The following is a 144,179-nucleotide window of genomic DNA, read 5'->3' as shown; positions in this document are numbered from 1 at the left end:
AATTCCAAGGATACTAGAAATAGAGTTATAACTTTTAACATAGGGAAGGGGAAAAATGGCAAAAGGGAAAAAATTCAATGCCAGAGAAAGTAGGAAAAGGCAGGGAAGGGAAGGCAGAGAAAATGGAGGACAAATAGAAAGCACAAAATTAAATGGTAATATAGGTCCAAACATATTCATAATCACAATGAATATAAATATACTAAATATGCAAGTTTAAAAATAGCAATTGTTCTCTGGATTTTTAAGTTAGTCACAACTTGTGAATAAGAGATGCATCTAAAACATAAAATACTTGGAATTTGGAAATAGAAGGATAGAAAATACGTATGAAGAGAACACTAACAGAAGAAACCTGGAGAAGCTATGTTAATATGAGATAAAATTTAGCTTAAATTTTAAAGAGGCATTGTTAAGGATACAGAGAGTACTTGCATAATGCTAAAGAGCTCCATATATAACAATACTTAACTTCTATGTACCAATAAAATAGCCTCAAAAATATATGATGTAAAAATTAATAGAACTCTAAGGAGAAATTGAGAAACCTACATCATAATGGGAAATTTCAGTACTCTTCTCTCTATTGCTGGGGCAGAAAGCAATATTTAGTAAAGATTTAGATGATTTGACAACATAATTAACAAACTTGATTTAATGGGCATATAAATAACCCTGAAAACAACAATAGGAACGCTTGAAACATTTTAAAACTTTGAATGTGTGCTAGACCACAGTGCAAGAGTAAAATGCACTGTAATATTTCAAGACCAAACTATTTCTGAAGAATTGGATTACACACAGTAGATTCTCTGATCACAACATAATTAAGTTAGAAACCTTAGTTAACGAAGAAGACATAAACTTTATACAGTTGGAAATTTAAAAATATTCTTTCCAGTAACTAATGGATCAAAGATCATAAAGAAAATTAAAATACTTATAATTAAATCTTGTAAAAAATAGGACACATCAAAACTTGTGGGAAATAATTAAGACAAAGTCAACCAAATAAAGTAGAACAATGTAGAATTTAGAGCTGACTCCACTATTGTCGCACACAATTGTGAGAGTTGTGCCCAGTACAAGGCTAACAGGCTGAAGAGGCAAATGGGGGCTGAAATCAAGTCGCATTTTGCTAGCCATGCCTTGTTGTTACTCTTGACTAGAGGTGAGATGTCTTTTATTTTTTGCAAAGTCACCATTTAAGCGTTGATCAATAGTTACCAAATAGCAAGAAAGTGACTAGGATAACCTCTCAGACCAGAACTTAGAAATCAAAAATCAAGGATTAAAAATGTGCAATACACTGAGCTGACTAAGAAAATAGAAGCACATCAATGAGCAAAGACTTTTAAGTTTTCGCCAAATAAATAAATCCTAATTAGAATAAATTGGAACACGTCAATTTATGTACCCGGGATCTAAAGTCTGTGTAAAACTGTACCATTAGTAAAATAACATTTGAAGTCACTTGCTAGATGTTATTTTGAGCTAGTAACTTTAACTTAATCTCAATTTCCTCATCTACGAAAGCAAATGCATATTATGTGATCTTTAAGGACAATTCTAATTCTGTGATTTGCTTGTCTTTTGAAAAGGAGAAATTCTTAAAGGGAAACTTCTGCTTCCAAACTCAAAAAGATTCCTTTTGAGATATTTCAAAAGCCACTTCCAAAGACATCTGAGAAAATGGTTTTCTGTGGCCAAGTAGTATGAAATAGTATGTGTCTTCACCTAGAAGCCCTGATTACTTGCTTTTGCAACTTCAATCACTAATTGATTTTTAGTTAAATAGTTCATAAATAGCAGCAGAAAGCAACACACATTTTGTAAAGGAGATATTACTTTTTTAAACATTTAATGTAGGAAAGTCTAAAATATTTTAAATGCATAATATTGTAGCACAACATTTCCTAACATGGTATGCATACCACAATTGGCATGCCCAATTGTTCCAGGTGAACATTCCTTATTCTATAAATTTTTGCGTATTTAAAAAATTATATGAAGATATGTGTACACGTGTGTAGATAAGGATGTAACACCAGTAATTTCATAGAAATCACTTAGGCCCAAACTCTTAGGGTGATTCTATGTAAAGAAATTGAACCAATTTAAAGTCAATTTAGAGACTTCTTATCCAGACAAGATGGCATAGACTTTTTTCTCCCTTCTACTCCCAACTGAGTCCAACTATAGCTCCTGAAAATAACACAAGAAACAACCAAATAAGGACTCTGAAAGGTGGAAAGAGAAAGATGATTAATTCAGAACTTTAGAACTGGAGGAAAAACATGGCAGAGTGTCTCCTGACTCCCAACCTAGCAACAGAAAGAATTCCTGGTATGCATATTTTTCCCCCACCTCAAATGGGAATTCCATAACTAAGTGGCACCAGTATGGGGAATTGGGAACTCCACTGACAATAAGCAGCCAGAGAAGTGCTCTCCTTCCCTACCCATTCTGAAATTCCTCTTGCCTACCTAGCTAAAAATCAACCATTGTACCAAGAACCATGATAATCACAACTTAAATGACAATCAGCTGATGCCAAAACCAAGAAAAATCAAATGCTGGAATTATCTGACAAAGCAGTTATCATAAAACTGCTTCAACAAGCATTCTCTTGAAACATAAGGAAAAAATAGAAAATCTCAGCAAAGAAATAGAAGCTATAAGAAATAATCAAATGGAAACTATAGAACTAAAAAATATAATAACTAAAGTGAGAAACTCCCTAATGAATTCATTAGTAGAGTGGAGATGACAGAGGATAGGATCTGTGAACTGGAGGAAAGATAAATAGAATTTACTCAATCTGAACAACAGAGAGGAAAATGGATTAAATAAAAAATGAACAGAGCTTCAGGAATCTGTGGCACAGTAAAAAAAATCCAATATTAGTTTCACTGGCGTCCCAAAATGAGAGAAAGGAGAGAGTGGAGCTGAAAGAATATTCAAAGAAATAAAGGCTGAAAAGCTGGCAGTTTCCAGGAGAAAAATTTGTCAGAAGGCATAACCTATAAGTTCAAGGAGCTGAGTGAATCCAAATAGGATAAATCTAAACAAAACTACACTAAGGCACACCATAATTAAACTTATAAAAACTGAAGACAAAGAAAGAATAATGAAAGCAGAGAGACAACTGACACATTACATATAGGGAATGCTAATTTGAATGACAGAAAATTCCTCATCTAAAGGCATGGAAGCAAGAAGGAAGGGTGACACCTTTCTTCAATTGATGAAAGATAAGTATTGGCAACCATTAATTCTATATGCAGTGATACTATCCTTCAGAGAAGAAGGGGAGATAAAGGCATTCTCAGACAAAGGAAAACTAAAAGAATTTTTCACTAGCCAGCATATCTTTAAAGAATGGCTAGAGGAGATTCTTAAAACAGAAAGGAAATGATAAAAGAAGAAACCTGGGAACATCAGGAAGGAAGAAAGAAGAATGGAAAAAGCATAAATAGGAGTATATATAATACACTCTTGAAATGTGTAAGTTGTATTTAGCAATTAAAAAATTATAATACTTCCTAGTACCCAAAACAATAATATTTAAAAGTGACTAAGATAATGGGACAAAAATAGAAGTAAGGTTTTCACACTTCACTCAAAGTTGTAAAACATTGATACCAATAAACTATGATAAATCACATATGCATACTACCCAGAGCAACTACTAAAAAAAACTATACAAAGTGATACAATAAAAACACTATAAATAAGTCACAGTAAAATCCTGAAAAATGTTCAAGTAATCCAAAGGAAGGAAGAACTCCTTTAGCAGCTGAAGGATTTAACAAACTCTAATACGTTCAAACTATGGAACACCACTCAGCAATAAAGAGGAATGAACTATTGATACATGCGTCAGCCTGGATGAATCTCCAGAGGATTAGATTGAGTGAAAATAAAGCCAGTTGCAAAAGGTGACTGGTATATGACTCCATTTATATGTCATTTTTAAAATAAAAACATTACAGAGATGGAGAACGATTATTGCTTGCCTGGGTTTAGAGACAGGATGAACGTAGAGCTGTTTGTGAAAGGGTAACACAAAAGATCCTCTTGGTGATGGAAATGTCCTGTCTCTTGATTGTGGTGGTGGATTTACAGACTTATACGTGTGATTAGATTGCATAGAACTGAATACACATACACACAGACATGAATACAAGTAAGACCAAGGAAATCTGAATACGATTGATGGATTGTATTAGTGTCAATATCCTAGTTGTGATATTGCGCTATAGTTTTGCGATACATTACCATTGGGGGAACTGGGTAAAGGCTACATAAGATCTCTATATTATGTTTTACAAATGAATTTAAAATGATTTCAAAAGAAAAAGTTTAGTTAATGAAATCAAATTAGAGAAAAAAACTAAGTAAATTGCAGAACAGGTAGTAGTTAGCTGGGGGGAGTATCTGAAAGTGGCCTGTGACTAACTAAAATCTGGGGTGGGCAGTGGCCAAAGATGTGAGCTCTGGCATCCTCCAAACATGGAGTCCTCCAAATGTGGTCTTATTTGCCAAGCATCTGTTTTCTAGGCCTTGGCCCATGCTCACCTCTCAAGTGGAAAACGTGGGAATGGGAACCCACCTAAGTAATGTCAGATGAATTGATGTGATATTAACAAAAGAGGAGTTAGTGGTGCTGGGCAGGTGAAATACATCTACACGTAGAAAAGCTTAGAATAGGAAGTCCCCCCCACACAACCCGAAAGGATATTGGGTACCGATCTCTATTTCATTCCAACATTGTATATCAGAGAATGCTCCTACAATGCATAATTGCAGTCTTCGATGATGTTTCTCTGTGGAAAGAAGAAATCTTTGAAAATTGAACACCATCACACTGAGACGGACTCAGACCAAGGTAGGAGTACCCATGTTTTAGCTTAGAGACTGGAAGATAAACCTAAGATTCCTATAACCTTTAGGAATCTGATTTGGTCACTATTAATTTTAGCCATACTAAATGGAAATGTTGATGAAAGGCAGTGTAGTAGTTCCATCTGGGAGGAAACATTAAATCAGGATGCTAACTTTTGCTTTGTGTTCTAATATAGCAGATATGCTTGTAGTTGTGGTTTATGCTTTCTAAAGCTTGACTGTAATTCAGAAATATTTTCAAAAAATTGTCTAAAATAGTTTTTAGTAAGTAAGAACATATGAGAATCAGCCTCATTACATTAAAGTCCACATTGAAAAATCTATTGATTTTCAAAGAGAGTGGTTAGCAAGAAAAAAGCCATGGATAAGCCATAAGATTTTGTTTGGTGAGTAGAAACTATGTATATTACGACTCTTGATGACTGGTACAGATTATCAGGCAATTTAATTGTGTTTAATATGGATCATTTCGATAGATGTCTAATGTTACTTTCTGCTAGGTTTGCAATCAGCTATTTTAACTAATTCAAAAGTATAGACTTCAGTTTATAAGGCAAACCAAGCAGAGCATTTGCTCATTAATGGAAAATTAGCAGCTTGAGAAAAATGTTGGCTGTTAATTATAGAATACTAAATTCATAAAATTACTTACCTCAGTAAAATTACGTAGAAATAATTAAGTGTTTTGAACAGAAGAAGGGGTGATATTTTCACCAGCAAAGGTGAAATCACTTTTCAAAGTTACTCTCTACTTCACCCACTTTTATCTTTCTAAGTGAATAAATGTGACTATTAACTCATTCTGTCAAACAAAAAAATTCTGATTAAGAAAATTTTTTTTTGAGAAAAATTAGCCCTGAGATAACATCTGCTGCCAATCCTCCTCTTTTTGCTAAGCAAGACTGGCCCTGAGCTAACATCCGTGCCCATCTTCCTGTACTTTATATGTGAGACGCTTACCACAGCATGGCTTGCCAAGCAGTATGTAGCTCTGCATCCGGGATCTGAACCAGCAAACCCCCGGCCACCGAAGCAGAACATGTGAAGTGAACTGCTGTGCCACTGGGCGGGCCCCAGAAAATATTTTTTAACAATTTCTTTTTATCTCTTTACGGTTATGAGAGAATTTTCATATTATTTTGAAATTATTCTTTGTGTGACGAAAAAAGGCCCTTGAAAGTACAAAAAGCAAAAGAATTATTTGATACTCATTTAATTAATGCAGTGTAAAAGAGAGTATAAAGAGCATGGGCCAGAGTTAAACAAATCTAGATTAGAAATTTAGCTCTGCTTTTGATTACCTGTGTGACCTTGGGTGATTTACTTCAATTCTCTGGGCCTCATCTTTCTCATCTTTCAAATAGGTGATATATGATCTATACCATAGGATTATTGCACAGACTAAATAATATGTCAGTAAAGCATTTAAAGTGTTTGGCACAGTGTCTAGCTCATTGTGCTAAATAAAATGATGGAAGAAACGGTGGTAGAGATTGGCTGTGGCTACATCCAGAAACTCCAATTGCTTGGATTCACAGCTTCAACTACTAATTGATTTGTAGCTAAATAACCCATAAATAGCAGTCAAAGGCAACACATATTTTAATGAAAATGTTAATCTTTTAAAAGTTTAAAGTATGAAAAAGTTCAAAATATTTTAAATGTATTATGTCGTAACACAATGTTTGCTGAAGGGCAGTATGACATATTCTATGGTTCTATAGGAGAACATTTCTTAGTTTCCAAATTTTATATATCGAACTGTTTCTACTTATGTGTTGTTACATATGGCTTATCACATTAACAAATTTATAGAAATAACTTAGTCCTTAATTCTTAGGATGAGACTATGTAAAGAAATTGAGTCAATTTCAGCTCAAATCAGAGAAAATGTTATCTATCTCAGGCACTTTAATATTCGTCACTTTTTCTCACACAAAATGTAGAGAAATTATGGCACAGTTCGTGGCAGTGTAGTCCTTTACCAGGGAAGCATCCCTTTTGTGAGAAGTGTGAGAAATATGAGTCAAAAGGTTGGAGTCTAGGCTGTAAGGCATTACAGAAGAAAGGAAGGCCCTGCCCTATATCTCTGCTGTGTAAACACAAGAGTGGCTCCTTCTTAGATATATGATGGTCTTCTCTCTAAAACTGTAGTTTAAAGTTGAAGAATTACCATGTGTCAGTAACACAGCATTTTTCAGAGCCAGCCCTAAGCAAACTTGTGAAATAGATCAAGTTATTGTTGCCAGTTTCTCCTCTTTCCTAATAATTCTACTCCCTACCTGAGGCATATTTCTCTCCAGTCCCAGTAAAGCAGGCTCTCTCAACTGTCACTAATTAAGAAAGCAAGATAATACCCCTTAAAACGTCAAGTGTTCAATAGTAACATCTCCCAGGAGTATTATAAAGATTCTTGTTCACCAAAAAAATCAACTCCCAAAGGAAAACATTTCTAGAAGTGCAAGTTAGCATTATCATGAGTGCTTATGTATATATTTTAGGGCAGAGAAACTTTCTTAGTATCACTGAAGTCCTACAATATAGATACTATATATTGATAAAGCCAAGTCTAATACTATAATTTTTGTATGTTTAGCTTGCTTTCTACCCTAAGCAGATAAGACACACACACACATGCATATTTTTCTATGAAAATAGAATAACAGGCCCATGTCTAGAGGAGAGATACCCTCTAAACAAGTTGCCAGTTGCTCTACGAGGCCCAGAGATCTCTCTTTCGTGGGGAGATATAGTGATTGTCCAATTTTGGATATAAAGGCTCTCCACCATCTTCATCTCTAACCTTCACTTAAATTTTCCATCACACTTTCTGCTCTAAGTCTTTTCTCTTTTGCTCACAACACCACATAATCTTATTTATCTTCAGGAGAAAAACAAAAACCTTTTGATTTAGTACCCCTACTGGATTCTTTAGCTAAAACTATTTGCATTCACTGCTATCTTCTTCGGAAGACAGAAGGCGTTCATAGTCATTAGAGCCAATGTGAACTTATCATTCTGAAAACTGTCTTCTAGTACTCTTCTAAGTTTTCAAATTTTTTTTTAATACAAGAGTTTCCTGAGAGGAAAACTATAAAACTTGAACTATCTATACTGTCACCTGAAAGGATGCAGTATAGGAGCAAGGGAAAACTGGACATAGAGCAATCTACACAAAAACAGAAAGCCTAGAATTTAATCATTTCAATCTAGATTGGATTGATGTGATCTACCCTAGCTTTCTACCAGACTTAAAAGAAAATCAATTGTAAGTCATCCAGGGACTCAAATTTTTCACATACAATCACTAGAAATCAATAAAATTTATTAGGAAAATCAAGTTAAGAAAAACAGGGGAAAAAGACTAGACAGAAGAACGTGGACCAAAGTGAAAAATATTTAGAGTCATCAGACACAAAATTTAAAATAAATGTTATTAATATATTCAGGTAACTGGAGGATAAAGTGGAAAGTTTTAACAGAAACCTGGTATCTATAAAGAAGATGCCATAAAATTCTAAGACAAAAAAATACAATAACAGAAAATTAAGGATTCAGTTGATGGGTTTAATAGCTTGTTAGTCATGTAATACTAAATTAGAAAATAGGTCAATAGAAAACATTCAAACTGAAGCATGAAAATGAAACAATGAAAAATAGATAGAAAAGGGCATAAGAGACATACGGGATTTCATGACAATGTCCAAGACACATGCTAATGGATTGTAGGAAGAGAGAGAGAATGGAGCAGATGAATCATTTGAAGAAGTAATGACCTAACATTTTTCAAAATTGACAGTTTTTTTTTAAAGAACCTCTACTTAAAAGAATCAGAGTAGGGGCCAGCCTGGTGGCGCAGTGGTTAAGTGCACACATTCCACTTCGGTGTCCCGGGGTTTGCCGGTTCGGATCCCGGGTGCAGACATGGCACCGCTTGGCACGCCATGCTGTGACAGGCATCCCACATGTAGAGTAGAGGAAGATGGGCATGGATGTTAGCTCAGGGCCAGTCTTCCTCAGAAAAAAGAGGAGGATTGGCAGGAGTTAGCTCAGGGCCAATCTTCCTTAAACAAAAAGAAAAAAATCAGAGTAAAACTGCTTAAAACCAAAGGCAAAAAAATATATATCTTCAAAGTAGCCTGAGAATTATTGAGCATTTTAAGGAGAAATAATAAGAATAGCATTTGCCCTTTCAACAGAAATAATGGGAGCCAGAAAACAATGGAATGATATCTTTAGAATGAGGAGACAAAATAACTACAAATCTAGAATTCTACTAATACACACACTAATAAAATGGAGTGAATTTGGTATCTGATTGAAAGTGGAAGTTGATGAAGAGTTGTGGGCATCGAACAGGTTTCCCACTTCAGTTTTGGAGGGGATGGTGAGAGGATTTCTTGAAGTAGAAAAGGACAAGGAGAGAGGAAAGATGAAGAACGCAATTTTTCTTTTTTTGAGGAAGATTAACCCTGAGCTAACATCTGCCACCAATCCTCCTCTCTTTTTTTTTGCTGAGGAAGACTGGCCCTGAGCTAACATCCATGCCCATCTTCCTCTACTTTACATGTGGGACACCTGCCACAGAATGGCTTGACAAGTGATGCATAGGTCTGAACCCAGGATCCAATCCAGCAAACCCCGGGCCGCCAAAGCAGAGCATGTGAACTTAACCACTATACCACGGGCCGGCCCTGAAGAGCTCAATTTTTGACTCCAAAGCATATGAATAGATATACATGTTTGAGAAAAGAGATCTGAGATGAATCTTACAACTATCTACATGCATGTGGCTATTGAAGCCATGAGACTTGACGGAAAACATATAAGGTCAAAGGATAACCGGGTCTAGAAATATTTAAAGAGTAGGAGAAGTTTAAAATAGTCTGAATGAAGTAGGTGGCCATAGTGGATCAATTTGAGAAGCAAAGTAGAGACTGTATTAGTCAGGCCTCTCCAGAGAAACAAAACCAATAAGATATGTGTTTATTTATATCTACATCCACATCCACATCTATATCTACATCTACAGCTATCTATCTATAGAGACAGAAATTTCAAGGAATTGGATCATACAATTGTGGATGCTAGCAAGCCCGAAACATGCAGGGTGGACTGGCAGGCTGGAGACCCAGGGAAGAATTGCAGTCTGAGTCTGCAGGCAGTCTGCTGGCAGAATTCCCTTTCTTCCCTGGGAGGTCAGTCTTTTTTCCATTATGGTCTTCAGTTAATTGGATGAGATGCACCCACCTTATGGAAAGTAGTCTGCTTTATTCAAAGTCTACTGATTTAACTGTTCGTCTTATCTAAAAAAAAAAAAATACCTTCACAGAAATGTCTAGAATAATGTTTTATCAAATATCTGGGTACTGTGACCTAGCCAAATTGACAAAATTAACTATCACAGGGACCAAAGTCAGAATGCCTTGGTTTGAGGAATATTGGGAAAGTGGACCAGGAGGTTTTAACTATTCTTTCAGAAAGTTTGGCTGTGAAAGGAAGGGAGGAGAGGCAGAAACTAAATGATTATAAGACAATTGTATATAGGAGTGGTGTACTCTTTAGAATAGGAGAGACTTGGCGTGTTTATACTCTGTGGAGAATATTCAGTAAAGAGAAAGATTGATGACGTAAGAGTGAGCGTATGTGTCTTGGGGCCCGATCCCTCGGGCAGGAATGAGACCCTGAGACTGGTATGAAAGTTAGTCCATGTTTTTAACAGAAAATCAGAACACTTTTTCATGGCTCGATATATAGTTTCAACTTTTTAAACATAAACACAATATATTTAAGTAGTGACATGTTGGTTTAGTAATATGTTAATTTTGTTAGCTGTTTAAAAAATTCAATGATGATCTGATACAAAGAATAAGAAAACATAGCACTTTATGATTACTTTGATGCAAGGAGGGAGAGTCTCCTATCAGAATTACATTGGGAAGGTCAGGGGAGGTAGGAAACATTTTAAATTATTCTTAAAAACACACAGAAGTTAGAGGCTGACCCCGTGGCTGAGTAGTTAAGTTCGTGCACTCCGCTGCAGGCGGCCCAGTGTTTCACTGGTTCGAATCCGGAGTGCGGACGTGGCACTGCTCATCAAGCCACGCTGAGGCAGCGTCCCACATGCCACAACTAGAAGGACCCACCACCAAGAATATACAACTATGTACCAGGGGGCTTTGGGAAGAAAAAGGAAAAAATAAAATCTTAAAAAAAAGTACACTGAAGTTATCCCAACAGAGAGAGAGAATGGGAGATATGGGAAAGATGAAACAGATCCAGTTCATCAGGATAATGATAACTTTTGAGTCCAGGATGGAGTTTGCTTAGCTGTGTTAAAAGGAAAACTAGTGCCAAAAAGGTAGTGCAAATTTAAGTTGTTTTCAGAAATAATGACAGCAAGCTCACGTGTTTTGTATCTTTCTTCAAAAGTAAAATTCAAAATTTACTTCAGCATGAATATAAAAATATATTTGTAATATTTAATTATTCTAATAATAAATCTAAAAGCTTTTAGATGGAATTTTGTTCAATAATTACTTAGCTTTTATTATAGATCTAGGAAAGATGGTATTCAAAATATATTTTATATAATGCAAAAAGATCTGACACAGTTGTAGGCTGTAAAGAACTTACAATGCGATTGAAGACATATGTTATATGTGATTATCTTAAGTCCAAATATATATTGGCAACTATTACAAAAGTCATAAAATGAAAAAAGAATCAATCACCTTCCTTAAGCAGAAGAGAAAAGACAAATCTCAGAGTAGAGAAAAGACAAATATACAAACAATTTTGACATCTGGTAGAGGAAAATAGGAGCATGAAGAAGGTACTAATAGAGCTTTATGTATTCAAGGGAAAGACAAATTCTTTCTCAGGGCAGGTAGGGAGGGTTTATAAGAGAGAATGCCACTTAAGATAAAACTCAAGGATTTAATAGAACATTAAAGGGAGAGATGTTGCGGTGAGGGAGGGAGGCATTCCATCATTCTGCCTAGAGAGAACAGGGAAAGTGAAGGCATGGAGTTAAAGAAACATGGTCTTAAAAGCTAACACAGAATTTCTCAGTGGCTGAAATTTAGAATCTGTATGAAGGAATAGTTAAAACTGAAACTGGAAAAATCATTTGAACCCATATTTTCAATAACATCAATATCAAAAAGAGAAAAATTTCCTTAACTTGGCAAACAAGGAGTTCACTTTCATATAATTTTTATAAAGGGTAGGGTGAATTGAGTAAGAAGAAAACGAAGCTTATGTCTGGTCAGGAGGATCTTGTACTAATTTAGACAGGAAAGAATTTGGTCCTGATTTAGAGTGTGGAAAGGGAAATGGGAATGATAAGGACAAAAATAGTCCATACCAGTATCTCCAGAATTAGATTTCATAAGCCTCTCATAATTCTTTTTAAATGGAGGACTAACATAGACTACCAACATTCTATTTGGCTAAAAAAGAACATTTAAAAAGGATGTTCTGATATAACCTCATGACCTGCTCTGCAGATAATATTGTTCATACATGGTACTTAAAAGATCTTTACTGGCTGGTTGGGTCATCAGGTAAGATTAGCCTTGTAGTCCATAAATATGTATTGTGTACCCACTATGCACACTATACTTTTCTAGGCTCTGGAATATTGCAATAAACAAAATAGTCATTTGTCTTTTAGAGTTCATATTTTAACAAAGTGAGACAGAAATAAGAAACAAACATAAAATTGGCTATGAATAAAAGTAAGAGCTTTGGATTTTATTTTGAGGTAGATAAGAAGTCTTTGGAAACCTCTAACTTTGTTTTAAAAGGATCACTATGGCTAATGTGTAGAATTTTCATCTGTACTAGTAGAAAAGAAGAGATGAGCTGAGACAGGAGGTGAGTTATTCTGGGTGAGAGGAGATGGTGGCAGAGACTGTAGAAATAGCACTGGGGCTGAGGAGAAATTCCAGATATATTCTCTAAGCAGAGTTGACAAGGTGTACTGATGAGTGGGATATTAGGATGAGAGGAAGGGAAGAATGAAGGTTGACACTTTGAGCCTGATAACTCTTTATCGTGAGAGACAATCCTGAGCATTGTAGATGCCAATAGCATACATCCTCAAGTTGTTACACCCAAAAATGTCTCCAGACATTGCCAAATGTCCCCTTGGGGACAAAATTATCCCCAATTGAGGACTACTGTTTTAGAACAAAGAAGAAATCATTTTGAATTATCAAGAAATCAAGAATTTAAGATATGCTAATTTGGGATAATTATTGCATATCCTAAAGGAGATATCAAGTTGGAATTTGGAAGTTGGATACATACAAATATATAGTTTAGGAGAGAAGTCAGGGCTGAAGTTATAAATGTGAGCGTTATCAGCATCTCAATGACATTAAGATCCTGAAAATGAAGGAGGGTAAATGCAGTTACAGAAAAGACAATAACCGAGGAGTGAATCTGGAGCATGCCGCGTTTAGCTGTGAAGATGAATCGGATCCAGGTAAAGCAAATGAAAGTAAACAAGAATGATATTCCAGAAGACAAGACAAGACAGTACTTAAAAATAGAGAAAGATTACTTCAAATGTTGCTGAAAAGTCTAGAAAGATGAAGACTGGAATTTGGATTTATTACCATAGAGGTTATTGGTGACCTTGTCAAGAGTAACTTTTGTAGAGAGGTGGAGATAAAAAACCGGAAAGAGTTCAAGAGACAATCAAGGTAAAAAAAACAGATACTTTAAAAGAGAATTATAGAGGTTTGCTATGGAGGAGAGCAAAGAATTGGGAAGTAGCTGGAAGGGAATGTGAGGTCAAGGGAGCTTTTTTGCTTGTTTTCTTTGAAAAATGGGGAAAACTATACCATAACGTTTGCTGATGTGAATGATCCAGTAAAAAGGAAAAGACGATGATGCAAGAAGAAGGGCAAACTGCTGGAGCAAAGTCCTTGAGTAGAACAACGGATGCCAGGATCTACAGCACACATGGAAAAATGCTAAGAGGTGGAAGGTCTGATCTAAAGACACAGGCGAATGAGTAGGTACCAGACTTTCAAGCCACTAAGAGCAGAAGTGAGGGTCAGATAGGCCACTCTACAGAAATAACTTCAGAGACTTACCACCTGAGTTTGAGTCCAAAATAGTGCATAGTTTAAAGCAGTCAAAGATATTTTCTAAGCCCCATTGTGAGTGAAGTAAGGGACACTGTAGATACATCTTCTTGCATTGATTAAAGGGATAAATTTGGACATCTTAGCTGAAGCCAGAATGGATAAGAATGTTCCCTGGGCAATATCATTTGCACTTACTAAAAGTTTAGCTACCACTTATATGCATAAATCATTCCCTACTTGGTTCACATGCATATATAATTTTGAGACATACTCACTATGTAAAATAAGGTCCACCTTTATTGAATGCTGCATCTCTTAATTCCAAATCTGCCCTATTTTATGTCCTGAAAATTCTTCTTTATGGCCTACTTCTAGTGCAGTACTTCCAAGGGGGAAAATTTGAATTGTCACAACCCTGAGGAAAATAAAAGGAAGAAACTTACTTAGTTCCATTTTGTAGCCAGATTTCTTTTGCTTATATCTATACTTAAAATTTCCTTCTTTAAAAATACACCAGATAGCAATGTAACAATGTTAATGACTATCAAGTTAATGTCTTATGAGGTAATTTATAAAATAATTTCACAAGTTTTGTAATAACGCAAATTGGACAACTGTGGAAGTAACTTACTCTTCTAGGTTTTAACTGCTTCTACAGATAGTAGGAGAGATCGGCCTTGGTGATATTAATACAGTTAGAAGGAAGTAGTTTACCAAATGCATATTGTTAATTTTGCTACATGGTTCAGCTTCATTTGCCTGTCTTTCTCTCCTAAGAATAGTTTATGGAAATGATGCCCTACGGCTGTGAACAATTCAGATTATAAAATCCTAAAATGCACTTGCTTGTAATCACAAAGTAAAATTTTCTACACTTTTGACCCTTTAGAATATATGTAATATATAACCTATCTATTTCAACCCTAGTCTTGAATTCATGTGGTGTATTCTTTACTAAAGGTCAGCAATGTAACACTAATTGGGTCAAATCTCCTGAAGCACTTTCTCATCTCCTTCTGATGTATGACAAAATAATATAGCTTTCATTGTGGACACAATAGAAGCTTAAAAATGAAATAAGGACAATAACGCTGGATACTTACAAAATGCTGGAATGATCCTTCTGCAGGGCTGCTTCTTGTGGCTTTCTTTTCTTTGCTAATGTAGGTTTATCTGATCATTTTAACTACAACATTCACAATTTTAAAGGAGGACATAGGTTTTCTATTTTATGATGGATTCTAAGCTATCTATGATTATCTGCTTATAAATAATGCTTATAACTAGGCCTGGAAAAAGCATAATACTAAAATCTAGAATTTAATTTATCCACCACGCACAATAAGAATTTCCCTTCCTGTCAGCATTTGTGTAATAAGGCACTTAGAAACAAATTGGATTTCGTTTCCTTTTAAAATATTTGCTGGTAATAGGGTGTAGCTCCTTTTCCACACTTTTTTGCCTGGGAGGCAGAAAAGGGGCTGCATACAACATCATTCTGCCCTCATCCTACCTGGGGCAAAATACCTTTGACTGATCCCCATTCTTCCTGCCAAAGACCCAAGAAATATACTTTTCCATTCTTCCCCTAACCAAAACACATTCGCCTTTGACATATGAAAATACATATGTGTATATATTTTGGCTATATATATACACATATATATACACATGTACAAATATAAATATACTCACATACATATACACACATACATTATTCACATATACGTCTTCTATGTATGTATACTAAAATACGTAAGCTTTCTATATAACATTTGAATTTGATAGAGTTCATCCACTACTATAAACATAGAAACTATACAAAAGTAGATGGTACTCACATCCATAAGCCATCCTTAAGGAAAAGAAACTGACTTACAAAGAGAAGCCTCTGTGCTAAGCAATTTATACTTGTTATTCCAGTCAGTCCTCACAACTGTAGTACTAGTAACCCCATTTTATAAATGATGACATTAAAGTTCAGAAATGTTAAGCAATTGTCAAAGATCAAGTTGCCCAGTTGGTGAGTCAAAATTCTAATCCAGGTCTACCTTGGTGAGAAAGCTCACAATGTTTCCACTTATTAATCTAGTCAACAAATATGTACTGATTATATATTATGTGTCATGTGCTGTGCTAGGCGGTGAAGTATATAAATGAATGAGACAGACTTGATCCAGTCCTCGGGCACTTATGGTCTAGAGGGGTCAAATGTATTTTTTAAAAAAATAATAGCACAAATAATCACTTAAAGCAAAATTTACAAAGTAATGGCACAAGGACAATTCTACCTGCAAATATATTTATTTGTTCTGCATAGTATTGACCTGCAGAGTGTCTTTATTATTTGAATTAATTAGTAATATATATAAATCAGAAGATTCCATACTCAGACATATACACACACATACACATATACAAATCTGGATTCCTGGCTGATCTGAAAATATCAGATATGATTCATTTGGCCAGAACTCCTACAAGGCAACGATTGGCTAGAGTTGAGGAGAGATGGGTTATTCAGAAGGCTGGAGGCTTTCTAATTTCCCAGGTTCTCTACCCCTCCCTATTCATTTTATTCATTAACAAGCCTACCAGGCGCTGTAGGCATTTGAGCTTACGATTCCTGATTTGTTTACAGTTTGGGTAAGTGTTAGGGTTAGAAAAGATTAGCCCAAATGAAATTACTTATCCAAGTGAGGTAGGCAAAATTCTAAGATGACCTCCAAAGAATTACACCCTTGTAAACTCCCTCTCTTGAGTGGGGGTGGAGCTTGTGAATAGAATAGGATATTACTTCCTTGATTAAGTTAGGCTATATGGAAAAGGTAAAGGGATTTTGCAGATATAATTAAAGTCTCCAATCAATTGACTCTAAATTAATCGAACGGGAGTTTTTCCTGGTGGACCTGTACAAACCTACTCTTTTACCTCAGCCCAAAATAGAAGTATTCTTGCACAATAACTCCTGTCTTCACTGGAGAGAGAGATATGATCCTCTCATCTCCTCTTTTTCATCTACATTCCCTCTCTAGGAGATTTCATCTAAGGTCAATGACTTTAAAAAATGTTCATCTCACCATTTCCAAATTTTTATTTTCATGCCCTGGTTTCTCCCGTGAGCTCACTTCTACCTATCTGCCGATCTCTACTTAGATGTCTAATAGCCATTGTAAACTCAACATGTCAGAAGAGAACTATTGATTTCATATCACTTTCAAAGTGATTTTCTTCCATTCCTTCCCACCTTGATTGATGGCACTACCATCTGCTCGAGTCCCAACCTAGGCCTCATCTATGATGATTTTTACCCCATTCCCAATTGAAAAGTAAGAGTCCTGTTGACTCTACATCCAACATATATCCCAAATCCTACCTACCATTTCTCACCATCTCTGCTGCTACTTTCTAATGCAAGCTATGGTTATCTCTCACCTAACCCTCTTCAGTAGCCTCTAAGATGTCTCTTTAATTCTCTTCTAATGCCTTACAGTCGAATCTCCTTGTATTTTTTAACATAGTCTTAAAACCCCTCAATGGCCTTCAATTGCATCCAGCTGAAATCCAAATTCTGACATTCCCTGATTTTATCATCTGCTGTTCTCCACCTCTCTCACTAGTTGTTATCCAAAAAATTCTGGACTTCTTTCTGATCTCTAAATAGGCCAGAATCTTTCCCTGCAACAAGGCCTTTGCACCTGCTGTTCCATATGCCTGGAAGGCACCAACTCCTTTCTTTTCCCAGATTTTCATGTTTGCCCATTCTGTAATTAGCTCAGTTGTCATCTCTTCAGATAGCCTCTCCCTAACCATCTTAACTGAAGTGGCCCTTTCTTTCCTCAAGTTACTCTCTTTGCCATTGCCTCTCCTGTTTTATTTTCTCCACAGCATTTATCCATCTCTGAAGTTATCCCATTGACTTGTTTACATGACTACAGACAACTTTCTAATGTTAAAAATGTAAGCTTCTTGAGAGCAGAGACTTTGTCTTTACTTCCTGAACCCAGGACACTGCCTATGGCCACATAAATCTTTGTTGAATGGCATAGATAGGGACTGGCCTCAAAATATCATTGATCAAAACTTCAAGTGATTTCACATATATATGCTGAGAAAAACTTTGAGGAACATTGGTGCTTATGGATTATGATGAGATGTTACTTACTCTCCTGGATTATTTAATCAAATAATGACTGCTACCTCAAATTTAATAGACCATGAGAGCAATAGTAAAAGTCAACATGAATTAATAGGGAAAACCAATTCAATGAATAATTTCCTGAATATTATCTCTTCAAGTTTCAGGAAAACAAGATCTTACTATGTTTCAAAAATCACAAAACTTAAAATGAGTATGTTACCTTTACTTATAAATTAGTTGACAATAAGTGAGTTATCATTTTATCCTATAATCTGGGATAAAGAGTAATAAAATTTTTCTTATGAGAACATCTACCAAAGCATAGCAAGTACATATGCAAATGTTTATTTTTTTCTGAAGGGGCATTATTAAATTATACAGTCCCCAAAATGACTAAGCTTATATTTGTTTCATAAAATGTTGCTAATTGCTTTTGAATTGAAATTCAAGTTCCCAATACCTCCAATCTGCTTAACAGAAGAGAAAGAAAATCAGCTTTTTAACACATTATCTAGATAAACTCCAAATAGTATACTAGACAGAAAGATATATATTGATCTGAAGTCTCATAAAGCTGAGAACCAGGAAGCAGTATTTGAACTATCCTTACACTCTCCTTTTCTTTTCCCTTTCCAACCAGTTATTTGGAATATGCGATATCCCAGATATGGTGCTAGGTAATGGGAATAAATAAAGCGTGGTCTCAAGCTTTTAGAAGCTCAAAGTGTGGTGGATTTATGGTCCAAAGGCTCTGGACTCTGATTAGTTTGGTATAGTTGGACTAATATTAGTTGATTCATATAACTCACTATCTCAGGGGAAGCTATCTATCCTTCCTGTTTCCGAATTTGGAGGAGAAAAAATAGATTCTATTCTAAAAGGGATGCATTAATTTTTGAATTGTCGAAATGTATACACCTATACTTGTATTTTATGTATGTGCACTTCAGTATGTTTGAATCTGAAACTGCCTGGGAAACCTGCTTGCTTTACGCTCCACGCATATGTACTGGCTTAGAACCATCCAGGCCTTGGCTATGGAGGAGTCCTTTATCTTACTTTTCTTTGTCTAAGAATCAAGTTCAATTAATCTATTCATTTCTTCCATTCCATCTTGTTTCATTAGGTTGAACAAATGTTAAGAGATCTTCTAAGCATATGACATCAAGAATCTAGAGGTAGGACACAGTGCCTGCCTACCAAAAGCTTGCTGTTTCATGTGGGAAAGTTAGGCAACTGCAATACAATGGAAAAAGTGGAAATATCAAGATATACATGGGATTGCATTGGGAAATGAAAGGGGAGGCCTAACCCAGACTCAAAATATACAGGGAAGGCTTCCTGGAGCAGATTATGTCTGAGCTGATTCTCGAGGAGTAAATATGAATTATCCAGTTAAAAAAAGCATCAGAGGAAAGACTACCTCAAGTAGCAATTGGAATATGAAAGGCATAGAAGGAAGAAAGCCTAGTGAATTCCAGGTTCTGCAATTGATTACGAAGGACTCAAGTGAAAGTTCCATATATGGCGCTGCCAAAGAATGGACTTGTCTGATAAGCAGGACCCAAATTATGAGGAGCATTGTGTGCTGTGAAAGAATCTTGATATTATTATCATTAAGGTTAAAAAAAGTACCAGCTCTGACTCTTTGTGCCTACATTTGTCAGCTCCAAGAGGCAAAAGGCAGAACAATGACCTTTGAATGTTCATTTCAATTCCTGATTATATAAATTACTCTCCTGATTTTCCATTCTCCCATGTTTAGTTTTCTACTTTGACAGTACTGCCAGATAAATGCTATTCTGACTAAAATACAGCCTTATGAAAAGCAGATTTTCTCTAAGAGGAAAAAGCAAAGGGATTTAATGAAAGGAAGAGTAAAGGGATTAAGATGGTTTATCTGCATCTGAACTCAGATCCTATTAGCTTCTGGTTTAAAAGCTTCTGCTTGCTTTCCACCTTCCGTACCATGAAGGGTAACACCACTACTCCCCACCTCCCCACCCCCACCCACTACCAGCTCCACTTACCTGATCACAGTTTGCCTTTCCAGTCTCACCTCCACACCGTCCCTACAAAATCTCACCCTATAGCTGTTCCTGGGGGCTCACTATGGCTAAAATATATCACACACAGGCCCTCTGTTTATGACTTTGACCATGCTTTTCCCTAGGTCTGGAACGTGTTTGTCCACCAGTCTACCTGGAAAATGGTTTTCTCAGGTTTCAAGAACTAGCACAAATAGTACCCCATACCTGCAGCTTTCTGTAATTCTGTTTTTACTTTCAACTCTCTAATCTTATTCAGAAAAAATCCCTTTCTCATCAGTCTTCCCATTTTACTTTATAACTCTACCACTTTTCATGTTGCATGACACTAATTTGTGCTATGTGTCTGTGTCTCTTACTAGATTGTAAGGCCCTCGAGGATTAAAATTGCTTCTTATCCGTATTCCTATCCTAGCAACTAGATGGGGCTCACCGAATATTAGATGCCCAATATGTTCTTGCTGGGTTAAAATGAAATGAAAGCTTGTCACAGAGGAAACAGTGAGTTGGGTTCTGCATGCCCATTGGTTGTATTTATTTAAATAATCTACAGAGCAATCAATCATGCAACAATTTCTAAGAACCATAAAGGAGGTCAAAGGAGTTCAGCCCTACAGTAATCTTGTTATTTTACAGAAGCAAGACCAAGAGTCGACATGCAAGTTATCTAGATTGATTTGGTTGTACATATTTAGTATTGTGATTTCCCCACAATTTTGGATAAAATACATTTTTTAAAATGGTGCTTACAATCAAAGAAAAAAATTAAAAATAATAATGGTCAATTATTACTAAAAACTATTTTTCCATTTATTAAATATTTATTGAGTACAGACTTACAATAGCTGTCACACTGGCTTTGATCCCTTCAATTTCTCTTAGACTAAATCATTTCAATCACAGCAGCAATAAATTATTTTAAGTCACTTGATAGATCCCAGTAAAGAATCAATTTTATTACAGTGCCACATGCAAATTTTTTTTTAATTATGACAAAATAAAAATAGTTTTTGGCCAAAACTTAGAGTGACATCCTAGACTCCAGAAAAAATTAATACTTTCTTAGATTGGAAAGAGGAAACAAAACTTTCCTGTTTCAAGGTCAAGGGTCATGGACCCTAAAGATTCAAATAGAAAAGGATAAATCAACATATCCCTCTATGACATTCCTGACAAATATCTATTTTAACAACATAAATGAAAATTGTGCTGTGATTAAATAATGCTCTGGATAGATCTTAACAAATTTTTATCAAACTCTGGAGAGAAACTCTTTCAAAGCCTTTTACTATCTCTAGGGACGATAAAGATATGTGTTGATTCCATACCTCAAACTGCTATCGAGAAACAATTATTTACCTAAGTCTAAATCTTAACTTTGCATTCAATTTTCTAGGTATTTTTCATTGGATGTGATAGGGTTGGGGGCAGAGAAAAGACCTAGATTTTTTAAAAACTTGTCTAAATTTTTTATTTTAATATAAAACATAAATGCAACATAACAATAAAATTTGAATTTTGCAAATGGACTATCTTGTTACTCTTTTTTTCTAAGTCTAATAACACAGTAGTCTGATAAACCCAATGTTCAAATACTACCTCACTCATCAAAAAAAGTAAGTTGTGATAAATGGAAATAAGCATATTTTTAAGAGAGATCTTAGGAAAGTAAATATCACCACCTCCTCAAAACACTGACCTCTCCAAAGAAGATATCAGGGAGTAATTGCTTTAGCTGTTACTTGTTTTAGGAAATTCTGACTTGTTCGTTATAGTATTTCTTCACTTATGAGGACTAGTTTAGAAATCTTCTTAAATACTACTATGCCATACATTTGAAATAATGACCCTAATTTTCAGTAGAGGAAACCACCTGTTGCATTTTCCGGCATTACTAAGTTAGTGGGTGAAAATAAGAAGCCAGATCATTGTAAGTAAAGTCACAAGACCACGTGGCCATGATAAAATAGAATATTGTCTGCTGCTCTTACTATTTCAATACACTTGCATCAGAACTGATACTCATCATGGTATGCTTTAGTACCACAAACTGGCCAAAATGCATTCTCATTGGTCAGGTGGCCTCTCCCCGTCTGCCTCACTAATTGTTAAATAATTTGCATATCACCTCCAAATAACATCCTATTAAAATAGGACTTATATTTGCGCCATATTCATTAGAAACTATGCAAGGCTATATATGTATGCATGTAGACACACACAGAGATCTATTTATTTCTTAGATGGCCCCTACAGATTAATTTTTTTTCTCATTTTAAGATAGGGAGCCTGAACCTGAAAAAAGATAGCAAACTTTCTCCATGTCATTCTCTAAAGAAGTAAGGCAGCTAGATTTCAAACTCAAATAAAATTTATGCTCTAGGGATTAAACAAAAACATCTCTCCAATTTATATTCAGTATATTTAAAAAATTGTGTTTTGCAATAAATAAAATTAAAGGGATATTTTATCATAGCTAAGCCTGTGTTTGTTGAAGCCTCCCTCACGTGATGCTGGAGATGCCAGGAGACAAGCACCACAGCCAAATGAGGTCAGACCCCTCAGGCTGCCTCAAGATGTATTTGTTCCCAGCCATTTAGAAGCCATGGAGAATTCTGACCAATCCTTGGGGATGTCCACACAACGCAGAAATTTCGCTGAGCCCACTTAGACCTGATGCTAACATAGGATCCCAAGTCTTGCCATAGCGAAGAATCGCTTGACTCCAGCATCATTGACTACTGCTGCAAGCACTGATATCCGCACTGCAGCCGACAACAGCCATACACTAGAACCCTGGTCCTACACAGCAATTGCTAGGCCTGGCTTCCAGACTGCAGCCGATCCCATCAGTTCATAAGATCACCTGCCTCTAGGACAGGCTCAGGACCAAGCATATGTTATATCTCCTCCCTGTTTGTATTAGTCACTGCCCAGAGTCCAAGCCTCTCACATCATTCAATTGTTTCTTCAACTCTTATCCCCACAGTGCTCTAAAGATATTTTCTCCTGACCCAATTTCTCACTCTAACCTCCTCTCTCAAACCTCCCACAGTGGCCACTGATATGCCTCCTAATTACCTGTTATTCAAAAATTACCTTACCTGAAACCTCGATGTTCCCAGTAAACATGATTTCTCCTTTATCCTACTCAGGCAAGGTGCTTTTTTGTTTGTTTTCCCTCTCACGCCTCCAGTACTTAAGCAGTGGGCTAAGAAGTTGGATTAGTATCCTCCTGGTTTCCAACAGCTCCATCCAAATCCTTTTCTGGAACTTTGAGATTCATATCATGCAGCTTCACCACTCTTGCTGCTTCAACCTCCAAGTCCTCCTTGAAGACGTTAGCACCTGTGCACAATCTCCATCCTCACCTTAGCTGCTGTAATCATCCAGCTGAATACAATAGCCCCATGGATTAACCAGCCAACAATCTTGACTCTGCTCACTGAGCTTCCTAGTGATTTCCTCCACTTCACCCTAAGCCACCTGCTCCCTCAGTTACAACTTGAACTCTGTGATCTCAAGAAACTCAGTCACTCCCATAGTACCCATTTCAGATATCCCACTCTGACCGCAATGTCCTATTCTTGCCAAGCACCTCCCTCTACCCCTGCAGCAATTATTCATAGGAATCATCGGGATCACCCATTCACTACCCTACCCTTTTTACTATACCTAACAGCCTTTCTGTCTTAACATCTTTCCCTACACAGCCTCAGTTCCATAAACACTCGTTAGCTTGTTACAGGTGAAACTAATTCCCCTGTCCTGTCCTTTATCGTCACACCCAAATGAGAAAATCACAGTTCTCAATGAATCTAACTATGCAACTTCTCTTAGAAGAGTTTCTACAATATTTTCTTTAGTTCTTCACTTTCATCTCTCTCTTCAATTTACTCCGCTCTTACTTCTGGCCCTACCACTCTAAGAAATTGCTCTTGTCAATGAAACCACTGCCACCCAAATGGCTAAAGCACAGGAAAACTTGTCTGACTTTTCAGGAGATTCAACAACTTACTGTTCTTGGAACATCCCATTTTCTTTTCCTCTTTCTGGGACATTCTCCTATTTTTCCTCTAATTTCTCAGGCAGCCTCTTCTAGTGACACTTGCCAACTCCTTCTCCACTACCTAGATATTTAAACATTGGAATTTTGTAGGACTCAGCTCTAGTCCATCTACACGTTAAAATTTATCCTCATTTCTTCAGTGTTTCTATCTCCTTCTATTCATTTAAATCATGAATATAAGTCAGATTTATATTTCTTTCTCACCCTCTCTTCTAAGCCTTTGACCTATAGCCAAATATCTAAACAATACACCACTTGGCTATTTCACAACTAAATTTTATATTTATTTAATTAACAATGATTCACCTTCAATCTGCCTGACACTGTTGGGTAATGAAAAGGCAATTAGTTCATGCATAATCAATAGAATTTCATGTCACAAATTCTAAAAGTTGAAAACTCCATGAAGAAAAAAGTCTTAATATTTATTTCCCTGAACCCCCACGGGGCCCCTGTAAAGTTCTTCAAGGTGTACTACACTTTCCTCTTCTGAAAATACTCTGCTTTTCGTTATTTCCAGATGTGACTGAACTCCTTTCAAGTGCACATTACCAGTTTTCTCTTTCAAATAGACATTGGAAGTTTGGTTACTTGTGAGCAGGAGGTTCTTTCTCCCCTGCAAATTATACAGGTAATTCTTGAAAGCCGGAGGTGGTAATGATGGTGAACTTGGGTTGTAGCGACATGTAAAAGAGAATCTGTACAGCAAACTGGCTATGTTAATAACTGCAATGTGGTAGCTTCCCTGCATTTACCTGGTGGCTAGGGGCCTAATTTCTTTCTCCACGTAGATCCCGAGTAAACAATGCTAGCTGTATTTTTGAATTCTGAGTCTGGTCCTTTTTTACCCCTGAAGATTGGAAATACATTGGTGACCACATCAATGAGTCAGTGAGCATTTCCTGCATCCCCGTTATCAGTGGGAGCCCTGACTATGACACTGGAGCTTCGTCACTCTACAAAAAGTAAAGCTAAGCATCCACCTCAAACTATTCTGTGATAAACTGCTAGAGTTCCCTCCTGCCCACGTTTCATTGAAAGAAAACCTATGCCTCTAGCACCAATCCATCCCCAGCATTATGGAGGCGTGAGCTGAGCAGCTTCCCTCTATAAACCTTTCAGTAATGAGGCCCATCTAGCTGGGGACTGCATCCTGTCTGCCTTTCACTTTGGAAAACATGTTTATCAACTCAGAGATGAATCATTGCAGCATTTATGCTAAATCGACAATCCAGGGCTACATAGTTATTTTCCACTGCCACAGCAGACTTTCTCTTCTATTTACATCTGAATCTCAGCCCACTCCTGCTGAATAGAAAGCCTGGCCTCCTTCCAACTTCCCAAATCTGATTACGGAGTCCTCCAAGGATAGGCCTGATTGGTGAACGCTACCTTGAGGGCCAACGTGAGCTCTGTGAGAGGCCTGATGCTCTACTCTAATTGCTGTGCTACAGAGATGTCGGCCACTCTGAGTCATCAGCAAACGTGCGTCGGAGTACAAGGTGTCCTGAAATGATGTGGTGGGGGAAGCAGAGTCAGCCTTCAGCTCTATTCTCTTCTGACTGCTGACAATGAGCAAGAGATTTAGAATATAAAGCTTCACGTTGACTTTTATAATTCCTTAAAAGTAACATCTGCCCTTTGGGAAGCGGTATGTTAAAGACCTAGGCTTATGAATCAGAACTGGATTCGGATCCTGACACTTACTAGTTATGTGTCCTTGGGTAGATTAATTGATGTCACTAAATCACAGTTTCCTCATTTGAGAATTTTGGCTAATCTTAGTTCTTACGCTATAGAGTAGTTTTACGGATCAAACGGAATACAGTATACAAAAAGCAGAACATAGAATCAGATGCAGGATAAGGCTCAAAAACTGATAGATCTTATTAAGGGTATTATATTCATTCTCTGTTTCTGTAATAATCCAATGCTCATTTATCTGTCACTACCTTCATTTATTTCTTTTTATTTAGTCATTCCTTTGGCTTAACCCTCCTCAGAAGAGCCTTGATATCATATTTTCCCTTTCAGCTCAAAACATCCGATCATCCAAAGAAATAAAGACAAGAAGTTACTCATGTCTGAAAAAGGCAGCAATGAATAACACTAATATTACTTTAAAAACTCAAACACTGACTTATTTGAAATTAATTGAACCCAAGACCTACCTCAAACCTGGTTGTGGTGTTTGCTTTCATTTGTTTGTGTTTTGCTATTGTTTGTGATTTCTAAAAACATGTATAAACTTAAAATTACATATTTTGGCAGTAAACTATAGAATATGCCAGAATTCATAGGCTATTCTGTTATAAATAAGACAACAATGGAGTAAAACTCAAAGCAAAGAAAGCCCTCATTCATACAATAGCCGAACCAAAATCTATTTCTCCCTGCAGATGAAGTTTCCACTTGGGTTTTCAAACATGTTGGCAATCACCTGATGTTTGAATAAAGCCGTGGGCCACTTTGATGTCTCTGAGCTATCTGTGACTTAACCAAGTGAATACCAACTTTCCTGGAGTGGCCATTTGCTCTTCTTTTGGCCCTATCAGTTTCATAGATAACTTTTCTACTTCTGGTCTTCAATTTATTTCTGGGCTTCCAATCTCATATCTTCCCATGCTGTAAAGCTGTATTAGTTTACTAAGTCTGCTATAACAAAGTACCACAAGCTGGGTGACTTCCACAATGGAAATTTATTTTCTCAGAGTTCTGGAGGCTGGAAATCCCAGATCCAGGTGTTGGCAGGTTTGGTTTCTCCTAAGGCTTCTCTCCTTGGCTTGCAAACAGCCTCCTTCTCAGTGCGTCCACATGGCCTTTTCTCTGGCACCCTTTCCTCTTTTGATAAGAACACTAGTCCTATTGGATCAGGGTCCCATGCTTATGACTTCATTTATTAACCTTAATTACATCTTTAAATGTCCTATCACCAAATACCATTATATTGGAGGTTAGGGTTTCAACATATGAAATTTGAAAGAACACAATTCAGTCCATAACGCAGCTTTGCAGACTAAATATTTGATGAATATTGACCTCCCTGACCCTGTTGAGCGGACAGTAGAATAGCTGTACATTATTCTATAGGCCGCTTCCAAGGAGCACGATGTTTCCCACGGGTGGGGCCTGAGACTAATGTAATCAAATTATACAGGGCCTGGGAAACACAGAAACACGTTGGCCCTTTGTGCTGGTTAACAAAATGGCACTTTTTAACTCAAACTATTTAATCATCAGAGCAATATTTAGTGAGTGAGATGTAAAAAACCTCTTTTTTTTCCTTTTTTTATGGTGAAATATTTCAAACATACAGGAAAATTTAAAGAATAATCAAGTGAATAGTCATGTATTAATCCAACTTAATAAAAACTTAAATTCTTCTAAGAGAATTCTTTTAATATAATATAGTTCTTTTAAAATAAATATAATATTACCAATATATTTGAAGCCCCTGTGAATCCTTGCTTGATGACATTTCCTTCTTTCTTTCCCCATGGATAATCATTATTTTGAATTTGGTGTTTTTCACCCCCAGGTATGATGTTTTTATACTTTTGCTTCATATAAATAGACTACTGTTTTTCTTTTTTTTTTAATTTCACATAAATAGTATCATAATATAGTTATCAATCTCAAATTTTCTTTTATAGATGTAGCTCCAGCTGTTTTATATAACATTCCAGATTAGAACATATCACACTGTAACTATTCATTCTTCTCTTGATGGACATTTAGATTGTTTTCACTTTGTTCGCTGTTACAAACAACATGGAAGGAGGACTTTTGTACCTATCTCCTTGTGTGCACGTTCAGACGTTTCTCTAGAAATTTTGAGGGAGGAAAAGGTTTTCCTTGGCCTTGTCAGGGTCCTTGGCTGGATCTGAAAATTAAACTGACAAAGACAGATTAATAAGAAAGGCACACAGATTTATTTAATATAAGTTTTACATGACACAGGTGTCTTCAAATGAAAAGACCTGAAGAAATGGTTAAACCCAAGTGTTTTTATGCTAAGTTTAATAAAGATGGACACTTGTGGAGAAATATGACAGATTTAAGAGTATGAGGTAACTGTAGTAAACTGGGGAAATTCAGCAAGCCCTGATTGTTAGGGTCCCTCTGTCTTAGAGATAAGGATGCTCCTTTCCTCAGGGTATAGGCAAGGCACCTCTCACAAGAAGGCTATATGACCTGTTTCAGGGAGAAAGGCGAGGGTCAGAGTGACCTTTCTTCTGCTACTGCTTTCTCAAACTCCTTCAGTTTAAAATAAATGTTAAAATAAATACACCAAGGTGCCATATTTTGAATGAGCATGTCCTGAACCCCGTCAAGAATACACCCCGAAAAGTGAAAAGGTTTCATATCTCCAACTTTATAAGGTATTGCTGAATTACCCTCCAAAATGGTGGCACTTATTATACTCTCCTCAACAACCTCACCAGGACTTGGTATTATAAAATATTTGCAGTTTTGTCAATCTTTGGGTGTGTGATCTTATTAGCATCATGTTACTTTAATTTCTTTCTTTATTTATTTTGGTGAGAAAGATTGTCCCTGAGCTAACATCTGTTGCCAATCTTCCTCTTTTTGCTTGAGAAAGATTGTCCCTGAGCTAACATCTGTGCCAGTCTGCCTCTATTTTGTATGTGGGACGCCACCACAGCATGGCTTGATGAATGTTATGTAGGTCTGCACCTGGGATCCAAACCCTTGGACACTGAGCTGCCAAAGCAGAGCACTCGAACTTAACCACTATGCCACTGGGCTAGCCCTGCATCATGTTATTTTAACTCAAATTTCCTGTTCTCTACATTTTCTTCCAAAATTTTAAAGTTTTATTTTCGCATTCAAATTCTTAACCCTTTGAATGCAAAAAAAAAAAAAAAAATAGATGTGTGCATCTTCTAAGAACACTGAATAAACAAATTGGTAGGCATGCTCACTAATTAGAAGCCTTATCTGATAGTTCTAATATCTGAAATTTTAAGGGAATTGGTACCCTTTCTACTGTTTATCTGATGATTCTTGCTCATGGAAAATTTATTCCTCATGGATGTTAAATTTTTCATCATGAACTTACCTTCAAGATTTCTTTGTATGTGGAAACCCTGGGAAACGTGGATCTGGTATGTTCCTCCAGAATGGTTGTGCTTCTGCTTCTGCCAGGCACACCACGGGCACAGCTATCTAAGACTACATTTTTTTTTATTGAGTTCATAATAGCTTACATCAATGTAAGATTTCAGTTGTACATTATTTCTTGACTGTCACCACATAAGTGCTCGCCTTCACCCCCTGGGCCCCTCCCACCCCCCTTCCCCTGGTAAACACGGAATTGTTTTCTTTGTCCCAGTACTTGTTTATATTCCACACATGAGTGAAATCGTCTGGTGTTTGTCTCTCTCAGACAGGCTTATTTCACATAGCATAATTCCCTCTAGGTCCTTCCACGTTATTACAAATGGGATGAATTTGTCTTTCCTTCTGGCTGAGTAGTATTCCATTGTATATATACATCACATCTTCTTTATCCAGTCATTGGTCAGTGGGCACTTAGGTTGCTTCCATGTCTTGGCTATTGTGAATAGTGCTGCAATGAATATAGGGGTACATATGTTACTTTGGATTGTTGATTTCAAGTTCTTTGGGTAGATACCCAGTAGTGGGATGGCTAGGTCATATGGTAGTTCTATTTTTAGTGTTTTGAGGAATCTCCATACTATTTTCCATAGTGGTTGCACCCGTTTGCATTCCCACCAGAAGTGTATGAGGGTTCCCTTCTCTCCACACCCTCTCCAACAATTGTTATTTTTAGTCTTAGTTATTATAGCCATTTTAACAGGTGTAAGGTGGTATCTTAGTGTAGTTTTGATTTGCATTTCCCTGATGACTAGTGATGTTGAACATCTTTTCATGTGTTTATTGGCCATCTGTATATCTTCTTTGGATAAATGTCTGTTCATCTCTTCTGCCCACTTTTTGATCAGGTTGTTTGTTTTCTTATTGTTCAGCTGTGTGAGATTAACCCTTTGTCAGATATATAATTTGCAGATATTTTCTCCCAGTTGGTATGTTGTCTCTTCGTTTTGATTCTAGTTACTTTTGCATTTCAGAAGCTCTTTAGTCTGATGAGTTCCCACTTGTTTATTTTTTGTTTTCGTTTCCCTTGTCTGAGAAGATATGGTATTTGAAAAGATCCTTTTTAGTTCGATTAAGACTACATTTCTTTCTTTCTTTCTTTCTTTCTTTTTAAGGAAGATTAGCCCTGAGCTAACATCCACTGTCAATCCTCCTGTTTTTGCTGAGGAAGACTGGCCCTGAGCTAACATCCATGCCCATCTTCCTCTACTTTATATGTGGGACACCTGCCACAGCATGGCTTGATAAGCAGTGCACAGGTCCACACCCAGATCCAAACTGGTGAACCCCGGGCCACTAAAGTGGAGTGTGTAAACTTAACCACTATGTCACCAGCCAACCTCCTCTAAGATTACATTTCAAATGTTATTTTTGATGAAGGTTTTCTGAATCACTCATGTAGTGTAAATTGGAACTTGAGATCCACATGGTAATGAATTCTCAGGGGAGACACAATTTTTTCCACCAGGGTCCAGACTAATACCTCTAAGGAACCTTCTGAGGGTGGGGTTCCCTGATGGAGTGGCTACACTACTCTTTTAATGAGAATATACGCCTTGGGGGGGCCTAGCTTACTGCAGGATCTTATTTCCAATTCACCACCTCTTTCCTGGAACCAAATCCTCATCAAACTTTTAAAACCCAAGCAAAGTAGAACAGCAACCTCCTCCACACTTCCCACTCCTCCCATTCCACAAACCCACCACCCAGTATAACTCAAGTGCTTCAATACTTTTACTTTCTTGAGTATTTCCTTTATTTTTTTCTTGCTTGCTCAGCTATGCATTTGAAAGGATTAAAAAATATTGTGATCATTCCAGTTATCTTCTTGCTTATAGGTGTTGCTATAAGCGGATGACCTGCTTTTCTATTTATAAATATTACATATCAAATAGATTTGCTCACTGATTCACTTTAATTGGGAAAGCAAGATTTATATTCTAAAAAAAATTATAATAACTCTCGTTCTATAGTTTTGATTTTATTTTCAGCATTTTTATGCACTTATTTTTCTATTCAGAAATAACTTGGGAGGTATAGCAAAGGGTTTAAAATTCATATTAATTTCCCATAAACAGCACTGCATCATGAATTATTTATTTTCAGAATTTCAACTAACTGCGACTGGCTGCCAAATTTCTGCTGTTGTGTGAATCGCAGAAAAAAAAAATTCAGCTGAGATATTGTGCTAACAAGAAATTTTCTCCATCTCCATCACTTGGGAATGAGAGCAGGGACAATTTAACTTTTTCCAATTTACATCAATAATATGTTGGTGTCCCATACAGAAGCTCTCTCTAGGCAGTTTTGCAGCTGATCTATTAATATCACTTATCTGGCTATAGACAGAATCAAATGATTCAGTGTATGTAATTTCTCACTTCTCATTCCAGAGAAACTATCCAGGAAAAATTAAAAATCAACCAAAATTTATTTTACATATCTCATCTCTCTGTTTTTCCTTCTTTTTCTTTTCAAAATCCCTGTTCCCATTTGCTCTTGAGAAACCAGTAGATGCCATATGGTTAATATAATCAACTAAGTAAAAGTCTGCTTCAATTATTAGTGTCCCCCCAAATCTGTTCAATATCTTTTTCTTTACCATGTCATCTCAGGGAATGAGTAATGTTGGATCAGAAAAATTGAGCCAACGTGAGATTTTCTAAAATTAAAGGATATAAAGACAAGAGTAAGCATTTGAGTGTTTCTCATGTTATGCCTTTCTTTGCACTCAACAAACCTGTCCTGTGAAAGAAGAGAGCAAGAGATCCTCCCAGTGTCCCCGTTCTTCATCCAATGGAGATCATATGTAGCTTAAGCAAGCTCACTTGTTTGTGAATAGTAAGTCAGTAGAAATAGGTTTCTCACATTTTTATTCTTTTATAAAATGGTTTGCTTAATAATAAATCTTTAGAAAGCTCTAATACATGTAATACATGCTACATTTTTCTCAGTTATCAGAACATTAGATGCCATTTCTTGATGATCATTTCCAAGTAGCTTGAGATAATACACATCCTTCCAATATGAACCTCCTTTTAGAGACTGTCCATCCTTATTTTTAACTCATATTTTTCACTTACCTTTGTCTTTGACATAGAAATAGTGACATTTTCCCACCAGAACTGTCACATCATCAGTCACTACATTGCACTAAAAGTATGTCAACATACGCAGACACCACTGTTTTATGAGCTCTTCTGTGTCTTAGATCTTCCTTTTATTGACACATTTTGCAAATGTCAATGGTGAAAACCACATTACACTAAATAAACAAAACAGAGAGCAATGTTTTTACGGCTGTAAAATCACAAAATCAATTTCAATAGCAGATAAAAAATGAATCTGTTTGGAGTACACAATACATGTTATATATGACATGCCTGATATGCTGCACATGATAATACATGTTATGTTACAAAATTTCTATGAATCAGAACTCTTTAAAAAGCAGAATGTCCCGATTAAATTAATTTCTGGCAATGTCAAGATATCTTTAGTTAGCAGAAAGTTGTAGTAGAAATAACTCGAGCATTAGATAACCATGTTTTAAAATCCTGCTTCTTCCACTATATTACTCTGAACTCATCCTCACAAAATCTCTACTTTTGTCACAGTGAAGTGTGAATAAAAATACCTTCTTTTCCTTAAAAAATTACTTGGCACATAATATGTTCTCTTCTTCCATATTTATTATGAACATTTAAAAAGTAGAATAAGTTACGTATTAAACAATAAGTTAAGTAATATAATTCAGTGTCTTAGTGACTTTAGTAATGGGTCTATCATTTCATTGTCTGTATAGCTGACAATATTGACCGTGAACATAATGACCAATATTATTTCAGCATTCATCAGTATTTTTAGAATTTTCTTTGTCATAATTTTCAAACTAGAAAGCCTTGATCTCCTCTGGCTTCTAGTCAGTTTTATGATACTGTTGCTGTTTTCCAACTCCCCATTTGCCCTTGGTAAGCTGCATTCTCCATTGACGGCGCATGAATTAGTGGTAAGAGCACATAAAGATGGATGGTCTATAAGGAAGGAGACCTCGGTCAAAAGCACCGTAGCAGTTTCTCCTCTCTTCAAATGGGGTTACAAGGCCTGGGAAAGAACTACTACCCATATAAATATAAAAGATGAAGAAATTTGGAGCAAAAGAGGAACCAAGCTTATGACTTCCTGTTATAGCTGTTCTCCTCTACACTAAGGTCAGTTTATAATATAAAAGTGTCAATCCATCAAGAAGACGTACCAGTTATAAACCTTTATGCACATAATAATAGAACCCCAAAATGCATGAAGTAAAAACTGGCAGAATTGAAGGAGGAAGTAAACAATTCAACAATAATAGAGTCTTCACATTCCATTTTCAGTAATGGATAGAATAACTAGACAGAAGATGAACAAGGAAGTAGAATATGTGAACATTATAAACCCACTATACTTACTCGATATCTTCAGAATGCTTCATATTTTATAATTTTTCACCTAAATGTAAAAATGCAAAGTTTCCATTCTATAATAATTAACACTGATAGCTAACATTCGCTATTTACCAAGCATTATCCTAAGTGCTTTGCATGTTTCTTATCCTTTCATAATCACAACAATCTTAATAAGTACAAGGAAAATTTTTTTAAAAACCGACCTGATGACTCATGGCTAGTGAATGACAAGCAAGGACCTTGTGGTCTGAATTGTGTCCTCCCCAAAGTTCATATATTGTAACCTTAATCCTCAGTACATAAGAATGTGACTATATTTGGAAATAGGGTCTTTAAAGAAGTAATTAATTTAAAATGAGGCTGTTAGGGTGGATTCAAGTCCAGTCTGACTGGTACCCTTATAAGAAAGGGAAATTTGGACATGGAGAAACACCAGGGGTGTGGGTGCACAGAGGAGAGACTGAGGACACAGTGAGAAGTCAGCTGTCTGCAAGTCAAGGAGAGATACCTCAGAAGGAACCAAACATGCAGACACCTTGATCTGGGACTTGTAGCCTCCAGAATGGTGAGAAAATAAATTTCTCTTGTTTAAGCCATCCAGTCTGTGGCATTTTGGTAAGGCAGCTTTAGCAAACTTACATAAAGGACAAACACAAGAGTCTGACCAGAGAGGCCACAATGCTAACCACTATCCTAGGGTTTCATGGCTTACATGTTTATTTTCCTTTGTCCCTGATTTTTTAATATATACCAGTTGTTCTAATCCATATTATTAATACCCACCTTGAACCTTTTTGTCCAGGCAATTGCAGAGAGCTATGCAGGAATCTAAAAGTCACTTTAGGTTCTGAGTAACTTGTGGTAGGTTTTACATTGGTCCATAAATGATGATCTCATGAGAGATCACATCAGATTCTAGATCACCCATTCTAAAAGGCGTAAAATAATTTTGCTAAGAAACTATATTAGAGACAACCTGAAGGTTCTAAACCCTAGAAAAATTAGAAACAGAAAGAATCCCACATTACTGTTTTGATTCCCGTAACATTGCCTCCATAATCCCGAAAGGATTTCATCTTTGCTAGGTGGTTATTTAAAGAGAAACATTCATGGGAAATGACAGACTCCTTTTCAACACTTTCCATGTCCCCATGACCTCAGAAAATCCTGTCTAGCGTTATAGAAGAGTGCATAGGCAGCAAATGACGTCAGAAAGCTTTTTGCCTAGACCAATATGTAAATTATTTGCAAGAGAAAAATAAATGACTAAGCAATTGTGATTCCAAGAAAACTTACTGCCAATTCCAACCAATATGAAATAACTTGATTATTGCACATCTACAATATCCAGAACATTTATTCTCAAATCAGTATTTAGCTTCCTACACCCGTAATATTTTCTTTTCTTTCTTTCAATGTACAATATTGGAACAAATTGCACTGAGGCACATGTCAAAAGTGTTGGTAATAAAAAACACATTACAAAGAGTAGCAAAGTTCCTAGAATATACATTTCTTAAAAACTAAATTAGGCTTATTATTCAAATGCTTTTATTCTGTTGGAGTTCAAAGTTCTTATAGTGACAATCAATATGAAAGACTTCTTGTACTATTGATACGTGACAATTCCTCCCTCTACAAAACAAATAGAAATGCTATATTTAAAAAAAAAAAAACTATATAGGGGCCGCCAGGTGGCACAGTGGTTAAGTTCACACGTTCCACTTCAGAGGCCCGGTGTTCACTGTGCTTCAGACCCCGGCTGCAGACCTACCCACCACTTGTCAAGCCATGCTGTGGCAGGCGTCCCACATATAAAGTAGAGGAAGATGGGCACAGATGTTAGCTCAGGGCCAACCTTCCTCAAAAGAAAAAATTAAATAATGCTAAACTGGCAAGAAAATAAGGGAAATCCTCAGAAGATAAATACAAGACAGGCGTGAGAATCCAAGGAAGGATATCAAAGATTGATGACAGCCACTGACTTGATCTTTTGCTGATCCTGTTTCATCTAAAGTTTTGGTTTGATAGTTACTGAAGGTACAGGAAATAAAGCAGGGGCCCTGTACAAGACTGGGGCATTTGAAACACAGAACAGTAAATGAAGTCAGGACTACCTAAGACTAATATTAGATACCTGGTGATGGGAGGGAAATTTTTGATCTCTACCATTCACTACATACAAACATCAATTCCACAGAGGCCAAGGATTAAATGTGAGAGGTAAAAATGTAAAATATTTTGGAAACAAAAAGAGGAAAAAAATCATTTCCTAAAGGAAAAATCCATAGCTTTTAAAAATTTTAATATTAGAGAATAGGAAAGAATTAAAATCAGTAGTTCAGAACCCAAATTAGGAATTCATATTAAAGAAAAGAAGATCCACAAAATTTAACACAAAGAAAGATGTAAATAAAAAAGAAGATAGTAAAATTAGTGAAATAAGAAGCAAAGGTACAATAGAGTTTCAATGAAGCTATCTAAAGAAGGCCTACGGCAATACTGATAAAAAAAGATATATAAATAATATGAGGATTAGAAAGAGAGATGAATACAGATGCAGCAGATGTATTTTTAAAAATAGAGATTATTACAAAATTTACACAAGTTCATTGAAAATGGTCAAGTTCCTGGAAAAAGAAATACAATAATTAAAACTGACTCAGCTAGAAACTGAAAATTACAATAGTCCTAAAATCATTGAGGATATGGGATTAAGAGTATAAATATTTATATAAGGAAGATACCAGTCTCAGATAATTTTAACTGAGTTCTGCCAAACATTCAAAGAAGAAATAATCTAATCTTACATGAACTCTTTGCAAAGCTATATATTTTTAGAGATATACACATAAGTGGTAAAACTATAGAGAAAATAAAATTAATAGTCAACATAATTTGGAATACTTACCTTTAAGCAGTAATTGAGGGCACCGTGTAGAGATATGAAGGAGGATTTAAAACTATTAGTAATGTTCTATAAGTTAGGCTGAGTGGTGGGCACATGGGTACTCCTTCTGCTCTTCTATTTTTTACAACAAACTTTTTAACTATTAGCAATGTCAAAATGGCTTCAGACGATAAAAAAAAATCTTAAACATTTTTATTTGATTTTTCAGTAAATAATGCATTCCAAAATTTCAACAATAAAAAAATGTAGAAAGGTGAAAATTTTCTTTCCACCCTTGTCTCAACTATTTCCAGCTCCCCCAACAACCAATGTTATTAATCCCTTTATATTTTTCTGCATTTCCTTAATATACAAGCAGATATCAATATTTAGTTTTATTCCCCTCCCCACTTTTTTACATTAAAAGTAACATATTCCCTACAATATTCGGTACCTTTTTTTTCCCAAACAATATACCTTAAAGATATTTATATTTCAGCACATAAAGTGTTTCCTCATTTTTTTGGATTTGTATAGTATTCTGGTTTATTTCAGCAGACTGTATCAGATCTGTATAGCCACCCTTCCATGAATAAATCATATATTTTTAAAATTTTTTTCTTCTAACTTTTTGTTCTTGCAAGCAATTATCCTATGAATATGCTTGGAAATATATTTGAATATTTCCTATGAAATTCTTCTCATGTGTGCAAGTCTGTTTGAATGATAAATTCCCAAAAGAGGAGTGGCTGGGTCAAAGTACACTTCCTTTGGTAGTTTTGATAAATATTGCCACATTATCCTCCATCCTTAAAGCAACGTAAGGGAGAACTTATTTCCCCTTAGCCTTCTCAAGAAGGAGTGTGTTATCAAACTACTCCACAGTTTGAATTTCTATTTTTCTCATTTTAAGTATGGTATAGTATCTTTTCATATTTTTAGAGACACTATATTTTCTTTTCTGTGAACCATATGTTCATACCAGCTGCCCATCTTTCTACTGGATTTTTCCTTTTCTTATCAATTTCTAGAAATCTTTTAATACAGTAGAGAACTTGACTCTATGTCTATGATATGAGCTGAAAAATTTTCTGTTTGTCATTTGTTTTTTGACTTGGTTTATGGGTTCTCCTATACAGAAATTTTTGAATTTTATCTAGTCAAGTGTATCTTTTTTTTGCTTTTTTTTTTTACTTTTTGGAATTTGAATCATGGGTATAAAGGCCTTTACTCCAAGATTATAAAGGCATTCTTTCATGCTTTCTACTGAGACTTCACAGTTTTCTTGTTTTTATTTGAAATTTACCATAATATGTGGTATGACGTACGGAGCTATGCTGTTTTTAATAATAATTTCTTTCTCCAAAGAGAAATCATATTTAAAGTAGATCACTCTCAACTTAGAATACAATAGTATCATAAATACCACGATTTTTTTAAATGCATTATTTTAAGAGAATATGATTCTTGTAACATTTATATTCTCAGTATAGGTCTAAAACAGTATTTTCACACCTTATTTTAAAAGCCATAAAATGGCAGTTAAAAAGTCAGGTAAAAGGATAGTGGCCAAGTAACTCCAAAACCACCCTTTTCCAAACACAACAACAGCAATGCTGAGATAATCTCAGGTAAACTCTGATGCACAGCCTTTTTACTCCCTTTTAGTGAATTGAATTAAATATTTTTGTAAGCTTAGATTAACCAATTGATTAAGATCCACACTTCTCTCCAATTTCTTTTTAAGATTTGGGAAAATCCAGTCTGTTAAAGATTCCAGTCCATATAATTCCTTTGGTAACTCCTATGAGAAAAACAGTTTGTAAGTTAATACAAAAGAGGAAATGTCTGAATCAACCTGTGGGAAGCTCTCCCCCAAAGAGTACCACAGCTCTCCCATAGACAACAGAGTTGCTTGGCAGCCATCATGATAGCAAAGTCTCCAACATCCTGGCCTTCTGCTCACCTTAAATCATTGACAAATGCAAAGAAGATAATCAAGAGCTAAGATTAGTAGGTGTTTTGAGCTGCTCCTCATCCCAGTTTCTTCTTGAAGTCAAGGAACATGTGCTTCTAAACACAGATGGTTGGCTTCATTGAATGACTATTGTTTTATGTAGACATAGGCCTGATAAAGTTTCATCTTCCCCCAGGACTGGGCTCACCCGACATGTATTGATTGCTAAGATCCTGAAAGGCTGGAAATAGTGGATATGTGCAATCTGTTTCTAATTTGAATATCCCTGAGTATTGCCCTCTTTGCGTTATCAGATGTTTACCTAATGTAATACCAGTGGAGAATTCCAAGCACAGTAAATGGTATGGAGAAATGAAATGGAGTCATATGCAGGCAGAACAGAGTTTAATAGAAAAAGGGTTAGGAGAGCAAAGGAGAAGTTATTAAAAACAACAACAATATCACTGTGATGGTTGAGCCTTGATTCCAGTAATAATTACCTGTGTGACTTCTAGCAAGACAGATCTTATAGGTATCCATTTATATACTAATAAAATGAGCAATTTGGATTTTTTGGTTGGAGTGAGAGGGCCATGCTTGAGGGATAATCAGAAAATTTCTTTTGCTTTTTCATTTAGTTAATAATTATCTGCTGGTCACTCTCCATTAATCAAATATATTGAGTAATTGCCAAATATCCTTGTAAGTATTCAAAGTTAATAATATGTACACTTACATATTTCTAGTTTTTTCCAATCTTGAATTATTTGTATAGTTTGTTTTATTATTCTTGAGAAAATTTTGTAAAAATATGTTTATAATGTGCATTAAATGACAAAAGAACTGTGGCAAAATAAGATTTAAAATTCTTTGCACTAGAAAAATGCTTTCAAATATCTTTTAGTAAATAAGCTATGTAAAAATCACTGGTCTTTTTTCTAGAGACTGGCTAAAATCTTCAGTATATAATCAATGAGGGAGATAAATTTATAAAGGTTTCATAAACAAGTCAATTCACAAAAATCGGCAATCCGACAGGTGTCTATACTTTCCTGCTTCCAAAAAGAGAATGCTTTATTGTGACCCTAATAGATTATCTGTTTTTTCCTTCATAAAACTAATGAATCAATTGTTGATGGTCTGAAATATTCCTTAATGAAAGTCAATATGTGAACATAGACTCAATTTTTCTGTTCATTAATTAACATGGAATCCAGCTGACCCTAACAGAGACACTCTCCTTTACTGATTTTCTATATGAATAGAATAGGGAACCTCCACATTTCCTTAAGATGGAAGTCATTTGCTGCTTTTTTCTTTATTTCATAAGAGAAACTTAAAAAAAAATTTTTTTTTTTTTTGAGGAAGATTAGCCCTGACCCATCTGCTGCCAATCCTCCTCTTTTTGCTGAGGAAGACTGGCCCTGAGCTAACATCTGTGCTCATCTTCCTCCACTTCATATGTGGGACACCGACCACAGCATAGCTTGACAAGTGGTGCCATGTGCGCACCCTGGATCTGAACCCGCGAACCCCAAGCCACCAAAGCAGAACGTGCGAACTTAACTGCTGCGCCACTGGGCTGGCCCCCATAAGAGAAACTTTTATTTACTCATGGTTCCTCCTAGATGAGTTATAATCAATATTCATGGTGCTCTCTACTCTGCCCATACTTTGAGACTTTCCTAAGATGAGTTTCTCAAGGTGTTTTATAATATGAACACCCTATAAGAAGAAAAATTCTCATTACGTTTCACAAACCAGCAGGAAATAATCCTTTTAATACCACCTAAAGGAGCACTTCTGGAACCGCCATGATGAGAGCTCCCTTTAATTATGGTACTTTGGTACTTTGGGTATAGAATATACCCAAACCTACCCAGGAAAACCATGGGTTTGAGGTTCTGCTTGTGGATAAGGGAAAATAGATTAAATGGGAAGATTAAGTTGTTCAATGAGAATTTTTTATCTTTGGTTCTTTGTTTTCTGACAAAGATCAATGTTTATTGTTCAGTATAATTAATTAAAGCAGTAAGGAATTTACCTTAAAAGGGACAAAATTCAGCAGAACCTGCCACCTCTGGAAGACCCCAAAAGGCAGATTGTGAGAGGCCTTTCCCCTGAGCATCTGCAGCCCTGGCAGGTACTGCCAGCACTGAGCAGAAAGGAAGGAACCAAAGAAACTTAACAACTATCCCCAAAACAGCATGGAAATGTGGAGATAATATTGCATTTTCCATGAAAAGGAAGGGACTAGATTATCAAAATCTAGCTCATATTGTTGACACAATTATTGTCCCATTTCACAGAGGAGAAAACTGTGTGCCACAGGTCACACAAATTAAACTAGTAAGTCTTATCACACTTAAAGCACCACCAGACAGTACACAACTTTGCTTATCTGCTTTGTGTGTGTCCTCGCCACTAGGATGTGACTTTCAGAAGGGCAAGGGCTTTATTTTGTTTACTGCTATATCCCCGGAACCTAGAACAGTGCCTGGGGCAGCATAAGGGCTCAATAAATATTTGTTCATGTTGAAAATGAAATAAACTGAAATCATCATCCAATTCACTCTACTACTTCAAGGGGAAGACTTTATAACTGACGCTGGCTTGTATCTTCATTCCATCATTCTAGAAGTCAAGTGACATTCTAGTGATTTGGAAAATATACTAAGTATATTTGATTAAATCAACAATAAATTCAAGACAATAGTATAATATGCCCGCACATGTTTAAAGTCCATTTAAAAGCATTTTGTACTTCCAAATACTAACACCAATTTCTTATGTCTCCATATTTTAATGACAAATTTATTGATAGCTATTTGATATGATGTGTTTTCTAAATTTACAGGAATTTAGCTAAAAAGATTGAAAGGGCATATGTGCACATCCATTTCTGAATCATAAGTTTCACTTAGTGACATTTCATTTAACAGAACTCCATTCATCCTCAGAAATCAACAAAGACATGAGATAATATAGACATTAAATAAAAAGTTAATATTATGGTTTTAAGAATATAATAAAGAATGACCCGTAAAATTTCTAAATCCATTAAAAAGAGGATAGAATTAATAAAATTTACTAAGGAACATATTCCTAGGATTCATTCATAAAAAGAAACAAAATTCAATAGAAGGGCTGAATTACAGTATCTTCCATGTATGTATATACTTGAGCTTGAACCCTTTATTTTGGAAGTTTTGCTAAACACATTCATGAAGACTGGCAAAAAAGGATGTCACAGAGGCAAATAGCTTCTACTGCACAGACTGTCAAGGATCAAATAGTAAGAAACACAAGAAAATTCTGCCTTTAAGAACAATTTAGTCTCTTCTCCATAGAAGAAGGGTTTTCCAAATTATCCGTTAACCCTGATTGCCATATATTTATGTACTTGACAGCAAACGTGATTTATATTGATTCCCAATATGCTACATAGTATGCATCACAAAGCCACTAAAAGACTGGTTGTCTTTGAAAACATTTTCAAACATCTATCCTTATTCTTCAGGTTATTTTTCCCTCTTCAATACCACCAGCCAATTCTTTATTTTCAGTGTCTTCATAGTAGCAGGTCTGGTAGGAAATTATAAAACTGGGGGCTTGAACCATTACAATGTAGACAAAGGCACGACAGTGCAGTAGAGGAAAGGGAATAACCCAAGTTTGGTAAAAATGCAAATACAAACTTTAAGGATAAAAGTCAGAAACCCGTCACACCAAGAACCAATATCTAAGCTATCTGGTTATTAAAATTACGGAGAAGTCAGTCCAAATCGTAGGAAATAAAAGTATAGGGATAAAGACAATGAATGTGATTGTAAGGTTCAGAAAATGATAGCTGCAAATCAAATGCAGAGAAGAGGGAAAAAGTTGGAAAGCCAGTTAGAATGTATGAGCGTGAGTAATTCATGTCATGTCAGAACTGTAAATTTTCAAAGTAAAAGATATGTAAAGATATCAAATATAAAACTCGATTGATATAAGACTTCTGTTAAGAGGGTTCATAGACTAAATGGTTGTATTCTATAGGTTTGTAGATCGTGGGAAGATCTTAAAACTACCAAAAAGTCCCTCATCATCTTATAACTGTTTCAGAGAGAGTGATCATAATTTCTTTCCCTTCTCTTCTTCTTTTCCTTCTCCTTTCCAGTAAAAGTAACTCTAGTGACATTTCCTCTTAATCTGGCTTCAAATATTGGAGGAATAATGGTCTTTTAAATTCCCTTAATTTTTAAAAATTGGAATGAACTAGGAAAACAATGAAGAACAATTAACTATAGTTTTGAGCTCAAAATGACTTTTCATCTGAAGGATCTTGCGGTTTCTCCAAGAGTAAGTGTAAGTCATGCATATGATATAGGGTCCAATGATCTTAGAGAAACTCCCAAAGATAAAGCTCAAACACTAATGTCAAACTTAGACCCTGGGGTAGAGACTAGATATGGGGGAAAGAGGGATATAGTTCTTGTTTCATGATTTCATCATCATCAGAGATGGGAAAAATCCCCCTTCAAAGATAAATAACAAAAAGATGTTTCTCATTAGGAAAAAAACCTCTCCTTAAATGCATATTCCTGTCTATTATATAATTTGCTGAAAAAAATTAAGATCTTCATGCAATCCTTTTGGATTTGCTACTCAACTCCAGGCACTACTCAAGGCACTGATAATGCAATAGGAAACAAGACAGACAAAAATCCCTGCCTGTGTGGAATTCATGTTCTATTAGGGGAAAACATAAAATAAAATAAATAAGCTATACGGTGTATTAAAAGGTGGTAAAAGCTATGGAGAAGAAATAAAGCAGGAAAGGAAAATATGAAAAACCAAAGGGCCACGTAATTTTAAATAGGTAAGTCTAGAGAGTTCCCTCTAAGAAGGTGACATTTGAGCAAAGATCTGAAGGAGGTGAGGAAATAAACCAAGTGGATATCAGGGAAGGAGGCAGAAGGAGCAAAAGGGCAAAACTTCTGAGGTGGAGGCATGCTCGGCAAGCTCCTGGGACAGCAAGGATGACAGTTTGACAAGAGAACAAAGAGAAGAGGAAACATTCTTAAGAGATGATCTAAGATCTAAGAAAAGTCAAGGTCACAGATCAGGGGTGAGAGGGTATCTTGTGTAGGACTTCAGAAGCAAGAAATTAAAGTATTTAACAATTACTTTTGCATCGTACAGGCAAAAATGCCAACCCAATCAGAAAATACACTATTCTGCCATACTGGTGTTTACTTAACTTCATACCAATTCTCCTCATGCTCCATTTTAAGGACTTTGGTTTCTACTCTTGCAGAGAGTTTTGAAGAGAGTGAAATAATCCGTTCTTACTCTTGCTAATGTGTTGTAAATTGATTCTAGGGGCCAAGGGCAGAAGAAAGGAGACTAGTTTTCAGATTATTAAAATATTCCAGGAGGAAAATGTTGAAGTCTTTGACCAAGGTAGTGATGGTTTGAGGAGTGATGAGAGTGTAGATACATATATTTTGAAGGAGAGCCAACAGTATGAGCTAGATGATTGGATGTGGTTGTGAGAGAAATATTGGAGAGAAAGAGAAGTTGGCTCCAAAGTTTTAAGCCTTAGGAACTGGAAGGTTACGGCATGGGATTGCTAGAGGGGAAGGAGGTTCAGGGTGAAGGAAGAGAAGTTTGGTTTTGTAAATGTTAAATGGAAGATGTCTATTAGACATCCAAGTAAAAATGCTTAGATATATGTATTCAAAGGAAAGGATGTTACTAGTCTTCTCCATGAATCCCAGATACAAAGAACACAATAACTTTCTAGCACTAAAATCTTATCATGATATATTTTTAAACACTTGGGTAAGAATTTACAAATCAGCATGTAAATATTTTAATACTATGCAACTCACTGAATTGTGTATATATGTATATACTATAGCATGTTTTTCTTAGAAGGCAACAAAGTGTTTATGGTGTCTGATATTTTTACGATTCTAGTCAGAAAAAAGGGAAGAAGAGAGCATATTTATTTTTATTTTTGGAGAGAAGTGATACTCAGAGATAAGGACTTTTGGAGATGTTGTTGTTGCTGTGTGAAGATAGATCATACATCAGAGCCGTGACCATCACATCCCATGGCCTCTTTTCATTGGCGAAGTATTTAATTCTTGACATCATAAACCTTTGGCATTTTGAAATAGTTTTCTGTATTTACAATACACTTTAATGCACTTTTTAGCGACAAGAAGCAGAGACCATATCTCTGTTTTTTCATGCATTCTCTGGTTTCCCTGGAGTTATTTCCACTCAGGATGCTTCTGCAGTCGCTACTAGAAATTTGGGCTCTTTCTGACATGACTTTAGGAAGAGGTGTGAATAACAATTCTTGATAACCTCACAAGCTGTGTAGGAGAAAATCATCTGCATTTAAGCCAACGAAAGTCATAAAGTCTATTGTAGAAGGTTCTAATGTCTCTTTTCCCCTCATTAGGTGATTTTTCATTCACAGGTAGGATAATTAATAGAAACAAGCAGAAGATACAAAGATGTATTTATTGAATAAGCATTTTTTTCAAGTCAGGCTGAATGTTTTTATTTTACTTACTATTTTCAACTGGGATTATTTTTAATAAGATGTATTTAAATGAATGATTTTTTGTAATTCATATTTCTGAATTTGGTCTCTGATGTCTAATCAAATAACTTTACATAAAAATGTGAAAATGTTAGCTATTTTATTCACCGATCATTCCCATTGCTATATGTAACTTAAAAGTTAATTGACTTTTTCATTCAAACTATCCTTTGAAAGCTTGTCTAAAAGTTTAGGACACTGAAAATGTCATTTTGATGAAGTGTTATGTGTTTTCCCCTTTAAGCTCCAAACAATCAAATATCAGAAAATTTCAGATGTCCTAACTTACATAGCTCACTAAAATTTCTCTCAAAATAAAATTATTATTGTCCATTTTTAGAGGATGTTTTAGAAATCTCCATTGTACAGATGCCACAGATACAATATTACCAAATTCAACATTTACTGTATGCAAAGTAAATGCTTTTTTAAAGCAGAACTGTATATTTATTCAAAAATTATACCATTTATGGTATTATATTGGGATAAACAACTCCCTCAAAAGGTCAAAGATATTTGAGCCAAACAGTAGTGTACTTAGTATTCTTATCCAGGACTTGCATAATTACATCTCCGATATCTTGCTTTTTCTGGACAGTTTTGAAAACAAAAACTACTTGGTTTCCAAAGTTTTATTTATCTTTCAAACAAACATGTAAACTGAAAAACTGGATTAGAAACAAGACAATGCTTTGAACCTCTGTTAAATATAAACCAATTATAGCCCATTGCGATTTTTCAAAATAGTTGAGGATTGGTTCACTCTTAAAAGTTTTGTTAAAATTTATTTTGAGTTTTGTTTAGGCCCCCCTCATTCACCACGAAAAATAATTTTGACAGAATAAAGGCATTGATATCATTAAGGACAAAAATATTTGCATTGAAACTTAAAACTAAATCAGCTACTGATCAGATGCGCTCTAAATTGTAACAATGTCCACTCTTTACTATAAAAGTGCATTTATTGTACTTAAGTCCTATACCTATTTGGTTTTTAAATAACTTTTTTTATTTCAACAGTATCGTTTGCACTCCTCTTGCTTTAGAAAATAGTACAACTTGGGTGTTTCAATCTACAGAATTGCTATTTTATATTTTTTCTTACAGTCCAGGGGAATAAATTTCCATACTCAGCACAGAACAGAGTTCATAATATTATCTTCACATGTGGGATTAACATATGGATGTTTACAAAATAATGACCTGAATTCATGAAAAAAAATTGTATTCTCTAAGCCATTAAGATCATGACATAATAATGTTTCAAAGCCAAGCCACCTTTTGTATTTTTACTTATCTGCCCCCTTTCAAATAGTAAGTAGTGCTAAATAGTTCCAATAGCATATTGGAAAGCAGTTTTTTCAACTAAAACAAAACCAAAAAACAAATCCTTTTCACTACTGAAGAGAATTACACACCCTGGATATTTAGCCAATCTTCTACTTTTGTTCCATTATATTTTATATAACCTGCTGATACTTACATGATCTAATGCCCTGATACATTTAAAATGTACCCACTGTTTTTAGGCTATATATCTATATCGCACATATAAAACAGAATATATGTCTATCAGCTTATTGATGTAAAAAATGTAAAAACCATATCTGAAAGTTCAAATACTGTGCCAGAGCTCTGCTCATTTTATTTTGTGTGTTGAAAATCATCCTGAAATGCCCTCACGGCTGATGGCAACTTTTCAAGTCATCATTAATAAATACACACAAAATAAGATGCAAAGGAGATATTATTAACTAACCAGACCAGTTACACGTTTAGATAAAACAAGAGAGGAGTGCACAGACTTCCAGCAGGTTTTCTTGCTAGAACTTCTCTAAAGGACCATAAATATGTCCGTAAACCTTTAGGTGGTTTGTGGGAGGAAAGGAAGTCTGTTCCTGCAGACACACTGCCATGGCTCCAAGAGTTCTTTTTGTGAAGAGTGATAAATGTGTTCCCCGATGTCTAAACAACTCTCTATTTTCTTGATGCATTGGAGGGACCTCTGTTCCCTCAGGAATATTACAGAAAATTCTAATGTCTAATTTAACAATGTGACCTAATTAACAATATTAAAGAGAACCTAACTGTTTGGCTTTCCTGCTTATGAATGTCTGAATTACCAGTACTGTAAAGTAAGCAAGCATTTTACATGAAAAGACTTAAGGATGTCTCTGCCTACACTTATGCAAACTAATATTGAAATAAAATAAAACATGCATGCCCACTTCAAAAACTTGCTTGCAAAACTCTATTTAATACTTGTATATTGTTTTAGCATAGCTCCAGAATTATCAATAACACGTGTTCAAGTTACTGCATTGAACTTACACAATAAAGACAATACTGTATGAGAATGCTCAAAGCAAGGCCTCAGATATCCTTCTTCAAATATCTATATTTTACCCTTATAACAAAGATGCATGTATTTACTTTTTGGAAGAGAGTACAAGTAGAATCCACTGTCTAGTATCACTGATACTCCATTTTTAAAGAGGCACTTTTTCATATTTCTTAGAGTATATTTTCATGATAATCTCTTCCTTTTTAAATATCACACAACAATGTGTGCAAATATCACTGACAACATAGGAGAAGTTATTTATTTTTAAACCAGCTTTGGAAGCAGCTGCCCCTGAAACAATGGAGGAACGAAAAGAAAGAAGAAATAGAAGGTAGCGCAGGTAAGGGGAAAGAAGACAGTGGACTACTGGCCTATTCCAAGTCAAATATGACAATTCTTTGATGTCTACATATTTTCAGTAAGAAGCCAAAGGAAAAACCAAAGCATAGCTCTCAAAACAGGCAGGCAAATTCATTAGGACAAACGTCTAGTGTTTGGGTGGGAGCGGGAATGTGCTATTGCAACTAAATTGAAAAAATATATGGGTGCTTATTTGCTAAGTTATGTAACAACAGACATAGCTACATGACACAGAAAATCACATGAGAGAAAAAACTCCCAGTTAGTTAGTTAGTTAGTTAATTAGTTAGCTGGTGCTGAGGGGAAAATTCATAAAGTTGACCAAATATCCCTTGACTAAGCAGCTTCAAAAACATTACTGGAAAGTTAGTTTACTCACAGACTGAACTAGACATATCGATTTCAAAAAGCATCATTGTTGTAATCTGTTAATTCATTTAAAAATATTTTACACAATCCAGCCAAGTCTCAATTGCTCATTCGAAGAAGAGCAGACGAGCAGCAATGCCAACACAAAGTTCCCAAATGTTGGGTAGGGAGATAGTGTGAATGATACTTATAATTAGATAGGTATACACATAAAAAATGCCTTCCCAGTTATTTTTATATATGACACAAGACTTATGATAGAGGAAAGAAGCTGGCTATGCCAGTTGACATCTCAAGCTGGTAGAATTCCGAAAATTGGCAATAAGTGGTGCATATCAAGAGAAACTTACAAGAATGAAAAGTTGATTGGCCTTCTGTACTTTGTTTCTATTTTATTCCAATGCATCATATTGCCTAACACTTGCTTGTATAGTATATAAAGCCCAAGGCTATAAAATGTAGGTCAGGTAGGCAAAAATGTAAGAACACCAATGGTTAGGGTTCTTACACGCTTAAGAGTTGCTGTGGCTTTCTATCCGTAATTCATTCCAATATCTATCATCTGTATGGGGGGAGCAGAGTACCTGACAGTCATTACTATTCTGCACTTGATTAGAGGTTGGTATTTTTAAGATGTCTTTCATTCATGTTATTTATGTATACTTATGTATTTTTACAAATACTAGACAGTTCATTGGTGATACTGCAGATTGAAGTACTCATCTTGATTTTAAGATTTTTGGCTGTAGAATTATAACTGGAATTTTTTTAGCTTTTGGCTAAAACGTATACAAAGGCTGCTACAAGCCTTTATTTCTGTTGCTTTCCAAGAATTCCTTGAGATATTTTTCTTTCAAAAGAATATTCTAATGGTAAATTCTCAACCTCAAAAGTTACCATTCTGAAAAGGTAGTAAAAATCTCGTTTTTTCACACTGGAATTTGATGTAAGATTTTTTAAGTGTGCTATAATTGCAGAATTTTTATGAAATAAAAACTTTAAATAACATAAGCATTCCAAATCTAGATTTAAACTATAATACGCTATCTCAGATGTCCTCAGATGCTTTCTTTATATCTTCTGGATGCAAAATGTTCTTTCAATCTTTGCTGAAAAGAAAATGTGTATTTATAGGATCATTAGGATAATTAACTTGAATTTGAGAAAAATTATATTACTCTTAGTCACCTGATACTGCCTATGCTATAAGACCTGTTGTTGTTTTGAAAGAAAACTATATTTCACTAAAATGGCACAGATTGAAGATTGCACTACAAATTAAATTGAAATTCCCTTAAATAGGTTCACTGCAAGTCTGTTTCACTATACCTCATTTTCATCAACTTAAGTGGAAGTGGTTTTCCAGAGTTAGCATCTCATATAATAATCTATAATATCCCTAAGATCACTGAATATGTATGATTTATTTTTTAAGCCTGTTACATCAAGGATTTATTAGAGCTCAGTAAAAATATATATGTGTATGTGAATATATATGTTTTTCAACCAGTGCACAAGAATTAGAAATTAGCCCGTTATCCATACGTGGCAACTTGAATGTTCAAAATTAGCTGTCAAAATACTATTCAAGTACGAGTTCTCTTTCTGTTGGTCAAAGAGTTTTGGGGGGAAATGTCCTTGAAGTACATCAGACAGGGGTATAATAGGGTCTTCAATAAAGGACACATTGTGAAGACAGTAGTTTAAAAAGAATCCACTCTCTTTCAGAATTCCACATCTTAATTTAGGGAACATATCTTCTCACAAGACTCCAGGAATTAAATAACAGAGAAGAATTCAAGTGTTCAGTTTACCAGCTTATCTGCCATTTCTCATCTCCAAAATGCAAGGCCAGTGATAGTCACTAGGACACATTTTTCTGTGAAATGAAAACCACTAGACAGGAAATACATTTATCATAATAATTTCCTAGAATCATCTAGTTCCCTGTGTCTATTAAAAGTACATTTGAATATGACAGAGTTTCAAAGAAAAACAGTGAAACAATCACTATGATAGCTGAAATATGGCTTCATAGGAAACAGGGCTACATTTAATTAGTTTTGATTGTTTATGTGTCTTTTCTGTTTTTCGTTATAGTTCATATCACTGGCAAAGACTCATGAGCCAATCTTTTCCAATTTAAGTTACTACCAAAATTTACAAACTTAACATGAACATTACATTGTATTTACAAAGAACTTGGCACTTACAGAATAAATTATTGACTTTTTTTAATCCAGACCAGGGCACCCGAGGTTCAGGCAAATGGGAAAGCCTGATGCCTTCTTATATATTATGCTACGTTAATATGAATAAATAAGTTTCCAGCTGGTAATTCCTCCACAGTGCTGTCCCTGTTGCTGAAAACAAGTACCTTCCATTTCTAATCCCTGGGGAGTGTAGAGAAGTTATCAGTCCAGAGAGAGCAAAGGTTGCATGTTTTCTTCCTCATTTTTGTCCATGCGTTTTAGTACTGTAGGATCCACTACTGATTGGGATCTGGAAATGACAAAGCCAATGTCAGTGAGTTATTACCAAATAATCATGTTCTCTTCTCTCTTTTCTCTATTATTACTTCTCTCATGAATGCGGATTATCGTCCCCTACATCAAGAAATTTATGAACTGAGAAGACTGCACATTTAGAGAGAGACACACTTATGGTGGTGTTTTGCATCAGAGTGAGGAAACAATCCCCTCTGGCCTCTAAAGAGAATAATGAGCAGCAAAGGATTCTAAATATGCAAAAATAGGCTTAAGTCCTCAGCTTCACAATCGAGTCTTTACTGTGAGAGTGAGAATTTCTACTATAGGACAGAAGTATTCCAATAGAACATCTCCAAAGGGGAAATTATGACAGCGAAATTACTGTTATGAGAAATGAAATGGAAATGATAGAAGCCTCGGTTCCTGTCTGAAAGGGCTCCATGAAACAAATTCAACATGAATGTGCATTTTTTGACCATTTTTTATTTTTAATGATCACATTAGGAAAAAAATCAAAATTTGAATGTGAGTTTTGTTAAATTTCCCACTAGAACATCTGAATAAAATCAATCTTACTCCTGAAAATTTTGTGAAATATTTTAAGCCTTTAAAAAAGTAAAAACTCCTCTTGTTTAGGCAGCAGCAATTTATGATTAGGAAAGCAAATAATTTGAAAACCCCTTCGACACGCCTTCAATACCAGGTGGGACTTCTATCTCAACTGATCATTAGGAAACAAGGTTTAGCTGGGAAGGAGGAAAGTCAATGAAACATGCGACTGTTGTGGCAGGAAGCTGCCATCTTAATAGCTATGGCATTAAGGAAACAGCTGCCCTTTTAAAATTCTCTTCCGTAATGAATTTTCCCCTGCTGCTGCATTCCAGCCAATTGGCTATTGCTGTGGCAATATGCCCCTTAGCAGACTTCATTAACTTTCGAAAAGAAAGACTATAAGCTAAAATACAACTGCACCAGCTAATGAAAAAGAGCAGTGATGGAATGAATTATCAAAACAAAAATAATTACAGGACTAAGTGATAAACCGACTCCATTTAAATAAACTTAAATTTCTTTCTAAAGAGGGAATGAAAAGGAAGGTGAGAACACTAACACAGGGAGGTCTTATTTCCTAAGTCATTTTCACTATTTTATCTCAATAATAGGTATTAGATGCCTATATCAGAAAGGAGACAGTAAAGTTGAATGCGTGTGCGTGTGTGTGTGTATGTGCCAGAGAGAGAGAGAAAAAGAGAAAGAGAAGGAGCAATGATAATTTATCTTACAAAAAAGTACACGAATAATATACATTTTAATACAGTAGACAATTTTACAAAACACTTAGCGATTAGATTTTTACCACTGTTTTTTCTTAGACTCAACTAAAAAAGTTGGTTTCCCAAGATGAATCCATGCTAAAACATACAGAGGCTCATTTAATGTCCTGCACTAAGGCATTAACTTGACAGCTGGTACCCACTAGACTATAAGTTCCATGGGCAGGGACTTTATCAGTTTCTCTCCTTATTGCAAACACATGTGTCACAGAGTCTGTTACAGAGAAGGATCTCGATATCTTAATTTGTATCCAATAAATAGTTTCCATACTGAAAGAAGTTCAGTATTAAGCATTCAAAATGAAGAGTAATAAAGATAAAGCAATTTATCCTGTGGAGAAAGAAATTCTTAACAGAAAATGTATTTTAAAATTCTCATAAAGATAAATCTATTATATAAATGTTGAGCTATAGCCTAATAATACTCAATAAGGACACAGCATAGCTCTTCAGACAGCACAAAGTACACAACGTAAGCATTCGCCATCATGTTCTATTAAAACACGCAGCATAAATACACATGTGCAATCGTTTAAATCCTTATGTTCCTTGATTTAAAAAAATTATTAGAGGATATGATGATTTTAATGAAATAGTTTAAGTAACAGTGCACTATTCAACCTGGTTTTAAGTTCCTAGTTTGCTTTGGTCATGCACTAGAGAGATCAGAATTGTTGGATGATGAATGCTGGCTCCATATGGAGAACAATTCCTCAATAAAATAAGCCAGGCAGAAATAATTTCTGATGAAGAATTTTGGGGGGGGGGTATTTAATTGCCCCAAGTGTACTGTTATTTTAGTCCAGATTTTTTCTCTTTCTCTTACATAAAGCAGGGTTATTTGTGCAGGATCATAACTGTTAATGAATTGGTCTGTTTCAACTGCAATACAGAGGTGTCTGTCATTAACCCACAGGACATCTCAGCCGTCTCCACACAGCCTCTGCTGTCTTTGCAATAAATAACTTTTATTTTTTTCATAAAAACCAGTAAGTTAAATTTAATTATCTAGGTATCACTTTTTCACTTATTTTGCATCTACAATGTTGTGCTATACCTTAGTGTTTAAGAGGCTAGATTTTGAACTTAAGTGGATTCCAATTCCAATTCTGCTATTTACCAGCTCTGTGACCACGGGGAGGCTATTTAAACTTTCCAAGATTTTGTTCCCTTATCTGTAAAATGAGGGAAATAACATCTACATCATACAGATGTATTGAGGATCAAATTCAATACTACATGCACAAACTCCAGCACAAATTCTGGCAGATAGCAAATGGTAACGGTTAAGGAAATGACTTATGGAATACCGTTGCCTGTGTTCCAATATTAGCATTGATACTTGTAGCTATGCGGCATGTGGAAGTTACTTATCTCCTCTGTATCTGGGTCTCCTCATCAATAGGATGGGGATGGTACTACCTTATTAGTTGTTTAGAGAGGCAAAGGAGTCAATATTTACAAAGGATTAGATAGGATCTGGCATGTAGTAACAATAGATGTCGAATATTATTCCATAAAATTGAAGCTCATATTACCATAACGATATTAGTATTGTTGTTCATACAACTGTCATATGCCAGGCGCTATCCTAGGTACTGGAGATATAAGGTAAAAGATACTCCCCCAGTTTAAGGCACCCTCAGTCTAGCGACTTTGTGTCTTTTCACATGACTATGCTATCCCTCCACAAATTTATACGGGGGACAAAGTCTTCTTCCTATACATCTAGCTAAATTCACTAAAGGAAGAATTATCTACAACTCTTTGGAGGAGGAATGATTTTTTTCCCCTCTCAATCTAAGGATAATATAAAACTATAGAAGGACACAGAAGAGAGGAGAGCAAGGTGGATCCCAGGAACAATTTCCTCCCATCCTTTATGAGGAATTACTATTCCCTGACATAGAGAAGATGAAAATCAAGTGAAACAACTTTCTTGATCTCATTCTTTGAAAGTTTTCAAATAGAACCATAAAAGCTTCAGATGATACAAAACCTACACCAAACAAAGGACGTCTGAAATCCTAATCAGCCCACGGCAGCAACAAGAAACTCAGGGCTGGGGAGGTCGATGTGCTGTGAGCCAAGTCTGCAGGGGACAAAATGGCCTAATTAATTGGAGAAGAAAATCAGCGTCCAAAAAGACTTCAAAAGGTGAACAGACTGAGCCAAATCTAACAAGATGGTTTAATCAATTGAAATAATGTGATTGGAGGAAAAAGCTAAACACAGAAATAGAGAATTATGAGGATATGGATCTATAATTAAAGAGACACTAGTTTTAGGGAGCTCAATATGAGTCAGCAATGTGCTTTGGCTGCTGGAGTGGCAGTGACAGTGACAACAACAGCAATCAAAGGAATCCAATGAGGTCTACACTGCAAAGCCACAATTCTAAAACCTAAATGCAAGTAGTGATAGCGTCAGATATCACCTATTCAACTCTGAACACTGCATTTAAAAGGGGCCACTGACAGAGAGCAGATCACTGTTTCATTCATTTAACTGGTACCGAGTGAGCACCCCCTGGGCGCCAGGCCCTCCTCCAGACACTGGGGATTCAGAGGATCAGAGGAGAACAGGATAGATAAAGCCACTAAAGTCTCCACGAAGCTTACATTTGGGGGTGGGGAGGCTATAAAATTAGGTAAAATCAGTCATTTGACAGTCTGATAAGTGCTACGAAAAAAATAAAGGATGGTTGATAGACAGTGGTTGATAGAGAGTGACCGGAATTAAGAGGAAGTAGGGCTAATTAAGACCTGGTGATTGACAAAGACCAAAAGACCCTTTTGAGGGGGTGACCTTTTCCACTGGAAGATGGAGGAGAGTATTTCAGGCAGAGGGGCAACAAATGTAAAGATCCTTAGATAGGAACAAGCTGAAGAGGCTGAAGGAGAATAAAGAAGGACGCTGTGCCTGAAAAGCAGGGGAGGAAAGAGAAGGTAAATAAACTCAGGAGAGAGGTAGGCAGGATCAGATCATGTAGCACGTTGTAAGCCACGATACGGAATTGATTGTATTCATTGTATAATCAGCAGTCATTAAAAAATTTAAAGCAGATAAGTCAAGTGATCTGATTTACATTTTAGAATGATCTTTTGGATTCCCATGTGGAGCAGGGTGAAGGATGGAGGCAGAGACAGCAGGGAGGAAATTTGGGGGGGAGTGCAGGCAAGCAGAGTACAGGTGATGTGGGTACAGCTAAGGTTGGAGAGGACATGGAGAGAAATGTGCTCATAGGAGGGGACCACATTAGTGAACATGTCACAGAAGGAGTGGCCAAAGGAAATGTGCATTGTTAACTGAGAAAGGAAAAGACTAGGGAACACCTGTGACAGGTGTCTCCAAAGACTTATATTGCTCACTTCCAGAGTGAGGGCGCTCTATGTCATTGTGTCGAGGAACGGTAGACAAGGTTTATGTCAACAACATGAAAGACTCTACACCTCATCGACTGGAAAACTCTTCCACCACATAAAGACTATGTGACTTTAGGGACACAATATGTTTTAAACAGGGCTTCCTTGAGGATTAAATTAATTAATGTCACCAAAAAAGTTACCTAGAAGGGCCTAATCATAATAAGTACATGGTAAATGATAGATTGTAACAACTATTATTATTAGGATTATTATTTTTATTAGAAGAAAGTTATTCTTAGGCAGTTGGCTTTTAATTGTCTTTTTTTAGAAAACATTTTTGGAAATTTGATGAAATATATGCCTTCTCTCCAGAAAAAACACACAAAATACATATATTCATTCACACACATACACATATCATTTTGAATACGACTCTTAGCACTTAACAAATCCCTTTGAGATCCCATACATGAAACACTTTGGTTAGGAGAGCACAGAATTCTAATCAAGAAGCCCTGTTTCAAAAGAAGGGAGTTGAGAAGAGCAAACTTGGTTTAAACATAAGCTTGTTGATTAGGGGAGAAATTAAAGCTGGGGATATCTCTGGCCTTTCAATTCTCTCCAAGGAGTTGTGGAGCAGCCTAAGGTGGGAAAGACATTATACACACCAATAACAGAAACAGCAACAGCAACAGTAACAAAAAAAGAGCACAGCCTCAAAGAACAGGGGTGCCACTGCATGAGTCAGAGCTATGACCAAAAGACCATAAGGCTATCATCGGAGAAGGATGCATGACAGTGTTTGAGATGACATGGGAGATGCCCTTGGCACCTCCCTGAGTTAGGTAGGGAGAGACTTGCAGGGGCTGTGGTTCCTATATTTCTGTGATGGAAAATGAACCAAGAAATAATATTTGTTACGTTAGCCAAATGAATCCTGGGCTGGTGTGGCCTGGGGAAGCCTGAATTAGACATCTTCTGGTTCGTTACACAATGCAAATTCAGAGGCAGTCATGCATCTGTGCATGTCTGGCAACTCCCCACCTCCACCACCACCTGACTAGGGCTGGACATACATTTCATTTAGATTGGATCCAAAACACCTAGGAAAGTACCTATTACAGAACATATGTTCAATAAATATTGAAAGATTGATTAAAATTGATTGAAAGAAAACAGGCATAAAAATATCATGAGAGTCAAAGTAGGGAGTCACACTCTGACTCAACAATGTACTTTATAAAGATTAAAGCTGTGGGGAAATAGAATGTCTTGCCCCAGGAATGGCTAGACCCTTAAACAGAAACTTGGCAGAGACATCGAAAGGAGAAAATAAGCTTTAAATGTAGTTTTTGAAGTGTGTGTATGTGTGTGTGTGTGTGAGTGCTTGCTACGGATCCCTGTCTTCAAATGAAATCTTACATATAAGTCTAATACATTTCTTAGACAGAAGGAGAGTCATTCTCATTGCAGTGGAGATGATTAGTGTCACCAGCCCACCTGCTTGGCCTGAGGCACTCTACCAGAACCCCTAAGGTATAGTTTGAAAAAGTCACTAGATTTGGTGACTTCTAAGGACCCTGCTAGGCTGTGAATTTGGAACAACACTGAGTTGGGGTTACCTCAAATGACTTTATCTTTGACTCAGAATTCCTAGAGATCTAATCGTGGTGGCATGAAAGGTTTTAAAATCTCACCAAATATCTACTTCTGAAACACATAAAACCTAGAGTTATATTAGGGGTGAAATATAACTGGCTCCAGCCCACTACCCAGCTACGTCCAGCATACCTCTTCATGGACTTGGGGGAGAGCTCCTTTTCCACTTCCTTCACAGGCATGCTGTAGGAGTCCACGTTGTATTCACTGTCATCATCATACTCATGGTCCAGCAGTGTTCTTGCCCATGTTCCCATGTCATAAGGGGGCAGCATTCCTCCAAACTCAGAGGGCAGGATCTCAGGATGAATTAGTTGGTGTAGACTGTTCAGGTTGTTGCCATGCAAAAATATCTATAAATGCAAGAAGAGGGGTCAGGGGGGAACACACAGAAGACAATAAATACCATCCAAGTGCCGAGGGGAAGGAGTAAGGATAGGAAGACCAAAAACAAGAGTTTTCTGTCTGTTAAAATATTTAAGCCCCTCACTTGCTCTGTGAAACAGGCAAAGCTGTACTGTTATCCTAATATTTCACATAAAAATCCTGAGGCTCAGAGATTCTAAGTAGTTTCTAGAAGGTCAGATAGTTATCGGGTTAAAGAGCTGGAACCAGAAATTTGGTTTCCTGCTTCATAGTCAGAGACATGAGCAGAATCCAATGGCATGTTGATCCTGGTATTAGTTGTGCAAAGCTGATGATGTGCATAATGAATGCTGTTAAAGCAGCCCTTTCTCATAAGGGACTCATCAGCTCCAGCTCCTCAAGTAATCCAAGTTATTAAGCCCAAAATCGGTCACCAGTATGGTTTTCTCTTCATCATCAATAAAACTAAGAATACTGTAACCACTAAATTACTGCTTCATAATGTGAAGTGTGTGATGTAAATAAAAGTAGATTAGCATCATTATAACAACAGGTTGAGTGAAGGTTCATGTCCCAAAGGACTTATGCTCTGTAATGTCGCCAGCCTTTTCTCTACCAGAGAATTCCATGCTTATTGTTCAAATAAAAAATAGAATAATGGACTGAAAATGTAAAACTGTATGTATGTATTAATTATTGGTATTGTTATCTACATAGGGCTTTTTAAACAAAAACTGGAGTGGGGGACATCTGGTGGCATCGTGGTTAGCATCAGGCACTTTGCTTCAGCAGCCTGGGGTTTGCGGGCTCAAATCCTGGGTGCAGACCTGCACATCGCTCATCAGGCCATGCTGTGGCATCATCCCACGTGCAAAAGAGGAAGATTGGCATAGATGTTGGCTCAGCAGCAACCTTCCTCAGGCAAAAAAGAGAGGAAGATTGCCAACGGATGTTAGCTCAGGACAAATCTTCCTCACCACACACACAAAAAAAAATTGGAGACTTATTCAAGCTACATACTCAGGATTTGTTTCTCCATATATTGCTATCTCCTCTTCTTCTTTCATTTCAATCTCAAAACTGCAGAGCAGTCTTCTCTGAAATAGCATTGTTGTCATCTCATGTAAACTTATGTATTATTTATTTAAGGATTATAGTTTCTAAGTGACTTAAAATAATTTCACACTTCAGGTTCAAGACAAACAGGCTAACACGCTCATCTCTTCTTTCTGTACTTTTAGAATCCACGGAAGTAAACATACAGGAAAACAAGGAAAGAGAAGTCTGCAACATCAAATAAAATGAGAGGGATGGCAGTCACTAATCAACAAGTAATTTCAACAACTTATGGAGGAGTAAAAGCGGATGAGAACATGTCACTGGCCCAAATTGGCAGAGCAAATATCATGCCTGAAATACATCATGTGGGGCCTACAGAGGTGGAAGACGCCATCTGCCCCAAAGTAGATCAAGTTAATTGCAAACTTTACACCTTCCCACTCCTATTTGCAGAGCACAACAGCCCAGGAAAACACACACACACACATGCACATTCCTAGGTTCTTCTTGTAAAAAACGAATTTTCCTGGAAAAGTTAAGTTCCAGCATCTGAAACCCTTATTTTATTAGGTATATAACCTTTATTTTATTAGATTTTACTTCATGTAGGAAACCTTCTCTTTCAAGTCATGCAAGAGTTATGGTAACAAATCCTTAAAGAAGTAAATGTAATCCTAGCACGCTACTTCCTTTCTCTTGGCTAATGCTCTGTTTCCTCCTCCCTCAACATCACTTTCAGCTTTTGCCTTGCTTTTTTTCACTGAAAAACTAGGGCAACCAGATGAGACCCACCCACCTGCATCTGTGTCCATATGCTTTGCCTTCGTTCCTAGTACAATGGAAGGATAAACTCTCCAAAGGCCAGCCCCTCCACCTGTGCACTAGAATGCATGTTCTCCTCTACTCAATTATATTTCCCAGCAATTCTCTCTTATCTCTCTTGCATCACCAAATTTCCTCTCTCTGCTGGATCTTTCCCACCAGAGAACAACCATGCCAACTCTACTCTTCCCCTCCCCCCAATACAGATATAGAAAACCTCTCTCAGCCTTCCTGCCACATCCAGTCATTATCCCATTTCTCTCCTTCCCTTTACTGCAAAACTCATCAAAAGAGTTGTCTATAGTCATTGTCCAAATACTCTTGCCCAATTTTTCCCAAATTCAACCCAAATAGGCTCTGCCTCCCACCATAGCGTTAAAAAAATAGCTTTTGTCAATATCCTTCTCATTGCTAAATTCAGTGCCCAATTCTCAGTGCTTATTTTTCTTGAACTCTCAGCAGCGCTGGATAGAGTAGATGATTCTTCTTATTGAAACATTTTCTCCCAGGACCTGTCAGTTTTCTCCTACCTTGACAAATGCTTTTTGTAGTCTCCTATGTTGACTGTTCCTCATTACCTCAATATCTTAACATTGGAGAGCTCTAGGCTTTAGTTCTTGGGTTTATTCTCTTTTCTAACTATACTCACCTTTTGGTAATCTCATTGACTGAAGGAGACTTAGTGGCTTTAAATATTGTCCATACACTGAAAATTTAGACCCTGAATCCAGGCCTTTCCTTTGAACTCCATATTGGCTTTTCCACTCTCTATGTCACATCACTTAAATGGTCAATGGGCACCTTGAACTTAACATGCACAAAAGTGAAATCACAATTTTCTCCCCCAAATCAGCTCCTCCTTATTTTCAACATCAGTTGATGGTGTGACTATGCTTCTAGTTTCTCAGGCCAAAACCTTTGACTCATCCTTAATTCCTCACATCATCTAAATTATCAGTAAATCATTTTGGTGCCACCTTCAAAATGTATCCTGAATCCAAATATCTGAGCAGCTCCACCGCTACAACCCTAACTCAGGCTACTCTCACCCTTTAAATTGTATGACTGTGTTAGCATTTTAACTGCTCTCCCTACTTCCGTTCCTGCCACTTACACTCTATTCTCAACACAGCAGCCAGAATGACTATGTCAACACATCAGTCAGATTGTATTCCTCTGCTCACAGCTCCCATTGGCTTCTCCTTTCTCCTAGAGGAGATCCTATAAGGCCCTCCATGAACTCCTTCTTGGAACACATCTCCTACTATTCATTCCCCTGCTGAAACACGCTGTTCACACATTTGTCTCAGGATGCTTACAATGGAGGTATCTTCTGCCTCCAAATGTACTCATGGTTTGTTCGCCCACATCCCTCAAGTCTTTGCTTGAAAATTCCCTTTCATGAAGGCCTTCCCTGGTGAGCCTTTGTAACATTGCAACCCTGCCCCACATGGAAAGCCCCGTCTGCTTTCCTACATCATGTTTCTTTATAGCCCCTCTCACCTTCTAACATATTACATAATTTATTAGTTACATTATGCACATACTGCTTTGATGATTCATAAAATATAATACCATCATTTCTCTTAATCCAAGATTTGTTGAAAAATATATATTGTATGAAGATTCTTTTCTAGAACTGTTAAATGTGATTGTACATTTGCACTGGGCAATAACGATGCATTGTAATTGCCCAACTATTAAATTTTTGCTGTTTGATTTTCCTTTATTTTAGCTAGTTCTGTGTAGTAATATTATTTACTGAAGTTTTACTATATTCTTCTCCACATGAATTTTTTTTCTTCCTCCATTTCATGCAAGAAATCTTGTCTTTGTGAGCTCCTTTGCCTCAGGGTACCTTACAATTCTAAAAATTAGCCTGAATAATACTTCAGTTTTTATTTATTTTCTGAAATATTAAAGAGATTATAGTAGGAGACCTGAGTGGAAAGGAGGAGGGTGGAGTGTTTTTGAGAATTAGCAAGGAGTAGGAGTAGAAGTGAGAGTCCACCATATTGAGAAAGAAGTAGAAATTTGTCCCAACTAGCAGGGAAGCTTATTTCCTGTCAGCTCTTGGGGAGTGTAAGACCACATCCACAGGCCAGCTGAAGAGTGCCCTGGGGTAGTGGGTTGAAGCCTAGCCATTGGGTTCTAGCTTCAGCAAAGATGTTTTTTCACAGACAACTTGGGAGCAGAACGAGACCTTAATTAAGGAACTAATACTAGCTTGAACAATGAGGATATCAGAAGTAGCCATGATAGATGGGAAGTTCAACTCTACATGAACGATTCCAGACACCAATGAGATTTTGAGATGAAGGGACCTATATACCACCTAAGGATGATATTCCCATCAGCCCAGCATGTAGGAGACTCAAAGTCAGATTTAATTTAAGAAAATGAAGAACTAAGTATTTCTTGCTTGGGAAAGAAGATTCACAACTACTTCTTAGGTTTTCTTCTACCCAGTTTTCAGAACACAGATTTGTAGCATCTGTAGTATAAGGTGTTTGAGTAATTGTGATGCTGAATCACTTGGAATACCAGTGAGGGAATGTAATAGTTTTTCATTGTGCATTGATTATATAAGTAGAAATTAAAGATATTTTAGCCTATGATTATTTTCTCATGTGAAAATTTCCAAGCCTACAGTTTCAATTAAAATGACAAAGTTCAGATACCTCACTTCCTATGGAAAAATGCTGGCTGTGCATTCTTCCAGGCATTGTCAAAATTGTCAAATTCAATCAAACAACCCCAAATCTGAAGCTTTCCTTGTTTCCTAGACTTGACTCTCTTCAGCCTTTTCCAACAGAGCAGCAGCATCTTAAAATCATGTCAGAACAAGTCGCTCCTGAACTCAGTCTTTCAAGTGCTTCTCATTTCATTCTGACTGAAACTCCAGATCCTCGCAATGGTGTACCAGCCCTGTGTGATCCGGCCCGCGCTCCCTCCTATCCAGTCCCCTACTGTCCTCCCCAACAGCCCATTCTGCTCCAGCTTTTCTAGCTTCCCTACTGTTTGTCAAATGCACCAGGCATGTTTCTACCTCAGGACCTTTGCCATCGCTATTTCCTCTGCCTGGAACAGTCTTCCCAGTAAACCCACATATTCACTCTACTACCTCCTAGCTGTGATTTAGAGGAAACTGCTTAACCTTCTGTGCCTTATTTTCCCTTCTAAAAAGGATAAAAATAACAATGCTTACCTTAAAGCCTTGTTGTAAGGATTAAATGAGTTAACATATGCATAGTACTTAGAACAGCATGTGGCAGAGAGTGCATGCGACAGAAGCATTCACTACATAATTTGCACTAAAAGCCCCAGCAGGTGTTTTGGGTCACCTGATCATCCCTTCATAAAACAAGGTTTGAGGGTGCTATTTGCAAGGCACGTCAATACATTTTTCTGAATTTTAAAATGTAAGTTAATTTAATTCTCGGTGGTCGAAACAATTCCTAATATAAATTAGACATTTAAGGAATTTTTTCCTCTTAAACAACTGGAACATTTTCAAAAATTCGTAAACAGAAAACTCTCCATTCATTAACGTTTGATGCAAACACGTAACAATTATTTTCACTTCACACTCACAGTGGGGCTCCTACGGCACTGAAACACCTAAGGTACCTTCTCCCTCCTTGAGAAACATGGAAAATTATCTTCCTGACAGATTTAGAAGTAAGTATATTTTACTGTGGAACTAATCATTTGAAAATTGGTCACAGCACAGTGATAAAAATAGCTCTAAATGTGGAGCCATTTGGATGCAAATATTAGCTTTACAACTTTACAGCTGAGTCGATGAGAAACAAGTTACTAATCCAGCCTGAGACGCTCCTCAGCTCTGACACAGGAGACCATGCTTGCCTTTTCTACTAAGCTTACTTTTCAGAGCTGTTTGCAGGAAAACATGAAATAATATGTATTTAAATGCATTTTTAAACCTATATTATTAATAATGATAAATGTATTCAGCATTTACCATGTGCCATGCACTGCGCTAAATAAATTGCTTTACATAAATTATCTTATTCTCAGGGGCTGGCCCCGTGGCCGAGTGGTTAAGTTCGCGCGCTCCGCTGCAGGTGGCCCAGTGTTTCATTGGTTCGAATCCTGGGCGCGGACATGACACTGCTCATCAAACCACGCTGAGGCAGCGTCCCACATACCACAACTAGAAGGACCCACAACGAAGAATATACAACTATGTACCGGGGGGGCTTTGGGGAGAAAAAGGAAAAAATAAAGAAAATCTTTAAAAAAAAATATCTTATTCTCAGAAAAAAATGACTATTTTATTGTATGTACTTTGAGTATCCTCATTGTTAGATAAAACTGAATCTTAGAATTCAAGTAACTTGTCATTTGAAGACATATTAAAGTTTCTACACATTAGCATTCTTTTTGAAATGTGTGATCGATCATGACAACCACTGCAAAATTATACTCAATAGCACAAAATTCACTATAATCAATGTAAAAGATATTGTGATATAATAACATCCATTTATCAACTTACAAAACTATAACTTTTGTCTAGCCCTTACTTGAAATTAAGTGTACCTATAACAACATAGTAACATGGCATAATTTTTTTTTTACTTTTAACCTGATGCTTTAACATGTAATGAATGAGCCAAAATCTTCTCCCCATTTGTGGGAAACCAGGAGAGCTAGCTTTTAAATACGTCTTTTACAGATACGCTGTTCAGAATTAATCACAAAGTCTCTAAGAATTTTAAAATGTCTTGTATGTTGAATATTTAAATGCAATATAGAAGTGCATTTTACCATGGCTGATATTATATGCACAGTATGCATCATAATTCATTGAATGGGGGAGGAGAAAGGATAAAAAACAAAGAAATAAACAGATACCCTTTTCCGAGTCTTCTCCTTCAGGAAAGGCCGGATCACGGTGTAGAGGGCATGGATGTACCACGGTTGATTGACAAAATGAATTCCTCCGAACCGCGCTGGGAAACTATCCTAGAGAAACATGGAAGGAAAAAAGAAATCGAAACAAGCTTTAATACATTGAGAAGGTCCAAGGAAGGTCATATGGCATTTACAAATTTGTTATTCCACCCACTTAAATGAGATTATCTATATAGTTAAGGAGAAGAAAGGAGGAAGAATCTTACAACATTAAAGATTGTACCTTTCATACAGAAACTGAAGCAATATGTAATAAAGCAAATCCTTCTCAAGAATAGGTTGTTGATAAGAATTTCAGCTTTTTTTGGGAGTGCCATATTTTAAGACTGTAAACGGCTAACAGTCATTGTAGGCCAAGAAACAGAAATAAAAGACATTAGAGTCTTGGCAAATAATGAATCTATGTTAGATAAGTGTTTTATTTACATTATTTATATTTATATTTATATTAAAGCATATTTAAATTAAAATATTTTACTAAATTTCACTGTAGTCATCTACAACGTGAGCACTGTCAGATATCAAAACTCACTTTGTTCTCTTTATCTCATTATTTTATCAACTTTATTATAAACATTCTCCTGTCCTTATTTCAACCATAAAAAAAGGAAATGTGCTTACGCATAATAAAAAGCTAAAGTTGTCGCATAAGAAATTTGAAGACGCGTTTTCCTAGGTTAAATGAAAATCAAAACCCTCTGAGCTTGCCCCACAGGAAGAAAAAGGTGCTACCATAAAGCCAGCATCCTCTTTAAGAAGAACTCATCTGTGTAAGGTGTGACTCTGGAATGTTATAGAGAGCTGTTTTCTTCCTACCCATGACTAGGAGCATCCCAATTCCACTCCATAATACAAAGAGAATCCTTAAGCCAAATGAACTGCAACATTTGACAGTACAATTGAGTAGGCTATGGAGTCCACGTGAACAGATCTGATTATTGCTACTAGTTCCAAGTTCCACACTGAGCTGACTACAATAGATTTCTTTTGAAAAACTGTACCGCTGGAGTGTTTCTCAAGTGGCAACATAATAATTGACATTCTTCTGAATTCTACTTAGAGTATGAACAGGAACAAAAGAAAAGTAAAGGAACAGAAATAATTGCAAATATTTTTTTTTAATTTAAATTTTCTCTTGAACAAGATTCTCTGTTCAAAAACATACATGGCACAACCCCATTAAAATATTTTGGCTTTTTGGGGGACATTTAAGAGCATTAGTAATTAATTAGTGGTTTTGTATATTGATTTTCAGAGCTGATGGGCATTTTTTACAAAGTAATTTCTATCTCTGAGAATAATACACTATGAAAAAGCAACAATACTTAAAAAATAAATTAGACCAGCTAAAGGTAAAAATGTCTTTTATAACAGTCTTACTTCTTTTATAAACATGTAGTTTTTATTCACCAAGAGGTTATTACAACAGAAAAGAATCAGAAATGCAAAATAGCCTTTTTAAGTTATGACATTTTTATACATAAAAGGAAGATACATAATGTATATACGATAAAAAGAGAGCTAAGACAAACACCCATGTGCCCTTCACTCAGCTTAAGAAATGCAACATGCTCGGTAACCTTCAAGTTCACTGTATTTATACTTTCACCATCTCCCACATTTTTAAATTTAATTTTATAATTCCCTTGCTTATATTTTATGTTTTATTTGATAAATATCATAAATATTATACTCTATTCTTATATTTAATTTATTTTTATATTTTACATTTTTGCTATGTAACCCTAAAATACACTGTTTTTTAAGTACTTAACCTTTACAAAAATGTCATTGTAGTGAATGTATTCTTCTGTTGTTCCATAACATTGTTTTGGAGGCTCGCTGTATTTGAGGTTTATCCTTGCGTGTGGCTATAGTTCATTGTCACTGCTGTATGGTATACCATTGTATGGTACACCACAATTAATTTATTTTTTCCTGTCCATGCACGTTGTTTTCTAGGTTTTTTTGTTTGTTTAGCCATTACCAGCATTGCTGCTCTGCAGACCTCATTCTTAGACGTGTCTCTTGTGCATGTTCGAGAGTATATGGATGCAGGGTAGGTATCCAAAAGCGTTAACACTGAGTCATAGAGCGTATATACTTCAACTTCACAAAACTGGTGACAGCAATTGTCCCAATTTGTACCGCTCCTTTCTCTAGTAATGCAGGAAAGTTCCAGCTGTTCCACATATCACATTTTTATTTGTCAATCTTTCTAATTTTTGCCAATCTAGTGGGGGTAAAATAGCTTTTCATGTGATTTTACTTGACTAATTCCTCGGGCTTTGCTCATTTTGTTTAATTCCATCATTAATAACATGTTTAACAACATAACCATTTTATACATGGGTATTTTGTTTCTGAGTCCTTGAGGGCCTGAATTTGTTTGCTGTCTCTGCTGATCTCGTTCACGGTATCTTGTTTACGGTGAGCTTATATTTGGCTAATGTTAGTCATTGGGGCTCCCAAAGGAGCTGGCTTGAGGATGCCTTTCTCCAGACAAGATTCATATCAGCTCCCACGAGGTGCTTTCAACCTGGTTTGGCTTTAATTTAATTTCCCATCTTGAATTTTCTCTGACTGTGCAATGTATATTCAAATCTAAGATCTATATGAGACAATTATGGCCTCAGATTATCAAGGAAAACTATTATCATCATCATCAATACCAATATTATTATTACCATTATTATTTTTCCACCTGGATATGGGAGAGGCAGAGAAGTTTCCTTAAAGGTTTCCTGGCCAGCAGGGATTTTCCTAGCACAAGCTTTCCCCAAGGCTGTAGCATCTAGAGGAACAGTCTCACATCCAGCTCCCCATTGCCCTGAACGTGTGTCAGCCTGCTCTGCTCCTGCCCCAGGCGATCATTACTCTCTAAAGCTCTAGGTTCCTGCCGTCACCGCATGCCTCCAGAAGCACCCAGGCTTCACTTATTCTCCTGCTTTCTTTCCAGTAGATTTTGTGTGCTTGGCTCTGGGGGAACTTGTCTCATATTCCCCAGAGTTCAGTAAATCATCTGGAAATACTTTTGTTGTGATATATCCAACACCTTGATGTTTCACGGCAGGAAGTTTTTAAAGAATTTTTAACCTGCTGCACGACCTGAAGCAGAAATACTTAGTATGCCTTCAAAATATACTCCTGAGTGAGCATTTGATCTCTAGAACAAAACTCAATGAACACCAGCTATCAAGTTATTAAGCCAAACGTCCCAGCTCAGTGATTTTTAAACATTGAGAATCATATGCAAACCATGCTTCTTCTATCCTGAAAAAAGAATATGCACAGACATATGCTTAACTTACACATGATGGCAGGAGAGTTCTTGAGCACGTCTTTATTTATAGAATGACGTGATCAGTATCAAATCACAGTTGAGACAGGGTGAAAGAGAAGGGAAAGCACTGACTTTGCAATCCAGCAGATTTAGTTTAAAATTCTGACTTCATGCCACCTCTGTCCTCTCAGGCATCAAAGTCCACAGCAAGGACATAATGCTTGTCCCTTCCTTTGCTCACTGTGATACCCCTCATTTCCTTTCTCTCTTCTCCTTGTGGTATCACTGTTATGCGCATGTTACACTTTTTGTAGTTGTCCCACAGTCCTTGGACACTCTGTTCTGTTTTGGGTTTTTTTTTCAGTCTTTGTTGTTCTCTCTGCCTTTCAGTTTGGGAGGTTTCTATTGATACATGCTGAAGCTCAGATTCTTTCCTCAGTCATATCCAGTCTACTAAGAAGCCCATCAAAGGCATTCTTCATTTCTGTTACAGTGTTTTTGATCTCTAACATTTCTTTTTGGTCCTTTCTTAGGACTTCCATCTCTGCTTACATTGCCCATGTGTTCTTGCATGCTGTCTACTTTATCCATTACAGCCCTTAACATATTAATCATAGTTGTTTAAAATTCCTGATCTGATAATTCCAACCTCCATACCATGTCTAGTTCTGATGCTCACTCTGTCTTTTCAAATTGTGTGGGTTTTTGCCTTTTTTTTAGTATGTCAACAATTTTTTCTTAATATCCGGACATAATGTACTGTTGTAAATAGACATTTAGTGATGTAGGGGTAAGGTGTGGGGGAAGAGAAAGCATTTTGTAGTCTTATGATTTGGTCTCAGTCTTAAGTGAGCCTGTGCCTGTGGACGGTGAACTCACAAGTGTTTCTCAGGTATTTTCTCTCCCCTTAGGTGGGACAGGTAGCCTGGAATTGGATGTTTCCTTCTCCCATGTGGAAGGCTAGAGTTGGGTATTTCCCTACCTCCTGATCAGTTAGGGTCTAACAATTCCCCAGCAGGTCAGGCTCTGGTTAACTAGTTTCTCCTGAGAGCAGGCCTCGTTAAGAACAGAGTGCTCTGGCATATTTCAAAATGGTTCCTTTTCCCTTCCCCCTGACAGAAACACAAGTGTGTTTTTCTCCAATTATTTACTGTAAGAACCCAGTTGAGCTCATGGAGGTCAATCGCACAAAAGTGTGGAAGGCCCCCTTATGACTCGCGCCTCCTGGCACCTTTCACTCTCAGCACTGTTTGTGCGCAACGAGCCTCCAGCAATTCATCAACTGCAGTTCAGGTTGTTCTACCCCGCAGTGGCTCCCGGGGTGGTGTCCCCTCAGAAGTCTCTGTTCCAATAAGCTGAGACTCTCTGTATTCATCTCTCTCTCCAATCTTGGTGACAGTGGTTTGCCCTGCATCTTCACCTCTCTGATGATCTGGGTTGATTTTTCAGTCTGTTCAGTTTTTTACTTGTTAGAAAAGAGGGGCAAATTCCAAGCTTCTTAGATGTGGAACTGGAAACTGGAGCTCCCCTCATTTCTGATCACGTCCCAAGTCCTTCAATATTTACGCCCCCACCTCTGTGTAGCTTCGCACTTTCATATTCACCCTCCACATGAGGCGAATGTGATCACAGTAAAATCCAAAGCCCATTCCCTCCACATCCCTGCTTAGCACCATGTCACTTCCCAGCACCCACTTCACGTCTGTTCATGTTCAGATGCTGTTTTATAGCTTGCTGACTTTGTTCTCTCCCAGCTGGCATAGTTCTCTCTCCCTTTTTTGTATGACCTGCTCTTACTAATCGCTTAAGACCTACCTCAGGCAACATCAACTCCAGGAAGGTCTTTTTGATCCCTTCTCTCACTTCTTACCCCACTGGTCTCTCATAAAAGCCTATTCTCTCTGCTGTCACCAGCACATTGCCTAAGTCCATCACTGCACTTGCCACATGACCCCAAAATTGTCTCTTTGTCCACCTTCCCTACTAAACTGTGAGCTCTTTGAGCACAGAAATTGTGTGTTCTGTATGGTCCGTTGGTGCTGAGTCTGGCATCCATTTCCACTCACTTCACGCCTCACCCAACAGGGCAGGAAGACGAGAACATATGAATCTTACAGCTGGGATTCTGAATAGGAGAGTTCTGTCAATGTGATGCACTTGAGCAAGATTTAAAGGACTAAAGGGAAGCAGCAGTCACCTTCCTGCTTCAGTGACAGCTGCTAAGCAAGCTCTAGAGGGGCGATTGTTTGCATCAGCGTCTGTACCCCACCTTCCACTTTCTAGGTGCCAGTTTGAAGGATGAGAGGCTTCTGGGACAGCAGCAGTGAGAGGGTGGAGGCAGCGGTTTCCTGACCTCTGTATCACATCTGCATGGTTGCGACCTCAAAACCAAGAGAGCAGTTGCAGTCCTCCCCGAACATTCATTCCTCCTGCTCTTCCAGTGGGATTTTAAGCACTAACTCCCAGTCTTAAATCCATTTTTCCTTAAACTATCCAGAGGGATTTCTGTTTTGTGCACTGAACTCTGATCCAGACCATGCCTGATTCATCTTTATATTCCCAGCATTTCTAAAACAAGTGTGTGTGTGTGTGTGTGTGTGTGTATGCCCCAGAGCAGAACTAGAGAAATGAATGGAATAGATTCTAATATTTATGCTTTAAGTAAACTATTTATCTTCTCTGAGCCACAATTTCCTTATCTGCAAAATGAGAACCACATTTAATAGGACAGCTAATGGCTAACCATAGCTGTTACTCATTGAGCACACCTCCTAGGTACTGGGCTACTACATTAACTATCAACCCCCATTTTACAGACATAGAAATGACCATGGGGGTAATTTTATAATGTGGTTTAATGGATAGTAGTTTGGCCCTAAATATAAATATAAATATATAGTGCAAAATAGTAATCAACAACATACACTATGCTGATCATTGACTCTGCTGTTCACACTGCTCTTTCCTGTGGACAATGAAATAAGTGCCTTGCAATTAGTGAGAGTGCAGCCAAGATGGGTTGAAGAAAGTTTATAGAATTTCTGCCTTCTAAAAGCTTTTGCCAATTCACCTTCTTCCATTCATTTTTCCTTGAGTGGAATACTTCGTGCTTGATTCACAGATTGTCTTGCCTGAATGCTTCAGTTAATGGAATCTTAGCCCACCAAGGCTCTAGTGGAGTTCAGCATCTCTCCAAGCCTCTGTTGACCATATATTCAAATAAATATCATTCTTTGGGAGAAATGGATTTGGAAGTACCTCCAGAATGCAATATGTGAGTTTCCTCAGCGATGACTGTGTGGGGGATCAGAAGTGGCCACCTCAAAATGTGTCTGTTTGGCTTGATTATTTTTAAGAACAAAAGACTCTAAGAGAAACTTTGACTTTCCCCCTGACTGCCTAAAGGAATTTAAGATAAAAGGCCTGTCACCAAGATAGGCCATCACCATAATAGCTCTGGGTATTGGTAGACTTTGAAGGTCCTTGCTAAGCCCATTCTTATCTACCAAACTTTTACTTTTCCATCTCCATGTGAACTGCCTCCCTCCCCTTTGAAGCCTCAAACCACTACCTGCAACATCCTGCTTTTTCCTTAGCTGAAGATGATATTTAAGCTAGCAGCCTTGGCCATTTTGGCGAGTTACTCGACTTTCCTGGGTTTCTCCCAAGTATACATGTTATAAAACTTTGTTTGATTTTCTCCTGTTATTCTGTCTTGTGCCAATTTAATTCGTAGCCCAGCCAGAATGAGCTAGAGTGGGTAGAGGAAATATTTTTCCTCCCCTACTGCTATTGCAAACAATTGCAAAATGAAGTCAACCAAAGTGAAGCCTTGACCTTCTCCTCATCGGCATGTGAACACTATAGGCATGGGTACTATAAGCACTATATAGAGGGGTAAAAATATTTATATTATCTTATATACATAACTGAATTATTCATATATATGTAGCACAAATATGTTTGCCTCAAATGCCTAGCTATTCAAGAAGAAAAACCAGAGAATCTGAACTATTAACATATTGTTCAAATTCTTTGATTTTGATGAAACATAAAAATTGTGTGTTAATATTACTACAAGTAAATTGTCAAATTTGAGAATAATAAATATTAATGTAATTTCTGGTGCAATCAGGGTACAGTTTGCAGTCATAAATGTGAGCAAAATAAACTTTTCTATGAGAGTTAAATCCACAACTTTAGTCTTTTTTCACAAGAACTGTCTAGGGTTCCTAAACCTATCAACTGTGTTAAGAAATGTTCTCAATGTGAACATAAGCAGAAATTGTATGTGCAACTCACCCATTCAGAATTAAATCTATTAGGCTTTTTAAAGTGTTCTTCTTTTCTCCCTTCCTTGCACTTTTTTGAAGCACCTAGTTTCAACTGCTATATACACCATGGCAAAGTGCATATAGTAATAAATTGCAGCACCTAGTACCTGGAAATTACACCTTTAATTCAGTAACTCAATCTCTAAAGTCATACTAGCATCAAAAATATTGTGCTATTCTTTTATGATGCTTTTAGTATAAATATAAAACATGCTTATTGTAGAAATTTTGAACCAAAATAAAGTATAATAAAAAAAGTCACTCGTAAACTTACCAACCAGAGACAAAAGCAATACTCTAAGCATCCTGGGGTATCTTTCGAGTTTTTTTCATGTAAGTTTTATATAGATGACATGAAACTCTACCTAACAGCCTGGAATTATGATAATAGGTTTTGATAATGGCTTATAGGAGTATAACATATATAATATCACCCTCTCTGAGAGTGTGCCTAGGTATAGAAAGTAGAGGTGATTATTATAGCAGTTGGTAGTACTGGTTCCTTAAGTAGCATCAACATTAAATTCCTTCAAATATGTTTAAACTTATTAAGATTGTTCTGCTTTGATATGCTAATCACACTATGTTTTCCTAAATATGTCTTTTGGGGCTATCCTTTCTACATGGTATAATAGTATCTGTATACCTTATATCCATCGTTTAGAATGTTGTTTTAGCTACTTGTATAGCTAAAATATCCTACATTGTACATCCTACCCATCTTCTAGAAGGTTAAGATTCCTGAAGACAGTCATGTTTATCTTAGCTCCAAAGCCCTGCTCCCATTCCCTACCCCTAGCATCCTGTGCAGTGTTTGCAACTGAAAAGAACGGAACTGTAGTTGTCATCCCATATATTTAGTTTCATCAATAGTGGACAGACAGATTCAGCCAAGTCATTCAGTAGCCTTCAGAAGGGAAACAAAGATTTTTACCAAACCATTCTAACTAGTGTCTTCTGCCAAATTGAGAGGAGACAGCCAGGAAACTATTTAATTACCAGCTAATTGGAATGTCTTTTTCTGTGCCTGTCTCATAACTGGTAATGAGCCATACGTAAATGAATGCAAATGGATTGAAAACAAAGGATCTTGACCCTGGTACAGAGAGAAGAGTTTAAATGGGGCTTGTACACGCAGGAGGACATTTCACTCCCATCCTCTTCACTTCTAACTGCCCATAAAACCTCATGCTATCCAGGGACGCCTACAATAAGGAACTTGGTTAGATGCAAAGAATTGACTAGAAACAAAATTTCACCAAAATAAGCAACTGCTCTGATAAGCAGGGGAACAATAATGATTAACATTTTCTATAACCAGTTTATTTGAAACTTAGGAGTTTGTCATCATAGAAAAAAGTAATTGAATGGTTAAAAAAATAGTCAATTCCTGTTACAGGAAGCAAGTTAGCCTTCAAAGATACATCACATTGTATTTCAAAATAAGCACTTAGCAAATGTTTCTATTTGATGAGCAATCTCTGGAACAAAATATGCATAGATAAGATTTAAATTTTCATGATTCTTCAGAAAACAGTGCCTTAATTTTAATAAGTGTTTTAAGAAACAGATTAACCATGATGGATCATTTAAAAGAGTGATTAATAAAGTATATTAATTTCCTATTATTATGTGGCATTATAGATAAAATTCTTTTTAGATTTAAAATTTTTGAGATATGAATTATTTTGAAATGATTTTGCCCTCCCAAATGTTAAAATCTTAAACCTAAAAATGCACTAAAATATAAGTGACTTTTTGAATTTGAAAATTGATGTTCTTAGATTTGCATTTGCGTACTTTACAGTATCTGTTTGTTTTAAGACCTTTGGCAAAATGTCAGCTATCATTTAAATTGTCTGTCATGAATATAAGTGTGTCAACATGAATCTCTCTTAAGGGTGGTCAACAGAATATGCTCTACCCAAAGGCGAATACACATCACTTCTGACATTTCTATTAAAAAAAAATACATCAATATTCAGCTAAAGAAGATTTCATGACACTATGTCTCCTAATGAATCTCTCTTTGCCTTGTCACTCTCCTTTTATGAAATTCAGTTCCCATTATAGTGATGTGCTAACTTTGCTCTTTTTTGGTTTTTCCTCTGAGGGTGTCCTCTGGTTTTATTTTTTAGGTTAATTAAATGATGCCCAAGTGCAATGATGTTGCCTGATATTCTTTCTCTCTTATAGGGTACATAAAAGAAAGCTTAGAGGGACTCACTGGAGGATTCTACCTTCTCAATGCAAATTACTGGGAGACTTGCCATAGGATTGTAGGGTGTTGAATAATCACGTCCTTTAAATTGTGAGTGGACATGTGGTGTGGGGAAAGCAAGTCTCACACTAACATTTTGAAGGCAGAGGGATTTGACTCCATTGTTTTGGTGATTCAACAGTCAGCATTTATTGTTTGGACAGAGACAGTCTTTCAAGTTCCACTCAAGAGGGCTAGGAGGAATCTTCGTGGGCCACTCAGAACACAGTGGTGGTCAGGGCTACTCCAGTTTATGAAGCTACAGGCCCAGAGAAAGGCAAGGAGTTATCCCTTCCTCATCTAACACAGCACATGATTATCATCTGTGCACTTGAAAGTGAGTTTTGTGATGCTCTTACACTGTTGTAATCTTTATGAAGACCACCATTTCCAAATTTTTAATTTTGTTTTAAAAATCTTAAATAACAGTATAGTTGGCTTATTTAAATCTACAAACAATAACCTCATTCCCTCTTTCACCAGTAGATTATCACTTGTAAATAACTGTTATATGCAGACTCCACAGAGAAAGCACAATATTATTCCTTTTTTTTCTTTTCCTGCTATGTTTTGAGCACATGTATTGAAGTAATTCATAACTCTTTTCTTCTAGGTTCCAGTGATAAATCCACTCACCCATTAGAGGAATGTGTCTCTGTCAGCAAATGTATCTTTGTCCCTCCCTCCCAGCCACACACACGTAATTACTAAATGGACCAAAGGGATTATTATAGAGAGAAAGCCTTTTGGAGTACGTTATGACCTTATGATGAGGGCCTCTGAAGTTTGTGGGTGAGAAATGGCTAATCTATTTCAAAATCTCAGGTATATTCCACTTCCAGACAAATTATTATTTTGTTGTTGTTTTCCTCTGTCCACAGTTGATCACATGGTGCTGGCTAACTATGCTTCAAGAACAACCCTTCTCACCCTGCAAGGGACCCTGGAACACAAGGTTAGTGTCATAGGATGGATAAATTCCTATACCTGGATAAAACTCTCAAATTACATTGGTGTCTCGGTGGCATCAACTTGGCATATGGAGGAGAATGTCTGAGTCTTGAGTGCAGTAAAACAGAGACAACTTAAACTGGGATATTATATAAAATACTCCTCTTTGAAAGAGTTCTACCTAGCTAAAAATATTTCTTGAAGTAAAACCAACACTGGAAACTAATTTGTAACATGCTTTAGTTATCACATGACTGAATGGGCAAGAAAATTTCTTTTTCGTGAGCAAAGTAAGTATGGTGGTCTCCCCAGCTACTTTTTCTGTCAGAGAAGGTTGACAACAGATTGAGGCAAATCACAGCCACAGAGCCTTAACTTGAAGACACGAGGCTTAAGTTAGTCATGGCTGGCGTGTGCCTGGTACACACAGGGGGCGAGACAGCCTGGGGAACACAACACAAAGCCATTTTCACAGCTCTTCTCAATCCATGAAGTACCAATTTCAATCAAGTATAGCAGCAGAAGAGATCACAAAGTAAAAACTACTACTTTACTAAAATTTTGCATCATCATGTTCCTAAGTCAGGCCCTTTTATTAAAACTGAATGCATAGCAAGGGTAACAAATAATTGTGCCATTTCTAATCAAAACAGAATATGTAGTAATTTTCTATGACCTGTATCTTGTAACTCCAATCTATATGTCAGCTGCAGCAGGAAGACCTTACTATTACCCTGCCAGTATATCAATGATGGATTAGGTCTCCCACTTGACTTTTAAACTACTTTAGTAACACACATTCAGAAGCGCTGATGTTCTCATATTCAAGATTGCCAAAGGGGCGTTAAGCAGCAGAACTTCAGCTAGAGGAACTGAGAAAAGCACATTATAAAAAGAATTAGGCTGAAGTCCTTAAGTGGATATTTCAGGACACTGTCTACATCCGGTGTGTGAAACTAGTCAAGGTTATTCTTAATGATGCAACTCAAGGCAGCAAGAATTTGGTAAGACAGGACCCGTCATATTCTGTTGAGAGAATATAAATTGGTTCAAACATTCCTGAAAGAAACCTAAAAACATGCTCCTATGTCCCCTAATACTTGTTCTAGAAATCAGTGATGAGGAAATTATTATTAATTGGGGCAAAATTTTATGTACAAGAATGTTTTGCAAATATTTTGCATAAGGAAAACATTGGAATCAATTTAAATTTACTTCAACAAAAGAGTGAATAAATGAATATTGTATTGGTAAAATATAATACTAAAGAACCATTAAAATGGCATTTTCAAAGAATTCTTAATGGCAGAAAACAAGAAAAATATAACAGGTTAATAAATCAGGAAAAACTTTTAATTTGTTTTAAAAATGAATATAAAAAAGACTTGAAAAAATACGTGAAAATATTAGCCTGGTTAACTCTGTGTAATAGAATAATAGATGACTTTTATTTTATTCTTTATATATTTTATATTTTTTAAATATTCTGAAATGACCATGTCCCATACACACACACACACTTACAGCTATTCTTTAAAAAAATAAATACAAAGACAACAATATGGCACCGTCAGCATCAATTAAATTGAACATGTATTTACTGAAAACTCCTCAAGCCTAGGAAATTAGGAGGAATATGAACGAAGCACAGTCCTTATCCTGAAGGAATTTATATTCTGGTAAAGAGAATAAGTAACATAAAACAAGGAAAGATAATTTCCACATGGTATTATGAGGTTTAAAGGAGAGAAAGAATGACAGAAGGAGGAGAAAAGTTGGAATGATGAGGAAAGAATTTGGAGTAAAGCTTGGGGTGTTGATGTGAATCTCATTGTTGTGGATGAGGCAATTGAACGAATAGAAGACGGTGTCCCAGTGAGAAGGAGCAGTAGGATCTGAGATGAGTAGGACTGGGCCACCTTTAAGACATAGTTACCAGGGCTGTTTGTCTGGATTTGAAGGTAAGTGCAAGGAAGTGTTGGCAGTGAGGCTGAGAAGATGGTTTTGGAGTCTGCCTGGACCATCCAAGCTGTCTCAGAGAAGAGTCTGTATGTATCTTAGCACTGGGCATTCTTGAGAAGAGAGTGGCATATTGAAGTGTGCTGTAGGAATATTAGCAGGGGTACGCAGTCTGTTATGAAATTTGACCTTTTAATATTTATGTTTTCGTTCAACCACTTTAATATGGAGACATCCTATTTCAGGTTAAAAATTCTAAAAACATTAGAGTTTTTTTTTCCTTAAGTGACCGAGTAACGTGTGACACAGATATCCATCCACCAGGTCCTCCCATCAGGGCAACTCACCACTGGGCAGCAGGGATGAGGCAGTGAGGGTTAGGGATGGGAAAAGGCTGGAATAAGACTTGGGGACTGATGAAGACAGGAGTGGAATAAGGGTCATGCATGTCTCTAATGCACATTTCTTGGAATAAAAAGCAGTGACTTTATGTTTTGACCTGCCCAGCTCATTTGATGAAGGCTTTCAAAATGTCCTATTTTAGTTGATTTCAAGTAGGGGGAAATCGAAGGTGGAGCTATGAGGTCAAAGCTATTAGCATTCTGCAGGTAACTAGAGCTTGAATTTAAGTCAAATCAAAGTGTTAACCATACAAGGAAAACAGGATACACATGCTAGTAATATGTGGAAGATAGAGGCTATATAACTTGACAAATGCTGTGAATGACTGGATGCAGATGGGGCATAAGGGAGAATGGCTGAAAGCAGTTTGTAATCTTGGTTAGTTGAGAGCCCACGGATAGTACTAGAAACTGAAATAGGAAAAAGTTCCTATTTGAGGGAGGTGTGATATGCTGAACTTCAAGTGTCAGTAGTCCATGTGGAGATGTCTCCAAGTTTGGAGAGCTCAGACTGGAGTAGACATATAGAAAAACAGAAACACAGTAAAAAATTGAGATTCATGAATGTGTTAAAAGGCATTTAAAAATGTTACAGCAATCTGTATATTTTAAAGCAATATTAATATATATTTTTTCCCTGATTTAAGTTCTAGATCAATATCATGAGCTGGCTTGAGTAAGAAGTTGGAGAGAAGGGGTCACTGAAACAAGAGTGTCGTTTTCCAATCATTTGCCAGAACACTTTTAGCTCTACTAACTCCGTCCAAGACTGTGCGCTGTCCATCTGGATTGTGAGGCAGTGGATTATAAAGATAGCTGGAGAGGGTCTAAAGATGTTCATGCACGTGTCCTCCACGGAAGCACACATGAACAACAGCACGAGTGAGGCTCAGCGTGGAGGCAGCCCCCTCCACCTGACTGGCTGATGGGGAACTCCTATTTAGCCTCTGGACGTCTCCTGCAAGGCCGGGGGTAAGGAAGATGATGCTTCGGTTTAGCTTATCTGGACTTACTTTCTCTTATCTGTCAGTTTTACAACAGGAAGAAAGCAAAGATTCAGTTTGGGATTATCATCCCCTTTCCAAAAATCCAAAAACACTTAACGAACATACTTCTAACTACAAAAACAAACTTCTAATTCAACGCCTCAAAGATTTTACTGTGCTTTTCTGGTGCTTATTACAAAATCTTATAGATACTTATCGATTTTGGTTAATTTGAGAAGATTCTAATTAAACCATCAGGAAATTTGTGTGGCCTGAGTAGGATTTTTCTTCCTTTTACTTTACCCCCTGTGACTTTATTGGCAAGTAATAATCATCCAAAGCTCTTCCCTAGAAGTTTCCCTTCACACTGCTGCAAAGTCTTGCTACAAATAAAGCTTCTTAGGAAGGAATATTCAACAAATTGTCGAACCATGGTGCACTTCACTGGAGTGGAGATGTCAATGACAGTACTTACTCCCTCCCCATAGCGTTACCTTTCACTCAAGGTCTCCATTCACTCTTGAATCTTGCAATGATACTGAAGAGTTTATATTAGTTTTCCATCTGCCAATTTGCCTGAATGAGATATGCAAGCATCTCTATTTGTCCAACCATTCACATCAGGGCAACCACACATATCTGCAGTCTTTCTTTCCATAATCTCAGTCATGGCATATATAATAGTAAAACAATTCCAGCCCAGCCACGTAAAATTGCATAAGATCCTCAAGAAAGCACAGATTTTCTAAATAAAGAAATATTTCCAACAAATGCTTTGTTATGTGTTTCCGTGGTTGAGATCTCCCGAGCTTCAACCTCTTCCTTGCAATTCTTGAGTGGAAGTGAGAGGAGACTACATTCCTCGCCCCTCACTCACCCTTGAAACCTAAGTGAACACAACAATTTTGAACTAGTGACAAAGCTGGTACATATCTGTTTTACATAACATGTGAATCTGACCAGGGTAATGCATGTCATTTTAAACAATGAAGTATATGACATATTTAGGCTGTTATTTTGATCCGTAAAATTTTTTAAAACTCACTCTCGGGCCAGCCCAGTGGCTGAGTGGTTAAGTTCGTGCGGCGGCCCAGGGTTTCGCTGGTTTGGATCCGGGGCACGGACATGGCACTGCTCATCAGGCCACACTGAGGTGGCATCCCACGTGCCACAACTAGAGGGACCCACAACTAAAATACACAACTACGTATTGGGGGAATTTGGGGAGAAAAAGCAGAAAGAAAAAAAGAAGAAGATTGGCAACAGTTGTTAGCTCAGGTGCCAATCTTTAAAAAACAAAGCAACTCACTCTCTACTCTTTAGAACAGACTGTGGCTCAGCTGTGAATTACAATTTAGGTGGATTCTAGAGATTTGGGAAACAAAAACATAGAGAGCTACCCCTTTTCGCCAACAGCTGTATCTTCAACACTCTCCCCAACGCATCCATGTAATTTGTCATTGGATCAGCTCTTGACGATATTCCTTTTTTCAACCATCCTCTGCCTATTCATTCAACATGGGTCTTATCTGTGTTCACATTCATGTATGTATACATGTGTGTTTCCAGTGGAAAGTTCCATTTGAAGGTTTTTATATTAACTGAAAAAATAATCCTCCCGTTTAGGTAAAATCATGAAAAAATTCCTTTACATGTAAATATTAACAAAGAGGTGGATTTTACTTTGAAGAGTTTTGCTTTTATCTCTCTAATATTCTCTCATGTAAATATGATCAAAACCAAAACAAAGCAGCAAAAAAATCCTTTCTTTTAATGATGCAAAAGAAATAATAAAAGTGTTTTTTCTCATTCAAAAATATTTATTGTCACCCTGATCCCCAAACCTGACAAGGACAACACAAAGAAGGAAAACTACAGGCCAATATCACTGATGAACATAGATGCAAAAATCCTCAACAAAATTTTGGCAAACTGAATACAGCAATAAATCAAAAAGATTATACACCACGATCAAGTGGGATTTATACCAGGGACACAAGGATGGTTCAACATCCGCAAGTCAATCAACGTGATTCACTACATTAACAAAACGAGAAACAAAAACCACATGATCATCTCAATAGATGCAGAGAAAGCATTCGACAAGATCCAACATCCATTTATGATAAAAACCCTCAATAAAATAGGTATAGAAGGAAAGTACCTCAACATAATATAGGCCATATATGACAAACCCACAGCCAACATCATACTCAACGGACAAAAACTGAAACCCATCCCTCTCAGAATAGGAACAAGACAAGGGTGTCCACTTTCACCACTCTTATTCAACATAGTACTGGAGGTTTTGGCCAGAGCAATTTGGCAGGAAAAAGAAATAAAAGGAATCCAAATAGGCAACGAAGAAGTAAAACTCTCGCTGTTTGCAGACGACATGATCTTATATATAGAAAACCCCAAAGAATCCACAGTAAAACTGTTAGAAACAATCAACAACTACAGCAAAGTTGCAGGGTATAAAATCAACATACATAAATCAGTAGCATTTCTATATGCTAACAATGAACTAACAGAAAAAGATCTCAAGAACTCAATCCCATTCACGATCGCAACAAAAAGAATAAAATACCTTGGGATAAATTTAACCAAGGAAGTGAAAGATCTATACAACGAAAACTACAAGACCTTCTTGAAAGAAATCGACGACGACATAAAGAGATGGAAAGACATTCCATGAACATGGATTGGAAGAATAAACATAGTTAAAATGTCCATACAAGCAATCTACAGATTCAACACTATCCCAATCAGAATTCCAATGTCATTTTTTACAGAAATTGAACAAAGAATCCTAAAATTCATATGGGGCAAGAAAAGATCCCGAATTGCTAAAGCAATCCTGAGAAAGAAGAACAAAGCTGGAGGCATCACCATCCCTGACTTCAAAACATACTACAAAGCTACAGTAATCAAAACAGCATGGTACTGGTACAAAAACAGATGCACAGATCAATGGAACAGAATTAAAAGCCCAGAAATAAAACCACACATCTATGGACAGCTTATCTTTGACAAAGGAGCTGAGGGCCTACAATGGAGGAAAGAAAGTCTCTTCAACAAATGGTGCTGGGAAAACTGGACAGCCACATGTAAAAGAATGCAAATTGACCATTCTTTTTCACCATTCACTAAAATAAACTCAAAATGGATCAAAGACCTAAAGATTAGGCCTGAAACAATAAGTCTTCTAGAAGAGAATATCGGCAGTACACTCTTTGACATCAGTTTCAAAAGAATCTTTTCGGACACCATAACCCCTCACATGAGGGAAACAATAGAAAGAATAAACAAATGGGACTTCATCAGACTAAAGAGCTTCTTCAAGGCAAGGGAAAACAGGATTGAAACAAAAAAACAGCCCACTAATTGGGAAAAAATATTCACAAGTTATTTATCCAACAAAGGGTTAATCTCCATAATATACAAAGAACTCACACAATTCAACAATAAAAAATCAAACAACCCAATTACAAAATGGGCAGGGGACATGAACAGACATTTCTCCAAAGAAGATATACGGATGGCCAATAGGCACATGAAAAGATGCTCATCATCACTGATCATCAGGGAAATGCAAATCAAAACTACACTAAGATACCACCTTACACCTGTTAGAATGGCAAAAATATCCAAAACCAAGAGTGACAAATGTTGGAGAGGCTGTGATGAAAAGGGAACCCTCATACACTGTTGGTGGGAATGCACACTGGTGCAGCCACTATGGAAAACAATATGGAGATTCCTCAAAAAGTTAAGAATAGAAATACCTTATGACCCAGCCATCCCACGACTGGGTATCTATCCTAAGAATCTGAAATCAGCAATTCCAAAAGTTCCATGCAACCCTACGTTCATCGCAGCATTATTCACAATAGCCAAGTCATGGAAACAACCTAAGTGCCCAGCAACTGAGGATTGGATAAAGAAGATGTGGTATATATATATACAATGGAATACTACTCAGCCATAAAAAAGGACAAAGTCGTCCCATTCACAACAACGTGGATAGACCTTGAGGGTATTATGTTGAGTGAAATAAGCCAGACAGAGAAAGACGAACTCTGTATGACTCCACTCATAGGTGGTAGTTAACATACGGACAAAGAGAACTGATGGGTGGTTGCCAGGGGAAATGGGGGTGGGGGGAGGGCACTAGGGGTGAAGTGGTGTACCTACAACAAGACTAATAATGATGTACAACTGTAATTTCACAAGGATGTTAACTTTTATAACCTTAATAAAAAAATTAATTCAAATAAATCACACAAAAAATATTTATTGTTTTTACTATATATTGGCATGATGCTGGCGGTGGGATTCAGACTCTGATATTTTCACTTTTTTCACCATTCAGAATGTACCTATATCCATCTATTGACTCACTGAGTTTTAAATTTTGAAATAATTGTAGACTCACAAGAAGCTGCAAAGCTGAACATGGAGATCAGCACACACCCCTCCCCCAGCCGCCTCCAACAGGCTACTTTACTAGCATAAGTCATCAAAACCAGGAAACTGATATTACTACAATCCACAGAGCCTATTCAGATGACACCAGTTTTACAAGTACTCATTTGCGAGTGTGTATGTATGTACATAGTGTCTATGCAATTTTATCATCTGTGTAGCTTTGTTGAACTATCCCCACATTCAAGATGCAGAAATGTTCTATTACCACAGGGCTCCCTCACACTACCCCTTCAGAGTCACACCCAACCCATCTGACCCCAATCCCTAACCTCAGGTAACCCTTAACCTGGCTTAGGATGATGGATAAAATTATTTAAAAGTAGATGACTATTTTCTGATTTAAAATGACAGACTGAGCACATCTCTATAATTTTGTTATCTTGAGAATTTTATATGAGTAGAATGATATAGTATACAACCTTTTGAGACTGTCTTTTCTCATTTAGCATAATGTTCTTGATATACATCAAAAATGTTGAATCAACAGTTCCCCTACCCCTTTTTATTGCTAGGTAGTATGCCATGGTATGAGTGCACCACAGTTTTAACCATTCACTCATTTTAGGACATTTGGGTTGTTCCCAGTTTTTGGCTATTATGCTAAGAATACTTGTGTATAGGTTTTTGTGTGAACATAGGTTTTTCTTTCTCTGTGATAAATGCTCTAGAGGGCAATTGCTGGATCATATGGTCGTATGTTTAGTTTTATTAAAAACTGCCAACTGTTTTCCAGAGTGGCTGTACCATTTTACATTCCCATCAACAATGTATGAGACATCCAGTTTCTCTGCTTCTTTGCCATCATTTAGTATTTTCACTTTTTTAAATTTTAGCCATTCTGATAGGTTTGTAATGATATCTCATTGTAGTTTTAATTGCAATTCCCCAATGGCAAAGATGTGGAATATCTTTTAATGTGCTTATTTGTGTATTTTGCTCATTTTATTATTGGATAATTTTTTATACTGTTGAGTTTTTAAGAGTTTTTATATATCTTAGATAAAAGTTATTTCTCAAATACATGGTTTGCAAATATTTTCTCCCAGTTTGTAGCTAATTTTTTTCATCCTGTAAACAAAGTGTTTCACAGAGAAAAAGTTTTTTAATTTTTATGAGGTTCAACTTATTTATTCATTTTTTTCTTTTATAGATTGTACTTTTGGCATCAAGCCTAAGAAATCTCTGCCTAGCCCTAGATCCTAAAGATTTTCTTCTATTTTTTCTAAAAGTTTCATAGCTTTGTGTTTTAAATTTATTTTTATAATACATTTTGAGTTAACTTTGGGGTAAGGTTTGAGGTTTAAGTCGGGGTTCATTTCTTTGCCTATGCATGTCCAATAACTTCCAGCACCATTTTGTCAAGAATTGGTTGGGGGGCCGGCCCCGTGGCTGAGTAGTTGAGTTCGCGCTCCACTGCAGGCAGCCCAGTGTTTCGTCGGTTCGAATCCTGGGCGCGAACATGGAGCCACGCTGAAGTGGCGTCCTGCGTGCCACAACTAGAAGGACCCACAACGAAGAATATACAACTATGTACCGGGGGGTTTTGGGGGGAAAAAATAAAATCTTAAAAAAAAAAAGAATTGGTTGGGCATATTTGTGTAAGTCTATTTCTGGGTTCTCGGTTCTATTCCATTGATCCGTCTATCTCTCTATCAGTACAACACTCCAATATTTATCTCTCTTTAATATTGCTGCTATATAGATTTGACACAAAAAAGAACAAAGTCTGCTTCTTTTAAGGATGTAAACTAAAAATATTTTCCAAATATAACCTTATGTGATTCTCTGAAAGGTAAATAAAAGTTGATTTTTAAGGAAACAATTCCTTCCCCAAAAAAGCTGAAAAATTAGCTTGTCATTTTAAATCTTTCAATTTCATGAACCAAATAATATTAGTTTGAAATATTTCCTTTAAAACAGAAAAAGATTAATATGTCAACATGAAACAGATAAACCACAATCCTGAGTGAAAAATATATATCTAAAAATCAAGAAAACTAGCAGGAAAAAATACAAGAAATAATTTTTTAAAACTCTGACACAGATAAAGAAACAACAGACAACAAATAAACCCTGGTGTTGATGATTTACATAATGCCCATCACCTTGTGGACAAGCCTGTCATTGCATGATCTTAATTTTATAATGGAGAAAATGGAGGCGTAGAAAGTTTAAAGATAAAGCATGGACTCTACCATAGTTTCAAATCTACTTCTTAGTCCATTCATTTTATTCATTAGTGAGAAATAGATCAAAATGTGAATGTTAAACTAGAGCTAAATATCATACTAAGAAAATACTGCACACACTCCTACAGCAGTGGCACTGCTTCACCCACTCTTCCACCAACATCCGCCTTTATCATTTTCTTAGTTTAGCAAATAAGAAAATCACATGTTATTGATGATATATTAATTTACAAGACATTTATTAAGCCCCATTTTTTGCCATTCCCTTAGTGATGGTGAGTAAGACGCCATCCCTGCCACCCATGGATTTTGCCTTTTAGTTGAAATACAAATTTTATACTCTACGTTTTACCAGTGAGCATTTTGGTGGCTTACCGTGATACATAAAATTATTTAAAAGTAGGTGAATATTTTCTGATTTAAAATGACAGACTGAGCACATGTATTTGTCTCCCTTACTCCTGAGACTTCATTAAAAATGATGGGAAAGGAACATTTTCTTAAAATGAAACCATAAATACTGAGGGAACTGGAGAAAAAAACCATCATCACATAAATTATTTCAAAGCACTTTTAGAAAAGGAAAGGAGATAAAAGTCTAGTGGGTAAAACAGAGGCAATATAGATATGAAAACCAGGGGGAAAATGTAGGGATGTTAAACGAGAAATGGTAGATTTAAACCAGGAGTTTAGTGGAAAACAATCCAGGATGATAGCCACACAGCACAACTAGAAAGCAATTAGACTAATTAGAAGAGAAAGTGACTGGGCTAAAAGAAGAATGATTTTTAAATGAATAGAGGAATTTCATGAGTAAATACTATGACAAGACAACTGTAAGATATTGACAGTAAATAGTGGGAAAAAGTCTTTCACTTTTAATTATAAGCTCTCTTATTTTTTATGATGAGGTAAATATCTTACTTGATATGATATTTTTAAATGGAGTTAAGCATAAAAGAAGGAAAAATAAGACTAAGAGGCTCAATAATGAGACTAATGCAATAAAAAATGTACAACTAGTGGACTGCAAATATATCCCTGGGTGTTTTAGCAGCAGAATTTGGAGTGATATTCCCTGACAATCTTCTGGAAATAGTCACTGAAAAGTTCATCAGATTCCTTAGCAGGGGTGTGAGCTGGAGTTAGAACTGGTATTTGCTTGTGAAAACAGAAGTGGCCAAATAAAGACACCTAACCCCAGAAATTCATCCTTCCCCTGCTCTGTGATGAACTAAATGATAACCTTTCAGGCAGGATTAAGATTGTCCTTACGAAATTATTTCAACCCTGTCCTAATGCATAGCAAATAAAGTAACATTTAAAGCCCTAGGATTTACTTCACGTAGTTTGGCAGAGCAAGTTTAGTCTCAAATATTAATGTGAATAAAAAAGTATGTGCTGTCACTTGAATCTGCACAGCTTGGTTACACTCCAATATTCCCTGGACAGCAAAGTCCAGTTTGGAGCTATGGAAAGAGATAAAGGGAAGCAGATCTGGAGAAAACGTTACTGAAGATAGGGCTGACCTTTCTGCTTAGCCAGCAGGGAGTGACCAGTTTTCCAAGCATTCATATATGAGTCTGAAAACATGTAGTTTTACATGGCATAAGCTTGACTTCAAAATGACTCATGCCTGCTTCTCACTGCTACAGCAATGAGAAATTAAAACAGAGTACGAGATCAGGTTCTTGGATAACTGGGACTCTACTAAAGATTAAACATGACAAAATGAATTCAAGAATCCAGTCTCTTATCTGTCTCTTGTAATAGCTCCATAGGACCAGAGATGAGATCAAAGATCAGGCACAGATAGAATTGAACAAGAAAAGAACTAAATTTACACACTTTTATTAACAGCCTATTTAAAAGCTTATTTCAAAGAACTAAGAAAAAAAACGACATAAAAGGAGACATGAGCTATTAAAAGACAACATTGTGATGGTGATAAACCGTTAACTTCCTGCCTTTTTTGACAGCTGGCATTTGTAGGGCTGTGACGGAGCTCTGACTCTGCTCTGTCCATATGGCTCGCTAAATGCCCAGTGTGCAGAGAGTATGAGCATTCACTAAGTGAGGGTTATGCATCTTCATGTCTAACAGCATTCTCCATGTAAGATGATCCATGAGAACTATTCTCACAGTGCTTTTCACAAAAACTGCCTCATCAATCTGTGTTTTAATACACAGGTTCCTTGCTACCTATGAATTCCGTCATAATGCAGTATTTGTTAGACATACAGTTGATGACATGCTTAAGGTTAACTGACAGCATGTTGCAACTGTTACAATGTTTCCCTCTGTTAAATCCATTCTTTATCACAGGACCACTAGATTCATCCATTAAAATACACTTACCCTCTCAAGTCACAAACTTGACTGATCACCTTCAGAAAACATTCAAACTTTAGAGTGGAATTCATGCCCTTCTATTATTACTTTTGCAAACTTATTTCCTTCTTTGCTTCTGCATGAATGCCAAGACACAACTCAATCAACCTACCTGCTAACACTCAAATGCATTATTTACATATTCATCTCTGTTTTTTCCCCCAACTGTTTCTCAGCCTAGAAAGCTTTCAGCGATGCATTTTCTTCTTTCAAAATCCTTCTAGGGTCTTCTATGAATATCTCTTTTCTTAATCCTTTCCCAAAGTAAAATATAATTGCCCTTTCCTTTCTTTCCTTTTGGTATATTATTTTCACTTTCTCAGAGCATTTGAAAATTTAAGTTATAATCACCTTTGGCTATTTAATAGTATATTTTTCTAACAGTGGGAAATATTTGCCACACAGATCAAAACACAAGGGGAGTAATTATTTTTCTACTTGGAGATAAACTAACAAAACGTTGTGAATTTAGAAGGAAGCAATCAGAAGGATACACTATTTAGAAACTATGTCATGAGAGAAAGGGATGGAGGAACAGGCCATATGTATTTGGAGAATAAAATTATAAAATGAAAAAAGATCAGATAGCTTCAAATGTTCAAAGGAACAGCCATTCCATGTTTTTGAAATATTGTTATGTAGAAACAGTATATTAGGTGGAGTGGCATTAATCCTGTGTTCAAGAGTTGGTATAAGGACAACTGGGTTCAACATTCAGAGACAGATTTTAGCTGAACTGAAGAAAAATCTTTGTTGCCAAACTCTTAAAGATGAAAAGGGTTGCCTTGTGAAATGGTGCACTAGCAGGCTCTGCATGTGTAGAAACAAAAGCTGCATAATCATCTCAAGACTACCATAGAAGTAATTCTTACATAAGATGGCCCATGTGACTTGTAAGTTTGCTTCAGATTCTAAGATTCTCAGATTCTAGACATGTTTATACTAAGCTTTTTATTACAGCATCTGACATAGCATGTGTTCCTATGTTGTGCACCTGCTAAAAATGGTTTCGATCTGTATGGCATGGCCAACAGCCCAATACAGAATCACATAAAATGCCAAGAAACAGCATCCCTGTTAGATGAGGAAGATCACATTCAGATGCTCTCTGATACTTTAATACTCAATTTTCCATTCACTGGCACTTAGTTTTTAGTTTAGAAAGTCTACAAGAAAAAGAAATATCTCACGGCAAATCTATAACCCCTAAAAATTTCAAGTATACCAACAGTTGTTTATAATTTACCAACATATGATCAGATTTTAGAATAAAATTAATTTTATTAAAAAGTCATATAAAACAATGTACTTCTCTGCAAAGGCACAGGACATTAATGTAAGAAATACATTTTATCATTAGATCTGGAACAAATGCAAATATAAACCTTTTCAAGAAAATTTTTTCCACAAGAGATTTTACCATGCATGACACCTTATTTAACTTTTTCAAAAATCTCTTTAAATGGCATTCTAATTTAGGTCCCAAACTGTTACCTTACCACAACCTCTAGTTTGTTTCATTTAAGGTAATCCTGATGAGCTCGGGGCTCCACAGCATGACAGGGCCCTTCCTTCTTGTCTATGCAAAGAGAAGAATGTGAGCAAAGAGGTGAGGTGGGGGAGAGTGTCTGGTGATAAGATCATGTTTTAGAAAGAGAGCTGTAATCACCACATCAAGGAGAGACTGGACAGGCCCAGGTTGGAGGTAGGGCCACTGATTTGTCTTTTGAGACAACCAAGGGGAGAGGTAACAAGGATTTAAATGGGGACAGAAAAAAATGTGGACAGGAAAGGACATAGACACAGGTCCCCTCCTCTTCTTTTCATTATCACTTGGCCTGCATTGATCTGGACTGCCATCATCTCTGGGCTATAAAAGTCTCCTAACTTCCCACTTTTCCAATTTCTTTCTTTAATATGATCCCACTCAACACATTTGTAGCATGAAATCATGAACAAACGAATGATGTCACATTAACCTTTCTATTGGCTATTTTTCATGATTTGTTCTCCCACTCAAAATAGTCACTGATTCTCCATTCTTCATGAAATATAACTTAAATTCAAAGTCCATCCCATTTTGACTTCAAATATCAGATTTTTGCAGTTTATTTTTCTTGCCTACCTGTTACCAACCCTTCATATCAGACTGCCTAGACTCCTTACATATCCAAAATGCAGCATACGAATTTTCACCTTCATATCTTAGCTTTGCTGTTTCCCTCCCTATATCTCTCTGCGTACCCAAAGATTGTCATTCTTGAAGATCTAGCTCAATTTTCAACTCTTTTATAAAACTTTTCTAGCATTTTAGTCCATACACCATAACCCCCTCCTCTGAACTATTAAACACTTTCTGTCTGTAAAATTTATTTTGCCATTTATCAAATTGATTTTAATAACATAAGATATAACTGAGAGGCAGAAATAAGATGTATTGTCTAAAAGCATGGTTGTCTTTATAAGGTGTAAATTATGTCCACCTTTTTGTCTCTTACCTAATTTATCCACGCCTGTCTTATTCGGATTTATATAAAAATATTTTTAAATAGGGCTTATTGATGGTTATTTGACTGAATTCAACTTCCTTCCTCCTACCAAAAACTGGTTAGTACAAGCGAGGTATATCAACATAATATTTTGGATTATACATCAGCCTAGTGGCTTCATAAAACATGCTTTTTTAAGCATGTCTGATGTCTTACTCCAAAACATATTTACATTTCCACTGACCCTGCTTCCCTGAGTCTCGCTGTAAATTTCCTTTGTGGTACCCAAATGTGACCAATCACAGCTATATGTGTTAGCACTGCATAATTTTCTTAAGCTGAGCAGCTGCAGCTGCCTGATCCTATTGATTTACTCATCGAATTATGTTAATATTATTTTAAAATAGAAGCTAACCTTTTTAACATGGTGCATTGTATATTTATTTGTTAAATAATTTGCTCTATTTTTCAGTGTATGTCATGACTGTTTGAAATAAAGTTTTTATGATATAAAATACTATGTTCCCAATGGTAAAATGTGTAAAATGCAAAACATAGCAAAAAGAGAATTTCACCATAGCCCTACTGCTCCCACATAATCATTGCTTACATTCCAATGCATTTTCTTCTCCTCTTTTTTCTAACATATTATTAACATAAATGTGATCTTATTTTGCATTTATTTATATCACACATATTTTACTTAACATCATACAAAACTATTGACTATACTATTACAAAGTCTTTGCAAACATTACTCCTAACAGTTGAAAGATCATCCATCACAGAAACAATTTGGGATGCAGGATCCTTTTTCATGGAGAACTATATTTTCCTTCAGGTCATAGATTCTGAGTCTGAGAACTGACTCAGATGAAGAAACTAGGCATGATATTCTAACTTTTATTGGAATAGTTGCCTTCATTCCTTTTCATTTCTTTCAGTTGAATAAGCAAAACCTATTGTCTTCTCAACTATATTTCTCATAGGAGCACACTGTTTAGTAACCATATCCATAGCTTCCTGAGGGCCAGGCCCTTATGGCTGCCACTCCAACCTTACCACTCATGATAATAATTGCACCCAACATACTTCTGATGTTTAAATGCCACTACTTTGCTAGTATTATTTCTCAATCCTATCATCCCCTTTGCTCTGGAAGTTCTTTCACTGACTTTCTCTAATATATCAGCTCTCTTTCCCATAGTCCTTTTGATTACTATTTCCCATGAGTCTCTCAAATTCCTGAGATATTACACCCTTCAGTGTTTGCTCTCCCAAGAGTATCCCATCCTACTTCACCACAGGGGAATGTTTTAAGAATTGCAGTTCAGGGGTTGGCCTGGTACCATAGTGGTTAATTTGGCATGCTCTGCTTCACTGGCCCGAGGTTCACCAGTTCGGATCCTGGGCACGGACCTACATACCACTCATCAAGCGATGCTGCGACAGAATCCCACATAGAAGAACTAGAAGGACTTATGGACTTACAAATAGGATACACAACTATGTACTGGGGCTTTGGGGATGAAAAAAAGGGAGAGTATTGGCAACAGATGTTAGCTCAGGCCCAATCTTCCTCACCAAAAAAGTATACCTTAAAAAAAAAAAGAACATGCAGCTATATTTTAAGTTTAAAAAAGAGAAAAGAAGTGCAGTGCTACAATATGACTTTAGTCTACCCCAAACAGTGACATGATCCACCTTGCCAGGCAGCTGTTAAGTTGTTTAGCCAAACTGAATGTTGTTCTTGCCATTGAGAAGCTTGTCATCTAGTTGAGAACAGTGAAGAAAGATATGCATTCTAATCATGTCAGTACAAGTGTCTTCATGTGGTTTCAACAGAAAATATTTATGATATTCCCAAGAGTGTTACATCCTAGGAATAAACTAATGAGTTCTATGTGTTATAAAGCACCAATACTTGTTATAATCATATTTGACTATTATCTTACAATCGGGAAGAACAAAGGCAGGGACTATAAACTTCTAAGAGAAAATTCCCAACAGTTTTTAAAAAGGTGCGCCATTTTCAGAAAAAGAGGAGGACAATTTCTTCCTATAAAACTTCAGTTGGTGAGTTTTGTACTACCTGTCAAGTTATACTGATTAATTACATTATATAACAGTCAAATTTCAGTCTAAAGGAGTAATCAATCTTTGTGTTACATAAGTTTGCTTAGATTCATTTCTTGATTACTGGGCATGGAAGAAGTGTATGGGTAAGATTAACTTTAACCAGGAGGAAGCTTCCAAGATGGCGCCGTGAGTAGTCCTCTTTGTCTCTCGCCCTTCGAGTCTACAATTATTTGGACACTTATCGCTTGACAAAGGATATCCAGACAGCATCTCAGGACGTCTGAGACACCCACGCGACTATACATCGGAAGGCGGACGGACTTTCCTCCGGGAGGATGTGGAAATAGGTGAAAACTCTCCGACCCCGACGGGCAGCCTAGTACCCGCAAGCGGCTTTCTTCCAACGGACGCCCCCAGAGGATCCACACACATCTAGGGCAGGAGCGAGAACACAACAGAGGAGCGACGGTGGAAACAGGTGACCAGAACCCTACTTAAACCCCCCGCAATTACTCCTAAACGCAGAGGGAAACTTTGGAGTTGCACACCTGAGCCCGCGGGGAGAGTCTCTCCCCGCCATTGGCGGGGAGACCCGGCCTGGTGCTCGGGGCGCCCGGAGGGTCCCAGAGAGAGACACGGTGGGCACGGAGGTCTCCCAGCTGCCGTTGCCCGCCCCGTGGGACTAGGGATTGCCGGAGATCTCGGAGAGGACCGGGGCGGGGGATCTTTCAAAGGCGGGTCCGGCGACCCGGTGGGGAAGCGCCGGAGCTCCGCCAGGCAGCAGACAAAACTCTCTGTCTGTCGGTAGCAGAGGGGCCACGCTGAGCATTCAGAGCTCCCGGCAGAGGCCCGGACAGAAGCCCAGAGGGCGGGGCGACCCCCAGCTGCCGTTGCCCGCCCCGTGGGACTAGGGATTGCCGGAGATCTCGGAGAGGACCGGGGCGGGGGAACTTTCAAAGGCGGGTCCGACGATCCGGTGGAGAAGCGCCGGAGCTCCGCCCGGGCAGCAGACAAAACTCTCTGTCTGCCGGTAGCAGAGGGGCCACGCTGAACATTCAGAGCTCCCGGCAGAGGCCCGGAGAGAAGCCCAGAGGGCGGGGCGACCCCCAGCTGCCGTTGCCCACCAGGTGAGGCTAGGGATTGCCGGAGATCTCGGAGAGGACTGGGGCTGGAGAGAGTTCCAGAGACCCAGCTTAGTAGCCTAGGGGGAAACCCTACAGGCTCACAGAAGCCTTAGGGAAAGCCTCTGCACAGCACCAGTAGAAGGCACCCAGCCGCCAGCCACAAGGCTGGAAGACCCCAGGGCAAAAGCAGCATAGCTAGGTGTACTAACCACAGACTGTAGAAGATGCCAATAGCTCTCCTGCGACCCATAGAGGACAAGTGAGATTTGGTGGGTGCCGACAGCAACCGAGCGACAAATAAAAGTGATCCCACCCCTGGCCGCTGGAAAAGCCCATAACACCGTTGCAGACCCCAAGGAGAGAGCGCATCTAGGTGGGCAACAACAGTAGGCACCTGCAGTCTGAAGCCCCCCGTGACGGCCCCCACGGCAGAGGAGGGAATCCAAAGGGCCACTGTGGCTACGAAGAGGGGCCCAGGCCCAGTTAGCAACTACGGACAGGGTTCCTGGTTGGTGAAGTATAAACAGCTGCTCCCCCCACCGCAGCAGCTGAAACAAGTGAAAGGAGCAACTAAACTCTATCTCCATGCGGAGGCACAAATCAACATCATCAAGCAATATGAAAAAATACATCAAATCTCCAGAACAGAAAGAAAGTAACAAATACACAGAAAACAATCCCAAAGAAAATGAGATATATAACCTAAATGATGATGACTTCAAAACAGCCATCATTAAAATACTCACTGAGTTAAGAGAGAATTCTGACCGACAACTCAACGAGTTCAGGAGCTATGTCACAAAAGAGTTTGATACGATAAAGAAGAACCAAACAGAAATACTGGAAATGAAGAACACAATAGAGGAGATTAAGAAAAATCTAGATGCTCTGAACAGTAGGGCCGATAATATGGAGGAAAGAATTAGCAATTTGGAAGATGGCAATATAGAATTGTTGCAGGCAGAGGAGGAGAGAGAAGCAAGACTTAAAAGAAATGAAGAAACTCTCCGAGAATTATCAGACACAATTAGGAGATGCAACGTAAGGATTATAGGTATACCAGAGGGAGAAGAGAAGGAGAAAGGGGCAGAAAACCTATTCAAAGAAATAATGGCTGAGAACTTCCCAAATCTGGTGAGGGAGATGGATCTTCAGGTGACAGAAGCCAATAGATCTCCAAACTTTATCAATGCAAGAAGACCAACTCCACGGCATATAGTAGTGAAGCTAGCAAAAGTCAACGACAAGGAGAAAATATTAAGGACAGCCAGGCAAAAGAAACTAACCTACAAAGGAACCCCCATCAGGCTATCAGCAGATTTCTCAGCAGAAACTTTACAGGCTAGAAGAGAGTGGAATGATATATTCAATAATCTGAAGGACAAAAACCTACAGCCGAGAATTCTCTACCCAGCGAAAATATCCTTCAAATACGATGGAGAAATAAAAACTTTCCCAGATAAACAAAAATTAAGGGAGTTCATTGCCACAAAACCTCCTCTTCAGGAAATCCTCAGGAAAACCCTCATTCCTGAAAAGTCCAAAAAAGGAAAGGGACTACAAAACCAAGAGCAGAGGAGATAAGTAGAAGGACAACAACAGAGAGTAGCAGCTCTACATCAGAACAGATTAAACCATGGGACGAGAAACAAAGGAAACTGAAGAAAACCGGAAAACAAGACACAAAATGGTAGTGGTAGGCCACCACATCTCAATAATCACTCTAAATGTAAACGGATTGAACTCCCCAATCAAAAGACACAGAGTGGCAGGATGGATCAAAGAACAAGATCCAACAATATGCTGCCTCCAGGAAACACACCTCAGCCCCAAAGACAAACACAGACTCAGAGTGAAGGGATGGAGAACAATACTCCAAGCTAATAATGAACAAAAGAAAGCAGGTGTCGCTATACTAATATCAGACAAGGTAGATTTCAAAGCAAAACAGATAAAGAAAGACAAAGAGGGACAGTATATAATGATAAAAGGGACTCTCCACCAAGAAGACATAACACTTATAAATATATACGCACCCAACACAGGAGCACCAAAATTTGTAAAGCAACTCTTAATAGAACTAAAAGAAGACATCAACAACAATACAATAATAGTAGGGGACCTCAACACACCATTAACACCAATGGACAGAACATCCAGACAGAAAATCAACAAGGAAATAATAGAATTAAATGAAAAATTAGACCAGATGGACCTAATAGATATATATAGAACACTTCATCCAAAAACAGCAGGTTACACATTCTTCTCAAGTGCACATGGAACATTCTCAAGGATTGACCATATTTTGGGAACCAAAGCAAACATCAATAAATACAAGAGAGTTGAAATAATATCAAGCATCTTTTCTGATCATAACGCTATTAAATTAGAAATCAACTACAAGAAAAAAGCAGAGAAAGGTGCAAAAATGTGGAGACTAAACAACACGCTTCTCAACAAACAATGGATCATTGAAGAAATTAAAGAAGAAATCAAATATTATCTGGAGACAAATGAAAATGAGAACACGACATACCAAATCATTTGGGATGCAGCAAAAGCAGTCCTAAGAGGGAAATTCATCGCAATACAGGCTCACCTCACTAAACAAGAAAAAGCTCACGTAAGCAACCTCAAACGACACCTAACAGAACTAGAAAAAGAAGAACAAACAAGGCCCAGAGTCAGTAGAAGGAGGGAAATAATAAAAATAAGAGCAGAAATAAACGATATTGAAACAAAAAAGACAATAGAAAGGATCAATGAAACAAAGAGTTGGTTCTTCGAAAGAATTAACAAAATTGACAAACCCCTAGCCAGACTCACCAAGAAAAGAAGAGAGAAATCGCAAATTAATAAAATCAGGAATGACAGAGGAGAAATCACAACAGATACCAATGAAATACAAGAGATCATAAGAGAATACTATGAAAAACTATATGCCAACAAATTGAACAACCTGGAAGAAATGGACAAATTCCTAGACTCCTACAATCTCCCCAAACTGAATCAGGAAGAAATGGAGAATCTGAATAGACCAATCACAAGTAAGGAAATAGAAACGGTAATCAAAAACCTCCCCAAAAACAAGAGTCCAGGACCAGACGGCTTCTCTGGAGAATTCTACCAAACATTCAAAGAAGACTTAATACCTATTCTCCTCAAACTGTTCCAGAAAATTGAGAAAGATGGAGAACTCCCTAACACATTCTATGAAGCCAACATCACTCTGATCCCCAAACCTGACAAGGACAACACAAAGAAGGAGAACTACAGGCCGATATCACTGATGAACATAGATGCAAAAATCCTCAACAAAATTTTGGCAAACCGATTACAGCAATACATCAAAAAGATTATACACCATGATCAAGTGGGATTTATACCAGGGACACAGGGATGGTTCAACATCCGCAAGTCAATCAACGTGATACACTACATTAACAAAATGAAAACCAAAAACCACATGATCATCTCAATAGATGCAGAGAAAGCATTCGACAAGATCCAACACCCATTTATGATAAAAACCCTCAGTAAAATGGGTATAGAAGGAAAGTACCTTAACATAATAAAGGCCATATATGATAGACCCACAGCCAACATCATACTCAATGGACAAAAGCTGAAAGCCATCCCTCTGAGGACAGGAACAAGACAAGGGTGCCCACTTTCACCACTCCTATTCAACATAGTTCTGGAGGTGCTGGCCAGAGCAATTCGGCAGGAAAAAGAAATAAAAGGAATCCAAATAGGTAACGAAGAAGTAAAACTCTCGTTGTTTGCAGACGACATGATCTTATACATAGAAAACCCCAAAGAATCCACAGAAAAACTATTAGAAATAATCAACAACTACAGCAAAGTAGCAGGGTATAAAATTAACGTGCATAAATCAGTAGCATTTCTATACACTAACAATAAACTAACAGAAAAAGAACTCAAGAACTCCATCCCATTCACAATAGCAACGAAAAGAATAAAATACCTTGGGATAAACTTAACCAAGGAAGTGAAGGATCTATACAATGAAAACTACAAGACTCTCTTGAAAGAAATAGGCGATGACATAAAGAGATGGAAAGACATCCCTTGCACATGGATCGGAAGAATAAACATAGTTAAAATGTCCATACTACCTAAAGCAATATACAGATTCAATGCTATCCCAATCAGAATCCCAAGAACATTCTTCACAGAAATTGAACAAACAATCCTAAAATTCATATGGGGCAACAAAAGACCGCGAATTGCTAAAGCAATCCTGAGCAAGAAAAACAAAGCCGGCGGAATCACAATCCCCGATTTCAAAACATACTACAAAGCTACAGTGATCAAAACAGCATGGTACTGGTACAAAAACAGGTCCACAGATCAATGGAACAGAATTGAAAGCCCAGAGATAAAACCACACATCTATGGACAGCTAATCTTCGACAAAGGAGCAGAGGGCCTACAATGGAGAAAAGAAAGTCTCTTCAACAAATGGTGCTGGGAAAACTGGACAGCCACATGCAAAAGATTGAAAATTGACCATTCTTTTTCTCCACACACCAAAATAAACTCAAAATGGATCAAAGACCTAAAGATTAGGCCTGAGACAATAAGTCTTTTGGAAGAGAATATAGGCAGTACACTCTTTGACATCAGTTTCAAAAGAATCTTTTCGGACACTGTAACTCCTCAGTTGAGGGAAACAATAGAAAGAATAAACAAATGGGACTTCATCAGACTAAAGAGCTTCTTCAAGGCAAGGGAAAACAGGATTGAAACAAAAAAACAGCTCACTAATTGGGAAAAAATATTTACAAGCCACTTATCCGACAAAGGGTTAATCTCCATAATATACAAAGAACTCACACTGCTTAACAACAAAAAAACAAACAACCCGATCAAAAAATGGGCAGAGGACATGAACAGACATTTCTCAAAAGAAGATATGAATATGGCCAATAGACACATGAAAAGATGTTCATCATCGCTAATCATCAGGGAAATGCAAATCAAAACTACACTAAGATATCACCTTACCCCCGTTAGATTGGCAAAAACATCCAAAACCAAGAACGACAAATGTTGGAGGGGTTGTGGAGAAAGAGGAACCCTCATACACTGTTGGTGGGAATGCAAACTGGTACAGCCACTATGGAAAACAGTATGGAGATTTCTCAAAAAGTTAAAAATAGAAATACCCTATGACCCAGCCATCCCATTACTGGGTATCTATCCTAAGAACTTGATATCAGATATCTCAAGAGTCCGTTGCACCCCTATGTTCATTGCAGCATTATTTACAATAGCCAAGACGTGGAACCAGCCTACATGCCCAGAAACTGATGATTGGATAAAGAAGATGTGGTATATATACACAATGGAATACTACTCAGCCATAAAAAAAGACGAAATTGGCCCATTCACAACAATGTGGATGGACCTCGAGGGTATTATGTTAAGCGAAATAAGTCAGTCAGAGAAAGACGAACTCTATATGACTCCACTCATAGGTGGAAATTAGTATATTGAGAAGGAGATCTGATTGGTGGTTACCAGGGAAAAGGGGGGGTGGGGGGAGGGTACGGAAGGGGAAGTGGTGTACCCACAACATGACTAACAAAAATGTACAACTGAAATCTCACAAGGTTGTAATCTATCATAACATTAATAAAAAAATAAAAAAATAAAAAAATAAAAAAAAAAAAAAAAGAAAAAAAAAAAGAAAAAAAAAAAAAGATTAACTTTAACCAAATGTCTTCTCTGACAAGGTATCACGTCAATCTCTTTTATATATATTATCTTGTTTATTCCTCATAATAATACCAGGTGGAAAGTATTAATCCCACTTTTTTATATGTGATAACAGAGACCAGGATCAGTTAAGTAGCCTATCTAAAATTGAAATCTGGATGTGGCAGAGACAAGATTTAAGCCTAGGAATGCTCGATTCTAAAGTCTGACCTATTCTAGCAGTTGTTAAGAGGAGAGACAATTTTGCTTTCAACTATATCCTATACAATCGTTCTCCAAACAACTGTTTATGAAGAAAGCAGAGTCAAAACATGATTTCCCACAAGTTTTCTGGGATGAAGTAAATAGTGCCTTTCTTCCTTACATGGTCTCATGATTAAACACAAATCAGTGTTGCTTCTCTCACCCTATATCCAACTTAAGAATGTTCTGAGTTTGTAAAATTACGTTATAAATAACATTATAGGAAGCCTCCAAGATGAAAGGAAAGAGAGGGCATAATTCTAATTTCAATGCCAGTACATGAGCTTCCAGTAAACAATTCCAAAACCAGAAGCTAAATAATGAAGGGAAAGAAATCTTAAAAGGAGCACCTTAGGCCACATGGAAAATTGGCTCAATTGACTCAAACACATGAACTATGAGACTCAGGGGTAACGGAGGAAACTTCTACTTCTGCAGGGATTGTAACCTATTCTGAGAGGTACAGGGGGGATTCCTGTAGAGGCCAGGATGACTAGGGAAAACCAGAACTGCAAAGCAGAAAAAAACCACAGCAATTGACTTTCTGGGAGCTCTCCATGGTGCTGCTCAATTCAGCCTAAACTTCCTTTGATAGTTTCTATGCAGCACTAAAGCCATTGTAGCTCTTGTTTGAGTTAAGGCTTTCCAAAGATTTAAATATTTATGAAACTAGAAAACAGCCTCTTACGCTTTACAGCAGAGTGCCTTGACTCTCCTTTCACTGACTGAATTACTTCTCTAAGTTTAGCATATGCAGTAACCCACTATGAGGCTGATCATCTACCCCATGTTGGATCAGCAGGCCTCAGTTACATTAAGTGTAGTTTACTTGCTAGCTCTGTAGCAACTCATCATTGTCCTATGTCAGGCAGAATGTGCTTTCCTTAGCCATCTTAGGAGAGATAATGGGCTGACCAGGGGCATCCCTCCAAGGTCTTTTTTTGAAATCAGGTTATTAAGTTGCCTATCTGCCTGAATCACTACCCAGTTGCAAATAAAGCTGGCTTAATAAGCTTTAGAGTCTTAGCTCAGGTCTGTCTATATGATGCGCCAAGAATTATTAATCTAGTCCTTGGAATTTTGATTTTCTGAAAATAAATGTATTCCATATTTCACTCCAGGAAAAAAAAATCTCTGGGGATTTAGGTTAAAGAACATAATAGTAACAAAAAAATATTACCACATGGGAGAATAATAACTTCTCTCCTAAGTCCTTATGTAAAGGTAAAAATTATGGCTCATGACCTTCATTTCTATCATCCTGTGACCATAAACTAGACAATAATTGGCTTTAAGTTGTTAAAGAGATTCCAAGTAAACAAGGCAGCCAGAATAAGCACAATTTGCCCACTTCCCTCCACAAATTTAATGACAGTAAACAGTACAAATTATAATAAATGTACAACAGAACTGAAAACTAAATGAGGTAAACATTATTAAATAATAATTATTATTTGATAAAACTTTGGAGGACAAAAAATATACGTGGTCCTGACTTCCACTTCCAGGAGATGGAATAGTCATACTTTTCCTTATTCTTCCCATTAAGAATAACTCAAAAACCTGGGCATGATATATAAAACAAACATAAGACTCTGAAAGGTGAAGAGAAGGCAGACCAGCTAGGGACCTTGTGACCCAAGGAATGATATGGTGGAGAGTTCCTTTTTGCCTCCTATATCCCAGATTTAGAGCTCAAGAAACTGGAAACTGGGAACTACAATGGGCACAGACAAAAACAGCCATAACAAAAGCTTGCTCTCACTCTCACTAGACAAGGAACAAGGAAAGGTGCATACTAGTGACATACAAAACTTTTAGACAATAATTACTCTACTATAACCAAAAACCACAGAAACAAACAAACAAACAAAAACATGTGACCTCATTTCCACCCACACCAACAGAGGGTGAGAGGGGAGCCTAGAGCTGTACCTTCTCCGGGCTGTAATGAGCCACTCCATCCCCCACCAGTGTGATGTCAGAGAAGGCTGAGTGGCCAGCCAGGACTATCATCCCTGTTATATCAATGTTAATATCCTGGTTGTGAGATTGTACAATAGTTTGCAAGACACTACCATTGAGGGAAACATATGTGAGATCTCTCTGTTCTATTTCTTACAACTGCACAAGAATCTACAATGATCTCAAAATAAAAATGAAAAGTAAGCGGATCTGTTCCCAGATGCATGCTTGTAAATGCCAAAGATGAAGAAAGATCCTAAAATCTTTTACAGAGAATGTCCAGGTACCTACAAAATAAAAGAATTTTTCTGAAGCCAGGCTTCTCATCATAAATAATAGATGCCTAACAACTGTTAAGTAATGATGTCAAAGTACTAAGAGGAAATTACTTTGAACTAATATATCTACATCTAGCAAGACTATCAACCAAAAGTGAAAACAGAATAAACTCATTTTAGAGAATGCAAATGCTCAGCAATTTTACCACCCCTGTACTCTTTCAGGTGAAAAATAAATTAAGATGGAATCTATCAAAACAAAGAAAAGAAAGAAAAGAGAAAGAATTCAGACTTGAGAAAATGAAATCCAATAAACAGCTCATATAACACAAGAGTAAAATTTTTAAATTTCTAGGATAACAGTGTTAATACAGACCTAATAAACAAGAGGTAAAAATGATAACATGAAGTAAAGCGTTCCTAGAATATCTTCAAGAGGAAAGTGAATTCCTTATAGTCCACAATATGACTGAAAAGCAGGTACTGACGATATAACTTTTACTTTTATTTATTAATTTCTGTACTGACTAAAATTATATTGACTTTTGCATGTTTTCAACTTATGACTAAACAGTAAGTAAAACTCCAACTGATTTTAAGCACTTGATAAATATTAACAATATGGTGATACTTGTAGACTCTACTTTTTAACGCTTGGGTGATTCTATTCTCTAAGTCCACGCAGCCAGACTTTATAGTGAAGTCTTTTCGGTATTTTAGCAGCTAATATTCTTTTCTTGGAGTTTCTCATGTTAGGCTATCTCATACAAAAATTGTCTTATTCTCATTTTATGAAAATTAAATCCCAAATTCAGAGGATTTCTAACTTCAAGGCAAAGCAACTACAACATCACTATAGCTGTCCTGGGCACAGTCTTAAGACTACGGAAAAATGACTTATCTTTTCTCCTTTTAAATTCAGCAGGTTTGGAAATGCTCATCTTAGGAGAGTCACAATAATTTGTGGGAGTTGAAGTGACTGAATCACAGCTGTGTTACCTTTCTTCCAGGGATGGAGCTATAGTGACCCAGGTACATAGAAATTGCCAGTCCCCTTACCTATGCAAAACCAGTCAGGTACAGAGATTGCAGTCAGTATATAAAGTGAATTGTAGGAAATATGTATTTATTCCTTTGTGCCTGACTGTATGAATTAAACTTCCTTGAAACACTAATTATCACCTTTTACTTTCAGAAAACATCAACGAAACATTCCATAAAGAGCTGATTGAAGAGTAATCAAAGTTATTTTAGGGGATAAGTTTTGTAAAAGAGAGTATGAGATGTCCACCATTCCTCTTCTTCCCAGGTTCACAATTAGACTACATTTCTTTGCCTTCTTTGTCGTTATGAGTGTCCACTGAACTGAGTTCTGGACAATAGAATGCAAAAGGAAGCACCGTGCACTGCTATCAGGTCCGACCCAAAGCAACATAGCACATGTGATCCTCCATGCTTTTTTGCTTTACAGAGAAATGGAAAGGAATTGAGCAAAGTAACCTTGGAAACCACAAGGAGAAAATGGCAGGGCAAGAAGGTGGAAGGAACGTGGGTCACTGACTTACTAGGAGAAGCACCATCTGCTGATCAAAAACATCCTATTTGATTTCATGGTGAGATGGTTGAGCCAATGCACACATTTTGGATTTTTTTTAAAGCAGTTATCATTATCTTATGTAACTACCTCACACTCACCCACATCTTAAAATTCCGAGTGACTGGAGCCTTTCAAAATACAGTTGACTTTAAGCCATAGAAATACACTGTTATTAGTTGTGCATCAAAGAATACCCCAGGATAAATCCAAGGAGGCATTCCTTTTATGAGTTTATTGTGACTTCCCTAACTGTTTATGTGAAGAAAACTAAGCCCACTAAAACAGATCCTCAAAATAGTTACAATGAAAGATAAAAAGCATTTTAATACCCAGATCAATTTTAAGAGACTATAACAAGAATGCTATCCATAGATGAGACAGAAGAATCACTCACTTCCAAGATTCTGGCAATATGGTACCAGAATTTTAAATTTTAAGAACAATAAATGCCACTTTAATTTGAGATTTCAAAAGATTTGGATTTAGATGTCCTTGAGGTTACATTTATGAAGGCAAAATGATTAGACATTGGAAAGGTAAGGATGCCAATTTTATCGACATCTATAGGAAAACCTGATGGCACCAGGATTCTAAACTAACTTTTTTCCCAGCTTTATTGATATGTGGTGGACAGATAAAAATTTTATATATTTAAGGTGCACAGTATAAAGTTTTGGTATACATGTACATTGTAAAATGACTACAACAATCAAGCTTATTAACATGTGTATCACCTCACATAGCTACCTGTGTGTGTGAGAGAGAGAGAGTGTGTGTGCATGACAAGATCTACTCTCTTAGCAAATTTCATGTATACAATACATTAGCTATAGTCACACGCCATATATTAGGTCTCTAGAACTTCTTCACCTTACAACTGAAAGTTTGTGTCCTTTGACAGCATCTTCCCATCTGCCTCACCTCCCAGCCTGTGGTAAGCACCATTTTACTCCCTGTCACCATGAGTTCAACTTTTTTAGGTTCCACATATAAGTAAGATCATGCAGTATTTGTCTTTTTGTGCCTGGCTTACTTCCTTCAGCCTAATGTCTTCCAGGTTTCACCCATATTGAAGTAACTGGCAGAATTTCCTTCTTTTTTAAGGTTGAACAGTATTCCATTGTATCAAAACTAATTTTTAAAAAGATAAATGGATGTCCACATTTTGTAGTTTTGATTTGACAAGAGCGAAAAAGTGAAGTTCCGCTGGGAGAGAAGGATATATCAAGATGCATTTACATTGCAACTAAAAAGAATAGAGAGAACTTGCACTTGCTCATCTTTTTTGTTCTCTAGTCAAGGACACGTCTAAACATAGCCAATAAAGTGAAATGCGGAATAGCTCATGTGGTTCATTCAGTTCTTCATTATGGATAATTACTTCCTATTCATTTATCATTATCTCAATGACTCAGACCAAAAGATTGTTATTTTCTTCTTCCCCTTTCGTTGCTTCAATTATTTGGCTATTTGAAGCAAAATGATAACCAGTGTCTTTGTTAGTGGTTGAAATCTAGCGGTATTAAATTTTATTGGTAATTACTGATATTCTTTAATTCAGTAAGTACATGTAAAGTAACATTAGAGCACTCATCTCTTCATTTTTGTCAAGGTTGACACCTGCTTCCTAGAACTAGACTTTTTAAACAGATTTAGCTGCTAATCAAAGGAAATACAAAGCAATTTTAATGTGGGAAAAAATAATGATATATATGTACATATATGTGCCGTGCATGTGTGTATGTGAGTGTATATATGTAATCACACAGAATTAACCAAGCCCACTATCAAAGGTTATATAATCCTTAGCTTGCTAAACTGATATTACATATAGCTTTTACATGCCTACTGTCAGCATTTAAAAGACTTCCAATGTCCTACTTCAGGAGGATAAACCTCTCAGCAAAACCACCTCATTCTCACACCATGAAATAAAGCAACTTTAGAATTTTCACTCATTTTGTTTTAGGTTAAGTAACAACTAAAAGGAAGCACGCTTAGCTCCAACAGCTATGCATGTGATGAACAAAATGTCACTTTTTTTACATACTGCCCTTGTCACTGTTTCTCAGTATGGTTTCTGCCTGTGCATACAAAATGTGGAAATAAGCACTCCCACCTCCAGGCTGTCTGAATGAATACAGCTCATGAGCCTGTTCATTTTCAAAAACACAGGCATTGTTTCAGCCCCCTCCCATCAATGTACCATAACGCTGCCTTAAGTTTACAAGGTAGCTTGGATGAGAGCGGTTTCTGCTATTGTCTGAAGTGTTATAAGCCTGAAAACTATTGGTAGGTTAACAACCATTGCAAAGAACACTGTTGCAAAGCAGAGTCCTTTTGTTTTATTACGAAGCCCTAATTTACTCAATACCTCGCTGAGTTCCTTTTTAATATTCTCCTTTAACCATCCTATACACACACACACACACACTCATGTGCAAGTTCAAAGCCGCCAGAAATTGGTAGGATTTGGAGGACTGAGTAAACTAATGCTAAACTAAAACTAATGGAGCTCCTCACCCACCAGCCTTGGACTGTGATGTTCCAAGTCATTAGCATGACCTCTGTTTTTGGCAAGATTCCCTATGTAGGACTGGGCTTCCAAACAGTCAGAGCCAGCGTTTGTAGTGGCAGCACTTTCTGCCTTCCACATGAATGACCAGAGCCCTCACAGCAAGCAGATCGCTGGCTGCTTGTAACACTGGACCCTTGAGTCAAAAGAAAGGGCCAGCATTAAGTACTGTGAATTGATTACATATTCTTTCACAAGTCCCATTTACTAAGGGCTCTTACAATATCTGGCACTGATTTAGGCACTTTGTGATGGCCCTATATCTGAGTCTTAATGTAGCAATTCAGAGCTATTCAGTTCCTTGTTACAGCCAAACCCCTTGCCAGCAAGCCACATCTTGACTACATTATGTACTTTTCAGCAGATGGAGTTTGGGGATTCCTGTGAAATTGTGAAAGCAAAAGCACAGAGGCACGGCAGGACAGAGCTAAGAGGGAATAGCAGATAAATACATCCAAAGGACAATGAAAAAACAGGTAGGGTTAGGGTGAGTTTAAAAAAAAATTCGCAAATAAGAGATTCTGGATTCATAAGAGAGTTTGAGTTTTTCATTACTAAAGAGTTTTAAGAATGGCAATATTTTACGAGGAAGAAATAAAAATAGAGCAACAGTGACCAAAAATATGTTAAAAGCACATCACTTCGCTGTAAATTCAGACGGTCTAAGCTGGTCCAGGTATTTCCAAACATTTCATGTTTTAATTGGCTTCCTAGACAGCTATCTTAGAGTCTACAAGTCACATCCACTTAATCTTGTATTGATTTTCTAAGATGTTTCCTGTTACCATGACTACCCTAATCAATTAACTTCCTGTAAGCAGCAAGACAATTTTCTCTTTCTCTTTTCTTTCCAATGAAGTCTGAGTACTTTATTTGCACAAAAATATCTGATGTTGCCTATTATCTATCAAGGAACTACACTGTGTTGGTAAAAATATTTGATGCTTTTCATTTAAAAAAAAATCTGGATGATGAACATGATGTAGTCTACACTGAAATAAAAATATAATGATGTACACCTTAAATTTATATAATGTTATAAACCAGTGTTACCTAGAAAATAAAGAAAAAAAATGTTTGAAGGTTCTACAAAGTATATAGAATTGTCTTGGACTGATAGCATGAGTGGCTTACCAATTTGTGGTTGCGCTGATAAAAGTTATCCTTGGCTATCATAAAGGTGCCTTTCTCCTGGCCTCCAACACAGGGAACTAGGAGGCTGGCAATCATTCAAGGAGGCCACTCACTGGGAAGAAGAAAATGGTTCTGCCATACAGTGTCAAAAAAAGTGCAAAGCCACAGGCTAGCCATTTGTGACTTCTTTAGTTAGCATTGTACTGTCTATTCCAATAAACACATTTCACCTGCATTAAAATGTGAGGATTTTGGTGTGGGAGAGCAAGTTACTCTAACTTGAGTCTACCTGCTTTTTCTTAGTCACAGCCTGGAGACAATAGAAACAAGATGCAGGAAAGACATTGGTCTTTGGAGTCAGACAACCTAGACTCAAGCCTTGATGTCAGTTGAGAAAATCTGAGTAAGTGTCTTAAGCTCCCTGAAGTTTCATTTCCTGTCTTACAAAATGAGATCAACAGAATTACCTCTGGGGTAGTGTGGAGGTTCTCTAGATCGAACCACACCTTTCTTTGATCCTAGACCATTCTTCTACCCTAGCGATAGTTTCAAGGCAGAGGGGAGACCAGGTCACCTTCCTCTCCCAAACTTATCCATGTCTGCAAAAAACAGGCCAAACCACATAGCATGCCATCCTCCATCTCATAGACCCAGGTCTCAGCCTGCCTTTCCTGGCTCATCTCTGGTCATTCACCTCACTTCATTTCTCACTGTAGCCATATCAAAGCAGATTTATCACTTACTTTCAACACCTTATAGCCGTATGTTTATTCAAAGCACCTCCCCAAAGCTTCTCTGTCCAAAATGCTCTTCCTGTCCTTGTCATTTAGCAACCTCCTGCTCATCTCTCAAGGTCAAAAATATCTTCACAATTACCACCTTTCCGATTGTGCCTGGACCTTCTCCCAAAAGAAACAAGGAGTAATTTTCCCCAGGTGAAACAATCTCATTTTCTGTTTGGCTTCCAATATGAAAAAATATTTTATTTGGCATCTAACATGAATATATTTAGATGCTATTTAACTACTCAGTGAAGTGATTTTAAAAAAATGCAACCTGTGTATCTACAATCTGAGCACTAAAAACAAAATATAATATTATTCAGCTCCCCAAAGTCAATCAGCTTTAAATCTCCGTAGTCTAGGTAGTCACTGAATTGTAAGAAAACCAGCACATGTGCAAAAAAAATGGCACCTGAATAATGAGCTTATTCATATCAATTACTTTGATCATTAATATCATCTGCTAGGTGCAAGATGTATCATTTCTAACATAATCCTTTAAAATTAGTATAAATGAATAGACTGAGATTCAAACAAGTTAAATAATTTGCCCAAGTATTTGATGTGTAGCAGGGTTGTCATCCAAACCCAGGTCTGTCTGCTGCTAAAGCCCATTCTATTTCCACTCTTGCGGCATTGTCTCTCTCTTGAACTTGTACTGTGATCATGGGTGCATCTGATAGCAATGATCTATGTGTCTTTATCCAAGGTGTCAGGTGCTATTTCTAGCCAGGTCACTCAAAATACACTTTTGTTTGAAGAAAAAGGGGTTTGGTATGTACAGAGAGACAGGTTATACAGTCACCTCAAGAGGAAGAGAGATGGGGCCTCTTCAAAACACATATGCATCCCACTAACAATACACATCATTAAAGTAAATTTCCTCTCTGGGACTAGACCCATTGGTAGCCTTTCTTATTTTTGGTTCAACTACCTAGAAAATTTTTTATGATGCCTAAATAAAAGTAGCATATTATAGTATAATTATGGCATGATATAAATTATCACTGAGTTATTAAAAATATTCTCACCTCTTAATTTCCTTGACTGGGTTAATTGGAGCAGGTTTATTATTTCAGTGGTGTTGGTGGTCTTGGTGATGGTGGAAGTTGTGCTTAGTGACCTAAAATTGTGTATATACCTTTACTTCAAACATTTTATGGTCTTATGTTAACCTCAAAAAACGTTTATTCATGCTCTGCATGAAACAGAAGTCAATGTACAATAATATTTCTCAAATGGTAAGTGCAAAGTAAAAGAGAGACTTGATTAGAAAAGTCAGAAAATGTTACTTCAATATAAGACCAAATATGAAATCATGCATTTCACGGTGGAGCATTTTCAGTATACCTTATATTCCTACTCAGAATTACCATTGTTTTTAGATGTAGATATAGACATGGACACAGACATAGATATGCTAGATAAAGAACATTTAAAAAATAAATTTGAAGTGGAGAAAAACATTGAGTTTAAAGCTTAGGAACATGTCAATTTATTCTCAGGAAGAGGTCACCTTCTTTTAAGTAGCTTCCCAACTGGCACGAGAAGGAATTAACACTACTTACTCAGTCTGGATCCCAGGAGAAAGGAAAGGGGACTGATGCATTTATGGGAACTACAGATAAGACAGTCCCCCACATGTAGTCAGCACAGGACCCTGCAGGGCGGGGATCACTTCCCTCTCTAACAGGAGCGCAGAGGTTTAATCTGACTGTAGCTCCTGTTGTGCTGACACTTAGCACTTAAAGACGTTCTGAGACTGGCCATGGCTAATGGAAAAGCTCTCAGATATATCCAAGTTGTCTTTTTTTCCTGCAATGACTTATCACATTACTACTCGAAGTCTCCATAAAATTTGTAAGTTGGCAAATATCAAGGTACTGAGTCTATTGCTGAGGTGGGTTTTTAAGTTTCTTAGGAATAATATGAGTTCTTCAGGCCTTCGTGCAACTAAAGTCCTAGCCTACCCCTACTGCAAAGAGAAAAGGCAGTTAAATAGGGATCCCACATGAAAGAGGCTAGGTTGCCTTTCTGTGTTAAGTAACATTGTTGGTGGTAACACATTTTCTTTACAAAGCGAAGAACACTTTATACACTGCTGGCAATAGGGCAGAATTAGGACCAATTCTCCATGATATACATATTTCCAAATATGTGTTATCTTGTGCACTCTCCCAAACCTTATTAACCGTCTCTATGGAGTTAAAAAAAAGGTGTTGTTCAAGATAAAACAGGAGCAAGGCTGACTCACCAAGAGCAAGTCAGGAAGGCTGCATGAGGAAAAACCTGTGCAGAGAAAAAGGATCAGTGTGTCTTATTCACTCCAGAGGCAAAATCCAAACTGTGAGTTCAATTTGGCTAAGCTGTCCTGCTGCCTGGAGAAGTGGCCCATTTTTAGGGGGTCATCATCCATCAATTTAGATGCCGCTAGACACCGTCAAAAATTACCATGGAGCAGAGATCCGACTAATGTGGCTATTCAACTTTTTTTAAAAAAGTCTAACATCCTGGCCTAATGAATGACATAGATAGAATTCATTATTTTTTTTTAAAGTGATATTTTCAGTGGTAAAAATTATAGAAATTAACCACTGACTTGCAAAGTTCTAAAATGCATGTTGAACATACAGAGAATAAGCACTGAATAACATCATTCCAGTGTTAATTTGTAAACCTTTTTAAAAAGGTTAAATTTATTACATAAATACTGTATACAAAGTAGTATGAAGCAAAGTAGAGAGAGAGCAGAAGAAGGACATCCTAAAAGTTAAAAAAAAATCGTCATTGGTAGGTTTATGACATGCCCCTAAATAGCAGGTTTTCCCAACCAGTTAAATGTCATTCACAGGAAGATACACCATTCCTATACAGATTCCATGTGACAGCCCTTCCACCACAAAACAAAAAAAAGAAAGAAAAAGAACACCAAAAACCCCAATTAAGTCTAGAGAAGTAATTCAAAACAGTCATTCTGTACCTTAGAGATGGAAAAAAATATTGATTGACTTTCCAATAGTTTTTTAGGCAACATAAGAGTTTTGTTGCCCATCATATCCCAAATTCACCAAGTTAAATGGAATAATGAAGCAAATATTTAATTAATTAATATCCACAGGAAAGGAAAGAGAAACAAAAGCTAGACTAAATAGCTAGTAAGCAAAATCCAAAAGGTGTTGCTTGTTCTGATTATCAAGATAAAAATCTCAGGTCGTAACCCATATTTATCTTTAGACATAGTGAGGGCTTGTGTCAAGGATCACAAACTCCCGACTATTAAAAGGCCGACATCCTCAGTTTTTCTTCTATAATCTTTGTTCATTTAGTGTTTTAGTGGATGTGCTTGAAAATTGTTAAAAACTTTTGTTTTTATCATCCTTTAAGCAGATATTTGCTTTTCTAACACATTAGATAAGAGAAGTCAAACATGGGAGACCAAGAAACTGGGTAATTTGTAAACCTTTACCTGGAGGCCTTCAATAGCCAATCGTAGCATGCTTGGGGTAAGTTTAGAAGCTTGCTTGAAGGTGAAGTTACTCCAGTCTATGATCAAAACAAATCCATTCACTTGAAGCTCGGGATCTTCAATCATGGCTTCTAAAGAAAGTAAGATGGCACGCAAAATATCCACCAGTGTGTACCTACCAGCAACAGAAAAGTACTGCATTAAATCTGACAACCACTTTTGTAGAAACTATAGATAGTTTTCAGCACTAAAATTCCCTTTACAAAACCTCAGGAGTCTTAAGGAGATGATTTTGTTTAAAAATTTTTTTAAAAAAGAGGTTTACTTTATATGTACTCAGAAGACATATTAGAATTTAACATGCGTGTACTTTACCAAAACGAACTACAGAGTACACAGTTTGTTTCATATTTTACAACCATTTCCTTTACCTCTAGGTCTTCCTATGATTTTTCTCAAGCCTCACATCAATTACCCTAAAAACTAGGCGTGGTAGTTTTAAATACCTCAAGAATGCTTTCAGTAATGCTGACATTTCATATCTTCATATTTGAGAACGAGTTTTGAAGGAGTGAATTCGATAAACAAAAACACTATATGTGAACAGCTCTGGTTAGGAATGTCAACAGACTTTAAATACTTATATTGGGTTTGTATCATAAAAATAAAAGAAAGAAGAAAATGTGAGACATACAGAAAGAAAGGGAGACGAATGAAAACAAAAGGGAAAATTTACCTATTACAACGCAGGCCATCCAAATTTAGGGGTTGAGACTTCATCTTTTTCTACTTGTTCCTTAGCACAGTGCCTGGCATGTTGTAGAAACCCAATAAATGCTCCTTACATTCCTGTAAAATGGACTAGACTAGAGTGCAAAGACACTAACTGTAGGTTAAAACACTGCCCAAGCGAAAGCAGTGGAAGTAAGAATGAAGATGAGAAGACAAATTTGTGAAGGATTTCAGAGCTAAACTTGTTAAAATTTGATATTTATCTAGATGTTGGGACTAAGATTGAAGAAAGAGTAAAGAACGACACACAGATTCTAGCTTCAGAGCCTGAGTAAATGGTAAAATCTTTAATCAAAATCAGTAATGCAAAAGGAGGATACAGTTGGGGACGGCTGGAAATGTAGAGTTTGTAGTACACCCAGAAAGAGATACAAAGTAAACATTTGAAAAAGTCGATCCTAAATTCAGACAGAGGTCAAGCTCAAAAATGCCGAAATCAAAAGCATACAGATCCTATGTTCAAAGAAGTGAAGGAAATAACGCAGTCAGAACTGAAGGAAAATGAGATAATTATTCTAAGAAGGGAATGCCAGCATTCTAAGAAGACTCGGCAAATTTATGGAAGATGTTAACAATTTCAATTTTGGGGCAGCCTGCATTTCAAGTTTTTTTCTCCTCAGATATTCAGGTGGAGAGGTCCAGAAAAAGCTAGACAAAAAATTCCTGACCTCAGGGAAGAGGTGGGATGGGGAGGGTGGTGGATAAAGAGTAGAAAGCACTGGCATTGAGAGGAAGTGACGGGCTCACCAGGAAGACAGTAGGAGACAGTGAGTACATATGAGGGAGTAGTTCTATTTTTAATTTTAAAAACATTTGGAGGCGAATAGAGAAAACATAGTAGTTCAGAAAGGAAGGAATAATTAACAGCGAAACTTAAGCCAATTTCTCACTTTCTCTGGGCCCCATTTTCTCATCTGCAAGATCAGTAGTTTGAAGAGAATCTCTTTAGGATCCCAGCATTAATCAAGCCTGGGGCATGGTGTCAGAAGACTCCATGATGGAATCTCTGCCCTCCCTCATTAGCTGTGCAACTGTGGACATGTCGTTGATTTATAATTCCAAGGATCAGCTCTCTTGTATGAAAAAATAGAAATACCTATGATTATCTCACTGGCAGTGGTGGAGGTTGGGGCAGGGGTCGGGGGCAGGAAGAGAATTCAATTCAAAGACAGTATCTAAGTGAAAATATTTGAATAATGCCAGGTATACAGCAGGTGTTCAGTAAATGGTGGTTAGAATACACACATAGCATATGTTTTGTTGTAATGGTAACCATAGACATAATGTACTAGGTAAGGTATAATCAGAACTGAAGAATATTGTTTGTACGTTTTACTTAAAAGGTTAATGATAGGCATTAGATAGTTCATTACTAGTGGAAAAGGCAAGGGTCAAGAGATTATTTTTTAAATTTCTGGAAGGTTTACAGGCTATTTATAGACCTAAGAATGTGGCATCCCAAAATACTTCCTGAATACATAATAAGATCTTTTAAGAAGATAACAAAACTTTTTGTAGAGCTCTATTTCTTATTTGTCTTTAGATCTGTGATACGTGTATGACTGAATACCTTTATCTGTCACTTCGGCGTTGGCCTACCTTCTTTTTAAACATAATGCGCTAATACAGTGTTATGACCAAAAGCCTATAAACCTACAAAGACTGGAAAGTTGGAGCAGCAAGGCTGTATCTCTGGTTAAAATTTAGACTCCCCCTCAAAAAATATTCATTTTAATTTCTGAAATTCATAATAATATCATGGGAAAGAAAATTAAAAATTAGAAAAGGCCAACTTAGAACATTCCTCTCATTATACTCATTCTTGTGGTACCTTTAAGAATACCAAATAGCATTAATACTAAAATAGCATTAAGTAAAACTTGAATCTGAAATCGGCTTTGGAAGGATGATGTATTGTACACAGTAAGAATAAACCATGGCACCAGTAAAAGCTGAAAATAAGAGGCAATTTGTTTTAATTAACACACTTTAAGTATGGTTTTCAAAAACTGTGTCCAAATCAAGAGAAAAATTTATATATATATATATATTTTTTTCCAAGAATAAAATAAGAATAAAAGAATAAAATAAGGCCAATCCCAGGATCATCAATGAACAAAAAAAGGTTTGCAAAGTTTTCAAGAGTAAATCTAACCAAGTTTTTTATTTAATATCTTGTTCTAAGAAGAGAACTAAATGATCTTTATATAAATCACATTAATGTATAAGTTTAAGAAAAGAAACATAAAAACATCCTAGCTAACCACATTCAAAGGGCAGGTCAAAACCATTCTCAACACTCAAGTCCTCTGTTGTCAAACATGTCACATTACCACCATTAGCAGCTCAGCGGGCTATTCCTAAGCCGAACACTATTACGTGAGACTTTGCCAAAGTCTGTAAAATATCTTTCAAAGAAAAGGAACTTTTCATGAACTTTATATCTTAAGGAATCCTACCTTCACTCCTCTTTGAAATTATTTCTAACTGTTATAATCTACAAATTAGAGTTCACTACAATAAGTATTACACAAATCCGTGTTTGGGGTTTACACCGCAATTGTAGGAGCTCCACCATTGCTATTCTTCCCTTGTATGTTGGAAGAAAGCCATAAATAACAAACTAGCACATTAATGCAGCTCTTGACTCCAGCTCGTGCTTCCCAAAATAGCATCAAGTAAAGCCCGAATCTGTAATCAGCTCGGAGAAGATGATGCATAGCATGGAGTAAGAAGGAACAATAACACTAGTGAGGAATTTCACAAGTGGGACACCAGGTTACGTAGACCATTGCTCTTGAAAGAAATCAGAGCTGCCATAACTTGTAAAAACCACATGGAGAAGACTTTGATACCCATATGTCCTATTTACTACCCGTGCAATCAAGAGCAGGGAAGCTTCTTCTGGCTAGGTAAGGATTTTCGGGGTTACCCGGCCTGTGCTTCTCTCCTGGGGTTCACAGCATCTCATCCTCTACCACAATTTACAATCAGTGCAGAGGAACTGAAATCACAAACAGATCATTTTCTTCCTACCTTCTAACCCTTTCTTTCAGCCTGACAGGGAAGAACTGGCATCTTGGCATCACATTGAGCAGCACAACAGCAGGAAATCTCCCTTTGTCACTAAATCAATCAGCCATTATTAAATTCTTCATTAAGGCTGTCCCCGCCCCTCAGTTTTCATTGTCAAGTTTTCTAACGTCTGAAGCACTTCCTGTCAGAAAGGTGCTAGGGGGAGTGATGAAGGAAAAGAATTACCTTTACTAAAGCTTCAGGGTATCGTTAACGATAAAGCTGATGAGCACATCTAGGTGTTTTATATTACTGAGTGGTCCTAATAATAAAACCTCTATCTATGTAATCAGTTAAGATCTCCAAAGCAATTTCAAATGCATTATCTTAATCCCAAAACAAGCCCATAGTCTCTGTGCTGACTTTGTTCCTATTACTTTGGAGATGAGGACAAAGATGAGGTCTGAGAATTTTAGAGATGAAGACTCAGGGTCTCAGAGAATTTAAACAGTTTGCCCAGAATCACCAGTGGAGTAAAGCAGGGAGCCTAGATGAGAAGTCGAGTCTTTCTCTCCATTCCCTATGGTGCCTTATACTTAGAACAGAGTTTGATGAATAGCTGTTCTGTTTTTTCATGTCTCAGTGGCATAACGTGTGTCACAAGATAGATCAGGAAATCAATACCAACATGGCGCCACGCCAGGTACCAGGGCACAGTCCAGCCTGGCCCCAGCAGGGGCTTTAGTGAAGGAAAAGCAACAAGACATTCATAAGAGTCAAGACGGGAAGAGGTAAAGTCTACAAATCCTAGAGAAAATATGAACTCCGGAACATCCATCTGTCTGGCTTGTATCCCTGAGCAAAGAAGATGAGCTGTCTGAGCGAGGCTGTGGGAATGTAGGTGAGTGAAGACAAGAGAATCATCAGAAATGAAACACCTAGAGGAAAAATGTCTTTCTTTGAAAAAAGAAAAAAGTGCACCTACTACCACCAAAATAAAATAAAACAAAACAGAACTGTGCTAGAAAAATATAAATGTATCAGAAAGGCAACTCTTCTTTTCAGGGCAGAATACTCAAAGCCAAGTGTTGGCCTACTACAGTCTTTGCCTTCAGAAGATTTATTCTAGCAACTTAACTTTCCGTTTTTAACTGTCTGTACTCTGATGTTTAATCAAGATTTTCTAAACTATAGATGGAATTCTTTTCATTATCAGAGCTTGATTTTTCAATAGAATTGTATTTAATTGTTTTTCCCTAGACTTATGTTGGTAACTGTCTATACACACAAAAAAAGTTTGACCAACTCACTTACTAGTTGTATGGTCATTGGTGAAATACTTAACCGCACTGTGCTTCCATTTCATCATCAGAAAAATGTGGATATTAACAGGACCTGCCCTGTATCATCACGATAAAGATTTAATAAGTCAATGTTTGTGAAGTTCTTAAGAGTGCCTGGCACATAACACATGCTATCAAAGTGTTCTGAATGAACGAGGTAATTAATTAATTATTTAAAATGGAACAATAAAAGGTTGAATTCCATTAATGAAGTAGGGATGCTCTCTCTGTACAGCACGGGATAGCCAGCAGCTGCACTTCTGCCTTGAACTTCCAGCACTGGCAAACAGTACCGTCATTCAGAACTTACAACGTCCCTGGTAGTTATTTAAAAGCTTTTCATGTTTTTGCTTCCCAGAGAGGTTGTACGTCCCTTGATGGTATAAAGAATGTATTATGTGTCTTTATTTGCCCTAGCATCTACTAAATTTCTATTTACATAGCCAATACTCAACTAAAGTGTACTTTAAAAAAAGTGATTTGAATCAAGTACCATTTGCTCAGTTTGTTACTTGATGTTATAAAGACCCAACATACAGGGACATCCTCTCCCTCATGTCAATAGTGCCGCTTATTATGTTAATGAAATATATGTACCTGCCCTCAGTGATGCAAAAGAGCTCAATCTTTTGCCAGGATGGAGGAAACGTACTAATTTACTAAGGATAATTTATTAACTTGCTAACTGTTGGGTCATGTTTTAAAATGTCTTTTAACACTACTTTCGAGGCATCCTTTCGGTGCCCTGTAGTGACCTCAAATCCTTTGCTTCTCTTCAACTTTGTTTAAAGTTGCGTATTTGAAATGTGAACATAGCCTGGTTCAGGCCAGCCTCAATCAACATCCTCCTGAAGGCTGGCACTCTTGGTCTTTGCTATTATTTCAGGATTATGTCACTAATTACTGCATAATTGCCCCAATTTTTAGGGACTGTCCTACTTTTTCAGAGATTTGTCCCAATATGCCACTAAGATTTCTCAGGAAAGTTTTTCTATCCCCCATTTTCCATGGTATGAACCAAGGGCATAGTTTGGAATAAGCTGCAGTTTCCAGAATATTTGTTAAGGGTCTCCCTATGAGGAGGCGACACTGAAGCCCTGCTGGGACAGAAACCCCATGGAATCCACGCCTGCCTTTGCTAGTTTTGACTTCATCTCAAGATCCACCCATAGCACAGCACAAGAACACCTCCAGGATTTTGCAGGTAAGGATTCCTGACCCTGCCCAGATATCTAACACTGTGAAGCAAAAAGCTGAGGAAGATTTTATTACCTTAATAAACTGAGACAAGAAGCCTTGAAAAATCAGGCCAAAAATATTAAGCCAACTTTTTTTTCAAGATTACTGAGTATGAGTTTTTCTCCCTAATTATCTAGTTAATTGTCCTTGACTGTATTAATCTGTTCCTAGTCATTTTTACTTTGTTTTGTCTTACCTTATTTTAGTTTACTTCTAGAGAAGAGTAAAGCATTGTGCCTCGGATTAAAGCAAACCTGTATAGTCTATGGCTATTTTTAAAATTTTAATCTATAATCATCATAACCTTATTTTAATCTGGAGAATGCCCACATTATTTTAATAAATGGGAGCATAATCATAATTCAATCTGAAGCTGCAAATAGGTGATCATTTCTTTAATATTTTATTTTTTAATGAAAAATCCACGTAATAGGAACAAACTGAAAACAATGTCTTTTAGGCAAATTCCAGGATAAGTTAGAGGACCATAGCAATGTCTGACCAGTCAGTCTTCTACAGAACCCTTCTAGAGCTTCAGTACTGTAAGTGATAATCAATGTCCATTAGGACAAGCCAAACATAGTGCAAGATGGTCTGTACTTTCTGAATTGCCACTATATCAAGAATCATTTCAGTTCAGCTGTATTTAACTGTTTTATAATGGCTATTACTCAGATTCCAGAGAAATGGTTGCTTCCTGTACTAAAGTATGGAGAACTCCTTTATAAGTTTAATAAGGTAAAATTTGCAGGCTGACTGACAAATTACAGGCCAGCTATCAGACTACATGTCATTATTCTGTTTCAGGTGACACAAATTTAACTCATGAATACTCCCAATGATAAGGTGCCAGTGGATTTCAACTTCTCAGATATCTGCTCTCATGCCCTAGGGTCTAGACCATATCTACTTTCATTCCAAACTTCCTTTTCTTAAGGTAATGTTATTTCTTCTAGCTTCATGGTGCGTTATCCTCACACTCTGGTGCTGAAATCAGGTGGACAATTTGGAGGTACCTGCCAAGTCCTAAGCAGGACACTGTCACTCAAGAAAGAAACACTGCATGCAATGCACAGAAGGCTACCGCATCCCATGGATGTAGCACAGCAATCCACTCGTTTCTAATTTTGTGGAATTTACTTTTATTTTCACAAATTATGCTAGACAAGGAGATAGAATTGTTTGAAGCTTTTCCAAGGTACAGCCTGTTCAACAAATGTAATAAATCATCTGAGCCTGTTCTATTCTTTTTTTAAAAAACCGCAGACCACACTGAGAGTCACTTTAACATTTCAGTATTTCGATTGTTGGTTTTTAGATTTATTAGAAGGTGAGTACACTGTAAATATTATTATTTGAGCTTTATCTTCTTGAAGATTCCACGTCTTTTGTAAAGGCTTTGGAAATGGTCCATTTCTTTGCAATAACCTGAAACTGACCTGCACTACTCTGCAGTAGAAAGAGACGCTATTTTATTTATAGTCACCATCTCACACACATTTACTGTTTCCAGTCTCCTGAGGAGCACAGAAACTGTCCTACAAATTTAATATAGGAGAAAGTATCAGATAACTTCCTAATTAGAATTCATTTCTTTAAAAAAAATGCATAGCTCAATTAAACTCAAATATTTATTGAGGATTAACTCAAGCTCAGGTGCTATTATAAATATAATGTAAGGCTTGGTCTTATTTTGTTATACAGATCAATTATTTCAGAGGTTTTTGCAAAAGTTTTTAAAATTCACTAAAAAAATCTTGCTTTTCCCTTTGGGAAGTTGGAAACAACTTGTTTTCTTCGACCACATTTCTGGAATTTCCCTGAGTAATCCTGGACATTCCCACCTATTGTTTCTCTAAAACAATGTTATTTTATTTCTTTGAAACAATGCTACTTTTTGAAAAGTTGTTGAAAACCAGGTAATTCACTGACCAACTCAAGGAAAGTGGTCAGAATTCTGTTCAGATGTGCGGTCTTCTCCAGAGACCCAGGTTGTTTATACTGGACGATCAGCGCAGGAAGGGGAGACATCTGATTCACAAAACAGAGGAGGGATGAGGAGCAAGAGAATTTGGCAAGTGTCATATCCACCTAACAGAGCAATGGCAAGTTTAACACCTAGGGAAGATAGCTGAGACTTTTGTAGTAGTCAGGTCAGATAAGACTTGATTCTGGAGAGTGGAGGAAGAAAGGGGATTCAGGCCAAAGGTAGGAGAAGGGCTGGTGACACCCTGGTGCTGTGAGAAAGGCAGCTGACTTGCAGGTTTCGGGGCAGTTCTTAGGCCCGTATCCCAAAGATTAAGATTTACAGAGGATGCCAAGAGGATAGACCTGTTTATCCACTAGTCCTTGTTATTGGGTCTATGTAGATCTGGGATGGGGGGAAAGTAGGGAGGAGGAAAGAATGACATTTTTTTTTAAAGAATAGAGGAGGAGGAAACTTAACTGAATTTTAAACAAGCTCTAAATAACTGCACACCTTTTGACCTTGATACACTCTAACTTCTTGATTATACCTGTTCATTTCCAACCATAGAAATAAAATTCACAATTGTTAGTCTATAGGTCCTGATAGGGTATTTTTACAGGACATAGCTTCTCATTTTTAATTTCATACACACAAAATTTTAATATTTAAGATTTTGTGTAGATTTAATAAAAATTTATGTATAGCAATTAATAAATCTCCTCCCATTGTAGATTTCCAGGGGGATAGACTTTGATTACTAGTAAGTTATCCTTTATACAAAAGCATGAGATAGGCAACTAAAACATAGTTTCCTTAGTAAATCTGAAATAATCAACTTCCCATATACATGAGAACTATAAGTGACTTTCATCTTAATTAAGTTTATGAATCAGTGTGAATATTAGTTCACTTACCGAAATAAACGAAAATAGGTCTGACATTTATGCATGTCTCTCTGAATGCAATCCGTCCCCCTAGTCATGTCTTTAACAGACTTCGAGACACGTTTAAATATAAAATTTCCACAGCTCCCATTTCACTGTAGCTCAATAAAGTTCCAATCTAACTGACATATGGAATATTAGGTTCTTTCATGAATAAATTTTTGAATTTTGTTACATACAACAATTGGTTTGCATGACCTTACAATGTACATGTGGCAGATAAAAAAATAAAAACTTTTTAAAGAGAAACTGTGGTCAAATGATGGCATTTCATGGTCCTTTAAACTTTGATACCAGATAAAAAGTGGAGTAAGATTTCTGTAACTAACCTAGGTAAGTAACAGAACTCCATCCCCTCAATGGCTGCCTCTCTCTATGAGTTTCTTAGCTTTATGATTCTTCAGGTAGTAGTTTGTCTTTATATTTGCCTAAAAATTAATCAGAGTAGTTCTCAACCTAGAATTACAGAGAAAATGTGACCAATGAAAGAGTAAAAACCTGGTGAAAACATTAATTTACATCCTAAGATCCTAAGACTCTGAGAAGCCTATCTAGAGAGCTATAAGACCTATAAGATTTCTCGCTGTAAGAAAGTAAAAGTCTGTTACAATTGCTCCAGAGCTGCTTTAAACTAACCAGATGCATCCAAAGTCACCATTCACAGAACTAAAAATACACCAATATTTTAACAACCAGCTTCTTATGATTCAGAGTTCTGGTAACATTTTTAAGCTCCATGAAATATATTTAACGTTGAACTTAATTGAAACTACCCTACACAAAAGCCTTTTATGATTTCTTATTTCTTTCAGCCTGAGAAAATAACTCTGATTGAAGCAGCAGAAGGGTCACTCTCTGCCTTCTTCCATTATAACGTAGGTGAAATAAGGATATTATTTCTCTCCCATTAAAAAGCAAGAGACCTCATAAAGCCTACCAACTCGCATATCTGAGCATTTTCCACTTCCTTCCAAAAGATGAAAAATCACATCAGACAGGAAACATATTCTTTAGATCAGTGACAGGTGTAGAGCAAGCACACCAGTCAGCCTTTATTTTCAGTGTCAGTAGGCATGCTCAGTGACAGAGGCTACAACTCTTCCTTTTCGTTGAAGTGACACTCATGATATTATTCCTTCGTCTACACATCACTAAGCAGAAAAGTTCCCAAGCTATAAAACTATTTGATCTTGGTTGAATGCCAGGCATTCTTAAAAATAAAACCTCAGTACTAAGGAGAGAGATGATGATGATGGTGGTGGAGGTGATGATGATGTTGATGATGATGATGATGATGATGATGAATCTAGTTTAAGAATTTCTTAAGGAGGAAGGAGGAGACGTTGTCTCCATTCTTATACTCATTTCTCAACAGAACAGTAGACTTATTCAAAAGGTAAAAAATTTAGCAGCTTTATTTAGAATTTGAATGATTGCAGCACAAGAATATGGTTCAGGAAGCACTTACAGCTGCAGTAGAAACTGGGTACTAGTGAAGAAAGAGTGTGAAAGATAAAAATAAAAGCCCTCCTCCCACTCCCAGGGGCACCCACCAAAAGCTCATTTTTTAGTTCCAATTTCTCTTTTTTCCCAGCCAAATGAAAAACATCAAAGCTGTAAAACTATGAGACTATTCAGGGTAAATTTTGGAAAATGGGAGAGTAAAAATATCCCTTGTGCAAGTTTGGATTGAGGATTTACCTGCTCTGATCCCAGTTGGCAGCGAAGAGGACTAGAATCTTCCTGCCATAGTGGTCCAGGTTGGCCAGGCCCCCTGGGAAGCCATCCTTCAGTGCCTGCTTGATGCCAGGGTCAGTGGCCTTGAAGCTTTTGAACATATCCAGGTTCTGCTGCCGGTACTCAAAGTATTGGGCCAGAAGGCGGAAGGCCTCAAAGTGATGAAACTTCCTGGCCCGCAAGAAGCGTAAGATGAAGGCATCATCCGTGCGCAGAAATCCAATGTCCGGCCTGGTGATGACCATATCCCTCACTTCCTGGATGTCCTGGTGCAGTGTGTCCGGGTTCTCGTTGAGCTCCAGGCGAGCTTTCTCCAGAGTCTCAGGAGAGAGACCAGCTTGTAAATGAGTCATTGTTCTGCTTGTTCCTGAGCCTTCCCTTCCTTTTGCTGACCGTCCCACAGCAAACCTGGCACTTGCCACCACCACACTCTGGCCTCCAGATCTCGCAGCTGCCTGCTTCGTCTTCTTTACAGGAAATTATTTGTCTTGGTGTCCAATCAAAAACCCTGTTGCTCCTGCTTTCCCACAGCTTTTCTGTGGGCTATATAAACTTCTTTCTCCACTCGCTAAAAACAATGCCCCACTTCGGGTCCCTCTTCTCTTTTCTTTAAAGAGATGTGGACCTTTGGCGGACCCAGCACTCCTCTTCTTGTCCTTTCTCTCCCCTAACAAAACACCCCTAATCGCACCCAGCACAGTTGGCGCTGATCTTGGTACTGTACTCTTCTCTTCCAAGATGTAACACAAACAACCCCCACGCACATCTCAGCCCCAGCTCTGTGATGCTTCTGCGGAACCCACTGAAGGATGCGCCTGCCAGGATAACGATGGGAATTCTGATTAATAATAAGGTGGCTCTTCAGCGCTGAGCTCCAGGGCGGGGAGAGGGCGTCTTCGCCAGAGAAAAAAAAGAGAGAGAAAAAAAAGAAGAGGGGAAAGGAGCTTATTTCTCCTTCTGCTTATTCAAATATGCTATTTTTAAGACATTTGTGGGATTTTATTTAAAATGATTATGATCCAATTAGGTGGAGATGCTGCAGAGAGCGCACCTTCCGCCTCCCCTCCTGGATACACCGTGATCTCATAAGGCACCAGAACGGTTTTTGGTGGCTTTGGCACCAGCGTGGGCTCCCCCCACCCCCACCCCCAACTTCTGCCTCCCTCTAGCCGTTTATCTCATGGGACTTGCCGCTGGGGCTGGGGGGTTGGGGAGAAGAGGTGGGAACGTACGTTTCAAAGCGGGGGGGGGGGGGGGGGGGGTCGGTGAGAAGAGGAGTGGAGAATAAAATTTAAATGTCTCTACCTTTTCTATATAACCCCAAAGCAAGAGAGAAGAAAGAGCAGCCGGCTCCTACCAGCACACCCGGAGGCGGGGACGCTAAGCAATGCGGCACTCCCTGGCATCCATCAGCCGCGGCTTCAGCGGCGTCGGCGGCAGCAGCATCAACTCCTCTCGGTGGGATGGAGCAAGCAGAGAAGAGAGGCAGTAGCGGGGACCCGGGCCGAAGACGCACTGGGGAGCAGCCGTGGCCACATCGTCCGCAAGCAGCCCGCTGCCTCTCCCAGTAGAAGGGGTGGGGGTGCACGGCTAGGGCCACCGCTGTCCCAGGTCCTCACCCGGCCCTGCCATCCTCGCCTTCGGGAGAGGAGAATGGAGGGAGCGGGATTCGAACGCCGGGATGGAGAAGGCCACGCGGGCGGCCGCCGCCTTTGTGCGCCCGGAGCCGCCGGGGCCGGGGTCCTGCGGGGCGGCTGCAACTGGGCGCGGGCCTCTCCCGAGCGCGCCCGGGTGGCGGGACTCAGGCGCGCCCCTCCGGGCTACTGCTGCTGCTGCTGCTGCTGCTGCGGCTCCGGCTGCCGCTGCTAAAAGAGGACTCGGCACAGCCCAACTCCTCTCTAATTATCCCAGCACAGATCTCGCTGCGACGTAAGCACTCACTCAGCTCGCGCACGCACTCCGCTCTCCGCTCCCTCACCCGTCGGGGTAGAACGACAATTTCCGCGGCATTCAAATATCCCGAGCCCCAAGTTAAGCCTGCTCCTTGTCCCCACTCCCCGGCAGGCTAGTCGGACGAGCATCGCCTGGCCAGGCGGGGCAGCGACGTCTTGTAGCCTCCCCACGCCCCTCGCTCACCCTTTGTGTACAAGACCCCTGAGCGGCCAGGCGAGTAGCTGTTGTAGATGGTAATTCACATTGACACACATTTTCTAGTTCCCGTAGGAGGTAATTTTGATGTGGAAGGAGTACAGAAACATTTTGTACTTTCTGTGTTTGTTGTTGACACAAATGTTTAATTTAGAAAAGAAGACTAGAGTGGTTCCAAGGCATTGTGTTGATGATTAAGCCTCCAGAGGAACTTATATGAATAGTATTTCATCCATAAACTCTGGCTGCTAAATTCCTTTTGAAGAGGATGAAAATGAGCACCGGAAAAATAAAATAAAATAAACGGTGCTCACAGGAAGGAAAAATAGGTCCTCCTTGACTCTCTTCTCATCTCACAATAAAGCAAATATTTGTGGAGACATATATGATCCTTCCCTCAGTTTTTTTCATCGGTATTCTAGAATCATCATAAATGAACAGGAGTCTTTGAGCTTAAGATGACTGTCTATGGATTTGAGGAAAAGGAATGTTTTCTATTCTCAAAGCACAACATGTATTACTGAGCACGTCACTAGGGCAACTTTCGGCTTACAGACTGTAGAACCGGGTCCTGAGTTCAAGTCAACTCAATGCAAGAAATCTTTACTGAGACCCGCTAGGCGGGGCATTATCCTCGATTCTATGGGTAGATGATCTTGAAGATAAGAAAACATTGTCACCTTTGAGGACTAATAGAACCCTCAGGTTACAGGCGCACACGTTGTTTTTGTTCTCATGTTGATAGTGTTGACAGAAAGAGACAAAGAAAGAGAGGGGTGGCAGACCTGTACTGTTTTGTTAAATTAATGCAAAGTAATGTAGGAACCAGAATAAGAAAATGAATTATGCGCACATACGCACACACAAACACACACGTATCCACACACATATAGTCATTATTCTCAAGGAATTTACATTTTAAGTGGGAGAGGCAGAAAATAAACTCTGTAAATGTGTGCATATCGCATATACACACTCTATATATTGAAGACCCTTCTAGGACTTTATGTAATTATGACTCTCAAAAGCATTCTGAATCTAATATTAACCGTTAAATAATTTGGTTTCCATTTCAGAAAATTTTGAAAAATTCCGTTTTGGCCACTGTTCTAGAAATTGAAGAAAATGTGTCTTATCTCAACAGTATAAAGAGGTTTTATCCATTAGCAATATGGAGAGAGAGTTCCCCATGGATCTCTCGTGTTCATGCATGTCTTTTGAGCAAGGCACTAACTGCTGTCTTTTCCAGACTATCTTTTCAAGGCCGTGTGTATAGTGAACAACCGTGGAAGAGCCTTGCAAGCTAGAGATAGTACCTCCATCTGAACGAGGGGTAGGTTTGCTTAGAGCTTTGCAAGATAGAGATAGTGTCTCTCTCCTGAGCAAAGAGCAGTCAGGCTTATTTGGGTTTAGGTTCCCTCAACTCAGAGCTACTCCTGTAACACCACCCACTGTGTGTGCAAATACTACCCAACCCTCTTCTCTTAGGCTTGTGGGAACTGGGCCTCAGGAAACCAGCACAAAATATGCTGATACTCAGACCACCTGCTGCGGCTGAGTCTTTCTTCTCTAACTCTGGAGTTTTGCATCTGCTACCTGCATTCATGAAACTGTGGCCAGCTAACTTGTTAACTTAAAAGTAGGATTAAACCTGGGCTGGCCCCGTGGCCGAGTGGTTAAGTGTGCGCGCTCCGCTACAGGCAGCCCAGTGTTTCATTGGTTCGATTCTTGGGAGCCAACATGGCACTGCTCATCAAACCACGCTGAGGCAGCGTCCCACATGCCACAACTAGAAGGACCCACAACCAAGAATATACAACTATGTACTGGGGGGCTTTGAAGAGAAAAAGACAAAAAATAAAATCTTTAAAAAAGAAAAAAAAGTAGGGTTAAATCTTAGATCCTTCAAGGTGCTTACAAGCCAATTGTTTAATTTTGTTCTCTGAGATGAAAATATTAGACCACATTTTTAGAAAGAAATGTATAAAGTAAAATAAAATTAGTTGGTCTGTTATATGGTGTGACCTATATTTAATGATATTTTTATAATTTATCAATAATAGAATTGCCTCAAATAAGGTTCATTTTAATATATCAATATATGATATAAATAGCTTCTATCATGCAGTGGGGTTTTGGGAATAGGTCAATAGGTAGACATAAAAATATTTTTCATTATATTTACAGACTATTGAGTCTTTCTTCCAGTGATTGTACTGTTAGTCTCTCTTTACTTGTACATTTGAAGTCAGTTCTAAAACCAACATAAATATACAAAGCCATCTAAGAATTCAACATGGTGTTTATCCAAATGACTTCAGAACATTTGATTCTCATTCAATATTAATTTACTTTGCCAAATTAATGCAAAGTTCTGTAGGAACTAGAATATGAGAATAAATTAACAAAAGAAGAGGATTAATTACGGCATTATTGGAAAAATAATTGAGTGAAAGACTTCAGGTATTTTCAAGCAACCTGAAAGGACAGATTAGTTTACTGCTGTATTTCAAATGGGTAGAATAAGTAATTTATGTTTTAAAACATTTCATCTCATTTATTGTTAAATAAAATATACATAAAGAGACCTGAAACAAGATGTACAGCTCAATGACACATTACAAAGCCAACACCTGTATAAGTAACCACCCAGGCTAAGGAAGAGAACATTGCCAGTGCCCAGAAAGCCCGCCTCTCCCTCCTAACTCCTGGCCTCTCCTTCCCAACAAAGGAAGCCATCAATCTTCATTTTAAATGTAATCACTTCCTTAAATGTAATCCGACAGACTAAGTAATTATAGACTGCAACTTAGTTTTTCCTGTTGTTTTTTTTTTTTTTAACTTAAATGAATGTCATCATTCTGATGTAATTTCGTGATTGGCTGCTTTCATTCAATGTCATGTTTGTGGTACTCACCTATGTTGTTGCATGTAGTTAGTTCATCCATATTCAGTGATGATGCGTGGAATCCCATTTTATAAGCAATATGCTTCTCCATTGTACTGCTGATGGAAATTTGAGTTGTCTTCCATTTGGAGCTATTATGAAATCATGATGTATAAACATTCTGGTACACATCTCTCAGTGCCCGTGGACATACCTGGAAATGAAATTACCAGGTCATACGGGATATACATCTTCAAATTCAGTAAATAATGCTAAACTATTTTCCAAATGGTTGCGTTCACCCTCCCCTTAGTAGTATATGAGATTTCTCACTGTGTCCCATTCTCATAAGTTCTTAGTATTGCCATCATTTTAGAGTTGTCCATTCCGATTTTGAACAGGGGTATCAAGTGGTGGCTTTGATATGCATTTCCATGGTTACTAGTGAGGTTAAGCAAGTTTTCATATTTTTTTGCCAATTTTTGGCCATAGTCTTTTGTGTGAAGTGTCATTTCAAGAATTTTGCCCATTTTTATAGTGAGTTTCTTATTATTGACTTGCAGAAGTTCCTTATAGATTCTGAATATGAACCCCTTGTCAGTTACATGTGTTGCAAATATCTTCTTCCAGTCTGTGGCTTATCTTTTCACTGTCTTAATAGTGTCTTTTGATTAACATAAATTAAAATTTTCATGTAGTTCAATTTTTCCCCTATAAACAGTGCTTTTTGGGTTCTATTCAGGAATATCTTAAACAAGTCACTCGGATATTCTCTGACGTTAACTTCTAGAAGTTTTATTTTTGCCTTTCACATTTAAACCTGCAATCCACCTGAGACTGAATTTAGCGCATGGTGTGAGGAAGGGATCAAGTAATTGTTTTCTCACATATGAGTATCCAGTTGGCTCAGCAACATTTATTGAAAAGACTATCTTTTTCTCCTACTGAACAGAAGGGCTGTCATTGTCACGAAATACTTGTCCATATATGCATGGATTTTAATACAATGTAAATTTTAAACCCTACAAGACATCACTGTTTTATATAACCAGTATTCCTCAGTGGTTCTTAAAGTGTAGGCCCCAGATCAACAGCATTTGCATCACTTGGGAACTTGTTAGAAATGTAAATTCCCATCCCTGACATACTGCAATAGAAATCCTGATGTGGGATCTCACAATGTTTTCCCGCCAGACTTTCAGGTGATTGTAATGTAATTTACATTAAAGTTTGAGAATCTTTGCTTTTGATTTATGTCCATATTTATCCTTTTTGTTGTTCTTTATTCTTTCTTGTATCTCTGAGTTTCCGTAAAGAATTGTTTTTCTTTTACCTGAAGAAAACCCTTTAACAAGTCCTTTAATACAAATCTGAGGGGTATAAATTACTTGTTTTGCTTACCTGAAAGTCACTTTATCTTACTTTCACTCCTAAAGAATAATTTTGCCAAGTATAAGATTATAGATTAGCACCTATTTTCTTTCAGCCCATTGAATATTTTAATCCATTTTTTTCTGGTTTGTATTATTTCTATTGTACAGTTAAGTATCAATCTTTTCATTATTCCTTTGAAAGCAGTCTCTATTTTTCCCTGGCAGATTGTATTTTTCCTTCCTGTCCTTCATTTTCAGCAATTTTACTCTATTCTTTTTTTTTTGAGGAAAATTAGCCCTGAGCTAACTACTGCCAATCCTCCTCTTTTTGTTGAGGAAGACTGGCCCTGAGCTAACGTCCATGCCCATCTTCCTCTACTTTATATGTGGGACACCTACCGCAGCATGGCTTTTGCCAAACGGTGCCATGGCCGCACCTGGGATCCAAACTGGCGAATCCTGGGCTGCCGAGAAGTGGAACATGCAAACTTAACCGCTGCGCCACCAGGCCAGCCCCTACTCTATTCTTTTTATCACTTTGCTCTTTTACCACTCTTTTATTCTTGTGTTACTTGATATGTTTTTTAAAGTCCTAGTTGACATTTGTAGGGCTTCTTGACCCTCTCTTGATGGAGCTCATCTATTTTGGAATGATCGAAGTCATAGTAGCTTCAAATATTGCCTCTGCTCCATTTTCCTTCTCCCTGCTTTTGGAATTCCAATTACACGGATGTCATATATCCTCACTGTTTCCTCTCTATCTCTTAACATATCTTCTGCGCTTTTCATCAATTTTCTCTTTGTCTTTCCTTTTGGATATTTTATGTGTAATCTACTTTCAATTCATTAAATCACTCTTCAACTCTTGTTAATCTACTGTTCTGTCTCTTGACTGTCTCTTCATTGAATTCTTAATTTTATATTTTCTAGTACTAGGAGTTCTATTTAATACACACAGACACATATATACCATATGTCAATTATATTGTAATTATCAATCTCAGTTTTTATCTCCTTGAACATAATAAACGGTGATTTTTAAAGTCTTTGATATCTCCAATATCTGGGTTCCCAGGGATCTGCTCTGTCATCTATTATAGTATCTATTGTTTCTGCTGGTTTTCATTTATATTGTTTTATCTCCTTCAGTTTCTGCCTATTTTTCTAAATTATATCATGGTCATTGAACTTACAAAATTATTTATAGGAATAAATTAAGGTCTAGGATAATATTTTCTTACCCCAAAGAGTTGTTACCATGCTTTCTATCAGGCACCTGGGAATGTTTATGAACAATAGGGCACTAGAACCATAGATTAACTTAATCCTATTTCAGGAAATGAAATTACTGCAAGTAGGCTGCAGTCTCTATGAGAGCAAGTATATTTCTACTATACTTCCCTTCAGTGGGCCTGGGACTCTGATACTTATCTCCTCGACGTTCAAAGCAGTCCGAGTGTTGGTCAGCCTCTCAAACGCTAAGCTCCTCTCTCTTCAACCATAAAATGCCTCTAAGGAAAAAGTAGCCCAAACTGCTGGACTTACCCCCTCTTACTTCCCTCTGATTCTTGTGTTATTGGCTCTCTGATATCTGTAGACAGGGTTTACTTTTGCTGATTGTCACTTCTAGACACCCCCAGCAGGAGTATTGATCTCCAAAATATCCAAACTGAGTCTTTTTTCTTAAGAGCCTGAAGAATAGTTTAAACCAGTTTCCAAATTTTCTTACTACTGATAAACAATTTTTTTTAGTATTGGAGATCATAATTTTACATCTATATCTGAATGTATAATTAAGAGATACATGAAATTATTTTACCAGCAGGAACTCTGTCTGGTAAACATAACTATTTTTTACTTTAACTATTATTAAACCACTACTAGGATCTCACATGCTCATGAAAAAAACAAAAATTTACTTAAACCTTAGGACACATTTCTAAATTTTCCCTTCAGTATTTATTTCTCAAGTGCTTATTTATTTCATCATCTGCAAGTTTCACTCACAGACAAGTGACAGCTGGTCCCCAAAATACAGGAAAATGTTTATAGATTTACTTTTAATTAAATTAAAATTTAAAATTGGAAATTCTTTGAGATGATTTTAGATTAATATACAGTTTTATGAAAGAATATAGAGAGATCTCATGCACCTTTAGCCCAGTTTCTCCTAACAATAAGGATATTGACATTGATATAGTCAAGACACAGAACCTTTTCAATCCGACAAGGATCCCTCATGTTTGCTTTTTTATCGCTACACCTGCTTCTAGAAGTTCCACTTAACCCTCAGAGCCCAAAGACCAGTGCCCCTAATATATCTAAATGCACCAAGACATTAGAATTTTCTTCCTTCCACAATTAGCGGATTTATAATCCTCTTATTATGAATTATGGGGAGATCAGTAGTCTCCCCAACACAAGGGACCATTAAGAGAACATTGAAATAATGTCTTGACAATCTCCATTGTCACAATAATAGTTCACAATCCCCATTGTGGTAGTTATTAGGCAACGTTCTTTCCTCCAGAGGTTTATTTCATTTTTTTCTCTTTTTCTTCGTATCTCAGTAGTACTACAGATAAGTTCAAAATTAAAACGAAGGTATTGCCTTTAAAAGCATTGTATAGAATAGGTGTTGTAGAAGTAGTTGACAAATTCTCCTTTCATCTTAGCATTGTGTTACCAATGATTTCACACCTTCACAGAAATAAGTAAGAGGAAATTGATCCAGCTATTCCCCTGATGATACAAGTGCTTCCCAGGGACCCTATTAGATGCAGTGGAGGTAACTGTATTTCTCCTCTTTCTTTCGGAAAAGTAAATGTAATCAAGAAGGAGATTTTATTAGTCTGACAAGTTTTATTTAAATTTATAACGCATATATACCTATTGCAATATTATTTCATATCACAGATTTTTATTAAATTAATTTTTAGTTATATTTTATTTTGCAAATTTGCTCTCTACCTTTAATAAAAGCTTTCCTAAAGGATATAATTTGCATAGGTCACTTAATTCCATGTGTCAATACTTCCAATATAGTTGTACTGGTGAAATTAGATTAAAATAACCATTAAGGGCCACTTCATGAAAAAACACCCCATAAAAGGTTTGAGGTGGGTGTGGGTGGGTGTGTGTAAGTAAAAAGAATGACGAAGGTCCAGATAGATGGAGATGAGCCTCAGCTATTTTTAACACAATCAGCAGCCGTGTGCTCATTCCCAGGGCAGCATTTTGGCATAAGCAACATTAACTCCTCTAAAATGAGTCCCCTGATTTACGATACTAAAGAGTCTGTCAGGGTGAAGATACTTCAATAGATAAACATGTGGAAAACTACCATTTTGCTGAATTTCCCAGAGTTGTCATTTCTTAAATGAATGCAGTTTTATCCAGCCTCGTTGATGAAGTGAACAAGGCTGTGACTAGACATCACCCTGTTGGTGATGTTTCATCAGTAGATAGGAACAAATTCAATTCTGCCTCATTGCTCTTGTTTTGAGGCATATAATTTCAGTTGTAACATGTTTTCATACCAACTACCAAAACTTGAATTTCTCTCCTTTGCTCATGAGCGATTTTGTTCTCAAATATATTGACAATCCTGTATTGCATCATATCTGTTAATAATCATCTAATACTGGGTTTGTTTTGGTTTTTTTTATGATGAAGATTGGCCTTGAGCTAACATACACTGCCAATGCTCCTCTTTTTGCTGGAAGAAGATTGTTGCTGAGCTAACATCTGTGGCAATCGTTCTCTATTTTGTATGTGGGACGCTGCCACAGCATGGCTTGATGAGCAGCGTGTAGGTCCACACCTGGGTTCTAAACCCGAAAACCCCAGGGGGCCAAAGTGGAGTGCGTAAACTTAACCACTACATCACCAGGCCAGCCCCAGGACCTGGGTTAGTTTTAATGGAACATAACTAACTAAAATTCCCAAGAATTAGAAGCAAATTTTCTACAATAAGTACATGGAAACCCAATGTATGTTTGTCCTGCCTTATAGCCCCAATGCTCAGCACATGTTAAGCTCAGAAAGTCCACCTGTGAAAACAAGGGGAAGAAAAGTAAAGCTTGTGAAGTTAAAAAAAAAATCCCAATGTGTTCCATCTATAGGCCAATTTTTTTTTATTTTATTTTTTTTCCTTTTTCTCCCCAAAGCCCCCCAGTACATAATTGTGTATATTCTTCGTTGTGGGTCCTTCTAGCTGTGGCACGTGGGATGCTGCCTCAGAGTGGCCTGATGAGCAGTGCCATGTCCGCGCCCAGGACTTGAACCAACGAAACACTGGGCCGCCTGCAGCGGAGTGCGCGAACTCAACTGCTCAGCCACGGGACCAGCCCCTATAGGCCAATTTTTGTAAGTGGGAATAGTCCACATAATATACAAGTAAGGTGTTTTAGATTCTTGAGAGTGGTTATCTTTGATATTTGACTCAATGTGTTATAAATTGGTTTTCTATAATTTCTTTTGCAGTGCAGATAAATCATCCTTTGAAAGTGTTTCCCTTGGACTTCCACTTCCTCTCAGGTTACAATTATAGACATTCTTCTTCTTTTCCCAAACTGTTTACCTTCTGACTTGCTAAGGAGGATTATATAGTAGAAGAAAGCCTTGAAACAGTCCAGCTGGGTATGTGTTGATGGATTATTAAGATGACATTCTTAGTGACACAAAGAGTGCTTTAAAAAGTCATTCTAGTAAGTCACAGACTTATCCTCATGTGAAATTTGAGGAAAAGGTTGTTTACAGATGCAGATGGAGTTTCGGTCCTTTACTCTCTGCTTCATTTTCAGCTCACCACTTTACAATATTGGAGATAAATTGTCTGAACTATTAGAGGCTTATTTTGCAAAAGCCTTATTTTCAGGGTTATATTGCCAAGGTCATGTTTTCTAGTTTAAGATGGACACAGATCTATAAATTCAAACAGAATCCTTCAGGATAATGACAACTACTAGTGATACTGTGGCTTTTCAAAATGATGCTGTAACCAAAAGGTATCTTTTCAGCATCCCTTTAGGTGGAGCTCAGTTTTTCTCAACAACTCAAAACAGGTTATCTTAACCTCTTTTAGAGATCACCCCATAAACTCATAGATGAGATAGGCCTTTGGATTTTATGCAATCCCTGAAAAGCTTGCTTATGCAGTATTCTTCCACTCAGAAAAGCGTATCAGAAAGGAAGAGTGAGTTATGAGTACAATCTGGAATCCTACTCTCAGTTATATGGGTGAGGGTAAATAATTTCCAAACATCGGAACTTTTAAGTCTTCATGGTAACAATGCGACATGATACACCTCACACCTGATCATTACAAAGTGTGTCTATCGGCTCCCTGTAATTAGGAGCTCCCGGCGTTGGCTTCGTCAAGTGAAGTGAAGCTTAGTTAGTTTCTGCATCTGCAGAATTAGACACCATTGATAACTGTAATTCTGAAGACAGCTTTCTCTTTAGCAATATTAGCAGCTTACTTTCTCTGCCTCTTATTGACCTGGTGCCTCAGAGCTGAATTCAGTGTTGGCTGCTTCTGAAGATTCTGGTCCTTCCCAGCTTCCTGGATCCATCAAAACAAAAGTAAGGTGTCAACCACAGGTTCCAAGTTCAAATGTCATTAGGGACCCAGCAGCAGGATATCTTAAAATGTAAGCAGCCTGTGTAAGGCCACAGGGAGCATTATGACTGTGGCAAACTCGAGAGCGTACTCAGCTTCCAGACATTCTGATCCTTTTCCCACTGTGCAGGGCTGGGCTGCCAGCATGCAGCCCTTGACATTAACTAATATTTTCTGTCTACACTATTCCACGATTATGCTCCAAACCTGAGATTCTGTGGACCACTAAAACTTCCAGATGCTCAAGTTGTGCTGCCTCACTGACCTTCCCCCAACCTCGGTCACTTCAGCTGCCAAACTCCCTGGGACATAGTGTGCCAGAAGCTGGCCTTAGCCAGCAACTGTACCCTTTGAAAGGAACAGCGCCTCAGAACTCCCTTATATCTGACCCACAGGTGGACCCAGTCTGCAGCATTGAGCTATGAAGCATGTCCCAGACCCTTACATACTGACTAGCACCTGCTGTTCTGCTTTCCTAGTTCTGGTTGCTCTCCTTATGGCTAGAACATTGCCTTGTATCTGAAACCAGGCACCAGTCCTCAATAGACAATCTTTCCAGAAGTTAACCATGAGTGTTAACCTGAACATTCTTTCACTAGTCTAAGGACTGGAGGCTGCACCTTCACTGCTTAACATGCAGCCAGGTTCCACAACCTACTGCTTCCAGAATCGCGGCAAGAGCATATCTCTCTTTGACACTGTGTAGGGAAGACATCGTGGGGCCAGCCCAGTGGCGCAGCGGTTAAGTGCACACGTTCTGCTTCAGCGGCCTGGGGTTCGCAGGTTCAGATCCCGGGTGTGGACATGGCACCACTTGGGAAGCCATGCTGTGGTAGGTGTCCCACATACAAAGTAGAGGAAGATAGGCATAGACGTTAGCTCAGGGCCAGTCTTCCTCAGCAAAAAGAGGAAGATTGGCAGCAGTTAGCTCAGGGCTAATCTTCCTCAAAAAAAAAAAAAATTGGTTCCTCCACAAAAGCATCTCAGAGAATAGATTTTCTGACTCTATCTTTCTTCCATTATCCAACCAACGTTGATCTTGAGTCTACCAAAGTTATTTTTCAAGGGAGAATATATTTTGAATAGGCCAGAATAGGCCTTCAGTTTTCCATTCACTGGATTATGCAAATTTCTCCCCACATTTCAAGAAACTGATGGAGGGCTTGCTGTTGGCTTCCAGATGGAAAGTCATCCAAATACACAGGCCAGGATGCTCTGCCCTGAAAAAGTGGCAGTGGGCTCAAACTGTTAGCTGTCCATTTTCGCACTACTTGGTTGCAAAGGTTAAGAGATGTGTTTACTATACATACTTACCTACCCCTCAACAACTTTGAGGCATATGCCTGTCAACTTACTATGCAAAAAGGTTTGAAGAACTCTCACAATAAGGCAAAGCATAATAAGAACAAAACATCATAATAAGAAAACACTATTAGTAACTATTTTCTCCAATCATAGTTTTCCAACTGTCTATTGCTAGAACACTAATCTTGAAAATAATATCCTCCTCCTATCTTCTGATCCTGTTATCCTCTAGAAGCCGAAAAACAGGACTCTAAAGATAGTTTCAAGTGTTCTGGAATCCAAGTTACAAGACAATAGCAAAAGAGTTTGCTGTATATTCAGTGTGGAACAGAAGAAATAAAATACTGGTGTCATGATTTCAAAATTAATCAAAGAGTAAGTGACTTCATAAGGCTTTGATAATTCGTAAAATAGGAAACAATTGAGGAAAAAGATGATTTATAGCCCAAATTTTCAAATACCTCCTGCTTCATGCAAATGGATTTACTCACTATCCCATTTAAATATGATATCCTTTCTTCTAGGGCCACCCTTTACTCGCTGCTCACAGCCTGAGTGAAACTCAAGTCAAAGATGTGGGCTGGCTTTCCGGAGGGAGATGCAAACTTGATAGAGCCTGACTAACGTCCAGGGGCCAAAGCACAATGGTCACTTGGGGTCTGGGCTGTTTAATGCCAGTTGAAGATAGGATTGCCTGATAACAATAGATGCTCAGATAAATTTGCATTTTGGAAAAACAACAAATACATTTTTTAGCATAAATATGTCCCATGAAATACTTGAGACATACTAAAAATTTTTTTTAATTAAATTCAAATGTAACTGGACATCCTATACTTTATCTTGCAGGTTTAATTGAAAAGTTTGTTCCTACAGAAGGGAAGAAAGAAATTTTAACAGTGAAAAACAGAGCCTATTTTATCCATATCAGAAGTGGAGGCAGGGAAAAAATAGAAGAAGGAGCTGGTGAACAAGGCCAGCCGCCTGCTGACGGCACTGTACCTGTCAGATGGGTGATCAAAAGTCTGCAGAGGAATAGACTACAGGACTACGGGGTGGTCTGAGCGGTGGATTCGGGAGGGACCTTCCATAGGAGGTCACTAAGGGTATCTGCAGCTTGGGAAGCCCAGTCGTTGGACTGATCTGGTCTATCTTAATGTGATTGCCTTGACTCTTGGAAGTAAGGCAGAGACTCCAAGACATTCTTCTGCCTCATGCAAAGGGAACTGAGGGGTTGGAGGGCTGGAAGTTCAGAGAAACTCAGTGGATGTTTGAGTTAAGTGTTTTTTGTGTATAATCCTAGCCTCTGAAATGTGCTGTGGTTTAAAGGACCTGAAAAGATCATTCATGACCGTGTCTGCTTGCATCCACAAGGACATCCTTGGACTTCTTGAAGAAAAGAACTAATTCTCATTTATACTGACTTCCCAACACCTGATCTAAGCCTGTCTCAAAGGAGCTGCTGTGGATGTTTATGTTTATTTGATGTTTCATGATTATGAGACTAAAGATTATTTTTCTCCAAAAAGAAGAAATAGACCTTTCAGAACATTAAGAATTTTATATTTATTCCAAAAATAATCAGTAAATCAAACGTTATTGAGATTTTTAAAAGGGGGGGGAAGTAATCTTGTAAAAATAATTGCATCTCTTTATTAATATAAAGTTAAAATATTTTACTTTGTTGGAAAAATATCAGCTATTGAAACTATCTCTGTGCAAGACCAAACACTCCATAGGAAATCATTAGCTATACTCTGGTAACAGAGTGAATTTAATGTGACCAGGATTTAAATTATTGGATAGATGAAGAGTACCATATAGAGGAGCAATGAGCTTGATTAATATCTGGTGATGTGCCTCTGGAATAACATCCCATCTTATGGTCTTCTCATCTCACACCACAAGCCCAATGCCTTGACTTGGACTGCTGCAAGACTCACTTTTATAAACAGCACCTCCTTTCTGCCAAATGAACTGCATAATTCACCAGGAAGACTGGTGCTTCAGCCTAAGAGGCTTAACTTAAAAAAAAAATCATTTTGAGCATAAAATATTATATTAGACATCACGAGGATAAGGAAATGGCATGAAATTAGGAGCATCAGTCAAAGCAAAAGCTTTAGTTCATCTCATAAGCTTTATCTTTTACTATAATGCCCAGGCTGTGGGGTTTACGTGAAAATTAACTTAGCTGGTGTGGCTTAAATCACTTTCTAAAGTTCATTTTACTACTTGTATAAAAACATGCTTTAAACTTTTTCAAAATGGAGCACTTCTTATAGAATCAAGTAGTAGATCAACATTATACTAATCCCTATTAGCTGTCATCTTACTTCCCCGAAAAGGACCAAATGAGAATGTATTTTTAGAAAAAGTTTTACCTCTGGCAGAGGCATCACCAAATTTATAATATTGGTAACTGTTCAGGTGAAGGCATTGAGAGAAGATCAAAGAAGAGTACATTGAGACTTTAAATAACTTGGCACTATTTTATTTTTTGTATGCATAGTGGATATACAGGTTTCCTCATGATATTTTTTCTGTCTATTTCTATGTCTTAAATCTTCCATAATAAGCTTTTAATAAAGAAGAAGAAATCAGAGGTGGTTCATACACATACTTTGGTGACCTTTACATACGGGTCAAGGTATGTGATGCACATTTATTTAGTATGATTTTTGCCTTTAGGTACACAATCACTCGGCCTCTCTGATGGTTCTGTATTCATCCAATTACAAATCAAAGGAAAATATTTTCATGAGCTATCAGAATGGCTTTGGATTTAAAAAATGGTGTCACTTAGAGTCCTTCAATCTCATAAACCTCTTTAACTACCGCCCTCTTTCCTCTCCTCTCCTTAAAAATTTTTGAAAAAGCTGTTTAAAGTCATCATCTCCTCTGAGTCATCCTCCATTTACCCTCAGTCACGCTCTCTAACCTGCTCCATTGAAACTGTACTCATCAACATTAATGGTTGTCACTAACAAATACTTACTAAATACTACTTAATCTCTGTAGTATTTGCGCTGTTAATCCCCATCTTTCTTGTCATATTATCTAGTCATCTTTAGGCTTCCATGATCTGATATTTATTTTGCTTCTCTCTTTTGAGTCCTGTTTCTTTCATTTATTAGCCATTTTCTGTTGATAATTTTACCCTAAGCTTATTTTTACTTGTAAGCCTAATTTTCTTCACTGTAAAGATTACTCTTCGCAAGATTACTTGGACTGTTTATTGTATCCATACAATGGAATGCCAGGCAGCCATTGTAAAATATAAAATAAATCAGTCATGATCATCTTGGAAAATTAAGTTTCACAAAAATAACACAATCATTAAAGAAAAGAATGATCAATAGTAATGTAAATATGCAGAGAGTAGGAAAAATTTGAAGAATATGCACTAAACTTTACCAAAGTTGTTTTGTGGAATGGGTTATATAGTACAGTTACTCCTAAATTATGTATTTATATCACTGTGAATTTTGTAAAAGCATATATTACTTCAATAGCTATAAAATATGAAAGGGAAAGTAAGAAATAAGGACAGAAGAGACTTCATCGTATTGTCAGATTGATTAAACGATATAGTGCTTGGCACTGTCTATGGTATGTGGTAAGCCCACAACAAATGTTAGCTATTATTATTAAATCACTGCATCTTTGTAGTTCCATTATTCTTCTCCCAATCCTAAACTGTTTTGTGTTCCTCAGGGCTGCATTTTCAGCTCTTTCCTATTACTCTATATACTTCCCCTGCCACTCCCACGCCAATGCCTCACATCGCTCCAGCTAAATTACCCTGAGGAGCTCCGGACCACCTTACCACAGTCTCCAGCATATTTCTACCTGTAGATCTTTCAGGCCTAAAAATGCAACACGCACAAGTGAAGTCTTCATCTTGACCTTCCATAAATTCTCTGGCTCTGGGCTCCCTATTCCAGTGACTGGTACCACCATTAAGCCATTGAGTAAGCCAGGAACCCGAAGAGCAACCTCTATTCTGCCATTATCCTTTACAGCTGATCTCTCAGCCAGCCAACTCTTCCCCTTTATCTCCCTCATAGCCCTAGTGCCCATCCTCTTCCAGCCAACCTCGTTGCCATTTTCTTGGTCAGGCCCTCCATCACATCTGTAACTAGCTTGTGTTGGTCTCACTGTCCCAGCTTGATACCACTCCAGTGCATCTTTTCAACAAACATTTACTGAGCAGAGTTTATAGCCAATGGAGAGAAAAATAGGTAAATCTGAAATCACAACTTCTGTTTCCATCAGTGTCGGCTTTATTATTCTTATTTCATGTAATAACATACATATATTATTCATATTGAAATTTTTAGGAACAAGCTTTTTAATGCAATAATATTATAAGATGATGATGATATGACAGTGATAGTACAAGGGGGTCTTGAAGACACAGAGTAGATGAAAACTAGCTTAGAGTGGGACTGAGTGATTTCAGGGAAGGCTTCCGGGAGGAAGTGACGTTTAGGCTAAAACCTAAAGTATGAGTAGGTATTGGTTAGACAAAGAGAAAGAGAAGTGTCCTAGGTAAGAAGCACCATTTTCAATGTCCTGGAGGCCAGTCTTCTTAGCACAAAACATTCTATTCTGGCATGGCTTAAATTTAGCATCAGGGTGGAAGAAACAGAGATAGATCCTATAACCTTTGTAAGGAGATTAGATCCTGTCCTGAGGAGAATGGGGGCTGCTGCATGATTTAAAGCTGGGGAGTCACAGAGTAAGACAGTCACCCTGGCCACGGTGATGCCAGTGCCCGCCCTTCAATCACAATGAACTCTGTATCTCCTCCTTAAGGTCCTTCAACAGATGTCTATCTCCCTCAGCTTAAAGTGCAAGTCATATCTGCCCCTTGCTTACTTCTCTACTCACTTCTCTTGTCATTCACCCAGCTTTTCAGCAAAATCAATCTCTTTGCACACCCTTGAAAACAAAAGGAGAGCACAGTCCTGCTTCTGAGCTTTGGCACACTGTTCCACGCTGTTCCCTAATCCTGGGACATACTTCATCTTTCTTCACTGTGTTGGTAACAACTTCTAATCATTCAGGACTCAACTTAAAATCAACCTAATTATACAACCCACCCGCCTCTCTGCTCATAACACCGTATGATAACCTTATCATATCACACAACAGGCCCCAGTGTAATTGCCTGCTTTCTCCTTTTTTATCTCACCCCCTATAGTGCATAAGTTCTGTAAAGTTGGGATTTTGTCTTGTAGGGATGTGATAAACATATGCTGCATTAATAAATAAAATCATTTTGTTTTCTGGTTTAGAGACTATAACGGGTTCTTCAGGGAATTCAAAAGCTCAAATAAATATATAAAATAAATTATAATAACAGCAATTTAAAACAGACAAGAAATAGCTTTATAAATTATATGGTTGAAATTACATTAGTAGGAGTCAAGAAACCAGATATTAGATATGTCATTCTTACTGGCTATGCTATTAGGTTAAGTTATTTAAGATCTCTTAACAGCATTTTCTTCACTTGTAAAGTAAGAGTGTTCAGATAGATGGTTTCTAACATTTCTTTCATATGTAAAATCCTCCACTGAGATAATAACATTAAATGTAGGTAGAATCTATGTAAAGTATAAGTGTTTCCCACACTATATAACTAGCAATATGGTTTGCTTACTTCTATTCAGTTGTGTAAAATGGAAGTAAAAGAAAAAATATATCTTTATAAGCCATCAGAGTTTGACGAAATGTCTTTCACACTTGCCAGAAAAATTGGTTTGTTTTGTAATTTTGCTACTGAATGGAAATTTTAATTCTGAAATAAAATTGAAGTGGAAAACAGTTTGTCTCAACTATAAAAGGTGACTGGAAACCCGCTCTTAAGTCTACTCTTGGTAATTCTGTTCTAATCACTATGATTCAACCTTACATAGAAATTCACTTATCAAATGAATGGTCTTTTCTCTGACTCTGTATGTTTTATTAGTACCTTTTCATGCATTACCTTCTTTGATTAGAGCAATACAGAAGCTGTCATGGAGAATTCAAAATGTTAGCATTATACTTCTTCAAATCAGTATGATTTAATGTCAGTACCTTGCCATCTGGCTATAGATCTGGAATATCCAGTTTTAGATGAACAAGGTAATATCACCTTTGAGAATCTATCCACAAACTGTCAGAGCAAAATTAAAAGCAATTCATCAAAAGATCATACTGACAGTCTTAGTAGAATGGACATTGATTATGTACCAATTAACGCAAACATGGCTCACGCTGAATGGAAATCAATTGACTCCATCTGTATACTAAGCATGATCCTCTCCTCACTGTCTAGGAGAATGGAACTGTGGAGGTGGCTGGGGAGACAGATGTGCTCCATATGTCACACAGCACTGTAGTGGAGTTCAGGAAACCTGAGGATAGTCCCAAAGAATGTGTGGCCAAGGAAACACCAGACAGAAGCCTGCATACACTCCCCACTCTACTTAGCTGCCAGCTGGCCTGAAGAGGAAACTATGCACTGCTGACCCCAGAGAGAGGCAGTGCAGGGCTTCTCTGAGGAGAAAGAAGATCTCACTACGGGGAACATATGTGCAAGGGGCAGAAGAGACCCCTTCTCCCACTGTAGCCAGGCAGTATGCATTCCTCAGGGCAAAAGCATAAAATATGTGCCTGTAAGGGAGTTAAAAATATTGCTCTACCCTCTAGGTTCTTCTTGGTGATCTAAGAATGAAACTGGCATGAGACAGAATAGCAGGAGAAAATCAAAAATATTTAATAACATGTATACACAGGAGAAATCCAGGAAAACTGAGTAACTCACCAAAATGGCTGAAGCCACCACCTTAAATATCAACTTCAGCTAAAGACAAAGGAAGATGTTGGGGGTAGTGGTTTGGAACTTCAAATAGGAGGATGGCAATTTACCTGGAGACAGAAAAGCAAATGTTTGGCAAATAAATGTTTGCTGGGCCATCTACAGACATTAGGACTAGAGAGACAACTTTGATAAAAATGGGCCTTCCTAGATGTCTTCCTGTCGACCACACCTAAAGTTATCTATGGTGATAGTTCCTTCCCAGGATAAGCCTTCAATCTTACATTTTTCCTAGGCAGTAGGGAGGAAGGTCAAAGTTTCTTTCTGAGTCTTTCATTCTTAAAAATAATCAAGCCAGGGGGCCAGCCCCTGTGGCACAGCAGTTAAGTGCGCACGTTCTGCTTTGGCAGCCCAGGGTTCGCTGGTTCAGATCCTGGGTGCAGACATGGCACCGCTTGGCAAGCCATGCTGTAGTAGGCATCCCACATAGAAAGTAGAGGAAGTTGGGCATGGATGTTAGCTCAGGGCCAGTCTTCCTCAGCAAAAAAGAGGAGGATTGGCAGCAGATGTTAGCTCAGGGCTAATCTTCCACAAAAAGAAAAAAAATCAAGCCAAAGGAACACATTTTGGAGTGGCAAATTCTGATCTCTCATGTGCCTTTAAAGTGTTGAATGTCCCTGTATCCCTCACCATCCCTTCACAGCAATGGGAATTTCACAACACATCCACCCAGTGCTGCTATGATACATTCAAAGATGCCCAACGACATTTTTTTTCTGATTCATCAACTATGGTTTTTTAATTATTTTAAATTGTTTTATTGAGGTATAATTGACATAATATTATATCAGTTTCAGGTGTACAATGCAATGATTCTATATTTGTATCTGATGCAAAATGGTCACCACAAGTCCAGTTTACATCCGTCACATATATAGTTACAAGTTTTTTTCTTGTGATGAGCATTCTCAAGATCCACCCCCAACAGCACTTTCAAAACAGAAAAAATAAATCCTCAGGTTCTACACTTTGCTACATAGCGCTAGAAAGGCAACAGCAAAGGCCTTAAATCTCATCAGCTCCATTTACTAGATGTTGTAAACCTTTTAGGGTTTATACAGACAATTGAGTACCGCAGTGTGATGAAGCAAGAGCAATCTTCATGGTGCTGAAAAAGCTTTTTGGGTAGTGTGCATTCAGAGAACCTTCTGCAAATCATGAGAGCAGCTGCTTTTGACTAAAAAGCTTACTTTAATTCTATGCCATTTTTTTTCCCATAGAAACTACTTAATTCTACGATGTTGTATAGCACATTTAGAGAAACTGCTGATTATAACGTCACTTCTCTTATTTCAAAAATTTTTTTCTATTATCAGTTACAAATATTCTACATATTATCAAACTTCCTTTGAGCTTGTGGATAAAAAAAGAAAGGAAAAACTATTGTTGATTTCTTTAGACTTCACTCGTGTTTCACACTTTTTTCTTTTTAGTGGTCTCTCAGGGCAAGAATATATATTACCTTATATATGATTTTTTTCAGGCTCTGCATACAAATTGCAACCCACTAGTCAGCATTTTGTTTCTTTCTCACTCTTCTTTTCCTCCGGATTTAATTGCTCCTTCCTCTGTCCTCGCTTCTTTGCTCCTCTATTAAAGCACATGCTTTATTCTGTCTAGCAGTAGGCCTTTTTCTGTGTGTTTTTCTTTATGACAGGATTGCAAACTCTTAACGGTCAGTACACATGACTTTTTCATCTTTTCATCCCTCACAGAGGCAAAAAACAATTCTCTCCAAAGAGACAAAACTCAGTATTTTTGTATCTAGTTGAACTGAGCCTAA

General features: G+C 37.4%; 1 protein-coding gene across 2 annotated transcripts; it reads right to left on the bottom strand.

Annotated features, from left to right (window-relative positions):
- Nucleotides 1-45,928: 45,928 nt before the first annotated feature.
- CLVS2 (clavesin 2) lies at nucleotides 45,929-124,280 on the bottom strand. Of its 2 annotated transcripts, none has more exons than XM_001504213.6 (6): nucleotides 123,544-124,280; nucleotides 122,151-123,080; nucleotides 111,148-111,322; nucleotides 64,363-64,473; nucleotides 57,367-57,587; nucleotides 45,929-50,886 (listed from the first exon to the last, which is right to left on the bottom strand). In XM_001504213.6, the coding sequence occupies exons 2-6, from the start codon at nucleotides 122,537-122,539 to the stop codon at nucleotides 50,799-50,801; spliced, it is 984 nt and encodes a 327-aa protein (XP_001504263.1). In that variant the 5' UTR covers nucleotides 122,540-123,080; nucleotides 123,544-124,280; the 3' UTR covers nucleotides 45,929-50,798. The 2 variants fall into 2 exon arrangements, with proteins under 2 accessions (XP_001504263.1, XP_023506777.1); XM_023651009.2 differs by having other exon boundaries at nucleotides 123,492-124,272.
- Nucleotides 124,281-144,179: the final 19,899 nt, after the last annotated feature.

This window comes from Equus caballus, chromosome 10 (assembly GCF_041296265.1).
Source record: "Equus caballus isolate H_3958 breed thoroughbred chromosome 10, TB-T2T, whole genome shotgun sequence".
Classification (NCBI taxonomy): domain Eukaryota; kingdom Metazoa; phylum Chordata; class Mammalia; order Perissodactyla; family Equidae; genus Equus; species Equus caballus.
This window is presented reverse-complemented; position numbering and strand designations above follow the sequence as displayed.

Bases quoted from the DNA above. Each gene is read 5' to 3' on its own strand.
- CLVS2 (XM_001504213.6), bottom strand. From the start codon at position 122,539: ATGACTCATTTACAAGCTGGTCTCTCTCCTGAGACTCTGGAGAAAGCT. The intron at 111,323-122,150 runs GTAAATCCTCAA...TGTTGCTGGTAG, and splicing joins GCCAACTGGGATCAGAGCAG to GTACACACTGGTGGATATTT. The intron at 64,474-111,147 runs GTAAAGGTTTAC...ATGTTTCTCTAG, and splicing joins TGGCTATTGAAGGCCTCCAG to GATAGTTTCCCAGCGCGGTT.